At 35.9% G+C, this 115765-nt stretch overlaps 2 protein-coding genes across 5 annotated transcripts in view; one reads left to right on the plus strand and one right to left on the minus strand.

Moving 5' to 3' along the window:
- The window catches only part of U2A (small nuclear ribonucleoprotein polypeptide A'-like U2A), a 28153-nt gene extending 25024 nt beyond the window's left edge, over window positions 1-3129 (plus strand). Inside the window, exon 7 of the mRNA XM_081742135.1 lies at window positions 2833-3129. Coding sequence (XP_081598261.1) covers window positions 2833-2873 — 41 coding nt within the window. The 3' untranslated portion in view covers window positions 2874-3129. The remainder of the gene's footprint in view (window positions 1-2832) is intronic.
- A 2395-nt stretch (window positions 3130-5524) lies between these two features.
- LOC145672924 (serine/threonine-protein kinase Nek8-like) lies at window positions 5525-71788 on the minus strand. Of its 4 annotated transcripts, none has more exons than XM_081742137.1 (14): window positions 71653-71788; window positions 68471-68561; window positions 66681-66851; window positions 58224-58381; window positions 50572-50722; window positions 44510-44721; window positions 42209-42358; window positions 27551-27650; window positions 25065-25215; window positions 22755-22949; window positions 19832-19982; window positions 11450-11610; window positions 9131-9253; window positions 5526-6260 (listed from the first exon to the last, which is right to left on the minus strand). In XM_081742137.1, exons 1-14 carry the CDS (start codon window positions 71697-71699, stop codon window positions 6121-6123), a joined length of 2001 nt encoding a protein of 666 aa, XP_081598263.1. In that variant the 5' UTR covers window positions 71700-71788; the 3' UTR covers window positions 5526-6120. The 4 variants fall into 4 exon arrangements, with proteins under 4 accessions (XP_081598265.1, XP_081598263.1, XP_081598262.1 ...); XM_081742136.1 differs by having other exon boundaries at window positions 5527-6260; window positions 58224-58377; window positions 66677-66851; XM_081742139.1 differs by lacking the exon at window positions 42209-42358 and having other exon boundaries at window positions 5525-6260; window positions 58224-58377; window positions 66677-66851.
- Window positions 71789-115765: the final 43977 nt, after the last annotated feature.

The following is a 115765-nucleotide window of genomic DNA, read 5'->3' on the forward strand; positions in this document are numbered from 1 at the left end:
ATAATAAAGTACTTTTCTGTTTTAGGCATTCACTTTTATCTTAACTGATATTTAAAGTGATTTAACATTTTTTAAAAGTATTTGAAATTCAAATTACTATAGAAAAGTTGATTATTGAACGTTATTATTATTATTATTATTATTATTATTATTATTATTATTATTATTATTATTATTATTATTATTATTATTTAGTATTCTGCTTTCTTGCAAGTCCTGGGATTAATGAGTTTTTTATTTTATATATATATTAATCTTAGATTTGTACCTGGAAATGTTTCATGATCTTCATCTTCCTCTTTCAACTCCCAATATTTTCTTCTAGTTTACAAATCATCGATCAATTGCGTTCTTTTTCCTATTCGTCCCTTTCCGTACATTTTTCCTTCTATTGCAGTATGAAGAAGACAATTTCTTCCCAAAATACGTCCAATCCCATTGGTCTTCTCACGAAGGATGCTGGATAGAAGCATTCTCTTCTCTCCTATCCGTCTTAAAACATGTTCGTTTGTTACTTTCTCTGTCCATTTTATCTTTTCCATTTTCCTCCAACAGGCCATTTCTAAGCTCTCGAAATAGTTCTCCTCTAGCTTTCTTAATGTTTAAATCTCTGAACTATTCTGTCCAATGCTCCATATGTAGCATTTGACCAACTTCTCCTTAAGTCCAATATTGAGCCTGCTAGTTACGAGTGATCTTTTCTTGTTGAATGCTTCTTTAGCTATAGCAGTTCTTAACCTGATCTTCTTGACACAGTAACCGTCTCTCGTCAAGATAGTTCCCAGATACTTGAAATGATCGACCTCTTCAAATTTTCTTTGTTCCACTCTGACACCTAAGGGCGCGTTTCCACGGAATATTCTCATGACTTTCGATTTTTCAATGTTGATTTCCATTGCATATAGTTTCTCGGTATTAACTATTTTGTTCATCATTTCCTGTAGCTCTTCTTTGGTTCTAGCTATAATAACCGTGTCATCTGCATACCTGACCTTGTTAATGATCTACTCTCCAATTTTGAAATTTCCAATTCCCATTAATGCTTCCCTCATTAAACAGTCACTGTACATGTTGAATAATTAGAGCAACATTCTACATCCATGTCTGACTCTTCTTCCAATCTCCACACTATTTAGCCCAGGAAAGATATGCTTTGATATCAGACTAATTAAATGAAAGCTGAATTTCTCAGTATAGGTATTTCAGACTAAACCTTAAGACATACTAAAAGTCCCCATCGATCCCATGCTGGCTTCATTCTTAAAATGGCGGCACAAGACGTCATTACTTTTATCAAATTTGTTCCTATATCTTGAACAAGCATACATGGATTTTCACCTTCTAAACGTCTTTTCGCTCTCATTTTCTTTTTCTTAGTTTTAAAGTCTACGTTCTAACTATAAATAAACTTCTCACGTCAAGGAGGAATAAGATTTATTGAATTTTTCGATTAACCCTTTCGAGATAAGGTGGCCAAAGTGTCACTAACGGTAGTGACACTTGTAAACACTAATTAAGATACCGGGATGATTTTTTCTATGCCAAATATGGGGTTGGACAGTAGTTTATCCTGATGGTATTTTTTATCTGAGTGTCAAAATTCCTGAGAAGAATATTCGGACCCAAGAGGAACGAGAATGGGGAATGGCGGAAGCTTCATAACGAGGAACTACATAGTTTATACGGTTTACCCAACATTGTTAGGGTCGTGAAGTCTAGGAGGCTTAGGTGGGCAGGTCATGTAGCTAGAATGGAAGAAAGTAGAAACGCTTTCAAAGTCTTGACTGGTAGACCCATAGGAAAACGACCATTAGGAAGACCTAGGCGCAGATGGGAGGACAATATTAAGATGGATCTCGCAGAGATAGGAATACAAAGTAGAAACTGGACGCAATTAGCTAAGGATAGAAGTCAGTGGAGAGCTTTTGTGAACGCGGCACTGAACCTCCGGGTTCCATAAGCCATAGAGTTAGTTAGTTAGTTAGTTAGTCAAAATTCCCTCTCATATCTGAGCCCAAAGTCAAAAAATCGAGATTTTTCGAGTTTCGAAATTTCCTTTCAGTTTTTTCAGTATAACTTCCTTCGTTTTAGATAGATCTACTTAGAACTTGTCAGGTATATACTTCACATGGATACCTAATTTTTAGACCAATTAGACCAACTCACAATCAGTGTTGCAAACTAGAAAAATTAAAATTTCCTTATTTTTCGGTCAAAAAATTCGAAATTTATGTTTATAAATCCGTACCTATAGGTATGAACGCAAGTCAACTTACACCAGTCGAACATCAGTCCTTACTGAACAAAAGCAAGTACAGATCATTACAAGTGGGTAGTTAGGGGGCCAACGAAAAATTCGATTTTAGGTTTTAAACCTTTTTTTTTTTTTTTTTACTTTTCTCTTTACCATAATCTTTTTTTTTTTTTTTTTTTTAATTACAAACTTCTTTTCTTAGATATCGACATGATACTTGTAGAATATATTGGTGATGTACCAAAATTTATTTTAAGATAGTTTGCGTCTGTCTGGTAGCAGTGTTTCCGGTCACAGAAAATTTAAATTCCCGCACACTCGAGTTTCAGGAAACTGTTTCATTCCGGCCTAGCCGTAGAGAGCTCACGGTTTTATGAGCGTTCTAAGCAATTATAGTAAATATTGAATTTAGTAATTTGCTAATTAATATTGTCTCGATCTTTTCGATTATACTCAATTTGTGGTTTTGCATTTCTCTTCTCAAGTACATGTGCTTTTGTGATATTCATATATCTATATGAAACAAAAGAAATACATTTATATATATATTTAAATAATAAATTAAATCTTGTTTTTAGGGCTTATCCAAGAGGAAGAAGAAGAAGAAATGGAAACCTGATAGAAGCCATTATGAACTTGTTTTCAGTACAAAGGAGCACAACAAAACCAGGGCAATACCATTATTGCTATTGTACAGGATGAAGTGTATAATTTCGAAGTATTTTTAAAGTGAGAATACGTTATGCGTGTGAGTATGTTTCTGCTGGAATCGGCTTTAAGCTGTAAAATATGTTTTGCCGATAAGAATGGACATTTTTTTTCAAAAAAGTCATTGTATACAAACATTTGGAAAATAAAAAATAATAATTTGCTAATATTTTTTTCTTTTTAACCGAAGGGCGAGAATTATACTTTCGAAGTTACCAATTATACGCGCCAAAAAGTAAAGGGACTTGCAATTCCTCACACTAGGGTTTGGTAACATTGCTAGTATCCAGCGCTGAATTAGTGTCGTCTGCAACACTCCTATGCAACGTGTCTACTCTTATTCCCGCATTAGTCATTGCAGTATAGCAGACCGTTAAATATGGCTGTTCCATTGTCGATCTGCACCAAGAAGGAATTGAGGGCAGCGATTCCCTTTTTATCTACTGAAATTATCCATCGAATGCAAGCGCAGTATGGTGACAGCTGTTTATCGCGAAGCATAAGGCACAAAGATTGGAAAGGATCTCTCGTAAACATTTGGCCCGTTATTGTCGCGAGGGAGATGGATTTTTACAGCAAATCGTTACTGTAGATGAAATTTGGGTACATCATCACGAACGGAAAAGTAAGGCTGCAAGCATGGTTTGGAAACACTCATCAGCTCCAGAAGTTAAGAAGTTTAAATGTCAACTATCAGCTAGTTAGTCGTTCATGCGATGCAAAATTGGTTACAGGTGCAACCTAAAAACTTTTTTTTTTTTCGACGGAATCAAAAAGTTGTGAAACGTTGGGAAAAGTGCATTAAAGTGCAGGGAGATTTTGTAGAAAAATAATGTATGTATTCAATTTATTAATGGTATGCTTTTCAGTAATCTCCATAAAAAAAAGAATTACACACAGAAAGATTCTGGGGCTCTTGCCTTCATGTTGCTTGATTGTTGTCAAATACAAGAACTCAATTCTTGAAAAGTAGTGAATACTTGTTCCATTTAGTTAGTTATCCCAGTTTTAATATGAAAACTAGTCTTTGTCACAAACAAGTTCCTTATCATTGAAGGAGGAAACAAGTTTTTTTTCTTTTTTTTTAAATTTTTTTAACATGTAAACAGAAAGTCAAGAAATAAAGATAAAAGAGCTAGTTCCACTGGAATTGCAAACTGATATATTGAGATTGAAGCTTTTGAATTCTACAGAAAGGATTACCATCTTTCCTCTGAAAGTGTGTTTGCTTTATCTTTCACTAACATAATCGATTATTATTTCAAGAAAAAAATAGGCACAACGAGATTGTATTTGTAGTGTTTAGGCCTTTCTGAGTGTGCTTTCCTTGCCCTTCGTTGTTCATGATGCGTTAGCATACTTAAAATGGTGGCTTTTTAAGATTTCTTCTTTCTGGAGAAAGAGAGAGGGGAATGATGAATTGCATGGGGCAGCAAATTTCCTAGGGTCGGCCCTGAATATAATGAAACTCGTCTTTATTGCAATCCTATTTATAACGCAAGAACATATAAGTCTATGAGTAAAGCTAATAGGCAAACTTCGAAAAAGAGAGTTGTGGGTTGCATAACATCTAGGCGAAAATATTGAAATATTCTTCGTCCTTATCATGAACTCAAAGACGTCTCAGTCTGTCAGGCTAATAGTTGTCGCTAGCTGTGCTGCCTCCTACCTGACGCCAAGGATGTCGCTAGCATGTAGATAATTTACAAACTAGCGAAGGCTTAAGGCAAACCACTAGTTTCAATTTCTGAGATTTAGATTGACTAGCTTCAAAATACAAACATTCACACTCTTCGCCAATGCTAATTTTGTTTGTCCCTAGATATAACAAATATCTTCAGAAATAGTCACGAAATACTAAGTGGTGGTCGCCGGTCGCACAGTGCCATAATGCTCACTTCTGGTGCGTGGGGTCCCAACTCGCACCAAGTGGAGGCTTGTAGTGGACAAACACCGTGTACGTGGGTATTCTTGGGTTCTCCAATTTCCTTCCACTTACTCCAATTCCTATTAATATATTTGAAGTAAGATTAGTGTAAAAGAACAAGTTTTGCCGATAGATGTCACTGCAGTCTTCGTATCTCTCCCATGTATGTTTTACCCTTCACGAAAATTTACAATTTCTTTTATAAATTTCAACCTAGAGATTTCAAATTTTTAGAGGAGGAACTTCATAACCCATTAAAGGGAACAATCCGTGCCGATTTTTTTTATTTAGAATTTTCTTCATTGCTGAAACAGTTCGATTGTTAAAGGTTTGGATATCCATTTCAACAATCAAGCCATTTCAACAATGAAGAAAATTCTAAATAAAATATCGGCACGGATTACTGCCTTCGATAGATTATGAAGTTCCTTTTCTAAAAATTTGAAGTCTGTTGGTTGAAATTTGATAGAGAAATCGTGAATTTTCGTGAAAGATACAAAATACATGGAAGATACGAAGACTGTAGTGCCATCTATCGACAAAACTTCTCCTTTTAAACCAACCTTAAGAGAAAACAAACTGTTTCATGAAATATTGTTTATTTTTATAGTTGAAAAAATAAATAGTTCTCTACAAAAATATAAATTTATTATATAATAGTAGGATATTATACAAAAACATACAACTTTATTTCATTGATATAATAGGCATAGTAACATCAAAAGTATATCATTATAATTACGGTTTTGATAAGGAACTGAAAGACTGTACAATCCTATTTAAGGGCACATGTATAAACGCTTTAATAGGTCAGATTAGCTGTTTCAACGACTGTACATTTTATGTTAAGAAAAAAAGCTTCAAAGTTGATTTCTGTTAAAAACTCTTCTACCATTGACGCACTCTGTGCATCATTTTGAACATAATAATTTCAGTTTGCAAATATAATAATAATATTATGGTATAATTATCACAAAATACTGTCTAAGTTCGAAATAATACATCCAAAACTGAACATAATTTATTTTCCTGTAGCGTCGATTTTTAACTTACTTTCTCTTTTACAACTATTTTGAATAAAAAAAGTAAAATCGCGCAAATTTTATGTTGATTTAAGAATATAAACTTGCAGAAAATAGGTACGTACAATTTTTTTTTTTAAACTTTACCTGTACATTGCCAATTTTATGCATTTACAATACAATACAATTCACTTGATCTATTTTGTGTACTATGAAGCTTCAAAAGCTAGAAGAACGTTTTTATTGGCGCACACTAATTGTAGAGGTCTTCCACCTTCCCAGTCAGCAAATGCCACCTGCTTGATTTCTCTATCTTCTACCATTTCGTCCCAGGTGTAAACAGAGCCATCTATTGAGAAGAAAGTATTAAGCATCTTATAATTTATAAATTATGTTGGAACAAAATATCTAAATTGGAGCTAATGACAAGTAATTAGGAAATAATAAATGAAAACAGATACAATTTGCTACTTAGTAGTGTACACAGTAAATACATAAATAATTTCTTCCGGAAAAACACGGGGACATGGTGGCTTAGTGGTAGAGCGTTTACTTCTGGTGAGTGGGTCCCTGGTTCGAAAATGAAATCTTTAAATTTTACGTCCTACGGTTATGCCGTGTACGCTAAAGGAGACGGTGATGATGAGAAATGAATGAAGTGGGAGGAAACGGGGAAACCTCGAGAAAACCTACGCACACGGTGTTCGTCCACCACAAAGTTCACTTGGCACGACCTGGGATTGAACCAAGACCTTATGCACCAGAGGTGAACGCTTTACCACTGAGCCACCGCGGCCCCTGCCAACTGTCTGAATTGGATGAATTAAGTCAGGGTTGTTTCCAAAAATCTAATTCGGATTATTCAAACAAGCTCGAAACTTATTTTATTCTATCAGCCAGCCACTTGAAACTTCCAGACATGGAAATATGAAAGGTGTGCGGATTGCATTCCGACGTTTCATAAGGAGCCTCTCAATTCATTCAATCACACTTCAGTTGTTAATCAATTTGCAGTTCCATTCGGTCATACCTACAAAAGTCGTGAGTGGGCGGAGTCTTTGTGGTTGACTTTAAGCTACGAGGCAAACATAATGTAAGTGCCTTTTTAATATTACCTTTTCTGACAATTTTAGATTCCTTCCCACCTATCTCAAAACTCAGCTTTCATACTAATTATGGTGAAAACAGTTAACGGAATTAAAACTTCTTCAATTATAAATTTTATATTCTTTTCATTTTACTTTGTCTCTATCTCTCGGAATATGCTGTGGGAAACCAGTCTAAGATTTAAGTAGTTCGAGAACCGACATTGTGGAGTCTACAAGGATAATGTGTATATGTTACTATATCAAATCGTTCGTAGTGTATGATATCATTTTGTTTTATGGCCAATCTGCTTATTTATGTTATTCAGTTTGGGCCAGACATAAATATCTATACTTTATGCAGTTATTTTAACATAAAAGATACGCCATTGTGAAAGAGAGTGTATTCGCTTAAAAAGAAGATATTTTTTTTAAAAAAAAATTAAGAAGGTAAACGATAAAGTATGCAAATTACATAAATTCTCATATATCGTATTCCGTGTTGTTATTTTGAACAGTTAACTAGTGAATTATGTTAAAGTGATTCTTTTCTACATCAAAAACGAAATTAGGACGTATATATAACGAAGTGTGAATGGAAGTAAACGTTATAAGCTCGATACTCAGTTGATACTCGAACATTTAGCCATCTTCACAAAATAACAATATGATTCCATTACCAAGAATCGGTAACACACTAATAAGAAAACCAAAACGCTGTGTATTTTATACCGAGCTAAATCACCTGCACTTTTCAAAGTTAATTGCGACAGTAAAGTGTAGTGATTTAAAAAAGTAGAGAAATTGCTTATTAATAAGTCTTTCTGCAAACTTGAAGAATCCCGTATAATACATCAATGTGTGCACTTTTAAGGCACCAATTTAGATAAAATTGTTACTTGTGTGCTTGGAATATTATTTTTCTACAATATTTCACAAACCTCACTGATGGGTTATTCATATAGTTCTTACTTAATTCACTTCCTCACTTCCTCTCTCTCTCTCTCTCGTTGAGAAAAACGATAATTTCAGCACTTAAGCTCAAAATTTAGTACATATGTATGCATTCCTTTCCTCTTCTCCTTTGCAATAAGAGGGGGGAAAAAAGTCATACAAACCTAACTTGTGGTGAAGTTATCTCCGAATGCAAGAGAGAAAGAGAGAAACAATGAATTAAGCACCGGTTCAAGAGTAATCCGGAGATTAGGACTAACTGAATAAGCAAACAGTGATGTTTGCGAAATATTTTAGCAGAAAATAATACCTGAAGAAGCACCACACAGGCAGCAAAATCCCGTGTAAATTTGAAACGCAGTCGTTTGCGGAAGGACACGAGCGTTAAGCAAAAGAATAATTATACAGCTGCTTACGAAATACTATTCGTACGTAATATAATAAAAATAACAAATTATGCTGCCAAGTTCATATGCGAGGGCATTTCCAAAAGTTTCTTGCCAGGCACTGAAATAACATGCCATTGCTAATAAACCGTTCATGGTACATAGTGCCATCTATGGAAGAAATAATGTGTCAGTTTTAACTAACTAGTAGCGTCAGTTGTTAGAGGCAGTCATTTGAACCAGTTGCTGTATCGTGAGCTCGCATATTGCATGACAATACTCCAGTCTAAAAAGTTGTTGTTGTCAAGGCGACAGTAAAAGACTATAGCTTCGAGAAGATTCGGCACCCATCCCACAGCCTAGATTTAGCACTGGAGCCTTGGCAACGACGGCCGTGTGGACTGAAACACTCTTATGCAGTACACGAACTGAAGTCACAGCAACTGATTCATATGGTGGCTTCAGCGAACTGACGCAGCTACACAGTTCAAATGATACATTATTTCTTCCATACACTATATGTCATCAACGATTTTAACCAACGGCGCGATTTTTGAGTGTCAGGCCGGAAGCTTTAAAAAACACTCTCTTATATTGATAAATCCAACATGTTGTGAGGATAGCTGTCAGATAATAGTTTTAATACTTGGTAATACCGAACTTGGAAACATTTTATTCAGGCCACCTTTCAAGGAGTTTACACTAAGTTAAAACCAACCGAAAACACTTTGTCACAATTATAGTATATACAACACAGTAATGTATTATATTTGAATCTGGACTAAATATATTACCTTCGGTTGCAATTATAGTAAAATTATCTCCTGCTCCAACGGTGTAGATACTCATATGTGATGGAAGGTCAATTTTCCTTGGTGTCCTCTCTGAAGACCCCGCCATGAAGATTACATTGTTCTCTACGATGGAAATCCATAAAAATATACAAGTATTAACTGATTTTGAATTACTAAATTTACGGATGGAAGACATGACTTGAGTTTAAGTTTTGTATCAAAAACATGTTACAGGATAATATGCAAGTCTCAAATAATATATATATATATAACTTTTTGAAAAAAAAATAATAATAACTGTTGCAAGACTTGAAAAGTGTTAGAATTAGGATTTAGATTTCTGGGCTTTCGGCATCTAAGGCTGTCACGTTTTGAGGGATGACGTCCCTCGGCGAACACACTATCCGGGGAAAGGGACGGAAGAAAGGATTGGGGAAGGAAGGAAGAGGCCTGGGACCTATAAGTTAGGTACCACCCTCAGAAAATAAAATACGTAAGCCCACGCATTGATATCATATAATATTTTCGAGTAAAGAATTGATTACAGGATGAAGAAATTACAATGGTTCTTTAAAATCGATTTTCGAGATATTTTTAGTCTAACCCCCCCCCCCCCCCCTAAAACGATTCCATATGAGACCAAAGTAAACCATGAAAAAAATTATCTCAAAATTGAATAATATTAAATGGTGCCTCAAGAGACCTAAGGTATACAATTTGAAGCATATGTATGTATTAAACACTAGTAAGTTGGAAGCGACTGGAGGGAGTGATCCCATATCATGGATAGGGGTAATGGAGGTAGAACTGTATATATATATATATATATAGAGAGAGAGAGAGAGGGTATATCAAAACAACACCGACAACGTTTGGGAGGTGACACCAAGATAAGACAAAAAGTATAGACCAACCCGGGTGCACAAATGCTTCCTTTTGGAACTATATGCTGCCGAAAACATGAAAAAATGAACTTTAAAGGTCCATAGCTCCAAAACTATGGGACCTACCGTAGTTGGGTCAAGACTTCACTTAGGAACTAATATGTGCGCTATCCAAAAATACATGTTCCTGAATCCTAAGGTACTCACGAAGCAATTTTTATAGAGGGAGTTTGGCTATGGTCATATAATTTCAAGTACTCTCCAATTGTCTCCATAAAAATGGTTGCGGAAGTATCGTAGGATTCTGAAACATGGATATTTGGATAGGACACATACTAGTTCCTAAATGAAGTCTTGACCTGACTATGGTAAGTCCCATAGTATTGGAGCTATGGGCCTTTAAAGTTCATTATTTCATGTTTTCAGCAGCCTATAACTTCGAAAGAAAGCATTTATGCACTGAACAGGACACACAACTCAACAATATTCGTGGGAAACTCATCTACTATCCTTATTACACGCCCCCTTTTAACACAATGCTATCACTAAATACCGGATGTTTAGGCATTAAAAGTCTGGAAAATAGGCACTAAAATGTAACTCGAAATAATGAAGATAAATACTCAATACAATTAAAAAATAAATTTAAGTCATACATAATGTTCAAAGAATATAGAAATATACCTGATTGTTAATATCTTCTTTCACTGTATATATATAAAAAGGAAGCTTGACATGCATTTCATGTATATTTAGTAAATACATTCTATACAGTACTTTATTACTACACATAACAGTACAAATTTTATACACTTTATCAGTATACGTAGCAGACCAAAATTTTACAGCACCTTATTAGTACACATAGCAGTCCATTGTTTTATGGCATCTTATCACTACAAACAACACTTATATTTCTCGGAAAAGGCACAATTCTTTCTTGAAATACTAAATTATATATTTTTCCCCAATAAAGTCTTACTTTGAAGAAAATGCATACAATAGGCAATATTAAGCACCAAAACAATTATTTAGGCAGAAAGGGGCGAAACAGGCAAAATAAAATTGGCTTAAATTGAAACTATAATCCCTGATATAAACTTTAAAAGGTCATTTTTGATCATATCTTTAATATGAAAGAATAGGCATTTTGCCTAACATCCGGTCTCTAGCTATTACAATTTGAAGTATTTCACTTCACGAGTAAAAGCTTTTTACCCATTGCCTAAATTATATCAGGACAGTCATTATCCCATTAGAATCCCTAGGGCACATTAAGAAAAAAGTTAGTGATGTTAATCTTGAATTACATATCACATTTACTCAAATTACGAATTGGTAGCTCCACGTTATCGTCTCGTTTTTTCACACCTAATTACACACAATAAAAGTTACATTTTATTATAATGGAAAAACAGAAAGAAAAGCTGGTTACCTGTTAAATAAATTACGTGCATAAGACCAACAGCTATCGTTTGTATATTATGGTCACAAATGGGAGCTGATTTCAGAGGCATAAATACTAAAGCTTCTTCAACCACTTGACTAATTTCATTGCTGTCCGTTCCTGCTTGATCTAAACATAATTTATTATTTCTGGAAAAGAAACAGAAACGTTTCTCACATTTAAATTACGGTATAACAAAAAAAAAAAAAAAAAAAAAAAAAAGTATTATTATGTACTTCAAAAGAGAAACTAACCGCACTTTTCTTACAATCTGGAAAATGGTAAGTATCAAAAATTTACCGTCATTGCGTGTAACAGAATTTATATCTAAGCTGTTTCGACAAAATGTGTACAGTAGTCTTTAACAATAATATTGGGTCACTCGCAAGCACATCGATTCACTTCGTACGATATCTTGCATTTTTGCAAAAGAAGTTTGCGTGCTTCCAGTGCTTCATTAAGGAAACATTAATGCACGATTCACATAGAAATACAAAGGATTCAATTTGTCTAATATTTTGTAAATTCAATTTTAGCCTTGCACCACAAAAATAAAAGACATTATCTAAAGAAATATACCGATATGCTCGCGTGTTCCTGTATATTGTTGTTAATGACAGTAACTTCAATACATTTATCGGAACAGTTCAGATACAAATTCTCCTACACACAATCAAAGTAATTCAATACTCATTATTTTCTTTTTAATCACAACCAAGGAGTATTAATTGAATGGAATACATTACATCCCTACTAAGTACTTCAAGTATAATACTGTGAATTTACCAAAATATAAGTCACTGACCATGAATTAATATTCTCCCTATGTATGTTACTAATAATATAACAAATCTTTCTTTCACTGTTAATGTGTTTTATTTATTTATCATTCATTCATTAATCATTTATTTATTTATTTGCACCTATTACAGGACTTAAGCCCCAATTACAATAGGCTTGCATACAGCAAAGTATGAAGATTTCATAAACAGAACATAATATGATTTTATAAAATCATATCTTCGATGTTTCAGCCCACGTGGGAATTTTGGTCACGATCGTAAACCAGAAGGCACTAAATAAATAAATAAATAAATAAATAAATAAATAAATAAATATATATATATATATATATATATATATATATATATATATATATATATATATATATATATATATATATATATATATATATATATATTTGTTTTTGTTCTATAACAAAAGAATCAAAAAGACAGGTACTCTGAAAGGCAGTAATGTATGTTTTAATGGCTGAAGGCTGGAATTACGCTCATTTACTCTTAAGAAACAGGTAATCTCAGCAGAATGACTTATTCTTGTCTATTATGAAATCACTTCCCACTAAACACTTTGCACTACACGTAATTTTGTCACGTCAGATTCCTTTAATTTTGTCTGTTCTTATTCCATAATGAAAACTTATTTGTGATTAATTTCCGTTACAGAAACTGTCACTAAGAGAACTGCAGATGTACAATGAATGTACAAATTAATGTTGCTAGAAAATGTTGATAAACATACTTTTTACAAATTGCATAGAAACACCAACTATGCACATGTACAAACTGAATAATATAAATTATATTTTGTAATAATTAGTCTTTTGTTTGGTTATTAATTATGCAATCCCGTTTGTGATCTAAATTCCCACTGTTTAAATTGAATATGGATTTTTGGTGCTAATAAAGATAGATTCACACACATTCGTTTCTGTATTCTTGGAACACAGTTGTAGTACATTAACTTGATCAATGTTATGTCCTATTTCGTGTAAATACCTTGAGAAGCCTAACATGGAGATCTCTTACATTGTTCTTTTACCCTTGTCGAGATATTTGCTTTCGTCATTTCTATGTAGACTTCAGTGCACGAGCAAGACACAATAATAAACTTCAGGTAACGACAATTTTCCACTATTGTACTGTAGTTATGTGTGTGTGTTTATGAAAACGTATTTCGAAGTGTCGCGAGCTTAACATAACTAACCGAACTTCTTACTATACTTTTGATATTAAAGCATTTAGAATGATATAAAACAAAATAATTTCAGACATGAATGAAAAGATACAAGCTTTAATTTGTGATTGATTTAATGATTTTAATTATTTGTTGTGTCACCTGTCTGTAAAGTGTTTGTGTTGTATTCCCAGAACCAGAAATTTATCAATGCAAGCTTTACATAATGAGAAAGCTCACTATGTAAGTTAAGCTGTCTTAGTTAATCAGCGAATATAGTAACATTTACATAATTATAATTCAAGATATAATTATTTTTTGTTGACAATCGTTTGTATTTTGCATTTGAAAAGCGTATTTATAAGTAGTAAATTCAAATAGTCATTTAAGGCTTGTAATTTGCAATTTGCCACTTAAAAAATATATTGTTCTTATTGCCTTTGCCTGGGATAAGTTCTCTTGTTATTAGGACATTCTGATACAGAATTTTGGTAAACATTTAATATCCTAGCACATTGTTATTTCTTTAAGATAATAATTTCACATATTTTACAACCAAATTTTACAATTGGTTTCGCTACTGCTTTTTGGCTTTGTTGACAATTATCTTGATTTATTGGTTCAAATATATATATATAACTAAATAGATTGTATAATTATTTAAATAAATACTATTTATAATTCTTTATTCATTTACCGGAATTTACTGTCATAGGGCCTCATTTCATTTAACTTTTATTATTTTTGGTAAAACTGTGCTAACAACCTATCCCAAGGATATACAATATGTATGGGGAACTTTTTAGTTTTCTAATCTCAATATAATTTATGGCCTGGATTTATCCTGTAGTCGTAAATTACATCCTACAGTACATCCTCAAAATAATAATAATTTCCATTTATTAACTACCAATACTCCGTGTCACCCGAATTGGCGTATCGCGTCAGCCAATAAGCTCGCAGTGCGCTGTTACTAAACCTTCAGAGAGGAATCTAATCATAACTGATTTTGTTCGTATTTGTGGACAATTATGAATGATTAGATTGGTCACTGAATGTTTGGTAACAGCACACTGCGAGATTATTGGCTGACGCGATACGCCAATTCAGGTGACGCGGAGTATAGTTATAACTATTAAACTCCCGAGTCTCAAGTTTTTACAAGTTTTCACGCAAGTTTAACAGAAAATATAAATTTCTAAATATGTTCGGTAAGTAAAATATTATTCCATTGAGGCTTAGCGTCCCTTTCAGTATCGAGGTTATACGAGACGTGAACCTATAGCTTAACGTGGGAACCGAACAAAACCCAAAGAATGAGTAAAATATGTAAGAAGGAATATAAACGTAAAATTTGCAATCTGATATTGCAAGAAGACCATTTAGGCTAGTTTTAGACGGAAGCATTTATCGTGGCAAAAATCGTATCATCGATATCCTACCGTGTAAAGTAGCAAATGCTATAGCATTTTCCATACCATGGCATATCCTATGGCATTTCTTGTCGATAGAACCTGCTCTATTTCGTAGCATTCTCCCCAGCATTTCTGGTCCGATTGCAGCGCCGTGGTGTGTTAAAAGGAAGCGAAAGATTTTTTGCCAGATATACATGCTCTTTGTTTTGTGTGGGGAAATTGAGTTGTAGTAAAGAAAAATGAGTTGGGGAATAGGAATGCTCTTTGCCTACATACTTCTTTGCGGTTTTCGTTTTTATAATATAACCGGCGAGAACTGTTGTTACAACCACTATAGCTTTAGCTACCTCACGCTTTAGTTTCGGAGCCATAATTGTCCTCTTCTCCAGTGATTTGTTTGCTACGTTACGACAAGATGCTTATCAAAATGCTACCGTGTAAAAGCACCATATACTCTTGATGCCATAGAATATTATACGAGATTTTTGGCAGCACATCTGCTACGATAGATGCTTCCGTCTAAAACTAGCAGTCTAAAACTTGGTCTTTGAAATATAGCAGGTGACACACAGAGGGAACACGGAGACGAGTTTTTCTTTCTTTATTATTTATTTACTTATCTATAATCTTGATAGCTACGAACGAAAAACAGACCGAAAAACGAAAAAAAGTTACTAAACAAAGACATTTAGCTTTCGAGACGTGAATGGATCGTTAACAGACTGTACAGAGGAGAGAAGAACGGGAAAATGAATTCAAGAGACATAAGACTTGCTGATGTGGTTGTGAGCCATTTTTAATGTTATCAGAGGACACAGTGTTTCACTAGTGAAGCCTTCATCTCTGGTCTGAGTTACTGATTCGATCCTCGGCAATGTGAATTTGGAGATCAACATCGTGTTCGTGGATTTTCTCGGGGGTTCTCCCTTTCGTACTTGTTTCTTCATTCCTCAAATTCTTGCATCATTATTTACTTGCAATTACAATGGAAAGTCGGAAAATGACATCTCTCTGGCGGCTATGAAATGGTGTTTATGCAAAATAAGCAATATCTAGGAAAATAAAGATCAACGCTTATTTTATTTTTCCCCATAAGAACCAAGGACGTACGTTTGTCATACAAGCTTTAAAAATCCCTCTTGAAAAAAAAAAAAAAAAAGTGTGACCGGCGTACGGAAACCTCCTTTACGGCTGTCTTTAGTTCATCATTGGTTCCAAAGTGCCATCCGCTGAGAGTCCTTTTCAATGCCGGAAATAGATAAAAGTCGCTGGGCGGGACTGTATGGTAGATAGGTAAGACGCTCTCACCCGAGAGTGTCAAGATGGTTTTGCGTTGCCGTCGCCGAGTGTGCTCTTGCATCGTTGTCCAAAACGCCATATGTCAGAACACCAAGCGGCTCCGAGACTTGTCACTGTCTGACAATACCGCTAAACATTGACCGCTATTTTTCCTGGACACAAACTAGGCCGCACATCCCAGATTTCTGCTAGCACTGCGATAGCGCCATCTGCAGAATCTTGGTCGTACGTCATCAAATGACGTATGGATGGCTGCTGCACTGAACCGATGAACTGTTTTCCCCATTGCTTCAAGATTCTCGGGGGAGGGGGAAGGAGAGAAGAAACGTATTTTCCGATTTCCTTTGTATCTTCTATTTCCTTTAGCCCTCATGGCATATCCGAGATACGTTTACAGTAATCGAAGATTTCATTTTACATTTCACTGAATATTATTTATTACTCAAAATGGCGACAGAAACAAACCCTATTTCTACCTCCAATATCCTATTTTCTTTCTTCACTCTTCTTCATGTCACGTTAACGATAGATTCGAGTATTGAATGCTAAGTAAAGTGATTTGTTCAATGCCTTCTGTGATTTTGTTAATAACTATACTGTGCTTTGATTTTCATTATATAAATTCCCTAGCCGAGGTGGTGCCCGATTCTGTAATCCAGCTCTCCTGGAGACGAAGTAGTGTGGTGAGGAAAGGCCTATACGGTGTGGGTAATCTTGTATGATGATCTGTGCACTCGCCCAATGCCCCAGATTCAAGCCTCGTCGTGGTTTGGAGCTCACTCCAACAGCACGTCCCGTCCTTCGTAGATATGTAAGAACGCAACACAAAAAAACTCAACTGAATGTTAATTCCCTGCTGCTACAGTCCATGAATTTGTGTTCGGAAATCGGAATTGTTTTTTTGTATATTCAGGGCTTACCATTTGTCTAGATATACTCTTGTAACTTTTAAACTAGCAGGCAATAAAGGTTGAAATTTTGTGTCATGTAAATATTGGCTAGGGATATTGTTTGACATACTCTGTGTCACTACCGGGTTAATAATGTTGCCAATCTGTATGTTAAACGAAAACTTACAATATCATATTTGTTATTGAGTGTTGCAAACCAAGGACGCTACAGTACCACAATAGCTAAATTTTGGTGAGCTCTGTAACAGTAATAACGCAAGTGAGATTGTTGGGGCATGCACATTCAAAGCACTTTTAGAGCCTAATACTATAATCATGATATGACGGACTTCGAATGAATAAGAACACAGATACGAGGGATTGAAAATTTGATGTTTTATCAACAGCTTTTATTTCGAAAAACTGCTTAGATAAGTACAAGGTAACCAGAAAAGTTCCTGTCGTTCTAGAGCAGTAATAAATAAAGAGCAATACAGTGGACCTTTAGACTTCAAAGTAATCTTCATCACCATCTAACACCTTCTGCCGGAATTCCTGCACCTGCACAATACCCTAGTGATAAAACTCGGTGGTCGCGGATGCAAAGAAGTCCATGAATACGTTCTGCAGGTCTCTCTCATCTGTGAAGGTGAAGGATCTCCTACGGAGGTGATTGTCGAGGGAATGAAACAGGTAGTAATCTGTTGGCGCAAGGTCCGGTGATTACGGTGCATGGGACAGTCTCTGCTACCCAAGTTACTGAAGAGTCTCCCGGGTCCTCTTTGCCATATGTGGCTTGGCATTATCGTGCAGGAACAGCACTGCCTTGAGATGCTCCTTCTGCCGCAATGCACAGTGCACCCTTTGCAACTGCTGAGAGTAGAGGTGAACAGTGATACTCTGACCAGGTGGAAGCAGCTCGTAAGAAGCTTCGACACTGGACAAGGTATGACTGCTATATGTGCGCAACGTGCCTGTATTACAGAAGGTCAATTGTGAAACTAACTCCCAATCCCTTGGCAGGCAAATGCGTCATTTCGTTTCCTCGAAGCCCCCTTTACTATTACAGACACCGTATATGGCTCAACATTTTCTTTTATAGCAACAGGTTAATGGGACGTCAAAAACGGCAAGAACTTTTCTGATTATCTTGTACCTCATCCAATTTTATAGATGGCTTTCAATGGATGAGAGATCATAATGCCGTTCATAACTTGATATCTAAAACTGTTCTGGAAATATATGGTAAAGTTCGCAACACTGCTTAAAATTGTGTAATTCCGAGAACTTGTTATAATTACGCCTATCAAAAAATATTATTGTAATATTATAGAAGCAAAATAAATAAATAGAAATTTAGTTGCACATATTCGCCATTGTAAGCAAAACATCAAATTTAACCATTTATTTTATATCTCCGGGATGGTTTGAGCTATCATATTAATGTAAACGGCATTATTATATCTATGTTCAGTGAAAACCATCTACATAGTTGGAAGTAATACTTATATAAACACTTTTTCGAAATCAAGTCAAATTTTTAATTCTTTGTAACTTTGATTCTACTTATTCCTAATACGTCACATGAAGACCTCGTATTCGGCACTAAAGTACTATCGATGTGCGTTAATCTCTCCGTGTCACTTGCGTTATTACTATTGTACAATCCTCCAAAATTTCATTGTTTTCCGATGTTTGTGATAATGTAGCGTCTTTAGTTGCAACACTGCATGACAAGTGTGCTATTATAAGTTTTTCTTTAATATGTAGATTTGAAATACGTAATAACTTGACGTAGTGCCATTTAAGAAAATACAATTTTATGTTCGGATTGGTAAAACTGTTAATCTGATGCTATTTCCAGAGTATGTCAAACAAAATCTCCATTTTGATATTTACATGGTACGAAATGTCAGCTTAAAAGTTACAAGTGTGTATAAAGATCAATGGTCCACCCTGTACACTCATGTCCAAAATGATTGTCGCATATCTATAACTGTCTTCTTGTAAAAATATAATTTGATAATGATTTTGCAGGGTACTTTCAATACTGACACTGTGTGTATAGTCGGGAAATGTATATTTGTGGTAAATTTCATAGGAAAAGAATTATAAATACGAAAATTAGAATGAGTAAAACAAAATGTTGCTAAATGGACAAGAAATTTTTATTTTCGTTTTATTTTTCTTATTTACTGCTCTTTTGACATGAAATTTGCCACATACATGTCTTTGCCGACTATACACATACTAACATTGTAAGAAATACCGGGCTAATTCGTTATCAACTTATATTCCTACAACAACATATTTATAGACATGAGACAATAATTTTGGACATGAGTATACATATACTCGTATAGCGATAAGTTAAAGAAATTTTCACCGCAGTAAGCCAAGCTTTCCAAAATGCCGAGATTATTTTCCTTAAGTTGTATGTATTAAATGGAATGTCACATCATGAGACTACGGAACTACAGATCTCTTGAGTATTTCCTTTACCCTAAAATACTGTACACTAACTTATAGAAACTATAAAGAATCACTTTTTTTTTAAAATGGTATTCCTATTCTCATGACTACATTACTGGTAAAATAATCATGAAAATAGTAATCCCATGGTATATGACAAAGGTTGGCAGTTGTTACTCTTGAAGAAAGACAGAAGAAAAAGGATATTAGAAAATGTTATCCTGTTAACATTACTTATAACTATTTCATTTGGGGTTTCCACTTTCATATATAAATTATATGTTAATATCAGTGTCTGCTATCACTTATAAATATACCTGTTATTTCCTGTGCAAAGGAGTTTGTTGTTCGCAGTCAACAGAAAAGAGCAATCGACACCACAAAATGTCCGAACAACGGATGCATTTTTAGGTAGTTGAACCTTTTGAGGAATGTTATGAGATTCTTTAGTATCCAATCCTAGTTGTCCTAAGAAAAAATAATACAAATAAAAAATAAAATAAATAGAATAACTCAGAAACAAAAAGTAGGTCTCGATATTAGAACAGAATGCTTGATTTAGCCAAAACTCTGCACATATATATATATATATGATATGATTATGGTCCTTTATCAGCAGTTTCTCCGTGCAATCCGACTCCGTATGTTCATGTCATGTTACTTAGGTTAGGTTAGGTTAGTTTAGATTAGGCCGTAGGAGATAGGCCTTTTTTACTCTGAGGGACAAACTGTCTTAATCTTCGGCACCACGTGTCACTGACGGTTTTCTTTCGACTATTGTTCCACTTTGCTGATGTGGATTTGCCTTGAGTTCAGTAGCCCGTCATCACCTTGGACACTGTCCGTCACGCGCACTTGCCATTTTCGTCACGTTTGCACCATATAACCGAGCACCGTCAATTTTTCCTCTTTGAAAACCAGAGAGGTCGCCCATTTTACACTATTATCATCCGCTTAGTTTACTACACAGTGCTGTTCTATTGCTCCTTACGTAGCACGGAGTTTCCCAAACACATCACCACCAACAGCTCAGCTGTGCAGTTGCCACCTGAACGTTGTCAACCCTGACTACTGACGTCTTTCTAATTCTGTATTCATTAAACTGACTATATATATATATATATATATATATATATATTCCTACTTGTACTGTATATACATGAGTAGGAGAGGTTTATACAAACTACTTGGATATGTGTTTCGATATCTGAACTGAGAGACCGGGAAAATGTAATTAGGGAACATTTGACTCACCTTTGCTTCGCTGGTGATACATTCTCTTCGCAAACAACAACACAAAACTTCAAGATATGATAGAATACCTTTATTTAAAGGGCAAAGAAGTCGCTTTGAAGGTGAATATGAAAAAGACGAAAATGATGTTCAACAATCTGGCAAGAAAGTTATGGACAGAAGTTGAAAATACGGAATCAGCAGTGAATACTTACATTTGTCTGGGACAAAAGAAAATCATGGATGGCAAGACGAGAAACAAACAATAAAGGAGAAATAATGGAGGAATAAACAAACTTATTAAGTTAGGTTGGAGTGCATTGAGTAGAAGAAGTTTCACACTGAAATGTAAAATGTTATAGGTCTACAGCGTAAAATTTTCAATGAATATATTCTGCCTATTTTGACACGGATTGGAGACATAGACACTAACAAACACAGGTATTCAATCCACCGTATGCCGACTACACAAGAAAGCATGAAAAATATGTGCTAAGAATCACCTGTAGAGATAGGAAAAAGAATCACACGGGTCAGAAAAACGACTGGAATAATGGATATTATCCTGAAAACAAAGGCATTAAAGAATAATGGCTGGACATACAAAGGGTGTTCAAAATGTTTTGCACAGTGGTCTCTAATTTTTTTTTATCTGTTGCAGGAGAATGAAATTTTTTGAGAACATACTTGGAACATTTAGCTATAAGTTGGTATATAAAAGTATTTTCTTTTATTTACAGGTGAGCCATAATGGACCGTGAAGTACATGTCAGGTTGCGACAATGATCAGTGATGAAGTTCCTCTTCAAGACCGGCGATGACTCTGCCACATCGATTTACAGGAAGTTGCTCCCTGTTTATGGGGAGGACACATTGAATCGCAGCAGTACCCAGCGGTGGTTGCAGAGGTTTAAAGAAGGTGATTTCTCTCTACTAGACAATCCACGATGCGGTAGACCATCGACGGTAGTGAGTGATGTGAATAAAGAGACCATTAATCAAATCATCCAAGGACAAACTCCACAATTAACAAGGACCGTTACTCTTTGTCACTGGACAAGCTGCGACGTGCCACCAAGACCCATAGACCACAGCTTCAGGGTAAGCTCATCAGACTACACCATGACAATGCCAAACCCCATACAGACCTTGTGACGTAGGAGAAAATCACGAAAATGGGTTGGAAAATTGTTCTTTATCCTCCCTACAGTCCGGACTTGGCTCCGTCTGATTTTTTCCTCTTTGGTCGTCTGAAGGCCCACCTGCGTAGTAAAACATTTGATGGTGTAAAAGTCAATCTCCAGAATTTTACCAAAGTGCATTTAAATCATGGAAAGAACGTTGGACCAGATGCGTCACAGCTGATGAAGGCTACATTGAGTAGGCTCAGTGTATAGCTAAATGTTCCAAGTTTGTTCACAAAAAAAAATCATTCTCCTCCTGCAACAAATAAAAAAAATAGAGATCACTGTGCAAAACTTTTTGAACACTCTTTGTATTTCAAGAAGAGACCTGGGGTATGTCTTTATACAATGTAGTCTGACGAAATCATAAAGCACTGCGAAGCAACGTAAACGAGAAATACCATAGATAGATGGTACTTAAGAAGAATTGGAAACACCTTCATTCAGTATGGAGACGATCGTTGACTATAATGATATATGACTCAGTCGTGGTAAGCAGAGGGAAAAGGGGGAGTACAAGCCTGTTAGAAAAAGATACTATTTATGTGACACGCGTACGTATGCTGATAAATTGGCATCATTGTTTTTATCTAATCTACAGTATATGTCGGAATCCAGATGTAATTGAGTAAAGGAAAAGGAAGCGTACTACAAAACAAGTGTTCATTTTGCGTGTGTGGTTCGAAAACTTATTTAAATATTATGGCCTTATTATTCTTATTTGTTTTATAAGTATCTATCTATACTGCATTAATAACATTTTAAAGTAGCCTTTCAGAGTCTAAATTTATGCGAATTCTCATAAGAAATTGAAGTTTATTACCTTCAGATCCTTTTCCCCAACTGAATACTTCACCATCACCAGTAACGGCTACAACATGTGAATTTCCACAGGATACGTTAGTAACTTCCGCGCCAAGAAGAATTTCAACGATCTTTGGTCGTGATACTGAGTCAAAGTTTCCATGCCCCAGGCAGCCATCTTGTCCAGCGCCATATGTAAGAAGAATTCCTTTGTCTGAAAAATAGCAGAGAAGTTTCACTATTTTTTTTTTTTTTTTCAGTCTCAATTCAAACACACAAACATGAAATTTTAAATATGGCATTCTGTTATTAACAGTAGTGTTTTGAAAACAAAATTTAGATAATTAAATAATTTTACTCAACAAATATTTGATAAATATTTAACGTATTTTTTTATTATTATTGAAACGTTAAACAGATTACGATTTTAAAAAAAAAAGCTTTGCTCACTGTATATTTCGCAATGTGATTATATTTATTGTATTTTACAGAAAACAATGTCAGTTGAGTTACTGTCCTTGTAAGGCATTATAAGTTTTCTAGTAAACTTGTAAGGTAACATCATGTTTTGACTGGAAAAACGCTCTAACAAAGAATAACGTGCTGTGATAAAGTCCCTAATAGTGGAATACACCTTTTCACCATGCATAGTTAAGATTTATGTCACGGAAAACTGTTCACAAGTGTAGAATGCTGTTCCGGACTGATCTGAACACTTATCAGACGATGAGTAACACATTAAGATGTATTATCTCTCCTTGCTCAGGTTAGGCAACACCCAGAAGCAAGAAATATTGACAGGTATCGTTCGCTGGAATACGAATTTAGCCATGGAATAATGTATATAACTGGGCATGACAGGTTAAAATAAAAAGTTTATACTCGATGGAAGCTAAGAGTATTATTGGATGCTGAAAAAATTCTGTACGTAAGCCGTGCACTGCCACATTTGGTGCCGTATCAGGTGTTTGTTTCCTGAATGCTAACAGGCGTGAAACCTATGTCTCTACTGTAGATACGAAAACAATTGGAGCAATGAAAGCTTTAGGAATCTTCCTCGTGAAGTACAAACCTGCGCCAGAGACTGTTAAGTATTCTTTTTATGAGCAAGGATAGCTACTAATCAAGTACTTCCAACACAGAACTACCCACCAAGATTACAGCATACTATCAGGCACTGCATGTGTAGTGATCACAGGCATAAGAAAAGGAACTTTAACTTGTGTCGTGCTGCTGTACGATAACACCTGGTCACACATCTCTCAGAAAACGACCGCTAGTCAGTTCTGGAACATCTGCTCTATTGGCCAAACCTGTTACCGTGTAGTTTTTATATGTTTCGCCTCTCCAAGAGATACCTCGACGTTTTGAATCAAATACTCATTTCTGAGCCTATGTGATAAATTTGTATTTCTCACAGTCCAGAGCACTCTCCCAGTACGGTATACACCGGCGGCTGCTACAATAATGCGATCACTATCTCCAAGCTCACAGCAAATATTTCTGACAAATAGGTGTATGAGATTTTCAGGGATGTACCCTCATGTATCTCTTTGATCAATGCTGTACATAACACAAAAAGTACGGTCTATATGTTAGTATTGCTCATATAAACGACATATTTCTTACTAACTAGGGTTGCCAACTGGACGGTATTTCACCAGCCTGGCCGGAAATATTGCCATTATTTTGATTAAGGCCGGAGACCGCTACAAACTTCATTACCAGCCCCTTTATGACCAGTATTTTGAAATCTGTAATCCAGAATAAAGTATCGAACATTAAAATCCCTGAATGTTGAAGTATAAGTTTAAAAAAGTAAATTTCCTTTTTTTAAATCCAAAATTGTCACGTAAGGATTAATACACTTTTGTTCATACGATTCGATAATTTTAAAGAAGTGGCAATTACTGGTAAATACAATAAAATGATCAATACAGACTTCAGTTTCTCATTTTTAGCACATTTGCATCTATTAAGCCTATTAGTGATTATACTAAGGATATGCAATACAGGTGCTCAGGGGCGGATCCAGGATATGATCAAGGGAGGGGCTAAACCATATTTTGCCGTTTTATCCAGTGTAAAGCAGAATTGAAGCCCATTTTATCCAGTTTATATCTGAGCGTCAAGGGAGGGGCTATAGCCCCTATAGGCCCCCCTTGGATCCGCCACTGCAGGTGCTAATGCACTTTTGTCCATTATAGGACATTTCCTTCATATGAATGGGTCCGAAAAGAGATACTACACACTTAGGTGTATATCATGGGGAATTTTGAGGAGGTGCCGGTAATTTTATTTTCCAGAATTGGCAAACCCTATTACTAACCTGTCAAGCACGCAACAAAATCTTTCCCACAGGCAACTTGCGCAATCGTGATACTGCCTTGGTTCTCTAGAAAACGAAGAAGAAACTGTTGTTCAGGTTTCCCATCTATTACATTATTATCCTCTAAGTTCGTTGATGCTTTTTCCTCAACCTGGAATTGATAAAAAGGGGAAAAATTAAAAACAAAATAATAAAATAATACTAAGTTGATAATTTTCTTAATATTTCTTATTTCATTATAAATGTAAGTTCATGAAACAATTTTGTTTCTAGCGTTGTTTGTAACCTCTGAAAGCTTACAAACTAAAATGTTTCATACTTTGTATCATCATGTACAAAATAAGGTCGAAGAAACCTAATAAATGAAATAAAAAGAAAATTTATTTTTCGAAATGGTTAGTCAAGCAGTATTCATTAACTGTACTTACACCAAGGTTGTTTAAGAATTGTCCACACTTTTATTAGGATAAGAATTTTTATGGATGTTTCTTTATTACCATGTCATAACTCAGATTTTGTGTCAAAAATAATATAATTTTATTGTTTGTCATTCAATATTGTTAATTTTTAGAAAACCCAAAATTAAAAAAAAAAAAAAGTTTCGTGGTGGACATAAAGTACTCTCCTTTGGTGTAACGTGCTACCATAATGTACATATTATTTTCAGTTAAAGTTGAAGATTCTCACACTAGGCGTCGCTACGGGTATAGCTAACGCAGAGCGTCGTACACCTAAACGAAAAAGACTTGCTAGTTTCAGAGTGAAGACATTAATATTCTTCTCTATTTTGTACTAACTATAAACCTAAGACAACTGAAGGCACAAAATAGAGAAGAATATTACATTCTCTGGGACAGAAAATGATTATTTATATGTTGCACATTTTTTAACCCTCCCTAGGCACAAAATAGTGAAGGATATTACATTCTCTGGGACAGAAAATGATTATTTATATGTTGCACATTTTTTAACCCTCCCTAGGCACAAAATAGAGAAGAATATTACATTCTCTGGGACAGAAAATGATTATTCATATGTTGCACATTTTTTAACCCTCCCTAGGCACAAAATAGAGAAGAATATTACATTCTCTGGGACAGAAAATGATTATTTATATGTTGCACATTTTTAACCCCTTCCCTAGGCACAAAATAGAGAAGAATATTACATTCTCTGGGACAGAAAATGATTATTTATATGTTGCACATTTTTTAACCCTCCCTAGGCACAAAATAGAGAAGAATATTACATTCTCTGGGACAGAAAATGATTATTTATATGTTGCACATTTTTTAACCCTCCCTAGGCACAAAATAGAGAAGAATATTACATTCTCTGGGACAGAAAATGATTATTCATATGTTGCACATTTTTTAACCCTCCCTAGGCACAAAATAGAGAAGAATATTACATTCTCTGGGACAGAAAATGATTATTTATATGTTGCACATTTTTTAACCCTCCCTAGGCACAAAATAGAGAAGAATATTACATTCTCTGGGACAGAAAATGATTATTTATATGTTGCACATTTTTAACCCCTTCCCTAGGCACAAAATAGAGAAGAATATTACATTCTCTGGGACAGAAAATGATTATTTATATGTTGCACATTTTTTAACCCTCCCTAGGCACAAAATAGAGAAGAATATTACATTCTCTGGGACAGAAAATGATTATTTATATGTTGCACATTTTTTAACCCTCCCTAGGCACAAAATAGAGAAGAATATTACATTCTCTGGGACAAAAAACGAGGATTTATGTGGTGCACATTTTTAACCCTCCCTTGGTGTGTGGTGTTACACGTAACCTCTTGGCGAAATGAAGTTTTACGTCCCACGCTTATGCCGGTTAGGCTAAGGGATACGGTGATGATGAGAAATGAATGAAATGGTGGAATGAAGAAAGTGAGAGGAAACGGGAGAACCCGAAGAAAACACAAGCACACGGTTTTTGTCCACCACAAAGTTTACTTGACCGAGCTGGGATCTAACCAAGGATCACAGGCACCAGTGGTGAACGCTCTACCACTGAGATAACGCGGTCCCGTAATCTCCAGCTGTACATAGGATTAATCAAAAAGACAGTTACAAAGGGTTGACTACCTGACCGAGAAGTCATAAAAGTTCTCTACGAGCACATTGAATAATAATAATAATAATAATAATAATAATAATAATAATAATAATAATAATAATAATAATAATAATAATAATAATAATAATAATAATAATAATAATAATAATAATAATAATAATAATAATAATAATAAGCTTTTTGTATTTGGTGGAAGCAACTCCACAGCAATGGAAAATACGAATAGTTATGTAAAAATAGATGATCAAACAGCTAAAAGATAATAATCTTATCACTACTTTGCTATTTTATATTTTACCTGAAACAAGAAGAAATGAATATAACGTAAACAGAAAATAAACAAAAATAAAGCTTGATATTTTGGATTCAAACAAAACACTGCAAACCTCCCACGAAATAACTCGTCCCTTCTTGGTGACTGCAATCCTTTGGCATGTTCCGATCGCAATCTGCGAGATCTCTGGCTCAACTGTTGGTAACGCCAAGCTACATGTATAAAATTAAAAAGATTAACAAAGCAAGTACGTGTGTACTTAATTACCGAACCATAACAATAACAAAAAGCTGAAATTAACAGATATTGTCGAGAAACGATTAATGATGGCTCACAAGGTAGAAGATCTAATCCTAAAGCCGGCCACAGGAAAATCGCTAGTTGAAATATAAAGGATTCATTGAAGATTAACGCAAATGCAAACTAACAAAGACTTAATTATTTATAATTGTTTAAAGAGGTAAGCAATGCTAAAAGGAACTTTTAAATAAGAAATGAACTTAAAGAAGAAAAAAAGAGCAAATTTAGCATTAATATCTTGTTACGCCATAAATAGCTATACGATGTGTATTAGAAAAGTCATGAGACTGGTTTTCTGTCAACGATGTATTTTATTACTTTTACAAGTCGAAGTTATCCCCCTTCAAAGTAGTTCCCCCGGGCGGCTACGCAGAGATTAAGGCGTTGTTCGCCGCATTGCTTGAAAACTTCTGATGAAATACCTTTCAGCTCATCGGTTTACGCTCTTCTGGGTAATTATCCAAAGTATGTTTTAATGAAGGAAGCATTAATGGGAATTGGAGATTTCAAGGTTACAGGGTAGATCATTAACAAAATCAGGTACAGATGATACAGTTACTATAGCTAGAACCGAAGAAGGATTACAGGAGATGATTGACAAAATAGTTAACATTGGGGAAATTATATGGAATGGAAAGCAACATCGAAAGTCGAAAATTATGAGAATACGCTATGGAAACGCGTCCTTACGGGTCAGAGTAGAACAAGAAAAACTTCAAGACGACGATAATTTCAGGTATCTGGGAAGTATTTGCACGAGAGATGCTTACTGCAGGTCAAGAATTGCCATAGCCAAAGAAACATTCAACAAGAAAAGAGCACTCTTAATTAGCAGGCTTAATTTTGGACTAAGGAGGAAGCTGGCCAAGTGCTAAATATGGAGTATTGGCCTGTATGGTTCAGAGACTTGGACATTACGGAAGTTAGAGAAGAAATATTTAGAGAGCTTCGAAATGTTGTGTTGGAGGAAGATGGAGAAGATAAAATGGGCAGAGAGGGTAATAAACGAGGATATGTTAAAACGGATAGGAAAGAAGAGGACGCTTTCAGCCAGCATCGTTCGTAGGAAGGCCGACTGGATTGGACACATCTTGCAAAGAAATTGTTTTCTTCACAGACCATAGAAGGAACGATGGAAGGAAAGAGACGAATGGGAAGAGGAAGAACGCAAATGATTGATTATTTGAAAAATAGAAGAAAATATTAGGAGTTAAAAGAGGAAGCTGAAAATCGAGAAACGTGGAAGAAACACTTCCAGGCACAAACCTAAAATTAATTTTTTTTTTTAAAAAAAAGGAAGAATACTAAATAATTGTAATAATAACCAAAATGGCGCTTTTTCAAGTGTTTCGGACCAAGGGAAATAAAAAGAACTGACAAAGATTGACATCCGGCGAATAGGGAACTGAGAAACATTTTTTTCCCGAAAAATTCATTGATGGAGATTGCCGTGTGACATGGTGAGTTGTTGTAGTGCAATGCCTAGTTACGACAAAAACTACCCGATTAAAAAAAAAAAAAAAAAAGTTTGATTGATAGTTTGTCCTAGTGGCACAAATTCCATGTGGACAATCTCCAAACTAAAAAAAGTAGTCTCAAAAAATTTGATTTTCAATTTGTTTATTCTCGGCCTTTTGAACAATTGTGCCCTGGATAGAGAATCTTTTCCATGAACCCTTTGTAACTTTTCGTACATCACAACAGCGGATTCGCCAACTTTACACAAAATTTGATGGCACAATGTTGCTCAAACTTCTGCCGGTTCATTTTCGTAATGCATTTCACAAACACAATTTCACTTCAAATGCTCTTAATAATAATTGTGTAGCAACTGGAGGAAGTTCAAACTTGCACTATGTCAACAGCAAGAGTCAACTTGACTGCCGGTAAAACTGGAGGTAGCAGCGCTTTCGATTCGTGCACAGTATTGCCAGTCTCGTTACTTTTCTAACACACCTCGTATGCTCGTTTTAAGAGAAAATTAATATTAAAAGTGCATCTTTAAATATCTTCAGTTTAATAATTGTGGCGTTAGTTAAGAAATGCATGACACATGTGTCTTCTTCCAAAATTATTTTTCAGAGATATCTAAAAACAAAAGAGAGAATAGTGTATGCAGAATGGTTACTTCCGAACAACTACAAATTTAGTTAGTAAAAATGCTAAAGATACACTGAATAAATATTACAAACATGAAAATGGTTTGATAAGTAACTTGTTTCCATATTGAAGAAAAAAAAATTATTAAGTTGTTTAATGTATTTTATTTTTCGATATAGTCCCCTCGAAGTTCAATACACTTGTCCCAATGTTTTTCTAGCTTCGTGAATCCTTCGTGGAAATGAATTTCTTTGAGATTTCAAAATACTCATTTACTTCCTGTATGACCCCTTTCAGTTGACTCAAATTTTCTTCTCCTGCCAGGAAAGTTCTGAGTTTCTGGAATACAAGTTAGTCCGAGGGATCTAGATTTGGTGAATAGACAGGATACAGGAGTTCAAATCGCCAAATCGCAGTTAGGCTAATTTTTACTCACCAACAACATGGCTTTTTCTCTGCTCCGGAGTGAGTATATGTGGCTCCCATTTTGCGCGAAGATTTTTCATATGCAATTTTCATTATGCAAAATGTGAGCTCCCATAATTGAAATGATTGCAGTTTCTGCTAACTGGCGCAGTTTCACTCGTCTGTCGGCTAAAACCAAATCGTGGACTTTATTGATGATTTCTGGTGTCACAACTGATTTAAAGACTCCAGAACATTCTTCAATGCTTGTTCTGTCAAACTTAAATTCATTTACCCAAAGTAGAATAATTGCATAGGAAGGACATATGTCACCCAATGTAGTTAAAAATCATTTTACAAATTTTTTTCGCTGTTTTTATTTTCTGAAAAAAAGAACTGAATCACATCATGAATTGCAATTTTATGCATTTTTCACTGTTACGCAATACAGTTCTGTTTAAGCAACTGTCAAACAACGAATTACTGTAGGAATGACTTGAGACCACATATTTTTATTCATAGAAAGAAAATTGTATGACTATATTTACAGATATCGTTAGTGCCATCTATGAATATGCGAAACAAGTTACTTATCAAACCGTCCTCGTAAGTGCAAGGTGGCCCAGCCAAACTAAAACAAAACTTCATGACGGTACAACATGCAAAGGGTTGCAGCTTTCCAGGAGAGGGTAGAAAATGAAATGATAATGCATTAGCTTCCAATGCACTTATTTTTTACTTTCTAGGCTGAAGTTCGCTAACCCAAGAAATTTCTCAATTCTTGTACACGGGGCGTTACATCCACTTACTTTAAAAGGACATTTTCTATAAATAGTAAATACGGAAATAAGAATTAATACTGAATCAACTTGTCGAATACTTTAGTTCTATTTATATTGAAACTACGACTTAGAAGGAGGAAAAACTTACGAAATAAATGGTTTTGTAAGTGCAATTTTTTCTCGAACATTCACAGTGAGTTTCTAAGCTTTGAAGTTCCCCGATTTCAGAAGTTAGCCTATACTTTCATAAATATGACACACATATATATTATTCAACCTTTACCATAATCAATCAAATACAAAGTTGTCAACATCATAATCCAGGACTAAAGGAAATGAAACTGGGAGACCAACATCAAACGAAGAACGAAGTTGAGCAACAACTTGACAAAGTGTGCACAAGTTAGTGTTAACCCAACCTACTATCCATCATGTCTATGAATCACTCACTCGCACACAGATGTAAAGAACATTTAACATTTAATTCACATTAAACAACATTGAATTTGAAGCTAGTTTTCATAAAATGGTTACTCCAGGTAATCCTATAATGTATAATATTACCAATATAAAAATAATATTGGAATACTGAGTTTGTAGTAGGATCTCTTGCGTTAGTTTTAAGCTACATTTCACACAGTAGCATAGTCAAAGTTATATTAGTATATTACGTAATATGTTAGTCGTTTAGTCACCAAATTACAAGCATCAACACTAACCAATCACGAGTTAATAATATCTAGTCACATTTTCGGAGATAAAAAATGGATGTAATACGTGGCAGCCATCTTCTTTAGTTATAGTGTAGTTTAAACCTGATTGATCAATTTATATATTAGAGAAAGTTATCCAGACAGGGAAAAAAAAAAAAACAACTTAGAAGTACAAATTAAAATATAGTATAGAAATTCTCTAGTTCAGAACGTAACTTATAAACAAAGTTCGTAAAAACGAATCTATATAAGATGCAGAGATGAACAATTTGTGATCATACTGACACCTTTCTCTTCTTCTTAGTTGATATATATACACAGCAAAAACTGAGGCGTTTAAACAACACAAAATGACTACCACTTTAGCGAGTTACTTGTGTGTTCATTTAACACCAAGGATACCACTTTCCGAGCATATCAGAAATAACTCGTTACTGGCTGTGAGTATTTGCATTGGTTTTCATTATTTGGTATGAGCAAAGATTTACGCAGTATATTTGGCACTTGTACCAAGTAACGAATAACGTTCTGTTTTCTGTAATCGGTCACAATAATAGTTTTGCAAACCTGTGAATTGTCTCACAACAGTTACATGAATAGCAGTGCTGCCATCTGTTTTCCTTATCTGTTATTATGTTTTAGCACCTAAGAACAGAAGATGGCAGAACTGTGTTGAAACAACACATAAGTAACACGCTACGGGTGGACAATTTTTCTTGATATGCTTTCTAAACTAACAGACAGAAAACGCTGAAATTTTGAAACATGCAAATATCGGCAGGGAGACATTGACATAACCTGCGATATTACCAAAATAACAGTTTGTCAACTCAACATAAAGTTACGTTTTTTTTTTTTTTTTTTTTTTTTTTTTTAAATTTTAAAGTGGTGCTAAGTCAGGTCATTCCATATCTCAAGTCAACATGTTAAACAAACACTTACAATATTAGATTTCCTATTCGTGTTGCAAACTAAGGACGCTACGCTTGCAGTAATAATGCAAGTGAGGCAGACGGAGCAGTAGACATCTAATACTACAGTGACAATATGACGAATTTCGAATAAATAGGAACAAAGGTGCAAGGATTGAAATTATGACTTTTTTCGGAAATCTTTATTTTGAAAAACTGCTTAGATAAGTACGTCATCCGATTGATAGATGACTTTCAATATATGTAAAGATCATAATGCCGTTTACAGCAACTTGATACCTCAAGCCATGCTAGAGATATGATAAATATTAGTAAAGTTGGCAACACTGCTTAATATTATGTAATTTCGATAACTTGTAATTACACCAACCAAAAATATATATTTGTAATGTTATAGAAACAAAGTAAATTAAAAAGTGTTTTAAAAAGTTCCCACAAATATGTCATATTAAGCAATACAGGGTTAGCCTAAATGATTCATCGGGTTTCAAAGCTCTGTTTAATGACAAGTATACGACGTACACAGACGGGTGAAACATGAAAAGATAGACACACTTACCAAGCTTAAAAAACTCACCTCGTGGCTCACGTTCACGCTAGATGGCAGGTCTGTAACGGCACTTTACAATATGACGGTAATGCAAGAAACGTTTGTGTGTTAGAATATGCTAAGTGTTCATCGGTTACGAGCGTTCAGCGTGCATTCGTATGCAAATATGAAAATGCTGCACCTGGTCACCAGCGCATTTTGCTTTGGTTTCCCCAGTTTCGTGATACTGGTTGTTTGTGAAAAGCGAAAAGCACGAGGAGACTGCGTGTCTCAGAGAAAAGCGTGGAGCGTATGATCCACAGCTCTGTGCGTAGCCCATAAAAAAACAACTGTTCGTGCAAGCCGTGAACTGGGCATTCCGCAAAGTGGGATGTATTGCGGCAGAGTTTGCATTTCAAACCTCACCGTTTGCAACTGTTACAACGAATCCACGGTGGCGAACGCTCGTAATCGAACACTTCACATATTATAACACACAAAAACTCTTCTTATGCATTGCCATCATATTGCAGAGTGCCGTCACAGGCGTGGCATCCAGCGTGCACCAGGGGCGGATCCAAGGGGGGGGGCGATCGGCGCGATCGGCCCCCCCCCCCCGAAGAGGAAACTTTCTTACTTTATATATATAAATAAAATCCATCCCAGAGTTTGGAGCCCTTAAAAGTAGCATTATGACAACCTACCGCACCCCCCAGAAGTCGGTCCTGGATCCGCCCATGGCGTGCACGCGAGTTACGAGGCGGGCTTTTCGAACTTGGTGAATGTATCTATCTTTTCATGTATTATCCGTCTTTGTACGTAGTATACTTGGCATTAAACAGTGCTTTGAAACCCTATGAATCATTTGGGCTACCCACGTATACAGCGGCGTATTCTGCATGAATGCAAGGCATGCATTGCATGCGTTCTTATTCTAGTTTATTTATTTTTAATTAATTTTCAACGAGCCAAGACTGAAAAATTACGGAACTTCCCTTGATATCGTAGGCCAGTACGCGTTACGAAACCTGGCAGTCAGTAGTTGAGAAAACTGTTCACGTGTGGCGCTGCAGTATTCTCGACAATGTGTGTAGGCATCCGCTTAAGATCCTTGTCGTCCGCTAGCCTGTAAACCTGTGTTTTATTTGGTGAAAGAAGCGAGAGAAATCCAAAATGCATGCAACTCGAATGTTGCACGCAGCATAGTTGCCATCTATACATATACACGAAATGACTAAATCAAAGATATACCAAATACTCTCTCAGTTTAATTGCATTAGCTAAATGAAGGAAATGAGCTAAATGAATTAAATTGCTAGTACGGAGAATATGTATTGACATTATCTCAAATACATTTACTTTGTAGTCACTTAATGTACTATTTGTTAAATAAAGAATCGCGCAGATGTGATTTAAATGTGTATGAATTTGTTTAGTGAAAAAAAAAAAATGCTTAAGTGGTTGGAAACAAAGCATTAAAAAAAAAATGTCTGACGTGAAAGCAGAATTTCTTCTGCTTTTGCAGCGTTGTCGGATCTAAATGCAAGAGAGTATCGGTGTATGAAAAAAATGTTTTATGAATGCTGTGAAATATAGGTTTGAATTACGGCAACAAAGCGTACTCTTGCGGAAAGCACAAGTTGGCCGAAAAATCCGCGAAAATTGACGAGAGAATGTGTTATCGGAAGTCCTCGTTCGAGCGGGAAAAGTTCATTGACTCATAGTTGAAGAAATTTCGGAAAGATGTGTGGTGCGGTGCGGTCTTTAACTCTATTTCGTTTCGCTGTATGAAATATTTATAGTGCGTGCGTTTTACTTTATCGTTAGTGTTGTGTCTTGTGTGAAGTGTATCCTTTTAGTGTTTACTATGGATAAAGAAGACGTAATTTTGAACTTGTTTGAAAAACCTTTCAGTGCTCGCCCTATGGAGGAAAAGTTACTTATAGTAAGAAATGGACGACCCACTCCAGCTCTAACGAACTTAAAGTCACAAAACAAAACTTGTGTGCGTAATTTTAATCCCGAAGTGTATAATAAAACTGTGTGGCTTTGCGGTTCGGAAAATTCGTGCAAACTATTTTGTTGGCCTTGTGTTTTGTTCGGAACCGAGAACTCACCATGGAACAGTAAAAACCTATATTTCACAGGCTACGCAGACCTGAATAACCTTCATACTGCTATTGCAAGGCACGAAAAATCGGACTCTCACGTTAATGAACTAATAACTTTGGCGACCTTTGGCAAAATTAGAATAGACGTACAATTTGATAACCAAAAGCGAGAGGATATTAGAAAACATAATGAAACCGTAAAAGAGAATAGGGAAATTTTGAAAAGACTAACGTATGTGACGTGTCTTTTAGGCAAGCAAGAATTACCATTTCGCGGGCACGAAGAGAGCGAAGAATCGAACAACCGACGCAACTACGTGGAAATCCTGCAGTTATTATCAGAATTTGATGCAAAATTGAAACATCATTTGACCACATCTAAGGTTTTCTCAGGTACATCTCCCTTAATTCAAAATGATTTAATAAAGTGTGGGTGCAGTTATGGTTGAAGAAATTAAATCTCAAATCAAAGCAAGTCGTTTCGTATCTATTATGATCGATGAAACATCAGATGTCACCAATCTATCCCAGTTATCTACTGTGTTGCGTTACAGTCACAACAATAACGTTGTTGAAAGATTGTTAGGGTTTAGTGACGTTAGTTCTGATCGTAGTGCTGCAGCATTAACAAATCTAATTATGAAAGTGTTAGAACAGTTTGAGTGCAAAAATAAACTGATCGCACAAACTTACGACGGGGCTGCAGTGTTAGCAGGTGACATAAGTGGGGTCCAGACGCAGGTAAGGGAAATTGTTCCGGAGGCGATTTTTATACATTGTTACGCGCATAAGCCAAATCTTGTGTGGCACAATCCGTTTCCTTTATTAGTGCTTGTCGCATATTCTTCGTTACGATTAATGGAATTGCTGCATTTTTCTCTTCTTCAACAAAAAGAACTAATATGTTGGACACATATGTTAAGAAAAGATTCCCACGACTTGCAGCTACGAGATGGAACTTTTCCAGCCGATTAGTGCAAACTATTGCTAACTGCAACGATCAGCTCCAGGAACTATTAGAAGCCATCTTAGAATCTCCTGGGGATTGGGATAGTATTACCGTACAAGAGGCAGACGGATTTCTTGCAAAGTTAAATGACTCTCAGTTTAATTTTCTTCTAAATTTGTTTCAAGACATATACACTTTCACCGATGTAGTGTTTAATATCTTACAGTCCAAGTCTTTAGACATTGCGTATTGTTCAAAAGAAATACGGACACTGAAGGAGAGACTGTCATCAAAACGCAACAATGGTTTTGAAGAAGTTTGGCGCGACACCTTACTATCTAATGATCCGCCGACAAAACGTCGAAAACAAGCCAATTCCTTATCAGTAGAGGAGGAATTCAAGAGGCTTTATTGTGAAATATATTACACCATAATATAGCAGCTGCAGCACCGTTTTGATTCACTGTCAGAAATGTCTTTTTTGGAACTTCTTGATTGTTCTAAATTTTCAAAATTTTCAAAAGATTTTCCAGAACAACAGTTTGTGCAATTGGAGAAAATGTACGCAAAGTTCTTTGATTTTGTACGATTGAAAGCCGAGCTTAAGGGTGTCTATAATTCAGATCATTTTGTGGGAAGGAGTTTGGGAGATATTTACAACTTCTTAGTTTCAAATGGTCTACAGACTGGCCTTCAAGAACTTAACAAACTGTGCGAATTAATTAGAGTTATACCTTCAACTACATCATTAGTGGAACGTTCATTTTCGGCCTTGAAACGCATAAAAACATTCCAGAGAAATTCTCAAGGACAAGAACGTCTTTCGGCTTTGGCGATGATGTCTATAGAGAAAGATCTTCTAATAGAAATGAAAAGCAACGATTCATTCTTTGACAAAGTCACCGAGGAATTTTACAAGACGACCAGAAGAGTGGATTTTCTTTTCAAGTAATTGGTGAGTATTATTATAATTCTAATTATTTTCTGATAGTCTACTCTTTTTGAACATGTTATATTTACAGAGAATGGTGGGTACAAGAGTAACGCAAAAGAGCATTGAACCCCCTTCTTTTCCCAAACTATTTTTTTTTTTCAAGTATTAATTCCGCATTACTATTAGGATGCGCTTATAGATGCGCTTATATATACCAATGCAACAAACAAACTTTGGAGTTATATACATGCTTGAGAAACCACTGGAACGTAGCGAGGAACATATATAAGAAAGTATCCATTAGTTTTGTAAGTTTCTGGGCGAGAGGAGCAAGAGGAAATGCATTTACATGGGCGATTGGAGCATCCACATTCTTTTTGCTCTTCTGTCAAACGAAACAGAGAGAGAGGGAGAGAAAAAAAGCGCAATGTGCCTGCCTGCTCAAAGGTGTCCCTCTTTGAGAAAGGGGATGATTGTCCTCGCTGACAATCTTCCTCATGTCCTCAGTCACAGTTGCCAACTTATTTAGTTTACCACTGTCTTTTTTTTTTTTTTTTTTTTAAAGAGCTTAAATTGGAGAAGCAAATTCAGCACAGCATTGGATTGATTATTGGGTGGATTATATTAACCCTTGGATTGATTATATTATTCCTTAGTTGTGTTTCCGAGTGAATAGTGTGTATTTTCAAATCGTTCAATAGCTACCTAGTAAGAATATACTTGAACTACGTTATTTTATTAGCGGGAGAGGAAGTGCAAGCATTTTAAAGCATAAAAGTGATTTTGAAAACTAGTTAGAAATTGACGGTGGAACATTCGTTTCTCGAACAGTGTACTGTTTGCACTTGAACAAAATATATTTCTTTTCATTATTCAATATTGTGTCCCCCCCCCCCCGTGAATGAGTGGTTACGCTCGTCGCCTTGTAATCAAGGGGTCTCGTGTTCGATTCCCGGTGGAGAGACAAGTGGTTCGGATCCCACATTAAGCTGTAGGTCCCATCCTTAGGACATCATCATCATCCCATGGAAGGCAATGGAAAAACACCATGGGACCTTCGGGTCAAAGACTTGCCTTCGGGCAGAACACCAATCATCATCATCATCATACTGAAACAGATGTAAAGTTTATTCTACGCCGCAAGGTAGAATGTTCCACCATAAAGGAGTGCTGGAGCGTTTTACAAATAATAATAATAATAATAATAATAATAATAATAATAATAATAATAATAATAATAATAATAATATAGTGGTAGTAGAAATAGTGGTATTGGAACATTGCATGCCCAACCTCAAAACTCAGGATACGCCACTGCACGTATATCAAGTTTCACATTTTTTCCCCCTTATCTACGGAATGGTTTGAGATACTAATTGGTGCAATGATCTTAATATTGGATGTGATATTTATCGAAACATTTTTTCAAATAAAGTCCTTTGAAACAAGTCAAATTTTCAATTTCTTGTAACTTTTTCTGGTTTGCTCGAAATAAGCCATAAGGTGACTGTACTATTCGACATTAAGGTACTTTGGGTGTGTACTACCCCGTCCGTTTCACTTGCGTTATTATTGTTCTAGAAACCTTCAAAATTTTGTTATTATTCAACGTTTGTGATACTGTAGTGTTCTTAATTTGCAATATTTCATGACAAAAGTGATATGTTTTCGTTTTATGTGTAGATTTGAAATATACAATAACCTGACGGAGTGTCATTTGAAAAAATATAACTTTATATGTTAAAACTTTATATGTTAGGTTGGCAACACTGTTAACCTGGTAATATCGCAGAGTACGTCAAAGAATATCCGCCTGCTGGTATTTGTATGGTACAAAGTGTTAATGTTATTTTTTTTTTTTATTAGTTTAAACGTTACAAGTAAATCTTTAATATATAAACTTGTAATTACCCCTGCCAAAAACTATTATTGGAGTGCTACAGAAGCAAAGGAAGGCAACAACTATTTTAACAATGCCATTCATTAATATACAGTATACAGTAAAACCTGTCTTCAACGGACCATTTATTAAACGGGGAATATTTCACAGTTCCATGAATTTATTGGCGAAAATTGTGTTAAATCCGTTTATTAAACGGAAACTGTATTACGCGGACAACGGTAATAAAAACAAGTCTCTCAAAGGAAAATTTCAAGTTTCGGAGTGCAGCATTTAGCAAGTTTTTAGACATCCTATGAGAGGTTAGATATATTTTTAGGAAAACAAACAGTGATGTGCAAACCGAAGGACACACGACGGATATACATGCTTTAGTTGAGAATTATATGGAATGTGTGAAAGGAGAAGAGGAGGTGGAGGAAGAAGAGAAATAAGGCATTCAGCTGGAAGAAAAGAGTGTAGGCTAAAGACGAATGAAGATTATTAAAAGTTTTAAAGGAACTGCAACATTTGTCTTACTTCGAAATGACAGATACGCTTAGTGTGGTTTCTCAGGCTAAAGTCTGTGTGGAACGTTGAGCAGACAAACAGTGATGTGTACAGAAAACCCTCCTTGACTATTGAGAAAATTAAGTTAACGTGTGTACATTTTTTTTTTTTCTGTTCATTGTAAGTTTTGCGTGTATTAATGCATAGTAGAAATAAATACTGCAGCTTGACTAAGGTACCTATAGCATCTTATTTTATCTCAATACGTCCATTATATGCATGCTTTTTTCTTTCTATCTTTCTTGCATAAGTCTATCTTTGTTAAAAGGAAACCTATCTTTAACAGAAATTTTTGAAAGTTCCGTTCAATTCTGCTAGACAGTTTACTGTATAAGTTACATTAAACATTCCAGTAACATTTTTTTAAATGTCAATAGATGTAACACTATGAGACATTACTTTATCCATCAAAGAATATTAAAGCAAAATGAAATATTTGTTCCTAGGAACATTACTATGGAAGGAAATGGAACAGAACCTCTGGCATTATCCTTGCCTTTTTATCAACAACGCTTAGGTTCTAGCTCATATTACATCTTCCATTAATATATGATGAATAGTTTTCGCCGCTGGTCAAGGGCTACACACGAACTCTTCGTGCATGTAGTCTCGGGTTGGATTACCTATGGGAAAGCATTGAACGCATTACCTCAATCCATGTAAAACTGTAGCTTCACGTCTCATATAACCTCAGCTCTAGAAAGACACACAAATATAATCAATGCAACAGGAATGGTTAGTCTGAACATCATTTGTTGAAAATTACTAAACTTGTTTTCATACTGAACAAAACTTCTCATAATGAGTATTTGGAATTATACTGAATTTGTAAGATAGTGATTAGTTTCAAATATAAAGATATTTACAGTTAGAACCAAGTGGGTAAGTTACATGAGAAATTGTGTGCTGGGTTTTTAAAGTTCGGGACGTGTATTTCGGACTTCTTTAAGGATACTGAGGCCATAAGTATAAAAAATTAAATGAAATCTTTGAGATTTACGTCCCACGTTTATGTCGGCTAGGCTAAAGCAGACGGTGATGATAAGAAATGAATGAAAGAGTGGAATGAAGCAAGTGAGAGGAAATGGGAGAAGCCCGCGAAAACCTACGCACATGGTGTTTCTCCATCACAAAGCTCACTTGGCGCGAGCTGGAATCGAACCAAGGACCCCATGCACCACAGGTGAACGCTCTACCACCCAGCCATCGCGGCCAGATAAATAAATAGAATATTGGTGTATAATATAGTTACAGCTACACAGGATAGAATGATCTTGGGTGGTGAAGGTTCAGTAATAGAGAGACTAATGAATAGAAAGTGGTCTGTGTCGTTAAGAGAAAGACACTGTATGAGGTGGAAGGTGGCAGTTAAGGAAAGCGGGAATGTATTGGGTAGGGCTACTAATACTGAAAAAACAAAAGTACTTTCCTGAATTGCCAGTTGTATAGATTTCAGTTAGAAGGTAGAATATAGTCTGAAACATTGAAAGAATGTAGACTGTCTGAGGGAAGAACGTAGACTGAAAGTATTCGAGAATAAGATCCTGAGACGAATATTCGGACCCAAGAGAAACAGGAAATGGGGAATGACGGAAACTTCATAGAACTACATACTTTATACCTTTTACTGGACATTGTTAGGATCATCAAATCTAGGAGACTCAGATGAGCAGGACATGTAGCCAGAATAGAAGAAAGTAGAAACGCTTTCAAAATTTTGATTAGAAATCCAATCGGAAAACGACCATTAGGAAGACCTAGGCGCAAATGGGAGAACAATATTAAGATGGCTCTCGCAGAAATAGGAATACAAAGTAAAAACTGGATCCAGTTGGCTAAGGATAGAAGTCGATAAAGAGCTTTTGTGAATGTGGCATTGAACCTTCAGGTTACGTAGGCCATAAAATTAGTTAGGTAGGTAGATAGGTAGAATGTAGCAGTTTTGGAGTACTCAACTTGCACCTTACTCCAAAATACAACACGTCCTCTGTATTCATAATAACTTGGATATGACGGGGGGAAATGTTCTTGAAAGCAGGATTCAAACATTGGATATGAAATTTCTCAGAAGGATTTTTCGGAACGACACCAAAAAATGCAATAGGAAATGAAATAATCAGAATACTCAAACAGAAATATATATCTGACAGAGAGTAGAAAAATCAGGTTACGTTGGTTTATACACTTGAGGGAAGTAGGGGGGGAAGAGGCAGTAAGCAGAAAGCTTATTTATCAAATTAAAGAACAAGAAAGTGACAGTTAAACAGACAGCAGAATGAAGAACAAGCACAAAAATGCCAAGAAAAGAAAATGGCCGAAATGAAAAATATAGAGTGAAAGAAGAGGATGAAGAGACTTTGAGCATACCCAACACTGTAGGATACACGAATCGCTTATTTATAATGACATGTATATGACTGTCAGGGACTCAATTACACTGTTCCTATCACTAATTGTCAACTTGTTTCCCATGCTATTTTCCATTGTTAGTAATGTTCCCACTAGTAACATAGCTGTACCTAGAAATTTTTAGTAAATAAATAAAAATTATATGGGTAGAACAAACCTGACAGGGTTTGAGACGCCATATTCCCAAGCGTATACCTGGCACTGGGTATGACGACCAAAACTAATGATAGAATCATCGTATTCACTTTGTCTGTTGTTGTGTTCGCCACTGTTGTCCGTGCCCAGATGTGAAAATGGATGACGAGGACTGAAAAGCGCAAATCAACAATTAAATTTGGATCATACTGTACAAGCAGGGGCGGCCAAACTTTTTAACTCAGTGATGTACCTCAGACAGAGAAAATCTTTGGCCCTTTAAGACCTACCTATGTGCAATTGCAATACATACTAGCATTACACACTTTCATTTTCTTTAATTCATTTTTAGGAGGGAAGTAGGAGTTATATTTCTCTTATGCAAAGTAGGGGCACGGTGGCCTAATGATAGAGCGCTTACCTCTGGTGCGTGGGCCCCTTGATTTGATTTCCGTCCACGTAAGTTTGTGGTGCACAACATCGCGTCCGTGGGTTTTCTCGGAGTTCTCCCGTTTCTTCTCACGCTGTCATTTTACCAATTCTTCCTCATCATTCACTTGCCTTAATCACAGTCTCCCTTCGCCTTAAGGGCAAAATCGTGGGACGTTAAACTGAAAGATTTTATATAATTTCTCTTATATAAAGTGAAGTAATATGTTTTCGAATTGCCTTTCTTTGTGACAGCAACAAAAGCATTACATAAACATACGCATTTACTCTTTGACAGAACAAAGGGCAAAACGTATTTCTATTCTTCATGGAAATGGTCTTTTTTCAGCACTTTATTTGAAATCATTTTACTACAATTGAAATTCATTAAAAAAAAAATGCAAAGGTATATAAGGTTTTTTTTTTTTTTTTTTTAAATAATATCCTTTTTAAATTTTTAGCGATCTATCCGATACTTAGCGGCAATTGGTTGTTTGGCCACCCTTACTGTAAAATATCCAAAATTAAGCTATAATTATTCGTAAATTTATTTTGAAAACAATTATGTAAGAAGCTCATTTGTTTACAGAAATAATATATCATAAATGGTTCCATAAGGAAGATTTACATAAGCATTACATAGCAACAAAGAAGTTTATGGATCCCGGAAAACGAGGTAGGTACGAGAGGTTAGCTTTGGGAACCACGAGTTAAAACTAAGTGTCAGGTTGACACAGTTAGATAGAGAAAGTTGAGATTCATCACAACAGAAACAACACGTGAGTGCTTTATATAACCTTTACAATGTTGGGATAGTTGGAATGGTGCCATCAGGGTAAAAGAAACCAAGTTATCTATAACTTATTATTCTATATTGTTATGTTGATTAATCTCTGAATCCCAAATACTCTTATTACTTCGAAGTTGACTTCATTATCGAGAACGACTACTCTGTTTTCCGAACATTAAAGAACTTTTCAACAATTTCCTCTGACAAAAATAAAATTCCCTGACTTTCACGGTCTGTGTAAACCTAGTATACTGAAAGACTTGTAATTTTTGATTAAATTTTCGAAAGAAGGAACTTTAAAGAGGAAATGGATCAAAGACAAGGCAAGGAAGGAAACGTATTTAGATGGAAATAAGGTGAAACATACACCGACCTATGCTTTCCTTACCTAGCATACGTATTGTTGGAACCGAAAATGAGACTTTTAAACCCTTCACTTGGAAAAGCTTTGAGTTTTACGTCCCACGAGTATGCCGGTTAGGCTAAAGGAGACGGTGATGATGAGTAATGAATGAAATGGTGGAACGAAGTGGGAGGAAACGGGAGAACCCCGAGAAAGCCCACGCACACGGTATTTGTCCACCACAAAGTTCACTTGGCGGGGGCTGGGATCGAACCCGGGTCCCCAAGCACCAGAGGTGAACGCTCTACCACTGAGCCACCGCGGCCCCAAACCCTTCACTTGGGTTGAGAGCGGAAGTGAAGAAATTAGTTGACTCGCCCATCGAAAATAAAATTTTGGATGGTCTTATTAAGGATGTTTTAATGTAACTGATTTGCTTCTCATGTATCACGTGATTACATATACACACAAGTTATCTTTCTTACAAGCGTGAGCTCCATACAAAATGGTTATGTCTGAACAAAACATGCCAGTAATGGGAAATACGTGTGGGAGCACAGAGTGAAGTTCTTACTACGAAATCTTTCGGTAAGCCAGAAAGAGTGAAGAAACCTAGGGATGTTAAAACGACCATGATTGGACTGCCTTGGTACAGAAAAAGATATAATGAAATAATTTTGAATCTACAACGATGACCCTTCGGGTTCCTTAAATCTAAAGTTAGTTAAGAGAGAATTCCTATTATTACAATTATATATTACCTGGTATTACATGGAATGCTACCCAAATCTACCAGCAGCCTGTAAAGTGAAGGAATGATTATCGGATATGCCATAATCTTATCAACTGTTGGCCTTTTCCCAGGATCTAAGTGGAGCATACTCATCAAAAGTTGATGTAATTCTTGGCTGTAGCACTTCGAAACTGGAGCAAACGAACCTTGCATTATTTTTGAAACCAAAGCTGATAAATTCTGAAAATAATAATAATAAATATTAGTAATACTGAATTGAAATGAAATGAAATTTTTGAGTTTTACGTCCCACGGTTATGCCGGTTAGGCTAAAGGAGACGGTGATGATGAGTAATGAAGGAAATGGTGGAATGAAGAAAGTGGGAGGAAACGGGAGAACCCCGAGAAAACCCACGCACACGGTGTTTGTCCACCACAAAGTTCACTTTAATACTGAATTATCATTATAGGTAATTTTCCATACGTAAGTATAGACTAATCAAACACAATGGGCCTTATGCAGAGTCGTTTTGACGTATGTTTAGCGCCCTACTAAGGATTTGATTAACGCATACTTATGAAAAATGTATCCAGAATCTCTGATTAGCACGTAGTAGGTGACTAAGTTAACACATGTGACTAATTAATTTAGAGCAAAGGGTATCCTGGTTTAGCTACAATAAATTTACATTATGAGAATATAAAGGCAATTGATTATCTGTCTTTCTTTCTTTCTTTCCTTTCACCTCATCGAGTGAGTTAATTATGAAGTAGCTATTAAGCCGAGTCCTCTACAACAGCAATACAATTTCTTGAAGTGAACAATGAGAGATGAGTGGAAAATTTCTAGTTTTGTGAGGAATACATACAACTGATCGATAAATTCTCTTTTCCATAGTCCTTCTATTACACTAGTTAACAAAGGTTTTGTTACATAAAAGGAAATACCTGTTCTTAAAGGAACTTTTTGCGCTGAATTCGAATATGCACTCGGTTTTTCTCCATCACGTACAGTTTTCCCGTAACAGAGGGATTTTCGGGAAAATCCCTCAAAAATTTCCATTTTCGTTTATTTTACACCCCAAGATCTTGTCCCCTTGCATATACTAACATAGAAATTATACCTAAGTATACTTTGATTCACATTTAACAAACCCTCCAAGTTTCGTAATAATCGCTTTATTCTTTCTAGAGAAATAAATATGTTTGTATGTACACTGTGTGTACTGTTTATTGCACCTTATAGTAATGCTTTCAGATCTCTTAAGTTGAGGTAAAACGTTTTGCTTTATTACCACAAACACATATATAAAATATAATACAATATAATTTACAAGTGTGACAATTTACAATAAACAATAATACAAATGTACCAAAAGGTCATGAAAAGACAATCAAAACTATCACAATATATGAAACTTCCATTGGGTTACAAAAACGTACACTACTTCCTTCTTTTGTAAGAAATGTTGCATTCTCTAACAAGACCCCAACAATAGTCCCCCATCATTGAAGGATCCCATCGTCCCTGGTACCTTTTCTCCATTGCCATTATATCTTGGTGGAATCTTTCCCCCTGTTCGTCGCTGAGAGCACCTAGGTTAGCAGGAAAGAAGCTGAGGTGGGAGTGCAAAATGTGGATTTTTAAAGACATCCTACAACCCAACTCTTTGTATTTCTGTATCATGTCCTGTACGATTTCTGTGTAACTCTCAGCTTTGTTATTGCCCAGAAAGTTGCGCACAACACACTTAAATGCTGTCCAGGCAGCTAGCTCAGCACTGTTTAACTTGCTGTCAAAGCTATCATCAAGCATTAATTTCCTAATTTGGAGACCAATAAACACTCCTGCTGAAATCTTAGCATCACTCAGGTTAGAGAACTTATCTCGCAAATACTTGAAACCTTCACCAGATGTGTCCATGGCTTTGACAAAGTTTTTCATAAGTCCTAACTTGATATGAAGTAATATCTTATTAGGATCTACCAAAGGAGCGTATTTGACGTTGCATTCTCCAGGTACGTAATTCACTCTAGGTTCCCATTCCTTCACTTCATAATGTTTGTCATCAGCTCGGCTATCCCATAAACATAAAAAACATTGGTACTTCGTGTAACCGCACTGCAGTCCTAATAAAATACCAACTACCTTGAGATCACAACATATTTGCCAACAATGGTCCTTGTAATTTATAAGATTTAGCAAAGTTGACATGGTGTCATAGGATTCCTTAATCTTCACTGAGTGCGCAAGTGGTATAGAAGGTTTTTTATTTCCATTATGTAAAAGGACAGCTTTAAGGCTGACCTTTGACGCGTCGATAAATAACCTCCATTATTCTGGAACGTAAGGAATTCCTAGCTCCGCCACCAACCCATTTATATCCGTACATACGCACACATTATCTTGCATTGAGAAATAGCTTGAAAATTGAACATGCCTTTTCCTGTACACTAATATGTTCGTTTCTGCATCCAATAAGTTCCACTGCTGGAGCCTTGATCCCAGAAGTTCCGCCTCTTGTTTTGTCAGGTGCAAATCACGGACTAGGTCATTAAGTTCACATTGCCGGATGAAATGTGGCTCGCGAACACAGTCAGGGATGAACGTTGGATCCTTGGATGTACATGTTGATGTCGATGGTTCATCAAGGTCATGATCATCATCAGAGTCTTTTGGCCATAACTCTTCCCAGTTGGTAGGGGGCTCGGGAAGTGGAAGTTCTTTTGCATTCTGTTACATTTGATAACAAATATTGATAACCATTTCATGAATAAAACGAAAAAACTTGGAGAATTGTATATATATGTATTAAGATATACATATACTGTACGTTTAAAAAAATATACGTTGGAAGTACATTCTATTTTTATACACGTTTCTAATTTACAGAGAGCAATACAAGTGTGTTGTTGACTATTGTAAATATTCATTTTTATGTCTGTGTTTGTAGTAATAAAGCAAATCGTTTTTACCCCAACTCAGGAGATCTGAAAGCATTACTATCAGGTGCAATAAACAGTGCACACAGTATACATACAAATATATTTATTTCTCTAGAAAGAACAAAGCGATTTTTACGAAACTTTTAGGGGTTATTAAATATAAATCAAGGTATACTTAGGTATAATTTCTATGTTACTATATGTAAGGGGACAGGAGCTAGGGGAATAAAATATCTGAAAAAGGGAAATTTTTGAGGGAATTTCCCGAAAATCCCTCTGTTACGGGAAAACTGTACGTGATGGAGAGAAACCGAGTGCATATTCGAATTCAGCGCAAAAAGTTCCTTTAAGATCAGGTGATTTTTCTCATGTAACAAACAAAAAGTTTAAATTTGTTAACTAGTGTTATCGCTAATATTAATTGACTTCTACTTATTCCTGCCATAAATACATCCCCCTGAAATGAATATGTTAATTATAATCCGATTTTGTAATTATTTATAAGTTGTTATACGATGTCAAACCACAAAGAAAACATTTTGAATTTCGTATATCATATATTTTTACTTTTACAGACTACACATGCACACGTTTAGGTTTCCGTAGTTGCCATTTACTTTTCTCACTCGAGGTATTGGGGTTATATTAGTTAATCATACCCAAATCAACTTATTAGCTGAACTCCATATAGACTCTGAATACAAAAAGTACACCCTCCTTAGTACAAGGTGTCTACTAAAATTCAAAAATGAAATTTCGCGACTTTTTTGTGACCTCTTCTTTACCAAACCATAAAATTTCGTAACATTCTGAACAGCGAATTTGGGTGCAAATTAGACCGAATTTTCATGCAAGCAATAGAAGCGTCTTTTGCTTGAGGTTTGGTGGCGTCTAAAGCCGACCATGCACATTTTTCGTGGTGATTTTTGGCGTTTTATGAAACAAAATTTTCCAGCCTGCTCTTATTTTTGTACAGATACAAAAAATCGTGACCCAAAAGCTAAATTTCGTGACGTTTTCTTAACTTTCATGACCGTTTTCTGATTTCGTGAACGATAGACACCCTGTAATAGGACACTAACTAATTACGTGACTAACGCTTAATTAACGAATTCTCTCTGAATATTGGCCAATAAGTAGTATTACTTGTCTTCCATATTTTTGAAGACGCCCTTACATTTGAGTTAACTTTTTATCCGCGTATTCGGTAGTCACGGACAACCTTTTCAGAAATCGATATCAAGATAGGTATTTCGTTCAGTTTAGTAACGAAACGATTATTAACAAAATATTACGTTTGTCTGTTATGTGTATCTGCAGATTCGGTAGTCACGGCCAAGTTTTTCAGGAACAGATACATTAACAACAATTTTAGGAATGATCCAAAAGAAAGAAAAAAAACATCAAAAGACTGCGATCTTGGCCAATAGTTACTTTTGGATTAGAAGCCATAAAAATTTTTGAACGCCCCCTAAATTGAGTTTTCGTATTTTCTACGGAATAAGCCCATCATACTGAGTTAAGTGATAGCTTGGGTTTGGCTACACTATATATAGTTCTCCAGATATAAGACATACTAGAAAATTTTTGATTGGAATAGATTGTATCTTTTGATGCATTTTTGGATCAGGGGCCACAACACTTTTGAACGGCCTCTAAATCAATTTTACGGAATAAGCACATTATACTGAGTTAAGTGATAGTTTGAGTTTGGCTACCCTATATGTAGTTCTCCAGATATAAGGCGTACAAGGAAATTTTTGTCTGAAATATATTGGATCTTTTGATCAAAAAAAGTATTTTAGGATTTAATTTAAAATGATTAGAAATCAGATTTTAAAATAATAATTGCATTTTCTAGTACGAATAACTGTTCGTTATTGCTACCGGTCTGAAATTTAAATTCTAGAATGTAGTGTTGCCAGGTCAGATAAATCTGATTGGTAACAAAACACCTTATTAACTCTTGAAATATGTGAAATGACACATTTCCTTATCAAATTCAAATAATCACACATAGAGAGTTTTAAAATTTCCGTTACATACGTTACTCAGGAAAACAAAGAGAAAAGTTTATATGAAGAAGAAATCGAAATCGTCTTTGGTAAAACTTTAATACTATGTAATAATACTTAATAGTTTTAGAATAAGTTTTGTTGAAAATTTCTGAGAACGTCACACTTGGATTAGCAAATAGTAATCAAATTAGTACATCGCACAGCATTCCTAAGATCCTAATTAAAATAGGGGCGAAGCCTAATTAAAAGTTGATCTCCGGGAAGTATATAAGAGGTAACCAACTCCCAAGTAGCCAGAAGTCTGATGAAGACACAGTTGTTGTGTTGAAACTGTTACGTGATTTTATGTTTCATATATATCACATAGCCTTGTTGTGTTTAATTTGACAGTAAGGAAGCAAGGCCTGATAGAATAGTTAAAATATGATATCCAAAACTTTTAATGTCATTTCTTCTAAAGCCTTATTAAGTGTACTGTGTAGTCTTAAATATTTTGGGGTCGCGGTGGCTTCGAATTAGAACGCTAACTTCTGGCGTATAGGCTCTCTGGTTGGATCCTAGACCCAGTCAATCTGACTTTGTTGTGGACAAACAACGTGTGCATGTTTTTTTTTTCTGGAGGGAAGGGGGTATTCCGTTTCCTCCCAGTTTCGTCATTCCACCATTATCTTTCCCTTAACCTCGCTGAGTAATCGTGGACTGTTAAAACAAACTAAATAAATAAAGATGACATGTAATTATTTATTACACCTGTGCAATATTCAAGTTTGAAATGTGTCAGTCGGCTCTCCGACTAATGTAATGATCATTTATATTAATTAACATCCCACGATAATGCACCGAGGTTACGAGAAACGTTGATGATGACAATAAGAGTGGAGGGAAACGGGGGAACCCAGAGAAAAGCACGCACACGTCACACTTGACATGATATGACAGAATACGATCCACTGCAGTACTTGTATGGTTGCTATGGACCTCTGATCCTTTTAAGGCAAACTAAGTAAGATGAGTTATGGTAAGAGTTTCCACACCATAGGACTTCAAAAAAAAAAAAAAAAAAAAAAAAACAATGTTTACCAGATTGAGTTAGATTACAAATAGCTACAAAATCAAGAATACTTACAGGCGCTTCAAATGCCCTCTTCAAAGTCATCAGTTCATATAAAATACATCCAAGGGCCCACACATCACTCTTCTGATTATAAGGTTTTCCCTCGCATAGCTCTGGAGATATGTAAGACGGAGTACCAACCACACTACAAGCTTTACTCTTACTGCAACAATAAAGGTTAGAAGTAAGAAAATGTGTCCGATGAAGGCAAAGATACTTTGCTGAAACGGTAACGCTATTATTTATTAAATAGAACATGCTTTGGTGAAAATTTATCTTTTATTTTAAAAAGTAAGTACAATATTTAAAAGTCAGATGGTTTACTCTCATTTGCATTACTAACAAGTACAGTTAATGACTTAATGACATATCAAGGAAGAATCAAATTAATATAAAATTCAGTAAGTCAATTTTACCTCTAACTCCATTATTTTTTAATTTTTTAAATCCAGTTGTCATCATATCTCAACAAGGCGGAAAACATGTTTCTTAGTCTAAAAATGTCATACAAGAATTTTTTCTAATTATGCCAAGACGCATGTATGGGATTCTGTTTACGCATCATTATGTAATAGACGTCTGTTGCTTACTATTATACAAGCATGGGCAAATTCTCTCTTACCATTAGAATTTTCAACAAACTACGAATTTTTGAATTTTAGGCCACAATCAAACAGTAATTTTCCATGACTATTCTTATACTACATCAGATACTTTCTATAGTATAAAAACTAGAATTTCTTCCAATATGGCAGTCAGTAAGGCTATCAGTCTCTGTCATTCATCCATTTACGAAAGATCGAAATCTTTGAGTTCTACGTCCCACGGTTACGCCTGTTAGGCTAAAGGAGACGGTGATGATGAGTAATGAATGAAATGGTGGAATGAAGAAAGTGGGAGGAAACGGGAGAACCCCGAGAAGACCCACGCACACGGTGTTTGTCCACCACAATACGAAAGATCGAATCCGTGACAGACAGTTATATGCTATCGCAAACAACGTAATTTCAACTTATCATTCAACTAAGTTCGAGTGGACTAGACTTCGATCATCCAACAAGGAAGACCGGAAATGAACCGTTCCCAAGTTTCAAAATAGGCAAGAACTTATCTCTTCATAAAAGACCAGGTTAGTGAGAGAGAGAATCAGGCCCATGCCTATACTTTTATCATAATATTTACAACAGAATACATGTACACGATCACGTTAGGCAAATGCGTACACTGAAAACCTACTCTCACAATTAAAAAAAGTTTGAACTACTCATTTTAGTAGTATTTTATAACAATGGTAACTATCAATACTACATTGGTACCGGTAACGTTTGAGTGTCTTTATGACACTATGCTCCCAAACAGTACCACAGAAGCATATCAACATGGTGACGATGCTTAACGGTGTGTGAAACTAGACGTTTCTACACTTTAAACATTGATTAACTGTCAGTATAATTGGAGCATATTTTCAGTACATCAAATATTTGTGAAACACTTGTCTATTTAGTTACGATTTCTCAAAAGAAACATTTCAACATTTTTGTCCAACAAAACTTGGGAGTATAGAAAATGAAATGTCGAATTTAAAAGAGAGGGAGATATCTAAAAATAAATAAAAATTAAGAATAACTCTTGAGCCACCCGACCGATCTCAATCAAATTTTCAACATAAATGAGGTTTGGGCCTGCGATGTATTTTATCATTTCACCTTGACGGTGCAACGTAGAGGAGGGAAAGGGAAAAAAATTTAAAAAATGAAAGTGACTATCTTAGTGACTTAATAATTGTTGAACTATCCAACTGATCTCCATCAAATTTTCAACGTAGGTGAGGTTTGGGCCTGGGACAGCATTTTCTCATTTCACTTTGACGATGCAACTTTGAGGAGGCGGAGATATTTAAAAAATGACAGATATTAGTGTCAAATCCAATTTGCCGGGGTCGCTGGAATGAACAGTGACTCTTTTGATGCCGTTTAAATCCAAATTCAGCCCCGCAACTTGGGGGAAGAGGATATATATATATATGTTTGTGTGTGTGTGTGTATGTGTGTGTGTGAGAGAGAGAGAAAAGATCGAAAATTACCGATATTAGTGTCGATTATATAGTTTTCGGGGTCGCTGAGATTAACAGTGACATTTTCGATGCCGTTTAAATCCAAATTCAGCCACCATTGCCCTGTAGGTTTAAAATGAAACGTATTCTCCCCGTGCGAAGGACGGTCAATCTGCTAATGTAAGATATAAATAAATGTAAGTATCCTAACTTTGAAGTCATTTTTCTCGTGACTCCACAGACAGATATATTGCAAAATAGTTTAATTGCATTCAGCATCCTCAAATTAGTACAAAAAAAAGTGCAATTAGAAAGTATTCAAGCATGGGAAGTCTTAGCGACATGATCGTAAGTTCTTTCGCTATCTATACAATCATATTACAACTGTAAAGATTAGAGCCATGTCGTGGAAAATCAGCGCCCGGGGCGAGAGTATACGACGGCGCTCTCATACATATATTCGAAGCAATTTTTCCTTTTTCTCCCGAATTTTTCGCCTCCCTTACTTCGGCGCCCGGGGCCGTCGCCCAGCTCGCCCCCTCACGGCACGGCCCTGGTAAAGATGGCCATTACAATTAAATTTGCACCAATATCTTTACTTCTCATCTCCTTTTATTATTCTTTGTTTCTATATATTTCCAAATTATTGTTTATATACAATTATATATTTCCAGTTATTATTATTTGCATACTTATTTCCTCTGTTATTTATTTATATTCAAAATATATATACAGGGTGTTCATTTATTATGTAGCCAAAATCTACTGGTAAAATCTTTAAATCTAAACAATAAGAAAAAAGTCCATATGAATATAAGGCAAAAAAAAAAAACTGTTTTAAAGTAACGAAATGCCGAAGTCGAGAAAATTGTAACTTTGAGGTTGCCAGCTCGAAAACTATGGGAAATATCAAAGGCGGTTAAACAAATATTAGAGGAACTAATACACTGTCTATCTAAATAACCATGTTTCAGAGTTGGAACGTACCGGCGCAACGGATTTTACAGAGGGAGCTGCGGTATATGCTTCGCTCTTCCACCTTTCTCTCTAAAATCATATAGGCCGGTACAACTCAACTTTGAAACATATTGCTAAAACCTTAAAAATAGGTTTGCAATCTACCTCAAACGTGACCGGTTTTGTGACGTAAAAGGCAGTTAGAAACTTCTGGAGGCATGTCGAACGGAGACCTCTTGTCTGGGTCGCAAACCCCAAACAATTCTCATACATGAAAACTACTGAATGGCCTTAACATCCACCCAGTTCCTCCAAGAAGTAATTTAAACTAATGCAAGTCTTGGGGGCGTAGATAGCGTAGCTCAGAATTAGAAACATGGGAGTAGAATTTCAAAGATAAAATTCGATAACACAGAAATAATTTAGAACAAGAATTTAATGAACTGATCTTGAATGACTGAAAAACTACAGAGCATGATGTGGACTGGTATGACTTAAAGACTAGAGAAGACAATGCATAATCACTTACTTTTGATAACGATGACGAGCAGAACCTCTGATGGACAAAATGACGGAGTGACAGAAACTAATTATGAATAATTTGACTCGCAGAGTTTCGACGTCAAAATAGAACTTCTCCTACCCGGAAGAGAATCCGGTAGTATTTATATGATTTTTCCGTCATGTCAACATTCTTGCACATTCTTTCTGAGTCTTCCTAGTTCTAGAAGTCATCGCCGGTCATTTGCATTGTAGAAGTCAAGGCACTCTAAATTTTCCATTGGATTATGAATCCTAAAGAATATTCAAACTGCCTTCACTTCATACATTGCCTGTTTTATACAAATTTTAAAATCCAATTAAATATTATGTTTCTTTACATTGTGGTACACAATATTCCCTGTGCTTTAATTAAATATTTTGTTTCTTTGGTGGTTGAAACAAAAGCTTGGAGAAAAAATAAAAAGTTAAACCAAAACCAAAAATTACATAAAATGATAATAGTAATAATAATCAATTCTTCTTAAAATATTGACCCATAAATTATGAAACACCCTATATGTTATATAAAGTATCCTATACGTAATACATGATGTATAAAATGAACATCAAAATAAATAAAAGAAAAATAATGCTTGATTGAAATTTTAAAAAAAATGTTCTGAAATATTGTCCACATTGGATTATCCTGTATATATAAAAAGAATATTTTATTGTAATGGTGAATAAGTCTTTGCAATATTGTCAGTTAAAGTCTGTTAAAAGCAGACACATAGCAGTTCAGGAACGTAGAATAAGCAAAGATGGTATGAAGTCATGTTAGATAACAGATTATTTTTCTGTCGACTTATCACTTTGTCTGTGGGAACAAACAACCATTCTCTGTTGTTGGCTCAGAGACCAAGTTCTCAAGAATGTTCACAGCGCGTTGCCAACTGCATATAAATTCACCAAGTTTTAATCACTCAAAGTATGTGGATATACACAACTTAAGAAGTATATAATCACTGGAATAAGCGCTTGCACACAACACTAAAATATATTGTTTAGGGACATGCACTCACTCACTTATTTCATCACTAAGTATGTGTAAATAATACAAAAAAGTAAATTAAATCACTTCACTCAGTAACTCTAGGATATTTAGAGTTAGCAACACTCTTTAATATTCACAGTTGATAGCGGAAATGCAGCGTAGTAGTATTCAATGACAGCGGAAGCAGGGGGGGGGGGGGGAAACTGGAGATGCGTAGAATAACACTGATTAGGAGAATCCCCTCGTAAGATGCTACAGAGCTGGTGCTGAATGCATCTTGTCTTTATTTGTCTGTGTGTGAAGTCAGTTAATAGTACAAAGTTTGTTAAAATAATAGTTTCTGTTTTCGGTGTTTCTTATTTTATTGTGTTATTGGTGCTTTCAACATAATATAGTGATGGGTCCTTTGTGTTTTTTAAAGTTCTAGTGGATTGTGAACAAAAGTGAAAAAAAAAATCGTGAATTCAATTACAGTTCAGAAGTGTTGTGCATCAAAGTGAAACCACTGTTTCCCTTTTCTTTTTCCATCCTCACTTCTTTTCATAGCTAGTCCTGCTATAATTGTCTTGTAGAAATCATCCTCTAATCAATCAGTCATGTTGCTTTAGTTGTTAAAAAAAAATTCGTGACCTGCATTGCCTAGGAAGGATATATAGGGTAAAGGGATGCTCTGTTTTAGATAATAGTCATTTGCATATCGCAAATGGCTAAGCGAGTTTTATTCAAAGAAATTGAAGTAAAGTTATTACTGGATAGAGGAATATTAGAAACATAATTACTAGGAATAGAAATATTGACATCGTCATATAAATGTAATGAATTTGACGTAGATGCAACAATAAACGCATTGTCACGTGAGTCGAATGACAGATTAGAAACGTAATGAGGTACGTGAGGTCCAGTGGGTTGCGGTGTTGCCAAGTTTCGCATACAACATTTCGAGAAGGTGCAATCATATTTGAACAACAGTCTTATAAATAATATAACTGCAATAATTATACAAACTAATGTCGTGGCTTCGATGATAAAAATAATTTGTCCGTCCATTCTCTGTAAAAGAAAGAGAGTGAAGGGACTACTAAATATTTTGGCCATAACGAAATAAAATAACATAATATCTATAACAACTACAAGCAATAATAAAACTTATTTCCTATTTCTCAACTACTTTCTTTTGTGTTCTCTCCGTCTGTCTGAACCTTAGAAATCAACTATAAGTTCTATAAACATCATGAACGAAAGGTACGTTATTCAATCTTAACCTAGCTCAGGATAGTGTAAATCCTGAACAGTCTCAAGCCTGTAAAATAGGGAGAGAGGTTGAATCTCGTGCCTCAATACACTAGTATTACTATTAATATTGTATATCCTTAATAAAATATTCCAATAAAAACTAAATGTTCCCTGCGCTTTAATACGCAGACCAAAAATAACATACTCTTAACATGATTGCATGAAAATAAGACTAACAAATTTAGCATGACGTCTCACACCTTGGTAGCCTTAGATCATGAATTGAGTTCATTCAAATAAAAATTAATTACATATATGAATTATTATCATAGTCATTCTATCTTAAATTATTTAAAGGAAACTTAAAAAACTCAAAATCAATACTGAACTTTGGAATGAGGTGTGGAAGTGTACTTGTGCATCATGCAAGGTACAATGCCCACATTCCTATGAACTATCTCTATTAACTTACACTACTAACTTATTTCTACTAATATTTGGAAATATTTAAGTAAAAGAAAACTAATATTTTGTTTCTCTTTTCTTTTTTTTTTAAATATATTTTCCAGGTATGTATGCTGTTACTGATATACATAATAAACTTAAATACATAAATATATTGATAAGGATAAAATAAATACACATAGTTCGGTAAGTAGTTCAATGATTACTACCTTCAAGATTGTTTGCATGTGAGTTAGCGTCATTTTTCTCTAGTTTTCTCAATTTAAAAAATAAATACAACAATAGAGCAAGAAACAAAACTAACATAATCGGGATTACAATTGAAAAAATGCTATGCAAGTTGTCAAAATGTAGCATATGCAAACTATTTTCATTGAGTTTGAGTGATTCTAATTCAGCACTGATTTGATCTAAAGATTTAATTGCATACGTTACATTTAAATGTGGAGCTGAGATATTTATTGTCAAAACAACATTCGTGTTGACCACATTAATAGTTTGCCTTGAGGGTAATACAGTGTGATTTATAAAGATGTTTTCAAAGTTTTCATACAAAATGAATTGTGTTTTGTTGTTACCATAGACTAATGGTTCAGTATGAAGAACATTATGAGATGTTCTTTTTGTAATGTGTCCTGGTATTACAGAATTAACTAATAATCCTGCAGGAGTATAAAGATGACTATACTCAAACTTATGTGAAATAGTTTGAACTTCGCAATTAGTAAATGTATGAAGTGAAGGCAGTTTGAATTTTCCATTGGATTATGAATCCTAAAGAATATTCAAACTGCCTTCACTTCATACATTGCCTGTTTTATACAAATTTTAAAATCCAATTAAATATTATGTTTCTTTACATTGTGGTACACAATAATATGTATTTAGATAGATAGTGTACTAGTTTCTCTAATATTTCTTTACACGTCTTTGATATCTCTCATAGTTTTCGAGCTAGGCAGCCTCAATGTTACCATTTTCTCGATTTCGGCATCTCATAATTTTAAAACAACGCGTTTTTTGCCTTATGTTTTTTATTGTTTAGGTGTGAGAATTTCACCAGTGGATTTTGACTACATAATAAATGAAGACCAGTATATTTAATTTTATAATAATAACGTTATTAATCTAATTACAGTATTCTTACATCTATCGTTTTGTACCTATTCCGTGTTCTAAATCCATTTATAAATTCTTTCGAACCATTTATGCCCCAGTTCTTACCATTGAGCCATTTCACGTTCTTACAGTTTTCTTTCTAAACTTACAATTCTCTGTTCTTTAATATTTAAATGAAGTTTCGTTTACAGTACATTTTTTCACCCTATTTACGTTTAAGTCAGATGATGATCCCAGCGCAAGGAATCAAGTAAGTACAAATATAATTTGCTATATGTACAAACAACTTGTTGAACTTACCTGCTTAGAATTTTTGAAATCCCAAAATCCCCAATCTTTATAACATCATAATGTTTTGAAAGAAAAACATTTTCTGTTTTTAAATCTCGATGCAAAACTCGACGGGAATGAATATGGTGTAGCCCCAGCAGCATCTGACAGAAGTAGTACAGTACTTCCTAGAACACAAATAGGCACGTATTCAATAAATACAAGGTCAGAAAATACACAATGAATTCAAGCTGTGCTTCTACTAGTGGTGAGCACAAAAACCGGTTTTTCGGTTTTTAGGAAAACCGAAAACAATTTCTGAAAATTTTCAACAAAATAAAACTGTTTTTCACCGAAACCGGTCTCGGTTTTCTCCAAAATTGGTTCGGTTTTTCACCGGATCCAATTTTGATTTTCTTCAAAACCGGTTCCGTTTTCTTTTCCAAAACTGGTTCTATTTCTAACCAGAATAATGTTTCGTTGTTCTCCGGAAACCGATTCCGTTTTCACAAAACTAGCTTTATGTGTTTTTCCAAAAGTTTTCACCGAAACCAGTTTCGGTGCAAATCGAAACCGTTTTGGTGAAAAATCGAACCGGTTTTGGAGAAAACCGAAATGTCGGTTTTCCGATTTCGGTTTTCTAGAAACCGGTTTTAGGTTTTATGAAAACCGGTTTTGTCCATCTATAGTTTCTACCGTATGCAAGTTACGATATACATTAGGAAAATGATTGTATCCATCGTCACTTATGTGTCTAAGTAAACACATATGATAATAATGCATAACCACTTGAATTATTTAGTTTTTTCATACTATGCAGCACTGCCAAAAGTCTGCTATTATCCTAACAAGGATAGAAACGTTTTCCATTTTCTGCTTCACATTTTCCATAATCTGAAAATGAGTCCCTTTGAGGGTGAATTTCACTTTTGAAAAAAGAAAAGAAAATCGCACGGTACCAAGTCTGGCAAATAAGTTGGATATTACAACACCGACGTCTTCTTAGCTGCCAGAAACTGTTTAACGGTCAAAGCAGTGTGCGAAGAAGCATTGTCGTTATGCACAGTCCATTCATTGTTCTTCCACAATTGGGACACCTTTTCTTTCTCACGCGTTCTGGCAGCTTCATCAAAACCTGTTGATAATACTGCTTATTCACTGTCTGGCCTAATGGTACCCATTAAATCAAGACCAGGTCATAGATATCAAAGAACACAATGAGCAGGATCTTCAATTACGATTTGCTCTAGCATGTCTTTCTTTCATTCTTGGTGATGAGGCAGTTTTCCAATGCACGGATTATATTTCGTTTCAGCATCATACTGAAAGATCCAAGTCTCGTCACCAGTTAAGATTTTCGTTAAAAAAGTCCGGTTTTGCTTCCAGGCGTTTCATTGTGTCACTGCACACGTGCTTCCGGAAGTTCTTTTGGTCTTGCGTAAAGTTTTTTGGTATCATTTTAGCGCAAACTTTGGGTATGTTCAAGTGGTTGGCAGAATTGCGCGGTCCGACTCTTTATCGATACGTACGCTCATGTCCAAAATGATTGTCGCATATATATAACTGTCTTCTTATAAGAATATAATTTGATAATGATTTTGCAGGGTACTTTTAATGCTGATACTATGCGTATAAACAGGAAATGTATATTTGTGGTAAATTTCATAGGAAAAGAATTATAAATACGAAAATTAGAATGAGTAAAACAAAATGTTGCTAAATGGACAAGAAAGTTTTATTTTTGTTTTATTGTTCTTATTGACTGCTCTTTTGACATGAAATTTGCCACATACATGTCTTTGCCTATTATACACATACTAACATTATAAGAAATACCGGGCAAATTCGTTATCAAATTATATTCCTACAAAAACATATTTATAGACATACGACAATAATTTTGGACATGAGTGTACACGTCTGCAATCATTCGAATGCTGCCCATGCGATTTTTCCGGACACACTTTTGTCACATTTAATTCTGTTGTTGCAGTGACAGAACGACCCGGTCTTTCGTCATCAATGTTCTCGCTCTCTCGCTGAAGAGTCTGTGTCTCTCAAACACTCGCGCACGTGGCATCGTATTATCACTATACACAACCTGCAACAGTTTCAGACACTCACTCGGCCATTTATTTAATTTTACAAGGAAATTCAAGTTAATGCCAGGGAGGAAAAAAATCATGATTTTTATTTTTAAAAAAATCATTTTTGTTGATTTTTTAAAATTTAAATCAAATCTTTCTCCTCGTATAATACAAGTCGCGAACTGAAGAAAAAACATTAGGAATTAGTATTAAATGTTAATTATGCCATTTAAGTGAAGGTATTGGGGTTGAATTCTGAATTAATCCCCAATTGTTAACCTACTTTTATCCCAAACAGTGTTTCTTAAGCATTAAGGAAAAAGTACAGCAACGTTTATCAACATGACACTTTCTTTTTCCACAAAAGTTACTGATTTGGCAGAGGCATATTTTTAAAAAAATTGGAACTAACTTGCGGCACGAAATACATATAAAATACATAAATTCTGCCTAAAGTTATTAAATCTTAAAAAAGTTTCGGAGAAGGGATCGGATCCCTCTAAATACGCCCCTATTATCTGGGAACAAACACAAAAGAATTTTCGTTTTAAGTGTACACGGTGATTTCCCCGTTGGAATAGTTAACGATTTAAAAACCCTATGTTACGAAGAGAAAAAAGCAGGATTCCTCCGTTACCCGTACAAAGTGGGATTTTCCCTAATCATCCTCCAAATGAAACACTCGTTATCATACTGTGCTGTACATACATTTGAGTCTCATTGTATTGTGATTATTAACTTCCATAATCAAAATAACAAACAGAAACGAGATTTTACTTATTTTCACTTTAAATTAATTTATTACGTAATTTGATTTAAATCAACGATCTATCTATTAAAATCAGGGTGGAAAAAAATCATGATTTTTTTCAAAAAAATCATTTTTGTTGATTTTTTTTATTTAAATCGATTTTTTTGATTTAAATCAAATCTTTTTCTTCGTATAATACAAGTCGTGAACTGAAGAAAAAACAGTAGGAATTAGTATTAAATGTTAAATATGCCATTTAAGTGAAAATAGGTTTTAATTTTGAATTAATTCCCAATCTTTAACCTATTTCAATCCCAAACAATGTTTCTTAAGCATTAAGGAAATGTACAGCAATGTATATCATGACACTTTTCTTCTCAGGAAAGTTACTGATATTTGGCAGGGGCATATTTTTAAACAATTGGAACTAGCTAGCGGCACGAAATACATATAAAGTACATAAATTTCGCCTAAAATTAACTAACTCACTTTATGCCCTATGGAACCCGGAGGTTAAATGCCGTGTTCACAATAGCTCTTCTGACTTCTATCCTTAGTCAACTGGATCCAGTTTTTATTTTGTATTCTTATTTCTGCGAGATCCACCTTAATATGGTCCTCCCATCTGCACCTAGGTCTTCCTAATGGTCGTTTTCCGATTGGACTTCAAGTTAAAACTTTGAAAGCGTTCCTACTTTCTTCTATGCTCGCTACATGTCGTGCCCACCTGAGCCTCCAAGATTTGATGACCCTGACAATGTTTGGTGAACGGTATAAATTATTCAGTTCCTCATCATGAAGTTTTCGCCATTCCTCATTTCCGTTCCTTTTGGTTCCGAATATTCGTTTCAGGATTTTATTCTCAAATACTTTCAGTCTGCGTTTTTCCTAAGCGTAAGCGACCACGTTTCACAACCATACAGCACAACAAGTATAATTATCGTTTTGTATATTTTAAAGCTTCAAATTCCTCGACAGAATTCGCGACGATAAGAGATTTTGAGCTGAATAATAACACGAATTCCCTGCTTTTAGTCGATATTTAATTTCTTCATGAATAACGTTTTCTGATCCTATATATTAGCCGATGGCAGAACTTTGTCTTTATGCGATGAGCTTTTGTAAGTCAAAAATTTTCTGCAGGAATTCCAAAATTAAAAAAAAAAAAAAAAAAATCAAGATGATCAGTTCCAGCAGAAGAAACACTTGTGATTGTTAAAAATATGCTTTATGTGACGTGAAAAAGTTCAAATGCGAGTTGTCCGTGCATTTAAGACATCTATACATAGCAGACACGTTTTTATACTTTTCTGTTGGCTATTTTATTTCCTCTGACAACTTTCCTGTACAGGCGCGGCAAATTTTCTGCGATCACATCGCAGATCGCGGCATGTTTTGCAATGGGGTCAAGTATCCACTTTATCAAAAGTATTATTCGATATTTTAACGCCTCCAAAATTTGTCGTATTACGATCCCGAGGAACTTCTATGTATTTAGTACATAAATTTCGCCCAAAATTTTAAAATCTATTTTTTTTCGGAGAGGGGATCGGACCCTTCTAAATACGCCCCTATTATCTGGAAACTAACAAATAGACGTGGATACAAAAGAGTTTTCATCTTAAATGTCCCTGGTGATTTTCCCGTTGGAATAGAAATTTTAAAACCCTGTGTTACAAAGAGAAGAAAGCAGGGTTCACCCGTTAACGGTTCAAACGGGATTTTTCCTGATCGTTCTCTACATGATACTCGTTTTCATACTGTGCTTACGTACATTTGAGTCTCATTGTATTATGATTATTATTGTCCATAATCGAAATAACAGAAGAGAAACGGGATTTTACTTACTTTCACTTTAAATTAATTCATTTCGGAATTTGATTTAAATCAACGATTTTTATTTAAAAAATCAAGTGATTTAAATCTTGATTAAAATCGTGATTTAAATCAGACTGATTTAAATCAATCCACCCTGATTAAAATGCCAAAAAAGCTATAAAATATACCTGAACTCCAACTTCTAACTTTGGATTTCAAACCTTTGACTTACGGTTATTTATAATTTCACGTTTAACAAAGACAATATTTTAAAGTATGTGCACTTTAAATTAATTATTATTTAAATACATCCTTTTTTTTATAAAGTTTATGTTTTAAAGCTATTGATCAAAGCCTTTATATTTTAATAAGCCTACTCCAAAATCAATGCAAATGAATTGTGCTGCCATCTTTGGAGTTCTTTTGTGGACGTTTATATGTTTGTGGCCAATCCTTTCGACAATGAGATTTCGGAAACTATAGGTTCTAGAAAGATGACGTTTTCACTGATCGATTGCAAATTTTGCGTAGATCACCCAGTTCTAATTGAATATTTAAAAAACATTTCCATTCTTTCTTTATTACATTTTTACGGGTACACTGCAAGTGTTGAAATAAAAAAAAAAAAGCATATCCTACGCATTATACATTCCAACACCACATTATTGTATATACGGGTTGAATATGTCTCAGACGTTTGTTTGATGGCCAAATAATACTGAAAAAGGAAGGATAACCATTTCTTCAGTATAAGATGAATCTTTATTTTTGGAGTGTTTTGCTCAATGAACACCATATATAACTGACATTATAATTAATTATATATGTAACGTATTTGCTTATTACATACTGCATGCAAGAAGAAAGAAAACACTGGTCATACATGACTTAGAAACTCCAACCGGAAGTAGGCTTAAATTTTGCAAATGGTGAAAGATATTGGGAGAAAATAATCGAAAAAATCTCCTCTTGGTGATACTTCTTGCCGATTTTTTATTTTATCAAGGCGTGTTTCACTTGTGTCTGTAAAGGGACGTGTACAGATGTTGTGAGGAATGAGAAGGATATTTAGCCAACATGCGAATGATGCGCTGTGTAGAGGGCGCAGGTTCAGCTAATTTTTATTTAAAAAATCAAGTGATTTAAATCAATCCCCCTGGTTAATGCGCTGCTCAATTTTTATATTTGTCATTCTCCCGGCAACACGATTGCACATCTCTCACAGACTAAATCCGACTGAGAGTGACATTCATATATATCATTCTCTTCTAGAAGGTTCCAGATTATTCTGCGCGCATGGACTCCCCACTGTTCTTATAGTGTGTTGTTTAGTCCTAACAAATGACCAAAAACGCTTAATATTATTATTAAAACTAATTTGGAGTTTTTCAACGTAATCATCATAAGCTCTGTCTATAAGCCTTTTTAAATCTGACCTCATGTTTCTGAATCTTTCATCGTAGCACCCGGAAAATTTGCGTTTTTTGGCACTTATTTTCTTGATTTTAATTATTTGAATTATACTGGATACATAGCTTTTCTAATATGCGTATATATATATATCTTAGTATACAATCGTCAAAGCATTTATATAGTGAAGAACATAGAAAGTTCACAGCTAAATCAACATTATCAAAATTTTATAATTTTCGCAGTTATAATCACGTATTGTACAATATTGTATAGTTTTTAAAAGTCCGCTTTCCTATAATTGTAGTATTTCCTTTGTATTATTTTACTTAAAGGCATTTTATTATATGACAATATCGAAATGAATATATTAGGATGATTCGCGCCATCGGGTACTAAGGAAGACTCATCTTCCTCGAATTCCATTGAAACGTTAGCTAGAAACAAATCTAAGGTTCCGAGGAAACCCGCGCACACGGTGTTTGTCTACCACAAAGTCTAAGGTTCTTAAATTATAATTAGGTATATTATTATAGGAGCTCATGTTAAAAGATGACAAACTGTTGAAGCCTTTAGCAAATTCTAAATCTACTAAGAGATCATGTTTTGCACTACTAATTTCTTTGATTTTGAAATCTCCAACTATAAGAAAATTAGAATCAATTAAATTAATCTGCTGTTCTAAATAATTAAAATAGTCATGATATAATTTATTAGAGACGGTGGTGTTACGTAAACGACACATATAAATAGCTTTTAGTTTCACCATGTATGGATATTGTGAGCGATTCACAGTTGTGCACTCTCTATGTTATTTCACGTACAGATGTGTACATCTTATTGACCGCCACCAATACACCACCACCTCTACATTTACGTGACAGTCTGTCATCCTTGAACACGTTAATAATTTGGAAGTCTTAATATCATTATTCAAGAATGTTTCAGTAAAGGCTATAACATCATAGCTATTACATAGATCTTCACGAAGAGGTGTGCTTTTGTTCCGAGACCCCTAACATTTTGATAATACAGTGACAGTCTATTTCCATACTCCATATCATACACAAATAATAGAGAATATTAACAAACCATCACAACAAACAGTACATCCGTATACCATATAATAAAGGTAAAATGATAATTTAACGGTATATGAGCTCATAATCAAAGTATCATAAACTACTGATATACAAAGTGTGAAAAAGTGGATGACTGGAGCGAGACTCGAACTCAGGGTCTTATGGATGCCGTGCCGATACGTTAACTACTTTTTTACCCAGTCCGCATCCCACAACAGCCATACACTCTCTCACTCTTGATGTTGGTGCTTTTTACTTAGACCATATGGCTTGTACCACAACCTAGTTGTGATTGGACAATCTAGTGCCCATATTCAGAATACCTTTGACGGTTGTATTATCATTATAAGTTAATGAAAGGACGAAACAACTGGATCTTTTACACATAAAATCCTCTGTAGGTTCGAATTCTGGGAAGTGGACTGGGTATCGGTTAATGCATCGGCACGGCATGCCGAAGACCCCCGGATTATATAGTGCCAGTCCAGTCATTCACTTTTTCACTCTTTGTACAAGTGGCCCAAAAGTAGGTATAACAGTCCTGCATTGAACAAGTTTGACATTTTAGTTTATTAAGATAATTTGTTCTGCTACAAGTTTGAAGTATGAGTGAAAAGAGAATAAGTACAAATAATAACGAAACTAAGTCACTACCTGTACGGATAACGATAAGTAAATTATATAAAATACCATGAGCCGGTCAGTACAGGACTGTATACCTACTTTTGGGCCACCCTGTATATCATTGAATTCACACCTACAGAGGATTTTGGTGTGTAAAATATTTGGTTGTTCTGCCATCATTAGTATCATAAACCAAGTTTATAGTTTAACTAGATCTTTATCATAAGAAAGTACATGAACGGAACTTCGGTCACCCTTCCTAATTTTCCCTTTCCCTTTATAATCAACCCATAGGTATTATACTATTTTTCATGCTGAAGCTGTTTTGGCTTTAGCAAACAATACTTTCATCGCTGGAGCAGGGATTGATTAATGTAGACTGGATTAATGTAACTACTGTGGTAAATAGATTGTAACTGTGATAATAAAAGAACTTAATGAAAGACAATAAGGAACGGGAAAGAACCACAATGGAAAAGTGTGCATATTCTACTTGAAGATTTTTCGTTGGAAAACGTGGCACCAACTTACTCTTATGAACGACACCGGTAAAGTTTCAAGACTTTAAAGATGTGATGTGAGGTGAATTAACAATTAAGGTTTTAATTTAACAGCTGAAGAAGATACCAGGTCCTAACGAAACCGTTCGATACCTCAATATTTCCACGCATCCTGTGGTAAGTACAATATTAATATTTCGTATTTTCTGACTTACCTCTTCATCAAGTAGCCACGTTCCTCGGCGTTCCAAAAAGTCTTTCAATGTTCCTCCAGGCGCATATTCCATAACTATCATCATAGCTTTATCTTCGACGAAGTTTTCATAGTATTCTATGACATTTCCATGACGTAACATTGACAATACTTTAATTTCGTTCACAGTTGCCTATGGAACAAATATAAGAGAACGTTAAATATACTGACATAAGTGGGAAAAGGTATAACGAAGTTGGTGACTGTGAACGAACAACATCAGACTAACTCATATATGAACAGCTTTACCTTGATTCACGAAGCAGCTGCACTTCAATTAAACAGTTTCAGTGTGTACTCACAACTTTATCAATGACCTCTGAAAATACATATGACGGTTCCTGCCTTTCTGCAGGACCTCTCTGTGAGAGAAGTAAACAATCTAACTTCTCAAAACTGTAGAGAGCTCGGCTTCTTAGAAAAAATACGATTTACAGTTTATACACTTAACAATGATTTTAATTTGTTAGCTTTCCTACGAATTTGTAGATAACTTAAATTCATGTTTCAGAGAATTTAAATACAAAAATTTGAGAAGAGTATACTTTTCTTTCACAAAGGTTTCATACTAAGCAGAGCCGTCAATACAGGGAGGAAGAGGAGGGTCGAAAATGCCCGTGAAAAATGAAACTTATTAAAAAAGTTGTTTACATTCAATTGTGATTTCTTTCTGTTCAAGTTTGAAATTCCCGCCGCTCTGATTGTGGTGTGCGAAAAAAATTGTTTTGGGACTCATGAAATCTACTGATGTCCCTGCAGGAAGATCAGATATGTTTTCAGTTTAGCAACTTTTCGATCATCGAGAAAGGTGTCACTGCACACTGAAATTATTTTATTGAAGTACATATATATATATATATCGTGTGTTCTAAAAATAGCGCCCACGGACTATTCTACAGGTCAAAACAAAGCGAAAATGTTGTATGATGGAATCCTCTCTGGAGCTTCCTTCAGCCGCTATTAAGGGAATCAAAATTTCAGTATGTGGCAACATCGTATATTAACTTGGAATCATTAACATTCCTCTACAAACCCATCAAACAGTTACATCGATTGTTAAGGAAATAAGTGGTGCTAGTGTCAACGTCTATCGACTTTAACTGTCATCTGAAGCTCCTTCTTGGTTAAGCGATTAGCGCACGCGCTTTTGGCGTGGGAGAACTGGATTTGATTCCCGGTGTGAGTCCATGTGGTTCGGATTTCACGTTAATCAGTAGGTTCCGTCTCATATAGCCTCGCTGCTGAAAGAGACGTTAAACTCAAACTCAACTCAATTTAACTGTCATCTGGCAAGAATCGATGTAATTATTTGACGGGTTGGTACATGTAATCAATGTGGATCTACGATGTTGCCACGTAGTGCAATTTGCGTCTCCAGACAAGGACTCGAAAGGTATACAAATATATATATTTTCTGGTTTATTTTGACCTGTAGAATAGTGCTCTGTGGTTCGTGGGCGCCATTTTTAGAACACCCGAGATATATATACACTTATAGTGGGTCTATACGTAAAGAAGTTTTGCAAAACAAAGTTTTCATTCCATAAAATTATTCCCTACCAAATAGCCAGATATAGAATCTGAGAAATAGAAATCTATACTTAAAATGCAATGACTTTTCCAGGCTTTTTAAAGCTTTTCATGATATTCCCTAACTTTTCCAGGTCGGTGGGAAGCCTGAAATTAAGATCTTATATATTATCTGTTAAATTGCAAAGTCCTGATACTAGTACTATTATTATTTATACTTACTTGACGCTCATCTTTCGTCATACACTGTACGGGAATTTCCTTAACAATAACTAATTTTGCATCTGTTAAGCGCTGGCAGACATGCACCACACTGTAAGCACAAAATTGAAATAATTACGAGACAGAAAAATAATAAATATCTATAAATCTATTTAAAATGTGATATTGTAGACCGACCTTGTTTATTACGTTTTTAAGAAGTTTTCTGAACAGTTTCAGCCATTAATTTTGTGGCCGTTTTAAACAAGTAAATCGCTCACACACGACCGAATTACTTTGTGAAAATTTGTTAGCGTAAAAATATAGTAACATTGATTTCTAGAGTATAAAACTGTTTGTTACACTGCCAATTACACAGAATCCCTGATTTTTCCTTTAATTTTCACATAGATGGTGTGTTAAATGGTCTTCAAGAACTGAAGTAGTAGTGCGCAAGTGAGACTCACACATAATTCGTTCTCTAGAAGAGTAGTTATATCTCCAGTATTTTCATCAAGAAATTTCTTTATTACTTTCTAAGGAGTTGCGTTTATCAATACTCCTTTAAATATTTATCGGGTCTTGGGCGTTTCGATGTATAAAATATTTGTTGAGGAGTACTTTCAACCTACTGACGTAATGTGTGTCTACTATATAAATACTAATTTCTTAAATTCTTTCTTGCTTTTTATTATTATTATTATTATTATTATCTTTCTTGAAACTGGCTCTAATGATCTTCATGAAATTTGGTAGAAATCAACTTTAGGATACGAGGAAGCGATTTACCTAGGTTTCATCTTTGGGCAAATTCGTATACAAGATCTCCGATTTTTTTCTTTTTTTTTTTTTGGGAGGGGGGAAGGGAGGCAGGCTTCATTATATTTCAGAAATGGCTCTGGAATTCTCATGAATTCTCTGGTTGCGTTTTAATGCAAGTAACAGAAAGTATTATAGGGAGCTAGCTTTAATGCGAGGCTGAGGAATTCAGAGTTGATTGGCAGGTTCCCCACCCCGTCGCCAAGAAACGGTCACTCGACGGTCCTGGGCAGGGTTGCCAGTGCGTTGTCAAAAAAGTCAGCTAATACTCACTTAATTCAAAGAGTTTATGTAATTATGCAATCCCTATCGAAGATCCCTGTATACGTGGACACACGCAAATTAGGCTGTGATAACAAATGTTTTAGTTTTTTTCTCCCTCGCTTCTTCGTCGCACTGCACTATGGCCTTCCTTATTACTTCTCTAGCTTCGCTGTGTATAGTTTGCCCTCTCTTACGCTGTGAAGCCATTGTCAAATGAATAATAAGCAACAAAACCGCAACCACAACAGCACACAGCAAATAACCAACTCACACTAACTCTTCAGAATGACATTCATATGACAAATTTTTAACTCTGGCAATGCTGACATATAGAAGGAGGAAAGAGAGTATTGCAAAAGTCAGGAAGAAAAATTGTTGAAATTCTTCCCCCTTTACCTCAGCCCCCGCTGGTAAACAAACTAGCTCCTTATAATAAGTAGTAATGGTAGTAATATCAGAAGAGCATTAATTATATATTTGTAGCGAATAGTTATGAAAAGAAGAAAGAAAAGGAGAGAATTAGTTTACTTAGAACATATCTATAAAATAAAACTTGTTTTTTTTTAAAAAAAAAAAAAAAAGAAAAGAAAAAAGCTATATATTTAATTGAAGAATTTATTTAATTTTGTGAGGAGGAATGAGGGAAAGTGAGGTAAGTGAAATAGTAAAAGTGAAGAAAGTTGTTTTTGATGCTGTAAGCGGCACTATATGTGGAGGCGGAAGGACTATTTTGCGGAGAGGTACATTTCTTATGATATAGTAGCACGAAAGGCATGGCGTTGCGGCGGAGAAAGAGCATTTCGAGGGCTATTTAGCGTAGTATTTATTTAAGGAAAAGAAACCCGAGGAAATTGTTGTACACACGATTTTCTTCCTGAAATTGGAAAAGTTTGCATGCCTTTTGAAGGTAAATGACTTCTAACTGAACGGGAATGTGTACACGAGCTGTATTCTATGTTAACAAGTGAAGCGTTGCACGAATGAAACCATGACAAGTGCTATTGAAAATTTTATAATCGCCAAAACCCACATGTTGTCATTACCCTCTCTTACGCGCATACCCACCGTCGCTGACGCGCTTGCTCCGCTCGGGCCTCCTGCTGCACTCCTACCCTGACTCGGTTAAATAGCATTCGTGTCTTATAGTGGCCACCTACCACACTTAATTTATTTTTGCACTGTTGTTTTTATGCCACTAACGTAAAGTAACGTCATGTAATGTAACTTAATGTAATCCAAGAACATATAACCAAACGCAGTACATTTTGGTGCTTTTTTGAGTTTTTAAAGTGGTCCGGCTATACAGCACTAATGCAGATTTAATTCGTGAGGAAATTGTTCCTGATTATTTTTAACAAACTGTTCGTTACGAATCGATTCATTGAACGAAATCACTTTTTAGTAAAAACTTGCAAACCTAAATTTTTGCGCTAATCGCCTGCCTCTGCTCGTAAAGGATCCCACTCCTACCAGTGGGTCAGGGACAAATTTATTTGAAGTCCTTCTTAATCCACTCGGAAAAGTGCGTGCACGAGACAGATAAGGCGTTGGAATGTGTGTTTTTTAATCACTCTGAATTGGAATATCCCAGGAAATAAGACGCCTACACTTTGTTTTTCTTTTATCAATGAAATGAAATCTTTAAGTTTTACGTCTCTCGCTTATGCCGGCTATGCTAAAGAGAACGGGGATGTGAAATGAAGAATGTGGGAGGAAAAGGGAAACCGCGAAAAACCAACGCACACGGTGTTTGTCAACCTCAAAGTTCACTTAGACGAGTTGGGATCGAACCAAGAACCCCAGGCACCACAGGTGAGCGCTGTGTCACTGAGCCACCGCGGCCCGCTATTGTGTCCTATTGACGCTAATAAATCCCCATGTATCTCATTACTTATCAATATACAGTTGCGTAAGCTTTCATACTCTTTCTTTGTAGATTTTCCCTGAATGGACATATTGACAGTCTGATTAGCAACGAGGCTTTCTCTTCATATATATATATACAAGTTAATTCGTTTGTTGCCAACCGCTGTTTGTAAATGAAACTCTCAATTTTCATTTGCTTTCTTTGTAACAGTATGCTCACATATTATCATGTGTTTAATCCTAAGAAAACATACCCAAAAGCTCCACGTCCAATTACACGAATTTTCTTGTACCTGTCCATTGTAATTTTATTTTCATTTCAAACTTGGTAGCCAAGAAGTTCAACATACTTTATACGCGAAGACACGCCCACCTCGGATTCTTTCTTCTGTTCAAATCAGTGTTGCAGGCTAGAGAATTTTCAATGAAATTAAAACAGAAAGCATCAAGGCTGCGCACAATACACTTTGCAATACAGAAAGGCAAAACCAATATAGATGGCTAGACTAGGGTTGCCATATTTCAAGAATGAAAATGAAAATCTGGGACGCTACTAAATTACGGAAGATGCTTAAAATGAAAAGCCTTGTTATATACTAATTTACTTTCTTCCATAGGTAGAGTTGTTCAAGTATTACGTAATCACATTTTTAATCATTTCAGTAGGGCCTTCTGCTCCCTAGTTAAACAAGCATAAGCAGATGATTTATGCCTCCCCCCTGGTAAGCAAAATTGCTTTTAAAAAAATCTCAGGATCTGTTATGTTTCGTGGCTTTTAGAGTCTGTTTTAGCTCATTGAAGGCTCACTCAAATGGTAGCTCAGAAGGGGCGACGGAAACGCATAACCATTGTTGCGTAAAAAGAAGGAAAAAGAAAACTGCCGCAAATAATTTTAAAAATTCGTATTTCCCACCTCATAAGCTTCTATTTTTTATTAAAAAATACTTCAACATTTTCCCATTTTTGTCTGTTCAGTTTTATTATTAAAGAATATATTTTTCTTTTCCAATGATCAGTGGAAAATTACCAAAAATGTCAATCAGGGATTATTGATTAAAATATTTCAGAAGCAAGATGCAGTTTGAAACAAGAGTACTAAAGATAACACTAAAATTGAGCAGTAAAACCTTTTGACCCTGGCCCAATGAAACGAATGAATCATTCAATGTCAAAGTGCACTTAATTAAATCCATGTTTTATGTATTCAATTTTTTTTTCAACTTTTGAATTGCAGAAGTTGAAGAGAATAAGTATATACGGTATCAAGTCCTGTAAAAGAAGCAAAATCTAATATTCCCATCAGGAACTGGTTTCAGCCATCCAAAGACGCCGATTTCTTCGTAAATTTGGGGGGGGTCCACTCAGATACAGAAGGTATATATATGAAGATTTTAAGACAATTGCACTCAAATTATGCCAAATATTGTATATTCACAAATACAATAGGGGTCCACATGAGCTTTGGGAGGGGGCCGGGTCCCCTCGCCCCCCAGGATTGCCGCCCTTGCGGCCACCCCCAGTATTTAAGGGCAAGTCTTTATTTTAGACAAGACAGTGAGAGGAAACGATTCATTTGAACCATTTCCCGCAGTCTCAGTTCCAGTTTCCACGTCTGAGCTGTAATAAAGACAGAAAACGTCCCCTGCGAGTCTCAACCCGCCTTTACTCGCTAACGCTCGCTCGCAAATACTTTGTAAATCAGGAAATCACTGCCTTGCCCGAAGTAAAGTTACTCATTTAAGTGTCCCGAGAAATATTTTCGGGACACTGGGACACAGATGTCGAATCCGTGATGGTCTCGGGTTTTCCGGGATGAATGGCAAGCCTAGATTAGACGAACATGGTTCAGGAATTTTCCTGGTTTTGACATTTTACTTTCGGGTGTTTATCAGCTTCGCCACCATTGTTTTAGTTCTTTTTTTTTAATATTGCAGAAATCTAAAATTAATAGTACTAGTACTAAAGTATAGTACTAAAATTAATTTAAGCTACACGGGGTAGCCATAAAGTCACATGTTGGAAGATTTTCTTTTTTAATTGTGGGTACTTATTCCTGCATATAAATAACGAAGGACGGAATAGAAGTTTTAGTTATTTAATACAAAGTTGATTGGTATCCATGAGAGATCTGGCAACATAGCGTAGGTCACTGTGCTGAGGTATTTTGGCCTGAAATTCTAGAGTCCGCTCCTAGCAGCTTACACAGCTTGCATATGTACGAAAAAGACAACCTACATTTATAATGTTTGTTAATAAAACAATTTATAACTGTATACTTAATACTTCAAAAATTGAAACAAGAGCAACAAACATGATTACAATTGGTATAATTAATTCGTTCCTCTTTCTGCCTTTTGCTTTTCTACATTCTTCTTGATTGTTAAAGTACGTAAGCATGGTCTTAATCCGTCCAGCGTAGCTGATCCAGAGGAATCTAGGACAAAATCCCCCTGGACATAATCTCCCCCGGTCATAATCCCTCCTGGAAATAATCCCCCTTCAGCGGACATAATCCCTCTTGACTGAACATAATTCCCCTTACATTTACTAGATTAAAAGTAAATCTTACTTGGAGAAAACCTGAGCATAGTGCAAATACACTAATTGTAAGAAATGGTTTTACATAATTTATTTTATAAGCAAATGACAATCAAAAATATAAAATTCAATTACGTTATTTTGCTTATCTTAAAAGTCGAAGGCAGAACTAAATTTCTTTTAGATGAGGAATGTCAGGCATCCTGATATACCAGAAATCTTGGAACTTTTTAAAATACCTGACCATTTTTGAAACATACTAAATTAATTTTCAGAACTTGTCACATAAATACTGAAGTACGGTATTACTTTTATTTCACCATTAGCCCACTCTACTTGCCATCCAAATCTATACTACTCATCATCCAAGTTTTCTCGTCATTCATCACATCAAAAATATATAGGGCTATATTATTATTATTATTATTATTATTATTATTATTATTATTATTATTATTATTATTATTATTATTATTATTATTATTATTATTACAATAATCTACCATTAATCCTCTAAACAGATGTCACAATCTGAACGTTCATACTTACATTTTCTTACAAGCAGGGACGTAGCTAAGGGGGGTACGGGGGCACGGGCCTCCCAAAACCTTGGCTTGCCCCTCCCCAAATATTTATATAAAATTATATGTTACAAATTGTTTTTATCCTGCAAAAATGAAAAAAAAATATGCAAAGTAAATTGAAATTATTCATACTTGTAAGGAAAGGTTACTTTTTAAATCCATTTATAGGGTATTTCTTAAGCATTAAGTGAACGGTAATAAGAGTATATAAGATCAGTAACTTTGGGAGCCGGACGTTTTCTTCGTTAGGGATGCGCTCGAGTCGAGACACACGTTGTAAAATTCGAGACGAGTCGAGACAAACGTATTTCTCGACTCGATTTTTCGAGTCGAGACTGCTCGTGAAAATCTCGACTGGACTCGAATGTCTCGAAAATCTTTCTATAATTTTTAATGTTATTTTGAAGAAAGTATTCACTCAGAAACAGCCTTGAAACCAATTGCAGCATTTATTACTTTAGGAAATTATATAACGCATAATAATAATAATAATAATAATAATAATAATAATAATAATAATAATAATAATAATAATAATAATAATAATAATAACATAAAAGAAACTTGGATTGTCCATGAGGTATTGAACTTCAACTTTCACTCCTGGAAAATTTCAATTTTGGAGTTAGGCACTTGGCATCAAAGCAGTTCACTGTAAGATAAATACACTCCTTACTTTACTCTAGTAACATAGTTGTTCAGGAGCCTGGGATTTCCATCCTCTCAAATGACAGCTGAACGATTGCTTGATACATAGGAGTAATAGTGTATTAAGTTTTCGAGCTTTGGTGCGTCTCTGTATTTACACACTGATATAACTTTTAATATGAATTTATTTAGCTTTCTTTTGTTATTGACTTAAAGCTAGACATTGATTCTGCGCACAGCTGAAGGAGAAATGGGTTTAGTAATTTGTTTTTCCGAAATTCACGTCCGAAATGTATTTCACTTACTTACTAATCTTTTTGCAACGCTATTTGCTTTTTCTTTCTTTCTTTTCATGACAGTTCCAAATAGTTTTGTTTGGTGTTGGGAGTGTATTTTATATTCACCTAATACAATTACGGGTTCATTTTATAATCAGTTTTAAATTTACAGAAACTATTAAGTTCACAATCAAATCGCGCTAATTGTTTAATGCATTTCAAAGGCTTTTGTTTTTATGCAGCTCATTAAGGAAAATCTATTTCATAATCGTAACATTCATTACTTTAAATACTAAGAAACTATAAAGGTAAAAGCGACTCGACCAAGGCCCGAGGCCGCTGTGACTCAGTGGCACAGCTTTCACCCTTGGTGTGTGAAGACTCTGATTCGATCCCAGCTGGTACCAAGTGGGCTTTGTGGCATAGAAACACCGTGTGTGTGGACTTTCTTGAGGTTCTTTAGTTCCCTTCCACTTACTTCATTCCACCATTTCATTCATTCTCAACATCACCGTTTTCTTTAGCTTACTTGCCCACTAGTTTTATTATTGTGAACTGAAACTCAAGTGCGCAGTTATCTTGGATATTTCTGTCCCTTTTTACTTTACAACTTGAGGTGGGATGAGGGTCAGGATAGATCTAGTGATATGCCGCTGAAAGAAATGCTTCAGTAGAGTGTCGGAAGCGGTATGTATTGTTTATGTTACTTACAATGTTACTTCCCTATAAAATATAAATTCACCCTTTCTCCCCTTCCCTTATTCGAATACTTGAACCGACTCTTTTGCTGAAGAAAGATGCTAAGGGAAAATTGAATTATCTGTCTTAAAAATTTCTTTGAAGTGCAGTCTTTTGTGTTTGTAAGGTTTTGCGAGTATGTTTTCATATCGATATGAAATGATAGCGAGCCAAATGTTTAACCATGGACTCCTGCTGCGAACTGACCGTGACTAAACACCTGATCTCGCTCTGCTCATTTTCTTTCGCACATGTGAAATGGGTTTGTTGTTTCCAAAACAAATGGAAAAACAGTTATCTGGTGCTTTTGGGTATTTTCCCCGCACACAGGCATCATCGTTATGTTTTAATGATCAGAAGAAATATCAAAACCATCCGATACACATGATACGAAAGAGCGAACAGAGGGAGGCAAATATTATAATAGACCAGCCCTGGCCACGGCGAGCAGATAGTGGAAACTCTCCTCGTGAGCGCTCACGAGCATTCTACGTGCAAATATCGTTGTTCGTGCTTCGTGAATCTTCGGGTTTCGCCCTTAGAGGAGCGGAAGTGTTGTCAACCTTGACGGTAATCACTAGCTTACAAAATAAAAAAAAAAAAGTATGTATGGTAATTGATTGCCATTTAGTGTATAGTGTTTTTTACAATGTGGTAACCGTTAACTATAGACAACACAAACTTGTAACAGCAATCAAATGATAAACTATGTACGCTCCTTTTCTTCTTTTTTCTTTTCTTTTGTTAAAGAAGGATGTGGTGGAACCAAACCATCGCTTACATTTATAAAAATTTGCTAGTTTGCCCAATGGAAAACCAGTTTTCAATATATATATTATCAAATTCTTAATCCGAGTGTGGGTTTGTTATATTATGTTGTTTCGCTTTTTAGGAAAAGAGATAATCTGTTGATACGAAAAAAAAAAAAAAAATACTGTAGCACTTGTTTGTAATTATCCAAGTATTATCTCCAGAAAATTAGCTTATGCATGTATGTGTGTACGAATAGGCATAGAAAGGGGCTGGTTGTGGAGATTAGAAGCCACTATTACACTATCAATAGGAAGAATAGTATTTCTTACTCCACTTTTAAAGTTAAATTGATCGCAAAGAATCAAACAAAATATTAAGAGAGCCAAAGAGATTTTCCATTTTTAAGAGTGACCATTAGTGACTACCATTAGTGTTTTTTTTTTTTTTTTTTTTTTAACAAGGAGTGTCTTTTTAATAAGGAAAAATATATTGTCTTTGGCTGGTTGCTTGCCGGTGGCTTGTTAAAAGTGAAAAAGAATGTTAAATCATATCAACGACTGAAGCTACACGCTTGTCTTTCTTCGATAGTTACTAAATGATTTTGAAAGTCACAATGTTGTAGGCCTACTGTAACAGCGTAAACTCGGAAAGAATCGTTCCAACTGAATGATACGAACAATTATTCCCAATGTCTTGAACATGAAACGTGGGTTACTGCACTGGAATTTCCTTCCGGCAAATTAGTGTTTGGTCGGAACTCAGTTCTTCTGTGTAATTCTCTCTTAACAACATTTGAACATTTCTTTTAGATAATAATAACTAACTCTATGGCCTATGGAACCCAAAGGTTCAATGCCGCGTTTACAAAATATTTCCACTAATTTCTGTCCTTAGCCAACTGGATCCAGTTTCTACTCTGTACTCTTATTTCTGGAAGATCCATCTTAATATTGTCTTCCCATCTACGCCTAGGTCTTCCTAGTGGTCTTCTTCCAATTGGGTTTTCAGTTAAAATTATGAAAGCGTTTCTAATTTCTTCCATTCTGGCTACATGGCCTGCCCACCTGAGCCTTCTACACTTAATGACCCTAACAATGTTAGGTGAGCGGTATAAACTATGCAATTCCTCGTTATGAATTTCCTCCAATCCACATTTTCATCCCTCTTTGGTCCGAATAATACTAATACTACTACTAATAATAATGATAATAATACCATTATTATTATTATTATTATTATTATTATTATTATTATTATTATTATTATTATTATTATTATTATTATTATTATTATTATTATTTTCAACCTCCCGTCGTTCTGCTATCAATCTAGCAACAAAAGGCGTTTACAACTTAGCAAACGTGAAGCGAATGACAAGTTACAGACCGAGTGCTAATGTAATACAACGTCACGAATTGTGTAAGCAAGCTAAAAAGGTCTGAAACAATTCGTTTCCGATTTTTGCAGTCGTTTTTACATCTGTAAGCTGACATGTTTAATATTAGTTTCTTTTTTTCTTTCTTTCTTGTTCATTTGTTAGTTACTTCAACGCTAACTGTAACCTCTATCATGCGTCTTCCTCGACCAAAAAACGTACCAATTTTATTTCCTGCAGTGTTTTCGCGTCACTACTTTTGAAATGGGGAGGGGGAGAGCACACTTGCTCATTTCACGCTTGCGTCTGCTCAATGCTTCAACATCGTGCAAATTTCTGACCAGGCTTGGCCGTAGGTTTTTTGCCATCATGTATGGTTGGCAACACTTATCGGATGCAGTGGAAGGGGCGAAGCTAGTGCTCACCTGTTCTTGTCTCGCTCGTGCTCGCTCACGCTTCGGCTCCGGGAGCCAATTCATGGACAGGCCTGTAATAGACCAAGTTTTCCGTGTGGTACCGCGTGGTAACAATACTTCATATCATTTGGTGCACATCTCTATGAAGTTGTTTTCCACATAAGTATAGCTATTTTTTTTTTCGAAATAGCTCCTTCGTGTCACAGCTGTGTTTAGTTTTGTTTCGTGCTAGGATGAAAGGGAGAAATGCAACATTTGCTTCTCGGTGAACTTATATATATTATTAAGATGAGCAGTAATAAGCAAGGTTTAGCAAAGAGTGGCTTTCGGATCTACAATTTAACGCGTAGTTGCAGTCCGTGTTGAGAATCGAACCAAATCTATGTAAGACCTGTTAACATTGAGCTCTTTTGTGGTAAAAGTGAACTTCAGAAACACACAAAAGACTTGAAACATCAAGCTACTGTAAAGGAATTGCAAAATGTACTGCATCTTTTCTGTGGCAAGAAACATGCGGTGCACAGTAACACAAGAATCGTGTTAAGGCCAATATTTTTTCTTCTTGCCGAACTTAATATCCCCTTCCACACCATAAAAGAAAATATAATGTTTGTTAAAAGAAAGTGCACCTAATATTTTTAAATTTTGCTTGTGATCTTATCATGCATAATTATATATAATGCATTTCATACACCGAGAATGAATTCAACTGTACGTCATAGCACCTCTAAAGCGATATTTTTCAAACTTATTTATTGCTAGATATTGTAAATTTACGGTATCTATCTTATTGAGTGGGAAATTTTGCGTCTAATCGGAAAATTTCATGACTTCGGACAGGAATTCGCAGTTACGAAATTTGCATCACTGTCTTCTGAAAGGATGTCTAGAAAAAAAATACTACTGGAAAATAACTGAAAACACAAGATGGATTTGATAGCCAAATTTACGTCATCTTTGTGTGTCATCATTTTTCTTTAAATACTTGTATTTAGTATTCGATTAGAGTTTAGTATACGGTTTAGCATCGAGGCTATATGAGACGTGAACTTACAAATTAACGTGGGATCAGAACCACAGGAGTTCCCATCGGAAATCAAACCTGGGTCTCCCGCAACAAAGACGGTACGCTAACAATATGGACACAAGAGGGTTCAATATTTGGTACTGTGTACATAAAGTTGTGGAATTGCGCTTGTATAATGTTAGTAGTTCTACCTAGGTACTAACATAAATTTTCACAATACTCAACTTAATAAAGTATCTTTAAAAAGAAAATGTCACTCTTTATGTTTCAGTTCCTGGTTCGACTGAAGGATGGTACAAATTCCAATGACCTTTTTTGGGATCCTACTTTATGCAGTAAATCCATCATAAACTGGGTGTTTGAGACGGATATAAACTAAAAACTTACAAATATACATTTAAGCCACATTCAAATATCTTTAAACTAAAATTGAATGTATACATATGACATGCCATTTACTAATTCATTTTTATCGTTTGTGTAAGAGTCATGTTAGTTCTTTAATACAAGTACATGAATACAGTTAGCTCCTCTTAATGAAAGTAAGTGGTGGCTGGTCTTTAAAATTAGTGTGGAAAGATAAGTAAAGAATCTGGGATAATTTAGAAAAATCTATGGATCGTAATTCAGGCGCGTGTTTGGCATCATTGATTGTCTCAAGTGTAGTAACCCTGACTTAAAGGTTTTGCTTCGAGAAAGATGGATTCTCTGTTATATATCAGATATATAGTCTCAAGTTGGAGCAGTATTCTCTATGACAGTATATCTGTTGAAATAAGTTATTTCTGAGTGTATGACTGGAAATAAGAACTATTTTGAGTCAGTTAGACTTGTTTCTAGTTAAGGCTAGGTAAATCAATCCCCAGATAGAGAAATAGATTATTTTTATGTTATTTCTTAGCAGGGTGGGGAAAAATCATGATTTTTTAAAAAAATCATTTTTGTTGATTTTTTTTTATTTAAATCGATTTTTTTGATTTAAATCAAATCTTTCTCCTCGTATAATACAAGTCGCGAACTGAAGAAAAAGCATTAGGAATTAGCATTAAATACTAATTACGCCATTTAAGTGGAAGTATTAGGATTGAATTTTGAATTATCCCCAATCGTTAATCTATATCAATCCCAAACAATGTTTTTTAACCCTTTTAAATTATGGCTCTTTTTAAAGGTAAATTATAGACTTCCAGTCAAGCAGCTACAGCATCATCCCTATTTATCCTAGGATCATGGTACATACATCACTCTCTTTAGAATAGAACAGTTTTTCAAGCGGTAATATTCACATTTCCCTATCATGTCCCTGAAGCGGGAAATTTTGAGAGTAATCGGATTTTTTTTTTTAATTTTAATCCTCTCTCGACTCCCCTGTGTTAATGAACAGATCTCAAAATCAACTGGGAAATACTAAGGGGTGTACTAAATGTGTGTACGAAATTTCAAGCTTCTATCTTGAGTAGTAAGGGTGAGGAAACAATAACAATGAGCTAAGAACATTCCCACAATGCCCCAGATGACCCAGATGTAATATAAAAATTTCCTCAGACATCCCTATTTATCCTAGGATCATGATTTGTGCATTATTCTCTTCAGAATAAAACAAATTTTCAAACGGTGACCTTCATATGTCTCCATCATGTATCTGGGGCGGGTAAATCATGAAAAAATGAATTTTCTCTTAGAAATATCCTTTTTTTTTTAAATTTTTACCTCTGTGAACCCCTCCCCCTGTTTTAAGGCAGTGATCTGAAACAAATCTGAAAAATACAGAGGAGTGCAAAATTTTAATCTTGTAGGTGCAAAAGTAAGCCCGCGAAAAACAATATTCCCCAAATACCCCAGATTTCCGTATAAAACAGGATGTCAGGTAACAGTTTCCTGAGACATTCCTATTTATCCTAGAAGCATAGTATGTACATCATTTTCTTCAGAATAGAACAACCTTTCAAACGATACCATTCATATGTCTCCATCTGAGGCGGGAAAATCACGAAAAAAGCTATTTTTGTTAAAAATATCTTTCTTTTTTAAACATTTTTGCCCTCTGAACCTCGCTGTTTCCACGCAGAGATCTGAGAACATCTGAAAATTATTAAGGGGTGCACTGAACGAGTGTCCGAAATTTCAGTCTTCTGAATGCAAAATGTAACCCGCTAAATAATAATAATAATAATACGCATAACAAAAAATATCTTTTTAAATGTATGATATCACACACTATGCCTCAACGCAGAAAGGCGTGAAAGCATATGTAACCTGTTTTAAAATGCCTCCAATCTTAAAGAAAACGAAGTATAAAGCCTTATTGGTACTTTTTAAAATCGAATAATGAAGATTCTGCCCTATTACCTAAAACTAGGTGATATAATTAAAAAGGTTAAGCAATAAGAAAAAAGTATAGCAACGTTTATCAAAATGACACTCTTTCTCAATAGCTACTGATATTTGGCAGGGGCCTATTTTTAAAAACTCAGAACTAGCTTGCAGCATGAAATACATAAATTTCGCCTAAAGTTATAAAATTAACAAAAAAATAAAATAAAATAAAATAAAAATTGGAGAGGGGATAGGACCCCTTTAAATACGTCCTATTATCTGGGAACAAACCAACAGATGTGCACAAAAAAAGATTTTTCGTCTTAAATGTCGATGGTGATTTCCCCGTTGGAATAGTTAACGATTTTAAAACCCAAACCCAATGTTACGAAAAGAATAAAGCAGGATTGCTCCGTTACCTGTTCAAAACGGGATTTTCCCCAATCATCCTCTGCATAACATTTGTTTTCATACTATACTGTACATTTGAGTCTCATTGTATTATGATTATTAACTTTCATAATCGAAATAACAGAACAGAAACGGGATTTTACTTATTTTCACTTTAAATTAATTTATTTCGTAATTCGATTTAAATCAACGATTTTTTTTAAAAAAAAATCAAGTGATTTAAATCTTGATTTAAATCGTGATTTAAATCAGACTGATTTAAATCAATTCACCCTGTTTCTTAGCAGGGAACATCTAACATTTTCACGGGTGACAGTGTCTGTTTATGGATATTGACATTTCCACGTTTATTTGAGATTGCTAGCAATACCTGGTTTCCATAGTAATGGAGCAAGTCGTAGGGATTTTAGAGCGAGAGCCTTATTTGAAACATGAGCAAGGAGGGCCCTTGTTTACAAGGTTCAAAAAAAAAAAAATTAACCGCAATCTGACTGCATTCAACTGAGTGCGAACTTAAATAATACTGGACTCAGTTTTCGGTGCGATAACTTGACGACTGTTTTTGTAGAAACTTAACCTCAAACGAAGATTCCGCTGAAGGCGCTTCACTTCTCTGGTGAGAGGAATTTTCTTATATTCAACCAACTCAATCCTATAAGTAACAGAATTAGCCTTTTTGATGGAGAGTCTGTTTATAGACCATTCCATGTTTAGGACTTTAGGAGAGACAGCTTTCTGATTAATGAAATTGTCTTTAAGATGTTGAGGGAGTATGATGTAAGAAAACACATGTTCTGCTCTCTCATGATTAAAGCACAACTTAGCTGCGTTAGAGAAAATCGGTTTGAAGTTATAGTTTTATGAAGGCTTAAGTAGGTCTGAAAAGTTGGTCTGTTATTTCATGACAGTTAAAGAAACTGTTCTCAAATCAGAGTACCATTCTTAAGCACCAAAATATTCTGTATGGACTGTATAAATGCTTTATTTATCAAAGTTTCCCTAAACGTGTGGTGTGTACTGCTCTGTGCTTGTTAATTACCCTACACAAACTTACCGAGCTCTTCAATTTTTTACAGGTAAAGAAGTAGTATCAAATACTATCAAATGTACTATCAAATATCATTGGGCGCCCCCCACCTTTTTACTGATGTCGGACGTCGTAGGCTGGGCAGACTGGTAAAACAGGACAGGCAGCGAACTGTGGCGGAACAAACATCAGACTTTTTAAAGCTGGGCAAAGTACAAGTGTGTCTGAACACACACTGCACCGAACACTCCCAACGATGGGCCTCCGCAACCGACGACCCATCCATGTGCGAATGTTCACAAAACGACATCCGCAACTACGACTGAAATGAACACGTGACCATCGCCACTGGACTTTGGTCTGGGGAACATTCACGTGAGCATCCATGTGTCTAGTGGAGCTTGAGCAAGGCACCATGACGCCGAGGGGTATCGCAAAGTGCTTGCAAACTACGTACAGCCCTTCATGACGACCATGTTTCCCAACGGTAGTGGAATTTTTTGACAAGATAATGCACCATGTCACAAGGCCAGGAGTAATGGAGTGATTCGAGGAACATAGGGGCGAGTTCCAAATGATGTGCTGGCCCTCCAACTCGCCGGATCTGAACCAAATCGAACACATCTAGGATGTGATTGAACGTGACGTTAGAGCGCATCCTCCCCTCCCCGGAATTTACGGTAATTAGGTGACCTGTGTGTGCACATCTGGTCCAATTCTCTCCAGCGACCTACCAAAGATCATTGCGTGCATGCCAAGACGACTCGCCTTTGTTATCCGTGCCAAAGGTGGACATACTGAGAATTAGATAGTCATAATGTTCTGGCTGATGTGTGCGTATATTTTAACTCGTATATTTTGTCTTGATTCGAATTTCGAGACGTTTCGACTCGAATTCGAGTCGAGTCGAGACAGAAACATATTTTCGAGTCGAGACAACATTTTCTCGAGACGAGTCGAGACAGGCTTAAATCTCGACTCGACTCGACTCGTGCGCATCCCTATTCTTCGTTAACATTGCGAGGTTCATCCAGCCTTAGTGCTCTCAAACGGGTCGGGTCGGGTCAGGTCAACTCGGGTCGGGTTATCGGGTCGGGTCAGTCGGGTCAGCTCGGGTCGGGTTGTCGGGTCAGGCTAATAGGGTCGGGTTGTCGGGCCGGGTCAGTCAGGTCAGCTCGGGTCGGGTTGTCGGGTTGGGTTATTCGGGTCGGGTTGTCGGGTCGGGTCAATCGGGTGAACTCGGGTCGGGTTGTCGGGTCGGGTCAATCGGGTCAGCTCGGGTCGGGTTATTCGGGTCGGGTTGTCGGGTCGGGTCAATCGGGTCAGCTCGGGTCGGGTTATCGGGTCGGGTTGTCGGGTCGGGTGAGTCGGGTTATCGGGTCGGGTTGTCGGGTCGGGTCAGTCGGGTCAGTTCACTTTGGTCAACTGAGTTTAGGTTGAGTTTAAACTCGGCTGGAGTCGAAAGCTGCTGTTTTTCACTAGCTGCCTAATTAAAAATAGCAATTTTCAATTGATTTTATAGAAACCATAAATCTATTTTGAACACTTGCAGCTAGTGTTTTTATGATAAATGCTTATTTTTCTACTTGTGAGTAATTTAATTTTTAAATGTGGAAGATTGATTTTACCAATCGACTGTAATATTAATATCTACGCCAATATGGAGTCTGGATTTAGAACAAAACTAGAAGTTGTTTAAGCAACGCCAAAAGAGAGATTGGATATGGACGACCAAGCCCAAGCAGGGCCGCGGTGGCTCAGTGGTAGAGAATTCATCTGTGGTGCATGGTGTCCAGTAGCGTAGCTAGTTTTTTTCAGGGGGGGGCAATGAAGGGCCCAAGAGGATTTTGAGGGGGACATCTCCAATATATATAGGAAAGGGGGGCAAGAGTACGCAAATTTTAATTAAACTTATATATTTTGGTAAAAAATTGTTACAACGGAAAACTTTTACATGGAACACAAAATTTGAACTCTCCTTTACGAAATGTGAACTCAACTTTTATATACCTCTATTCTCAGAGGAACTAGAACTCATAAAATGAAAACATTCAAATTCGTACTCTTGCCCCTATATGTGGGGCAAGAGTACGAAATCAAAGGGGCAAGAGTACGCACCCAAAAGAGCATTAACAATTATCACAGATGAAGGTGCCTACTTCTTTATATGATGTGCATTGTTCATGCCACCATTCATGGCATCTTGCGCAGTTGATCCAGTCTTCTATTGGTGGATGACTGTAAATGATATTGCATAATGGACACTCGTACACTACTTCCTCACTGACCTGAGGAGTTGTAGCTACAACTTCGGTTGTAGCTTTCCTGGTGCAAGATGATGTTTGCCTTTGCTCTTTGGAAGGCGCCGTTTGGAAAGTAAGTTCTGCTTGAAAGGAGAGGATGTCAGAATCTCTGATTGACTTCGAGAAGATCAAGATCTACTGGTTGAGTGCTTGGTAGCAGTTGGAGGAAGACTGATAACCACCAAAGGAGTGCATGTAAATGGTCTACATGGGCCCCTGCTTACCTCCAGTTAAGATCTAGTTTACTGGTTGAAAGTTTGGTAACCGATGAACGAGCAGCCAGCAGAGAAGTATTTGATGTGGATAATCCGCATGAGCTCCTGCTTGCTTCTAATGAGAATCCAGTGTTACTGGTTGAAGGTTAGGTAACAGATGAATGAGAACGAGCAACCGGCAGAAAAGTGTTTGAAGTGGATAGTCCGCATGAGCTCTTGCTTGCTTCTAGTGAGGATCTAGCGTTACTGTTTAAAGGTTTGGTAACAGATGGAGGAGGACGAGCAACTGGCAAAGGAGTGTTTGATCTGGGTGCACCGCATGGGTCCCTTTTTAATTCCAGTGAATCAACCGATGAGCGATTTTGGGCTCTATTCAGGTCTGATGCTTGATTTGTTGCTTCAGGAATGCTTTCGTCTTCAGACCTGGCTTCTACATTTAAGTCTATCACATCCACAATAGAAGGAAGAAAATCTTCTTCAGTGAACACATCAGGATTCAGTAGGACAACTCCAGATTCTTGAAGGCTAGATACCAATGGTTGCAGCTTTGTAGTCATCATCATCATAGGTATTCTGCCTTTATTGGCAGGTCACTTGCCGCAGCTGAGAAGCTTCCATGCTCCACGGTCCTCCGCTAACTTCTTCGTCTTCGCGTATGATCTTTCTGTTTTTATATCATCCATTAATTGTAGTCTCCTTCGCCCCCTCCCTCTCTTTCCCGCCACCATACCCTCTAGGACGTCCCTCATGATATAATATCTTCTTAGGCAATGTTCCAACCAGTTTCTCTTCCTCTTTCTAATAATATCTAAAAGTGTTCTTTTCTCACCCACCATTTCTAACACTCTCTCACTCGTTTTCCGCTCGACCCAACTAATTCTTTCCATTCTTCTCCACACCCACATTTCGAAGGATTCCAGTCGATTTTCATCACCTTTACGTAATGTCCACGTTTCCGCCCCATACAGTGCAACACTCAACACGAAGCATTTTATGAGTCTTTTTGTAGTAAGCCTCAGTAAACAAACTCGCAATTTGGAATTATATGGGATGGATGATTCCTCATCCATTTATCACACACAGTTGACTACCAGGATTTCATCGGGTCAAAGAAAGGAGCGATTTAATGGTTTCAAATTATGACTGGGATTTGGTGGTAAACTCAACATCACTATCCTATTTTGCCTGCAGAAATCAATCGCTTTGATTGAAATGTGAGAGGTCTGAATGCCAACAAGTAAAAATACCCTTTTCGCAACCGAATTTGATCGCACATGTTGGTGTAAATAATATAACCATTCTACGAAAAGTTGTGAGTTGATGAACCAGAATTAGATATTCCCACAGAACCTGGCGGAGAGCCATCGAATAATTCTTGTTTCATTTGTTTTGTGGGAAATATCTGGGGAATAAAGGAACCAGACGCACTCACCATGAAACAGCTGTTATGTTAACTCCAAAATCACTATATACAGTTTTATTCACAACTGATTTTTAGTCGACTTTTGGAACTTTATGAGGAACCGTATTTATTCCAGTTTCGTACATGTTGTACATATCCCGTGGACAAAAGCCGTTTTGTCTTACAAGATCTTTTAAACAATTAAAAAAACATTCAACTTGTGGCTTGCTAAAACCACGAGCTCTCCCCAGACAAGTCTTTGAAGGCTGTTGCAAAGCAATTGTTAAATGTCTACGATGGAAAGACTCTGTCCAATCTCTTTCTGCCATTCGATTCACACGGCTAAAGGATATGGGGCACCTAGTTACGTTCAGCAAAATTGTATGCTATTCTTCTTAGATCTTTTAAAGTTAATTCATAGAAGAATTGATCCAGTAATGTGATATATTGCACTAATTCGTTCTCCATTTCTTCGGTAAATAGTCCTATTGGCTTTATTGTACCTAAAGACGTTGCAGGTTCTCATTCAAAAAAAGAAAAGAAAAATCCTTAATTCTCCTTATATCAGTAATGGGAATGCATAGGATACAAAAAAAAAATCAGATAATATTTAGACCCTTTATAAAAATATATTTCCAGCCTATTCCATCAGTTACAGAATGCTTGTCACCTACGAGGGTAACTTGAAAACTTCTCGACCTATCCTTGATGAAGCTACATATTGTCAAATGTTAGGTTAGGTTAGCTTCATATATCTTTATAGAATCCCATATCAATCATTGGACTGATACCGCCTTATCCAGAGTCGTTTTAATTTATGATTACTAAAGGACTGACTACTACAGGAAACATACGGTAGTCGAACTTTTTAGTATGGCACTAATCACGCGTCAGAACGACTCTGCATAAGGCCCATTGAAATTTATTACTGAAGACTACTGACATTTAAGATAAAAGAGGACAAAGCGTAGTATTTCTGAAACCTGAATAAAATAAGCAAGCGTAACGTTATTCAATAACTGCAGACGTCACTATCTCACACGTTTATCTGTTTCGAAAATTCAAACACCACCTTAGATACTGTTATGTAAGGAATGGTATTTAGAATAAAAATTTATCCCTCGTACATAAGAAAATATCAGGATTCTTCAGAATTCTTAACGTTAGAGGCTACATATGGGAACCAGTATTCGTAAAGTTTGCCGTCATTCTGTATTACAACGGAATCTACATTCTTTTTTGATTGTTAGTTCTAAATCAGATTGGATTCTTTTTCATAGAACAGCAGGGGCAAGAGTACGCACGCGTACCCTTGCCCCGTAAGTATCTGCGTACCCTTGCCCCCTCACTACACAATTGACTTTCCCGTGATGTTGTACAGCCAACTGTTGGAAGAAAGTCAATTTACTCCATCCTGTCAAACAATGGATATGTTAGAAACTAACGCTTTATAGTACTTTGAAATCGTTATAAAATTGTGCAAGTTATTCATTAACTACTTTTGTCCCAATATTATATCAAACTATTAGAAAAACATAAATAATTACCTAGATAGCTTGTAGTTTGCCGCAGCACACTCAAACTTGTTTAGGTTCCAGACACCATTAACATCAAACTCCATGTGACGCATTATTGCCATACGCGAATATATTCACCTGATTTTAGGGAATCGTATCCTTACCCCCCACGTACTCTTGCCCCCCTCTACTCTATATATATATATATATATATATATATATATATATGTGTGTGTGTGTGTGTGTGTATGTGTGTGTGCTTGTGTGTGTGTGTATTCAAGGTGAATGTTTCCATCTTTATTGTTCATGATTTTACTCTTTGGAAAACAGTGAAAATATAAGAATTTAGTACCTCAAACAGCTAGGATTCATTAATGCAATTGATTTCTAATATAAGTAAATAGTTATTTAATCATGGCGTTTAAAATATGTGTAGCTGGTTGACTTAAGTGGAAACAAATACACTTTTACAGGTAAAGAAAATAACTTATAGGTTCATGCCTCTACTTGAAGAGGATCTTTCTATTCGTGTGGGCAGCAGCAAACATATCCACAACTTGTTAAAGATCTAACGATTTAGCAATTTTCTTCTCAATATAAAGTAACACTAAGTTTTTCAACCTATCATGAGTCATTGACTTGCGTATACAAGTCTTTAATGTTTTCAAAGAAGAGAATGACTTTCACATGTAGCACTAGAAACTGATATAATCACAGAGATGATACCTAGCTTGTAGGTTTCTAGGAATGCGTTTTTGTAGACACAAAGATCAACGAAATTCGTTAAGGAATCAGCTTTCGTTTTCTTCTAGTCTTCATACAACTTAATTGTTAGAGCAACCCACATTATGCTTTATTTCTTGTTTAATTATGCTTTTTTTAAAATTATGCTTTATTGTTAATTTCAATGATTATTTTACATTAATCGTGTATAATGTATATTTATTATACATCAAATATTCTAAATATCTTGATCTATTTATTGATATTTTTTTGCAACTAGTTTCTCTCATATTTAATGAACTTTCTACTTAATTCATTTTAAAGGGATGTGCTTTGCTCGAATAATTTTTTTCTATCATTTGTGTGCGCCTTACAGGTACATATATACAGAAAGGGAAAGTAAAAGATGCCACCGAAGTACAGAAAGTGCTTAAGTTCAAAAAGTAAACATAACAATACAGTGATGACGCCAGAGGGGGGCAAGGGGGGCGAGCGCCCCCCTAGTAGCTACTTCTGCCCCCCTGACTGCCACCTAGACTGCCCCCCCAGACTCGTACAATCTTTAAACAATCTTCATGTAGTATTATATATCAGTATCATAACCAATCTCATTGACAAATTGTAGTCTACTTTCCATGAATTTACTATGTGGCAGATTAATCCTCAAGCTTTCTTCTTTGAGCGTCTGGGTATGCATGCATATTTCTGTTTTCTAATTTAGCCCCTTTTGAGGTAAATTTTAGTTATACTTCTTTCTTATGATTTTTAATAATTGTGCCTAGCGAACAATAGTAGATTTGGTCGACTTGTTTTCTTCTCATTGGATCAACTTCGATTGGAAACAAAAGAAAGGTAAGACCAGTTACGTAACTTGTTTGTATTTGTCCAGGTTTGAAGTTTTCAGTTTCATATTTTGTTTTATTTAAAACTTCTTTTTTCTGAAACATTATTCTCGGCTTCCAATATTCAGAGGATGTGCTTATAACAGCTTAGTTTGCAACTACTAGGGCTTAATTTTTTGAAGGAGATAAAAAGAGTTGTGTTTTCCCTTCCTGCAAATGATAATAATAAAATTATGGAATGAAATTGATTCCCAATAAAATGTATTGTCAGAGTGCTGATCTTTAGTTAGTAATTGGTTTATACTAGTGCTCCTTTACTTATTTTGTTTCAAAGTACTGACGTGACGTCTACCATATTGACTAGGAACTGCTGAAAAATTCGTAGCCCAACCCAGAAGGAGTGCACGTGGATTGGTGAAGTTTTACTTCTTCTTCTCTTCCCCCGAGAGTCAATATACTACCTTGTACAGTGCTCCAGCTTTTGTAAAAAATTTTTAAAAAATCTAGATTTCCTCGCACCACTGTTCGTAGCACTACCCCTATCAGATCTAAAATGGCATCTTTCAAGTGTTATTTAAGTTTGGGAAATAAGTACACGTAATAGTTAGACGGAGCCAAATCTGCGGAATAAGAATGATGATCTAGACATTGAAATCCTAGATTATGCAATGTCAGTTATGTTCGCAGGGGCTTGATGGACAGGTGTATTCTCCTGAAGGAACAGAATTCCTTTGTTTTCATTTTCCGTAGCGTTGAACTTTGAATTTTTCTTTCAGTTTTGTAAGTAATGTAGAGATTCTGGATTAAATATCTGACCATTGAGGAGGTAGTCTACCACTCCATACTTATACCAGAAGAATGTTCCAAACAGTTTCTCAACCTACTTCTGTGTCTTGAACTTCTTGGGGCGATGGAGAAATGAGTGCTACTACTCCATTGACTGTTGTTCCGATTCAGGATCATAGTGGTACAACCATATTTCATCTATGGTTACTATTCGTCAGCGAAATTGATCAGCATTACGGTCAAATTGGAAGAATACTTCTCTTAATGCCGTTACCCTTTTATTCTCCTGACATATATTTTGGGAACCCATTATGCCGAGAACTTGCGCATACCCAAGCCATTCTGAATTATGCTACCGACGAGTTCCAAAGAAATGCCCAGAATCCCTGACACAAGTTTTGCTGAGAAGGTAAAAACTGAGAAAGCGGGGTGCAGACCTCAGACTATAATAAATATAAATAGCTTAAATTATTTTTGTCACACAAAAACTGGGGTGGCCTAGGCCCTCCGGCCCCGGGCTATATCCACCACTGGCTGAAATGCTGCAATTTTCAAGAATAATGTCACAAATTGCATCCATGATTCCAGGAAAAGTCATTGCTTTTAATCATCCTGGATGTAAAGCATAATTTGTTGAGAAATTGCTACGTTTATACTAAGCCAATTACTTCTTCAACACTATATATAACGGAGGAGAGTCCCGTGGTGTTTCACTGATTTCCTAATTAATTTACTTCGGTGACTTTCCTTGGTGGAACAAAAATGTTATAACAGTAAGGATCTGGATGTTCGTGAAATTATCTGTTTGGGCACACACAATCACTTCATAGGCCTGAGAAACAATAAGAATTTCATTATTAATATGAAAATTTATATTTGTACATACAGAGATATGTTTTTCTAAAGTACGGTTTCATTTTTCTACCTAGTACCTACACTCCTTCTGGATTGGACTACGACATTTACAGCAGCTCCTTGTAAATTCGCTCTCTGGCTCTCTCTCTACATATATATATATATATAAACTCGAGGAATTTGAAACTTAAAATATACAAAACGATAATCATGCCTGTTGTTCTGTATGGCTGCGAAACATGGTCACTTACTCTGAGGGAAGAACATAGACTGAAAGTATTTGAGAACAAGATCCTGAGGCGAATATTCGGACCCAAGAGGAACGAGAATGGGGAATGGCGGAAACTTCATAACGAGGAACTACATAATTTATATGGTTTACCCAACATTGTTAGGGTCGTCAAGTCTAGGAGGCTTAGATGGGCGGGTCATGTAGCTAGAATGGAAGAAAGTAGAGACGCTTTCAAAGTTTTGATTGGAAGACCAATCGGAAAACGACCATTAGGAAGACCTAGGCGCAGATGGGAGGACAATATTAAGATGGATCTCGCAGAGATTGGAATACAGAGTAGAAACTGGATGCAGTTAGCTAAGGATAGAAGTCAGTGGAGAGCTTTTGTGAACGCGGCATTGAACCTCCGGGTTCCATAGGCCATAGAGTTAGTTAGTTATATATATATATATATACGTAGAGAGAGATACGTAGCATATAGACGAATGTGTTACTTGTAGCATACGCGAAAGTAATTCAATTTATGTTTAGGCTTCAAAAGTTTCATTGAAAAATATTTCATGTGCAGACATTACTTATTTGTTAGTTACAAATTTTATTTGAAATAAGTTTAATTTATAATCATATAGATCTAACATAAAAACAGCAACGAAATACACAATGTAATGTAAAATAAGTCAAACGTAATAAATATGTCATTTTTGGTATGGCAAATAGCCGCCCCCCGAAAATGTATCTACCCTTCCTTTGCCCTCCTAAGAACTTAAAGCTGGTGTCGTCACTGTAACAATATAGTATGGAGTTCTTGCATACTATTCATTGTTGGCGGAAAAATTTCTTCTTTTACTTTCTTTTCTCCATATCAAAGGATTGCACCGGAAAGTTTACAGAAATGAAAATAAGCTCTTCATTGTTGCATTGTTATGTTCTCAATGATTTTGCGTTGTAAATATTGGCTTTAAAAATATTAACACAGTATGTTAAACTTTCAGTTAAAGAGAATTTTCCAAGAATTGTGCTATATATTTTAAATTATGCTTTATGCTTTATTTTCTAAAATTATGCTTTTAAAACTAGTTTCCCAATGTGAGTGCATTTTGGCGTTCACCCAGTGTCGTGACCATAGTGCTCTCAAACGGTTCGGGTTGACCCGACCCGACCCGTGACCCGACCCGACTCGACTCGGATCGGGTCAGTTCGGGTCGGATTGTTGGGTCAGGCTACTCGGGTCGGGTTGTCGGGTCGGGTCAGTCGTGTCAGCTCGGGTCGGGTTGTCGGGTCGGGTTATTCGGGTCGGGTTGTCCGGTCGGGTTATTCGGGTCGGGTTATTCGGGTCGGGTCAATCGGATCAGCTCGGGTCGGGTTGTCGGGTCGGGTAACCGGGTCAGCTCGGGTCGGGTTATCGGGTCAGGTCAATCAGATCGGATCACGGTTCGGGTCAGTCGGGTCGGGTCGGGTCAGTCAATTCGGGTCACGGGTCGGGTCGGGTCGGGTTTGTAACCGACTAAGATAAAACTGAAAGATCGATTCGACTCAGAGGTTAGGAGGAGGGTTTTGAAACAGAGTACCTTATATTTTAATTGTTTTACGAGAAGGTATTGAGTGTATATTTACTTTCTTATTTTTATTATATTTAATAACGATTCTGGCAAAACAGAGAAGGATGCAATACGTAAACTATTTAGTCCCTTATCTGTTGGCGCTGGCAACACTGCGACTAAGCGGTAAAGATTCTATTTTCTTCCTGAACGTGGAGTGCGCACTGGTAAATGAAATGAAATGAAATCTTTAAGCTTTACGTCCCACGGTTATGCCGGCTAGGCTAAAGGAGACAGTGATGATGAGAAATGAAAAAAGTTGGAGGAAATGGGAGAACCCCAAGGAAACCCACGCACACGGTGTTTGTTCACCACAAAGTTCTCTTGGCGCGAGCTGGGATCAACCAAGGACCCCATGCACAAGAGGTAAACGCTCTGCGACTGAGCCACCGCGACCACTGCGCAATGTTAAATTTGCTATGTATGTGTTCTTGCAATTAAGTTAAATATGGAGAGATTTATAAAATCTGGATATTTTATTTCACATGGAAAAGTGATGATCAATTGGTCAGTACCTGCAGCGAGTACCTCCAATTGGTGAGTTGTTGCAGAGGAAAATATTCATTCGGACACCATTGATAAAGAAGAAGCTAAGGAAGTTGCTAGCACCTCAAAGCAAAACATTCATATGAATGACTGCTTTCATAGGTCCAAAGAAACTGGAGGTATCCGGGATCTCTAAAACCACGCATGTAGAGAAGAAATTCACGAGTGCTTAAAATGTACAGTACAGTGGCGATTGTGATCCATTTGGGTTGATAGAGATTGCCTTTCCAAAGTAACAATGAAGATGACAGCAGTTTAAATAAAGGGAATTTCTTGCAAATATTCGAGTTGTTACGACGTTTTGACTCTTAAAAAAAAAAAAATGCAGCATCAGAGAATACCACTTCTTTATCTCCAGAAGTTCGAAATGAAGTTACGCTGAGGTGGGGAAATAATCAATGTCATTGTAAGTGAACTGAATGCCGCTGGTAAATCCTATTCAGTCGGGTCAAGACTTTATTTAGTAACTAATATATGCCTTATCCAACAGTACTTCCGCAACAATTTTTATAGAGGTAGTTGGTGAGTACTTCAAACTATATGCCCGTAGCCACACTGCCTCTAGATATAAAAATTGTTGCATGAGTACCTTAGGATTCTGAAACATGTATTTTTGGATAGGGCACATGTTAGTTCCTAAGTCAAGTGTTGACCCGACTCCGGTAGTCTCATAGTATTGGAGCTATGGACTTTCAAATTTCATTTTTTCATGTTGTCGGATAACTCTGAAAGGAAACATTTGTGCACCCAGGTTGGTCTATACTTTTTGTCTTATCTTGATGTCAGGTATCACCTCCCAAACGTTGTCGGTGATGTCCAGATATCATTTCAAACATTCTCCCATTCAGCATACTCTTATTTAGCGTAAGAGGCAGTTAACTTCATTCAATTATGTTGTGGGTCCAGGTTAATGGTAAAGTTGCATTTTTATTTAACATTGGGCGCATAAAGGGTGTACAGCCTACACGACTCGTCCGATTTAAATAAAAATCTTCACTTTAGATTGAAAACATCATAGACCCTATTTGGAGACGGTTTCTCCTCTTACATTTCGTTGTAACTCTGAGAATAACAAAGTTACTCTGAGACACCCTATATTACATCTATCCCCATTGCGGCACGCCTGCAGTGCAAGTGTATGGTAAGTTTGCAAAGCAAGTTTCTGCAAGGGGTTTACTTGCACAACAAGCCTATTGCAAGTTTCCACTTGCACTGTAAGTGCACAGCAATTCGGCAGCAAGTTAGTGCAGCTTTGACGCAAGTCTCTGCAAGGATACCACTTACACTACAAGTCTACAGCAAGTTTGTAATAAGTTTTCTGCAAGTATAAACTTGTATTGCAAGTCTACAGCAGGTCTTCAGCAAGTGAGTGTAGTAAGTCTTCTGCAGGTATATGCTTGCATTACATTGCATGTCTTTTACAAACCGAACATTTACTGTATACGCACAATCACAATTTTATTTTATTTTATTTTATTTTATTTATTATTATTATTATTTTTATTATTGTGTCGAATCCCTTGTTTTGGTTTCACGTCCTTTTTCCCCTTCCCTTTCCTTCTTCAAAATTATGAAATAAATAAACCACAAAAGAGAAATCATTCGCAATGATAATACTTCGCCGGTTTTGAATGCTCAAGGCACCGGCTGAGCGAATAAAAAAAAATCACACAGTATATTTTTCTCAACAATTTTGCCAAACAATACACGTTTAAAATATAAACTATCTCTACATACTGGATACTTACCTAATTATCTTAATTATCCACTTGTTTTAATGCTTTACACACTTCGCACCTACTACAAATGGCGGCCTAGCGGGGAGATTTCTAAGATTGGTTGCCACGTGTTGGTAGAAACTAAGGCCTGTGACAAACATCTTGGTATTTTAGCTAAACGAATAAAACGCAAGCTCTGACGCGACGTTGCCGAGTGTTAAAGGTGTGTGGCTATGGCTAAGCAGACGAACTAGAGTGCGATTAGGTGGCAGGGGATAGACGTGGATGTGTATAAACGAAACGTGGCAATAGCGCTAGCCTCTCATTTGCTAGCAGCATTTAAAGGGAACTTGGAGCGCCGCCTTCAAATGCCAAGATGTTTGTCACGCTGTTTAGAAATGTCACACTTGCTACAAAGTTGCAGCAAGCCTCCGAGTCAGGTAAAATCTAGCAAGTGAAAATCAAATTACGACATTTGCGGGTAACTTTCAAAACGCCTGCAGCAGGTGTACAGTGAACGAAAAGTCTAGCAAGTTAAAATCAAATATAGTGAAAGCCTTGCTGCAAACTAACATGCTATTAGGGTTGAACGCCAGCAGTGTTCTCAAGTTACAAAACTCATTTGTCCCCCCTGAGTTTGAGATGTATATCGATTTTATCAATAGAATAGTAGTAAAACAGTGAAAAACGCGAAATTTTACTTATATCAAGGGATCTTGCCCCCTCCCTCAAGCAAAATCTGAAATGACGCTCTTGCGATAAACGTTCAAACTATGCGAACTCGATACAAGAACTTGAAGTGCAGGTACATCTATAATTTGTGGTTGCAATAGAGGGATACAATCAAAGATAGAACCAGTGACAACGCTAGAGGGAGACAAAGGGGGATTTGAATAAAGGGTTAATAAATTAGATGTAACCTATTCTTAGGACATTAAATAGATTTTTTAAAGAAATCTCTTACCTTTTTGCTCTGATACCTTTTGACAGACATGGACGTTCTGTAAGACCTCCAATACTTACGCATAACATAATTTGGAGGGAGCCGCAGTGTCTCAGTGGTAGAGCGTTCACCTCTCGTCTGTGGGGTCCCTGCTTCGATCCGAAGTCGCGTCAAGTGAACTTTGTTGAGCACAAACGCCGCGTGCGTGGGTTTTCTCGAGGTTCTCCCGTTTCCTCCCACTTGGTTCATTCCACCATTTCATTAATTTCTCATCATCACCGTCCAGTGACGTAACTAGCGAGGGCAAACGGGGCTTGTGCCCCGGGCGACAACTAACGTAGTTGCGTCGCTGTCACTGTCTCCTTTAGCCCGCACGGCATTACGTGGGACGTAAAACTCAAAATTCATTTCGTTTCAACGTAGTTTGGAAGTCTAAAATCAGTGTTTTAAACAACAACGTTAGCAATTTTTGTATAACAAATATACATCGGTTTCCATTTACCTTGTAGTGATAACGTGTTATTGTTTGTATTTGTAATACAATGTGACTCCCTTCAAGAGCCACCACTCAGGGTTGAGAAAAGGCGTAAAACTGCAGACAATCTATTAATCAATATCATCATTTGAGTGTAAATATAACTGAAAATCAACGGTCAGTATCACTATCAGCATCTCTGTGATACAGCAACTTGGACGCTTTCCATTTCACACCTAATACATGGAACTCTTTTGTGAAACAAATAAATAAACTAGAATTTAGTAATTTTTCTCATATAAATTTGACAGCATAGTTCCGAAATTCTCCATTATCTTACGGCAAGAATAGAGTAAGTATAAAGATTGACACATTCTTTCAGTTACTCTGAAATTAATTCTAATTTCTAGTTGAACTTGTGATGATAATGTAATGCAATGGTGGAATGAAGAGAGTAGAAAACCTACGCACACGGTGTGTACGCCACAAAAACACTTGGAAAGCTTGCATTGAATCATGGTTCCCGTCCATCACAAGTGAGCGCTTCCGAAGAAAATTAGGTTAATTTTTACTTTGATCATGAACTTAACCCATAGGGGTCTCGGGTTCAAACCCTGCTCCCGCCAAGTGAACTTTGTGGTGGACAAACACCGTGTGCGTGGGTTTTCTCGGGGTTCTCCCGTTTCCTCTCACTTTCTTCATTCCACCATTTCATTCATTACTCATTATCACCGTCTCCTTTAGCCTAACCGGCATAGCCGTGGGACGTAAAACTCAAAATTTCATTTAATTTCATTTCAACTTAACCCATAGCCAGGCACGTAGCCAGGATTTCGTAATAGGGGGGGTCCGAGATATGAAATACTGTGTTATCACACCAGAGTTCGATTATTCTAAACTAATTTTCTGGTAACATATATTGGTTCGTTTAGTCAGGATTTCGTGATAAGGGGGGGGGGGAGTTTGATATGAAATATTGTGGTTATCACATCAGGGACTTGATCAATTTAAACTATTTTACTAGCAACATATATTGGTTTGTTAAGACTAAAATTAGAACATATTAGCAAGGGCGCCGATTTCTCTGTAAATTTCGGGGGGTCCATTCAGATGCAGAAGGCATATATGAGGATTTTAAGACAAATTGCATTCAAATATGTCAAAGATCTTATACTCGGGTTAGCCGTTTGGTTGTCCGCGAACTCCTCCTAGACCGTTTGGCCGATCTCAACCAAACTTAGCACGCTGATAGAGTATGTCGTGCTGACTGACAACATAGGTCGAAATCAAAAATCCGATGTACCATCGAGGAATAATGACCGAAAAACGCTTCCTCCTAGTATATTTATAAATACAACAAGGGGGCCCACATGACCCTTGGGGGGCCGGCCCCCTGGCCCCCCAGGATTGGCGCCCATGCATGTTAGTAAGTATTTTAGTAACAAACTATGAAGAAATCTCGAATAAAAGAATATTTATATTTTTTTTTTTAAATTACAATATCTACGTTGTAAAATATTTTATATCTGCGTTCCTTTCTCTGTTGAATCAAATGTTAACAGGACTTGCTTTCCATGTAACTTTTTTGTTTTATTATGCCGTCAACTACTGTCTGTTCCAAATGACAAGTTAAAGGAGCAGTAGAAAACCGTTTCTGAAATAACATGTGTGATAGTACAGGGAAGCGATGATAAAAAATTATTTTTATTTTTAGCTTTATTTTATCTTTATTTTTAACGCTGATTCTTCCTATTTCTTGTTTCTTTTTGTTTCGTCCTTCCTTAATATTTTTATTTCTGGTCTCGAAGGGGGGGGGTCCGGACCCACCCCTTGGCTACGTGCCTGCCATAGCAAACCATAAATTACTGCATAAAAGACACATAACATCATAATGTGCAGCACAATCAACAGATTCTTACTTTTTGACTATAATTCGAACGTGAATATATTTTCACGTTTTACAAAAATAGTTTCCGAACCACTCGGGTTTAACGTCCCGAGGCTATATGAGACAAACTAGTGACGCTGAATTTGTTAATATAACCAATATTAAAAGTTTAAATATACGAGAATCGGAATAAGTTTTAACACTTCTACTGAAGAGTGTATTTTCATAAAATATACTACATCATGTTTGTCAAAAGTAATATTATTAATTTATACACATGGTAAAATGTTGCAGTACTTGCACAAGTTTGAGAATAATTTGATCGCACTGCAACAACAAAGTGCTACCATCTCTTGACGACAAAGGAACTAACTTAGGGTTAACTCTTTATGTTCCTTTCCTTGCTTCCGGTAGTGGGCGTGAAAATGGGTTGTCAGTGTTGCCTAAGATCTTGCTATTTTAGAATCTCGTTTATTGTTTTCTCACCGAGTTGTCGGAAAATTTTGATATTCACAAAGGTCATGCCCGTGCCCCACCGGTACACATATCCCGGTGTGCCCTGCGAAACATCACATTATGAATAAAGTTACAAGTTATATACAGTGTTGAATTCAGACATTTTCACCCGGGGGGGAATGTCAACTCCTCGGGGGGAGGGTTGTTTTTCTGTATTTTTGCAAGAAAGCAGCATATTTAACAATTCCATTCATATCCACATCTTACCTAATATTGAGACTGATTCAGGGTGCGAATTGGCGGCGGGGATGCCAGGGATTTTCCCCCCTGACAATAATCTTTCCCACCCTGGAGAAGGAAAATTTTATCCCTGGCAGGGATAATTTTTTCCCTCTCTGGAGTATTTTTAAGTGGACATAAAGATAAGTAGGTCTACTTTGCGTAGCTAACTTAAATATTACTTGAGTGAAAATTTATGAAAGATCTCACATCTCAACTGTTTTGTACTTGTTAGTGTATATACATATATGGAGGGAGGACTGGGTGCGCATATGGGTGAAATTCATCCCCCCCTGGGAAAATTTTTCAATTCGCACACTGGACTAATTGCTGCTAAATATTCAATGAGAGATTATAATTAAAAAAACAATCGTTTAATTTTATCTAATACATTAAATAAAGACTGGCAAAAATATTTTACACTAAACTTTAACTGCTATTTACAGTAACTATTTTTATTATTATTTCCTATATTCAGTAGTTACTGTTTGTTACCAATATAGAAGTTTTTAAAAAGATTTAAATTAACTGAAATATTTTTTGTCCTAAAACAAACATACATAGGAATATCTTAACAAAAAGTTATCATCCTTTCTCATACTTCTGATTCTAAATCAAGCATATTAGCCTTGGTTTCTTCACTGCATCAATAGTTTAGTTTACGAAATCTTCAGTAGGATTAGTGCCGTGTCGTGGAAAATCAGCGCTTGACGCGAGAGTATACGATGGCACCCGTATATATGAGTGAGGTCGACAGACCAGCCGTGAAACATGAGAAAATTTTAAAAAGTAAACCCTGCTTTTCCTTGATTTTGAGCACTTTTCATTACTTTTTTACTTTCATTTTATATATGTACACGTGTTTCATTCCTGTTTTTCTTTTCTCCTTTTCTTTTCTGTTTCCCTCCGGAATTTTACAGCCCCATTACTTCATTACTTCGGCGCCCGGGGCCGTCGCCCCGCTTGCCCCTCCCCCCATGGCACGGCACTGAGCAGGATCTTTATCACCTTCAATAGCAATCTTTTACTCATATACTACTATCATATTGATAAATTCTCTATAAATCTCTAACCAAGGAGGGATAACTGTTCCTTCCTGATCCCTCTAAATGACGCACTCTGAATCTCACCCTTTAACTGAATTATTTTTAATTAAAGAAAAGTGTGTTTACTTTAACAATCGTAAAAACATTTACGTCTGTTACTTCCGATGGGAGAAATGGGATTTAGGCGCTCTATTTCAAATAATGCAAGAACTGTACATTTTCAAGAACTGAAGTCTGCTGACATCACAGATCATATGGAATGATCGAAAGATCTTCCCTATCTTTCCTTTCCTATCTCAATCTGTGCTAGTGCTACCTACTAATATATAATATAGGGCGAGAGTATAGTACCTACTAAAATACAAACCTTTCTTTAACAGTTAACAATTTCATGTTCTGCCAAACTCGGTTATAGAGTTAAGAAATACAAGTTTTACTGACTATTTGGTGTTCTATCTTAGATGTTACATGTTTAATATTTATATAGAATGGTTCTGCGTCATTTATATGTATATTGAGAGATCGGATTTCGTCTGCACGTACACGGAAAGAAAGCAAATAATTGGGTGAAGTAATTTCTACATTATGTGACCGAAATTTTTTGAGTTTCTCCGGGGGAGAATGAATTTTCTTCGGGGGGAGATTCCCCCCGGGCTACCCCCTGAATAGGCCTATACTGTCATACAGATGTTATTGGCAGAGAACAGGTAAAGAATACAATCACTTTTCAAAAAAAAAAAAAAAATGTATAAAGCCAGTAAACCAACTAACATGTAGGTATATTTGGTAAGGTAATATAGGTGTTTTTAATATAGGTGTTTGCTATTGAAAATGTTTCTGTAGCAAAGATGTTTTTATAGTTTAACTTTTACGTTACTAAACAAATTTGGTGGTTTTAATCATAGCTATCCTAAAGACGGCTATATTTTAATATATAAAATGGCGCGCCCATATATATATATATATATATATATATATATATATATATATATATATATATATATATATATATATATATATATATATATATATATATATATACAGGGTGTAACTTAATTAATATAACAAACATCGGGAGGTGATTCCTGACACCGAGATAAAACGAAAAGTATACACGAAACTTGGATATAAAAATGCCTGCCTTCGGCGCCTTGTTCACTCGAAAATTTCGGAAAAATGTAAAAACAACCACAACTCAAGAACAAACAGTTTGAAAACGACTGTGCATAGGGCAATCAGACGGCATGTAAAGAAACTTAATGTGTGGTATCCGAAAAGGCAAAAATCATATGTGATGAACAAGTGTACAAGGAATTCTCCACATGACACAGCGATTCTCAGATATTGCGTGAATACATATTGGACTAAAGTAAGCTGCATTAAAGGGTTTCCTCCTTGTATTTTGTAATTCTGTGGAATATAATACTTTTGTGCACAGATGCTACAAAAATAGACAAAACACGAAATGTTGTACACGTCACATAATGATACAAAGAAATGCGCTGGAACAGTATATTTGATTTATCCATTAGGTAAATCATCTTCTAGGGATACTTTCGAGGGGCTTTCCCCCTCCCTTGAAGTTGGCAAACCGACCCTTCCCTTGAACTACGAAAAACTATATTGCTATTGTGAATATACCAAAATAGCGTCCTAATGTAGCCCACTTAGATTTTGATTTTTTCAAGATTTTGATTTTTTCACTGCTGAAGAAATTTTCTAGAAATTTCTTTCTAGAAAATTTGTTTAACAGCTGGAGAAATTTGTTTAAAAACCAGATATATATTCAGCATGTCTTGCCTATACTGTATGGTTTATATATACATATACATACATACATACATACATACATATATATATATATATATATATATATATATATATATATATATATATATATATATATATATATATATATATATATAATGAAGCAGAGGTTCTCAAACTGGGGTTCGCGACGTCTAAAAATTGAAATGTGTTTTTAGTGGTGCTATTAAGCTGGTTCCGGCGAACCGGTTGATAAAATATTTCGAGTTCGTTGAACCGTTTAATATACCGAAATAAACTTACAAATACTCATACACACAGACATATCAGCAAGCCAAGCGTGAAAGAAAGAAGCCAAACAAAGTATGTCTTTAAGCCTGACAGAACCCATTTTCACAATTTTAAAATTAAACCTCGCTGATTATTTCTTTACGATTGTTTTCATAAAACTTCCGTTTGTTCAGGATTTATAAACAACTGATTTGAACAACAAAATGGGCAGTGGCAACTTTACCTAGCAGAAGCCATTTTCGCCCATCGAAAATAAACCATGCAGATAAGATTTCTATATCTGTTGTATATCTATTAGCATAGCAACTGTGTGCATTGCCAATTTCAGTTGGAACGGAGAGCTTGTAGAACACAAATTTTTCACAGCCAAAATCAATTCACCTATTTGAAGAGCATTACTTTGCTCTGTACCTACATACGAGAAGATTAATGGAGAAAGGGAGGAACGTAAATTTTATTTTAAGTGTCTTTGTTCTTAGAAATTCTTACAGTTACAGGCTTAAGTACGATATTTCAGAAGAAGGTATAAACGTTTAGTCCTTAATATCAAATGCTCAGATATCAAGAATGAGAACTGGGGAGTGAAGCAGTGAGGGTTATTTATATTTGAAACTTATACATACCATTATTAACAATTGTCGATTAATTGCTGGATAAAAGTCTTTTAAATATCTTTTGGATAATTCGTTTCCAAGATATTTGAAGGGCAACATAATTTCGTCACAGCATTTGTATGCTATGATCAAGGGGCTAAACCATAGTTTTCCGCTTTATCCAGTGTAAAGAAAGTGGGATTGAAACCTATTTTATCCTTTGTATACCTGAGGTTGAAGCGGGGGCTATAGCCCTTATAGCAATCCCCATGGATCCGTTGTGTATATATATATATATATATATATATATATATATATATATATATATATATATATATATATATATATATCGAGAGAGAGAGAGAGAGAGAAAGAAAGAAAACCGGTTGTTAAAAAAATAGAATAGCACTGCTGCTAGTGGTGCTATTCAGCCGGTTCGGCGAACCCGTTGTCGAAGTATTTCGAGTTCCTAGAACCGTTTGTTGTACGGAGATAAAACTACATGCACATGTAGACACATAAAAACACACGCACACACATCACGAAATCAAGCGTGAAAGAAAGAAGCCAAACAAAGCATAAGTTTAAACCTGGTAAAACCCATTTTCAGAATTTCAAAATTAAACTGTGCATTTCGTTTCTTGGCGATTGTTCTCATAAAATTTTCGTTTGTTCAGGTTTTATAAACAATTTATGCAAAAAACAAAATGGGCGGAGGTAATTTCACGTGGCAGAGCCCATCTCCGTCGATCGAAAATAAATCATGCAGATAAGATTTCTATCAGGGCCGTACTGTAATCCAGGGACCCACCGGGAAGATACTCACATGTAAGGGGCCCACTCACCTATACGTACTGCTCCCTCACCCGACAATAAAATGGGATAACGAGAGTGTCCCTCCGATCGAATTTTCATTTTTTGATCCAAGACTCCGTGATCAAGGAGTCCATCAAAATTTTAAAAATTAAGAAAAACTTTTTCACCATAAAAGTTTAAAGAAAACATGACAAGAGTCACTCGTATATAATTCATGGGCCCTTTTGAATATGTTGATAAAGGACCCATCATAGACGTTTTTTTTATGGAGTCCCCTTGTATTATCCCGCTCCAGGGCCCCCCAATGGTCATAATCCAACCCTGTATATTTTCTGTACGGAAAACAAGGTGCTCTAAAATGTAAATTATTATTTAGTTTCATGTTATGGCATCATTTTAGATTTCAATACAGCTGAATACTTCAATATTAGCAAAATTATAAAGCAGGGTAGGAAATCAGGATAATTTCAATGGTTGAATTACAAAACAATGGGGAACGGTAAATTTTATGTTAAGTTTCTTTGTTCTTAGAAATTCTTACAGGATTAATCTCTCAGAAGAAGGTATAGACGTTTATTTCTTATCTCAAATGCTCAGATATCAAGATTGAGAACTGGAATCATATGAGTGAAGTACTGAGGGTTATTTATATTTGAAACTCATACATTATTAACAATTGTCGCAAATATCGCTGTTATTTTGATTAAAGCCCATGACCGGCACAAACTTCTTACCAGCCCATTTATGACCGGTTTTCTTTTCAAATATGGATCCAGTGCTTCTTCCAGGCCTGTTTGGGGGAAGCACTGTCTCCCGGAGCTGTGAGTGTGACCCCCGGAGCAGACGAAAATAATGCGTCTATAATATATTTAATAAATAAAATAGTACCAGTAGTGCCCTCCCGGAATACTAAGTGTGTCCCCCGGAACATTGCTTATGAAAATAAAACACTGTTTCTATCTAGTTAGAAGTAATTTCGTCTAGTTCGAAGTATATATTTAAAAAAATAACTTTCATTCTGTAAATGCAAAACTGTCGTCATTCATCATCTATAAACGATAAATCTATAGTGCGAACGGTCCCGGGTTCGATTCCCAGTGGGGTCACTCGGTCGAAAAAGTGTAACACGCTTTTTCGGGTCAGCCAACCTGAATGAGGTTTTCCTGGGTTTTCCTCATTCACACCAGGCAAATGCCGGGGTGGTACCTAACTTATAGGTCCCAGGCCGCTTCCTTCCTTCCTTTTCCCCGGATTGTGTGCTCACCGAAGGACGTCATCCCTCAAATCGTGAAGAGCTAAATGACCTTAGATGCCGAAAACCCAGAAATCTAAATCCTTAATCCTAAATAAATCCATAATAATCTTTCAACAAATACCAAGAATCTCCACCATGCCAACCTGGGTTGCTATGTCAAATTTGAGTACAGAATGTAACATGTTGAGCACTGAGGGCTTCCCAGATTGTATTAGTTAGCATTTGAACTAACTTTAAATAATTGATAATCTTAAAGTGTGTATATTGTGAGAGGTGTGAAATGGGAATGATTTATTACTGGTTGTATTGACCAAGGGTTAACCAGAGCTTAATTAGAAATGATAACGTCTTAAGTTTGAATTTGTGTATTTTAACAATTTATTAGAGCTGGTGTGATAGCTGTTGTTTATGTAATGTGAATTTAGTGTGAAATAATTTTGTGTGTATGTTAGGTATAAGAATTGTGTTAGCACAGCATTTCGTAGTGACACATACCTTGATTGCTTGAGTAGAAAATGTTTAACCCAATGAATGGAGATTTGTACTTTCAGAAAACAGAATGCGGTTGTATTTTTTTAGTGCTTTTGGATTTTTTTGTAATATTTGAAGAAATGATAGACTGATGAATGTTAATTGTGGACTGTTATGATGGTGTATTTCTTATTGTTTTGAATGATGATGTTTTTGTTGCATTTTAGAGTTAAACGACGAGTTACTTCTATTTTATTTTTATTGCTTACTGCTGTTGTTGATTTATTGAACGTTGTTGTTTGGAGACTTATTCAGAAGTATGATTAATTTTGAATTTTGTTCTTTCTTGAGATGTCCTTCTTTTTCCTACTTTTGGTATATTTTTCTTGCAACCAGGAAATAACTAAAGACTTTTAACGACCAAAACTGCTGATGTTTTAGAGATAGTTTTGGTACTCGGGCTGATTTTCATTTACATGTGTCCTAGATCATAAAGAATCTTAACTAACCCATTTTTAAAACCTCAGTTTAATATGATGACACGAAACAATGTCACTTTCTTGATGTCCGCATTGTTTAGGGATAGCGTGTATGTTAACAAATTGATTACATAATATTACAAGCATTGTGTTTTTAACACAGTATGTATAGAATTTGAAATGCACACATAATGTTGTATTAGCACATAATTATGTAAACAAGAAATAAGACTGAAATTAGATCTTTGTTTCTTTTCTGAATTGATCATAATTTATAAATTATGATCTAATACATTTCGCTAGATCTAGTATGTTTAATAGGTCTATGAGACTATTGGCTTCCAAACAAGGAATGAGTTTGAGTTGAGTTGATTTTGAGTTTAGCGTTCCGTTCAGCAGCGAGGCTATATGATACGTGGACCTACTGATTAACGTGGAATCCGAACCACATGAGCTCCCGCCGGGAAAGGAATGAGTTTGAGTGAACACACACTCACTGCTGGAATTGTACAACAGGGAAGGAATAAGCTAACTGACTATTACATAATTCCGAAACCAACAGAAGAATCAGTATTTGAGATGTTGGGATTAGTATACCTACCTCCCACTGATTGTACTAGCTTAGGTTTAATTTTAACTTATGTACATAATGTTTGATTTGTGTTGTTCTGATTCTAATATTTAAAAATTTATAAATAAAATATAACAATTTAAATATGAAATATTTATTATTTTGACAATATTTTGTTTATCTGTTTGGATAATTTTAAAGAGATGACAGGGGCTGAATCAGGAAAAATTTGAAATTTACTTGTAAGGAATTTTACACATTTATTGCGAGTGGCAAGGGACTTCTTTAAGAAATTTCCTGTAGTTGAATTAATATTTAAAAAATAAATTTCGTTTTAAAAATCCAAAATCGTCACGTGAAGATAAACATACTTTTGCTAATCTGTTTCGATAATTTTAAAGAAGTGGCAATTACTGGTAAATACTATAAAATAATCAATGTTGATTTGAGTTTTTCATTTGTAGCACAATGTATCTATTAAGCTAATTAGTGAATGTACTAAAGATATCCAGAATACAGATGCTATTCATTTTTGTTCACAACTGTATATTTCTTTCCCTTCGATGGCTCCGCACAGGGATACTTCACACATCATACTAAATTTTGAGGGTGTGCCGATCTTTTATTTTTCATCTATTCTAGCTATCTGTCTAGTATAACTTTCATATATATATATATATATATATATATATATATATATATATATATATATATATATATATATATATATATATATATATATATCTATATATATATATATATATATATATCTATCTATCTATCTATCTATATATATATATATATATATATATATATATATATATATATATAGATAGATAGATAGATAGATAGATAGATAGATAGATAGATAGATAGATAGATCAGTATATATCATTTTCATCCGGCCTAGCCATAGTAATCTGAACCCTTATAATTTATCGAGTGAGTGTCTACGCTCTTCTGTAAAGAAATCCACCAAGAACAACAGGACTTCAATTTGACATGTGAACTTTAATGAATTATTTAGAAAAGAATGCACTGAGAGAAATCCGTTATCTGGACAGCGGTATATAGTACAAATATACGGAAATAATATGTTTACTTCGGGAATCTGTACAGGGTATACATTACCCTTACTCTACATTCGTACTGCCGGTTCCCCGCTTAGGTGTTACATCATGTATATGTAGGATATCTGACAATTAACAGTCTTACTTATATTACATACATATACGTATATTAGATACGTTACATATGTCCATCTCTGTGACATCCTTACTACATATATTCAGTCAAACGGAAAGTCCGTAGATGGAACAGTTATATGAAAATTATTATAAAGCATAGATTTTCAGTAATACGTTTGCTTGAGGATGTTATATATAATCATACTCTAAGTCCAAAAACTACAGGATTTGCGCATGTCAGTTACGATTTTACGTAAGCCGCATACTCTTTTTTCTGTGTGAACCCCAAAGTGCAGAACTGCTTTAACGTCATATTTATTAGGTATATTGAATGCAGCTGTATGAAGTTACTCAACACCTGATTAGCGGGCTCTGAAGATTAGGCGAGGCCCCTCTCAAATTTTCTTAAATAGCAGTTTCTTGAGATGACAATTATAATCGATTAATTATATTATTTATCTGTTTTGATCAGTGGCGGCTGATCAGATTTTGGGACTCCAGCAAAATATTTTGAGCCCTCTTGACAGTAATGTAATTTCAAGGAATTCAAAGGGAGGCAAAGAAAGTAGATCTGAAAGTGAAACACATCCGCGGAGTTCCAAGGAACAGACTATGTGGTAGGGGGTCTAATCCCAAAGAAACTGTCGGATTTACTTGCGTATCGCAAATTTAGCAAGAAAGTTCCTTAAACTTCATTCTGCATACTAGCAACTCAACCGACAGAATTCTAACTAGGGTTCCAGAATCCTCACTCTGTAAGGTCCATACTTGGAGAACTATAATACTGTACTTGAATTATGCTCCTCAGTTTTTGTCTTGCATACTAGGAAGCAGGCAAAAATAATTAAAGTTGAACGCTTCTGGGATGATTCGATCCGCTAAACCACTTCTCGGAGCAAAGGTCTTGGTATCGTTCCGCAAACAAAGGATCCAAGCTAGGCTTCCTTTAGCTTTGTCTTAGATAGTAATAGAAAGAAATTGATTTATGGAGATGTTTCCAAAGAAAATATAGAAATTAAAAATATAAGCAAAAGCCAAAATAATACTCAGTTTTGTGTATTCTGGTAATCATGATTTTGAGGAATCTTTGCAGTATCAGGGCACGATTGCGGAGGGAATTTCACAATTTCTACTAGGGAAATTGGATCAATGAACTGGAAAGTAGAGTAAAATATTGCATTTATTTGTTTAAACCTAGTGTCTAGATTGTCTGTCAAATATAAATTAGGTTTTGCAACTAAGTTGTCATACGGGGATATACAAACAAACAAGAAAACTCTTGACTTGAAGTTGGAAGTGACACGCACCATGGCTATGAGAATTTATTTGTTAAGAGAAAGAGAGCTAACAAATAGTAGTCTCCGTGGTTAGGTGGGTAAAGTTGTGGACTAATAGTTCTTATACTACTTTTTACACCAGATCGAATTCCATCCCATGCCATCTTTCTTTTATAAACCATTATCGGAAGTGTATAATTTTCATGTTAATAAGAACTGAAGCAATATAATAAGGAAATACTTATTGATCTTTTCATTTAATGCCATATTTATTCCAGATTAGAGTACTAGTGGTAATAGCGATTGTTTTCAGTTTATGCTGTTGCATAGCTTCTTCTCTCACCCTCTTTTCTTCGAAAAAGAGCAATCTTGGTTCCAACAAAGTGTGAAAGATATATACAAATAGAAACAGACGCCTTAGTGCCAAACGTGATTTATCGTGATCAAATGAAAAAGTTTTCTATTATTTAGATAGAAAGCTATAGGAAACTATTCAAGTTGGTTTTTCTTTAGCTTCTCAACATGTTATTTTTTTTTCTTTATAAGAATGTACTTTATAGGGCAAGGTGTGCAATCATTCCCACAAATTTAGCTACTGAGTGAAAGATGATCTTTTACACAACTACTTTACAGGTTTAGGTGCGTAAAACATCAATGCACCATGTTTTCGCTTTATTGATCTTCGTTTATGATTCGGTTTACTCTAAACAAAATGCATCGTAGTACAAACAAAATTTGAAATATTTTTGAGAGACGTTACTAAGGAATACTGTCTGTTACGTATATCATATAACAAAAATAGACAGAATGAAGTGAGTGTATTGTTCTAATACATTAAAGTTATAAACAGAACAGAAAATGTAAATCCTATTTAATAGTGTTCTCTAATTCCACGTAGAATCAATGGCATTATGGTACATTCTTAGAATTATAACAAAACAACAACACATTGCCCAAAGTTTGGACACTGACTCAAAGTAATCTGATATAAAAGAACTTAAAAAGGGTAAAATCAGGTATATTAAAAACTGCTTGAGTTTCGGATGGGCAGCCCCAGGACCTCACGCTGGATACGTTCCCGATTGAGTGTAGTGCATTTATTTGTTATAAAACATGATTATTAGATGCGTAATATGTAAAATTCTATCATAGTTTGACTTTTAATAGGCCTTTTCTTAATACATCCATATTATCCGGCATTCTGCCTGCCAGTTTATGTCGGATAAGCAAAGCTCTATTGTATTCCCAAACAAAAGCCATATACATGAACTAGAATTGTATCATCCTAGAACAGACAATAGTCTGATATTGTTATATTGAAAGGCTGGAATAGAAAAGCGTAAGTACTGCTTTGGTAGCGTGAGAACAAATTAAAAAGAATTTAATATATTTCCTATATTTCAGATTATCATCTTGTGGATCGATGTTTATTCTTTTTTAGGAATAGTTTTAAAAGTCATACTATTCGCAATGTTCCTAAGGAAATCGAAAGAAAAGCTCTCATGTGCCTCTTGTGGCAAAGCGGCTTAAGTACATGGTCTGAAATCCGATTCCAACATGAAGGTATAGATAACAAATCGGCGCATAAAAGAGTGTTAAGTAAACCAAACCAAATAGATCACTCACTCAAACAAAGCATACAATATTAGGAAGATATCAAGGATATATTATTTAAAAGAGGTTTGAGCCACTGAAATATCCATCTTATATGAGTCACTTTCAAAGGTAACAAAATCAGATTAGTTAACAGTCTCTGGCTAAAGGTACCCTGCCAAGAAATTACTGAAATACCAGGAAAGTCGGTAATTGATGGGAGAGATTAAGATAATATTGTGAGTATTAAAGGGTTTTATACTTAAATCATAGACAGTATACATCATCGTTTAAGGAGTTACATTGAAGTGCATATCGATACTGAGATTTAGAAAGTTCTCTGTGTAGTTTTTGCTCAAAGTATGATTTTACAGATGTAGGTGCAGTATGGTATTGAGTACATACCTACAACCATTATGTGATATCGTTCATTTAAGGGTTTAAGTCAGAAAACAATCCCCGCTATTTGATGCTGCTGTCAAACTGCTCCTACCATTTTCTGCTGTACACAAAGAAACATAACTTGTTTTATGTTAGAAGATAAAAATAATGTGCGCACAGCAGTTGCACATGTCCGGATTTCTTCCTCCCGCCTAACAAAAAATGCAGCAGTTTTTTTGTATCTCCTTTAAAGTTTTAAATTTTACACATAGCTGTATTTTTAAGATACAATGACCATATGTAAGAGTGTATTGGAGAGAAAATTAAAACAGCATGTCTGTTGGTTATTGCTGGATACTTACGGAGAGTTTTGCACATTTCACAGAGTCCAACATTGCAATGGTTCCCAGTAGTGGTTTCACATCGATGAAAATGATATGGATTACCTCCAACGCTGATTACCATAGCAGCAACACATTTTTTTACTGTTGGAAATGTTTATTTCTACACTAGCGTTGGTTATCCGATTCGCTGGATTAACATTAAAAATCTTTAATGCATAACTCCTTATAATAATTGATTACTAGTCATGAAAAGATTTTTTTAGATGGCAGGATAGGGCGATTTACTGCGTCTTCGGCAATACCTTGGATGTAGTTGCGATGTTCTTCCGGGTTCACAAATCCAGGGCGCTATTCTTCCTCGTAGCATGGAAACTGATTTGTATAAGTAAATTAATGGTTGATGGGGCAAAACGTCAAGGGTTGGGTCCTAAGGATCTGGACCTCGAAATCCCTTCCAACTGTTTCAGTTACGGAAGTGGAAGTGCCCATGCATAATATATTCAAATCGACATCAATTTAGTAGAAACTACTTGAATAAAGTGCAATGTAATGGATGAACAGCAGTTGGAAAACCTTCGCACTCAAAAATCACTATTGCGATGTAAAATGTAGTCTTGAAGATCGTAAATGATAACAAATAAAATATCACACCACTACGCTTGCAGTGCATGACTATGATCCTTGGGAGATGGTGTAGACCCAAATCTGCACCGCATTCGTGTATCCTAAACGGAATACAAATATTCAATTGTGTTCAGATCCCGTGATTGGGCAAGTGTCCAACTTTATCCTGATGATCTCCAAACCACGCATCGACAGCTTGAGCTGTGTGAATAGGCCCATTATCATCTTGAAATATGGTGCTGTTGCCACAAAAATATCTAGACCATAGGATACATCTGATCCCCTAGAATGGCGACATAATTACGGGTAGTGACATCACCGATAAGTGTCAGCACCGAAGTCTCTGAAAACCTCGATATTGTGACCCCGCAGTATCACAAAGTCATTTCACCTTTCGACAGAGACACTACAAATAATACGTTTCTTCGGTCATCAGCCACACGTGCTTTGGAAAAACGTGAATGATAACTCATTACACCATATCACACGATTTCAGTCATCAGCAGTCCTAATTTGATGTGACTTTTGACATGCCAGGCTGTGTGTCACGACCTACTGGTTTAAGTGAGATAGGTGAAGGTCAAATATATATAATCTAGGAGCAGTTGGTGTTGGTTGCTGTGCACAAGAAAATGATCTACAGGAGTGAGCACAGGAAGTAAATGTTGTATCCTGGCGAGATGTTACATGTTCCGTTTGTACATAAGTTGATTGTCTTGTATATAATTTGCCGTTCTTGATTATGCGATATCTTGAATTTTACAACGATTTTCTGGGATCGTCGTTGATGCTGCCGTTCGACGTAGGCATGACAATTGACGACGTGGGTTACACCACAATGCAGACAGGTTGCCACGTTGGCACATATACCGGAGACATATCCGTGCTCACATTTTTTACCCTGCTGGCTGATTTACGCTTGTTAGTTATCCGCGTAATAACATTTTCTACAGATCTTCGCTCAGGGTACATAGGGAATAACTTAACTACTAGAAAATAAATAAACGAGCAAATCTTATTATATAAACTATCAAGGAGTCAAAGGAAACTTAGTAAATTTTAAAATTATTGAAATTCAATATGAACAAACAACAGGTTACGTATGTGTTCAAAAATAAGTCTAATTGCACTTGTTCGGCTTTTGTAACAAATCGCACATTAATCGAGTCATTGAGTAAATATATTGTGATATACAACAGATGGTGTGAAAGTATGTAATCACTTTTCATTCTCTATAAACATATCGAGGGGCATCATTAAATTGTTCCGCCACCAATGAATTTCGAGGTGGTTTCTTTTGCATCGTTTTCTGCGCGTTTGGTGCCGTTTTGTGTGCCATCAGAAGTGGCTCAAAATGAGCCTTCAAATATGGAGGACAGCATTAATTTGTTCTGCCACCAACGAATTTCGAGGTGGTTTCTCTTGCATCGTTTTGTGCCTGTCTTATGCTGTTTTGTGCGCCTATTCCCACGTTTTGTGTGCCAGCGGAAGTAGGTCAAAATGGGCCTACAAATATGGCGGAACAAGTTAATACGACCACCAACAAATTTTGAGGTCGTTTCCAACACATCATTTTGTGCGTCTTTTGTGCACCTATTTCCACTTTTTGTGCACCATCGGAAGTGGCTCAAAATGAGCCTCCAAATATGGAGGACAACATTAACTTGTTCTGCCACCAACGAATTTCGAGATGGTTTCTCTTGCATCGTTTTGTGCGTGTTTTGTACCGCTTTGTACGCCTATTCCTATGTTTTGTGCCCCATCAGAGGTGGGTCAAAATGGGCCTCCATATGGAGGACATTATTAAATTGTTTCGCCAACAATGAATTTCGAGGTCGTTCCTTTTGCATCGTATTGTGCGCGTCTTGCGACGTTTTGTTCGCCTATTCCCACGTTTTGTGCGCCACCGGAAGTGGGTCAAAATAGGGCTACAAATATGGCGGAACAAGTTAATGCGGTTCCGCCACCAACGAATTGTGAGGTCGTTTCCAACACATCATTTTGTGCGTGTTTTTTGCCGTTTTGTGCGCCTATTTCCGTTTTATGCACCATCGGAAGTGGCTGAAACTGAGCCTCCAAATATGGAGGACAGCATTAACTTGTTCCGCCCACAATGAATTTCGAGGTGGTTTCTTTTGCATCGTTTTGTGCCGTTTTGTGCGCCTATTCTCACGTTTCGTGCGCCATCGGAAGTGGGTCAAAATTGGCCTACAAATATGGCGGAACAAGCTAATGCTGTTGCGACACCAACGAATTTTGAGGTTGTTTCTATCACATCGTTTTGTGCGTGTTTTGTGCCGTTTGTGCGCCTATTTCGACACTATGTGCGCCATTAAAGGTGTATCAAAATGGGCCTCCATAGGGGAACGAAAGTTACCCATTGTACCTCCACGAAAGAATTTCGAGGTGGTATCTGCTGCATCGTTTTGTGCATGTTTGTTTCGTTTGTGCGACTATTTTCACGTTTTGTGAGTCAATGGAAGTGGGTCAAAATGGGCCACAAAAGTGGCAAAAAAGGTACCTACTGTTCCGCCACCAACGAATTTTGAGGTGGTTTCCATTACATCGTTTTGTGTGTTCTTTACTGTTTTGTCCCCCTATTTCCACGTTTGTTAGCCAAAGGAAGAGAGTCATAATGGGACACAAAAGTGGCAAGAAAGCTACCCACTGTCCCGCCAACAACAAAGTTTAAGATGGATTGTTTTGCATCGTTTTGTACGTGTTTTGTACCACTTTGTTATCCTATTCCCACTTTTGTACGCCACCGGAAGTGGGTCAAAATG

This window comes from Thermobia domestica, chromosome 16, assembly GCF_964235325.1.
Source record: "Thermobia domestica chromosome 16, izTheDome1.hap1.1, whole genome shotgun sequence".
NCBI classification, from domain to species: domain Eukaryota; kingdom Metazoa; phylum Arthropoda; class Insecta; order Zygentoma; family Lepismatidae; genus Thermobia; species Thermobia domestica.

What these genes read in the sequence shown, in the direction of transcription:
- LOC145672924 (XM_081742137.1), bottom strand. Translation starts at nt 71,699, where the DNA reads ATGGACAGGTACAAGAAAATTCGTGTAATTGGACGTGGAGCTTTTGG. An exon ending in ATTGGACGTGGAGCTTTTGG is followed by an intron (nt 68,562 to 71,652) that starts GTATGTTTTCTT and finishes TTGTGCTTACAG; the next exon opens with TGTGGTGCATGTCTGCCAGC. An exon ending in TTGGGGAAAAGGATCTGAAG is followed by an intron (nt 19,983 to 22,754) that starts GTAATAAACTTC and finishes ATTTTTTCTTAG; the next exon opens with GACAACTAGGATTGGATACT.